General features: G+C 41.2%; 3 protein-coding genes across 3 annotated transcripts; all 3 read left to right on the top strand.

The window, feature by feature from the left end:
- Positions 1-28,269: 28,269 nt before the first annotated feature.
- Positions 28,270-89,555, top strand: ARMC3 (armadillo repeat containing 3). Its single transcript, XM_030971723.1, has 19 exons — positions 28,270-28,338; positions 35,052-35,095; positions 39,501-39,549; positions 46,932-47,049; positions 49,051-49,176; positions 50,244-50,312; positions 50,655-50,830; positions 52,165-52,359; positions 52,995-53,178; positions 58,330-58,482; positions 58,608-58,713; positions 70,899-71,148; positions 72,296-72,432; positions 75,896-76,064; positions 76,942-77,042; positions 79,834-79,896; positions 85,116-85,313; positions 87,737-87,899; positions 89,355-89,555. Exons 3-19 carry the CDS (start codon positions 39,502-39,504, stop codon positions 89,553-89,555), a joined length of 2,457 nt encoding a protein of 818 aa, XP_030827583.1. The 5' UTR covers positions 28,270-28,338; positions 35,052-35,095; position 39,501.
- A 12,751-nt stretch (positions 89,556-102,306) lies between these two features.
- MSRB2 (methionine sulfoxide reductase B2) lies at positions 102,307-111,206 on the top strand. Its single transcript, XM_030943707.1, has 5 exons — positions 102,307-102,373; positions 103,355-103,461; positions 104,443-104,519; positions 108,447-108,594; positions 111,099-111,206. Exons 1-5 carry the CDS (start codon positions 102,307-102,309, stop codon positions 111,204-111,206), a joined length of 507 nt encoding a protein of 168 aa, XP_030799567.1.
- Positions 111,207-134,500: 23,294 nt separating this feature from the next.
- Positions 134,501-135,433, top strand: PTF1A (pancreas associated transcription factor 1a). The gene is made up of 2 exons (XM_030943405.1): positions 134,501-135,125; positions 135,231-135,433. The coding sequence occupies exons 1-2, from the start codon at positions 134,501-134,503 to the stop codon at positions 135,431-135,433; spliced, it is 828 nt and encodes a 275-aa protein (XP_030799265.1).
- Positions 135,434-136,002: the final 569 nt, after the last annotated feature.

Below are 136,002 nucleotides of genomic sequence, written 5' to 3'. Positions count from 1 at the left end.
AACAGGCTGGAGTGGAGATTGTGAGCCCCTCTGTGCCGTGCAGGGAGAGCTGCACGGGTCAGCTCTTCACTGCCTTGCAGGAGTGCCACAGGCCCCTTTCCCTGACAGTACTCCCTGTCTAGCTTCAGTGTATCCCAGCTGGTACTACAGAAATTATATACTAAGCTCCTACCATTCTTCCAAATACCACAGCACTTGTTAGGTAATAATAGCAGTAATACCTAAGTAGTAATTATGAATATGGCAATAGTAAACATTGAAAAGATAAAAATATTCTCCCGTGAAACTTATAGAGAAAGTAATTTCTCTACACTGCAGCCCTGAGATTATTCCGAAGTGTTTCAATAACAATGCTTTAACAATTGTAGGCTGCAGTCTAACAAAGTGGATACATTAAATATAAAATGAATGTAGGATATATGTGGAAATTTACAGCCATGTAAATAACATGAGCATGAGGGATTAAAGTTGATGGCTGAACCAATTAAAAGCTTCAGTTTCTAAAGGTTTTACCACTGTCCTGGAGAGTTTCATAACTGAATAGAAAATTTCACATGAATAGAAAATTTTAAGATTTAAAATCTCATTCCTGAATACTGTCCATTAACATGCAGCCATATTTTCCATGATGTCCAGGTGAAATTTTTTAAGCTTAAAAATAATGATCAATCTCAAAAATCAGCCTCCCATTTGGAGATTCCTTTTCTCTTTTTCTCCACTTAATTCTGACTCAGAATTCAGCAGCATAAATGGTGCCCCCATTGACTTCACCTGGTGAACTCACTGGGCTGGACCTCAGTAGAGAGTTTTAGTCACACCCAAAGTCCTTTGAGAAAGATGAGCTCTTGGCTGTAGGAGGTAGTGAAGCACTGTAAGAATACTTCAGCCACTTCAGTAAAGAGTCATCTCACCAAATATATACAAAGGAGGGATCTGAGGAGTAGGAAAGTATCAGTGATTACACATTTCTCACCTGAGCAGAAGTGCACTTGAAAAAACATTCAGATAAAAAGAACTACCTGAAAAAGAGCTATCCTATGCTAAAACTACTTCAAGCTGATACCTGAAGTGAAGAAAATGTGACTAACAGCCTCTGAGGACTGGTTCTTTTGATTTTTACTCAGGAAAATCACTGTGATTGAGGAGAATTTTACCCAAAGCATGAGATCCGTTGGGTGCCTTGGGGTTTACTTACACCGATCTTGGTAAAACCATTTTTGCCTTGAAAATAAAAATTGATGGCTTAAAGAAAAGGCCCTGTTCCAAAAGGAGGTAAGGCCTTGGGCGACTATGAAGTCAGATACAGCAAGGTCTCAGTGCATAGCAAGTGACCACAGCATGGGAAGCTGCTGCAATGAAAAAAGAGGGGGCAGACAGCCTTAATGTCTGAAATTAAATGTAATTTTGCACCTCCCATCTCTAAGGCTAGAAACAACCAGTTTGGGCATTGTTAGCTTCCTAATAGGGAGAAATTTTCAACATTGTGGAAATTTCCAGAATGGACATCTTGCCTGCTGAGAGAAACCTGAAGTTTTAGCTGACAGGACATATAAGACCTGTTGCTATCTTAGGAAAAGTTTATAATGTATCCCAAAGGAAGTTACTAGCATTATTTAGTATTTATGTATTATATTAGCTTTTTAAAGCATGGAACTAACTACAGTTGATTTCTTAATTAACAGATTCTCAGCAGATGGGGAAAACAGACATTGAGAGGTCAGAATAAATTTGCCATGCAAGTAAATGGCAGTCAGGAACATGAATCAGTATCTTCTGGCAAGCAGGGCACAAGTCTTTGCCAGTCTGTGACAATATGGGCGAATCTGGTATCCTGTGCTTGCTTGCTCCTGTTTGCCTCCTGCCAAGAGGCAGTGTTTTATGATTGCCCAGAGACCCCTCATCCTGGCATGTGGGATGGTCTCACCACAGCCACTGCTCTACCCCAGTCCTCTTTACCCAGTGAAGGACTTTATTGTTCATGTACAAAAAAGCCTTCACTATTGACTTTTCAATACTTAAATTCAAGCTTCTTTCTTCACACCATTGTCAAAACCCTCAGAGACTTGATCCAAAGTAATTAGGTTTACTAATGCATTTTAATCCTCGACCCTTTTAGAAATATTCTAAAAAGTTGTATTGTTTATCAGATAATTTATGTGGCTCAAATTCTTAATTTCTTGAGATCTCTGAATTTCAGCCATTGCATTTCAGGTACAGTGAACAACTTTTAAATACAATCATCTTAAACAGTCTACAAATTATGGCTTGGTTTGCTCTGTCCAAATCTGTTAAGTTTTCCCCTTCCAGGCTGGAATCTGTTTTGTATGTCTCTCTGGATGACACACAACCTTTAAATACCATTTAAAAGCACCCCTCTGATGGCCTTCCTTTTTTCTGTAGAGAACTTCATTGCCATCTGGGGACACCAACACCAACACTTACCCTACTACAAGGAGAGATGTCATGTTGCAGGCTCAGCCCCATAGGCTTGATTTCTGCCAAACCAGCAGCAGATCTAATTGTACCTAGTGGGACAATTGCTGATGTTAGAGAAGGACTTGATTTGGGGTTCCAAAGCATTGTTGTCTGGATTAAAATCTAGATTTTTGGGAACAGTTTTCCCAAGCTAAAATTGGACTACTCAATTCTTAAAACACTTCCATGTGAGGAGAAGCCCAGCTTCTGTGAGTCCCAAGTCTGAAAATTTCTGCAGATATTCAAAGCATTTCTCATAAAGCCAATTGGCCATGTACTCATTCCTTTCAGGGGAACAGCATATCATCTATCTGTCAGCTTCACATGAATTCATTTTACTCCTAGAAAACTTATGAAATAAACAAACATTATTCTTGGCATAATTGGAGAAGGACTTCCCTCTTGTAAATATTCAGAAGCATTCTGGGTGTGTTCCTGGGCGACTGGCTTTTGGGTGTCCCTGCTTGAGCAGAAGGGTTAGACCAGATGACCTCCAGGGGTCCCTTCTAACCTTAACAAGTATAAACATGTCACTAACTAATCTTTTGTCTTGACTTTCACTTATGCTGCAGTTCCATCACAATTTAGCAACTCTTCACCCCTCACTCTCCCACCCTGTTCTCCCTTCCCTCCCTTGTGCTACCACTGCTGCATGGCTCAGCCTGGGGAGATCCAGTTCACAAAACCAGCATTTTCTGTGCTTGAGTAAGTCCCTGAACTGGTGCACTGTGGATCAGTGTGGATCAGTGTGGATCAGTGTGGATCAGATGAGTACCAACACTAGCACAAGAGAGAGGCGAGGAGGTAGGCAGGGTAATTTCTCAGGGAATCACAGCCTTAGGCATACTCTGAGGTGTGTTTTGGCCACAATAGCCAGGAGCCATCATCAGCACTACACTTCTAAAACACCAGCTTTAAGAATATGTTCTCTTTCAGTAAACATACTGTTTCTCAAACAGTAAACTTGGAGGTTTTCTGCTCGCCACTGGGTATGCAGAGAGAGTCAACAATTTTTTTAAGACCCTTCTGATTCTCTACAGACACTGTCTTTCTCTATCTCTGTATCTCTTTTATTATACTGTGATTAAAGGGGTGGATTAATTGCTCAGCATCTGTGAGAATGAAATGGAATAACCTGAAATTTGCTTGAGACCTCCTGTGATGTGCAAAGTTCTGTTTCTTCCACTCCTTTGTCTTAGGAAGTGAAATTTGACATATTTCACTGTAATTTCACTAATTTTGAGAATCACATGTAATTAAAATGTTGTTACTGTATGGAAGTTTCAGCCTTTTGAGATTAGTGGTGTTCTACAAATATCATGCACAGCATGATGATACTGCAGTTTTGGTTTCAGAGGCCAGTGTGGCACACTGCCTCCATGTCCCATTTGAACTCTCTGAAACATTGCTGCTCTTTTGCACTTTCAGAGGCTTGGATGCATCCTTCCCTTGCAAATGGCCAAATTTGGACGCCTTGTTCTCCAAATATTGCTATTAAAATCAAAGAATGCTAATGGCTAAATAAGGTGCAACTCAATATTGCTAAATTAATGAGAATATACTCTTCATCTTTTGTAATATAGGAACTTGCTAAAGTGCTGGCTACAAATTTGTCAAAAGAAAAGATACTCAAAAAATATGAGAACTGCATTGGTATATAACTAATCTGAATCTCCCTTAGCCATAACAAAGCAAAGTAGCTTTTTCATGTCTTATTTTAAAGAAATAGTAAAAAGAACCACAAAGACCACCTTCTTCCACCACACATACAGCAATACTGTTTCCTACCCTTACTAAAGATTTGGGGGAAAAAATGGGGAATGTTTCAGTATTGCCTGTCATACTTGTTATGTATAAATTGCTGTTGTAGGGGCAGCTTAGGGAGCAGATACTCAGGACAGGCAAAGGCACCAAGCAGTTACTCATATGATAACTGTGTTTTTCCCTTCATATTATCCTGCACACCAGTCTCTAGCATTCAAACTGTACTTCATCCTTTTCCTCTGTTCAGGTCTGATCCCAGATTTTAAATGGAAAAATGTATTAATAGAGCCATAATCATATTGCTCCCCCAGGTTCCAATAGCTTTGGAAGAACTGCATTTCATACATTATATGTAACCAAATTAAAAGGCTCAAATTTTTTGTGTGTGATTTCTGGCTCAGAGAGGCTGGGTATAATTATTTCTTCTAGAGCATTGCATTATACTGTAATTTGCACAATGGCCCAAAAGCCTTCCAGTGTGCCAGCAGAATCAAAAACTCCACCACTTTATAGTCAAGTGCAGTGCTGCTGCTCTGCTTGTTTCAGCATGGGTAGACAATTAGATAAATAGGGTGGAATTAACCCCCTCATCCCCAAATTAGGGGTTGTATTAATATATAAAAAGAAACACTAAGGTTGGAACATAAACCTATTGATTTCATTTCATCAAAAGTCACCAACATAATATTAAATAACATACAAATTAATTATTTTGAAGTGTGCAACTTGAAACGTTGAAGAGGTTCTACAATAGATTTTCATACTGAGATTCATGAAATTGTTTCCATCACAACCTTTGAAAGCAGAAATCGTCCTTTCTGTTCTTCTATATGTGTAAAATTAGGTGCCATTGAGTCACAGCTGTCTCAGTGGACAGAAAACATTTTTATTGTGACAAAAAGTACCCTCATATGAAGCACTTCAGTAATGTCACAATTTCAGCTGTCAGCTGACATTCAGCTTGACATTTACAAGGTGACTTCAATGACATTTCTGTAATTCGACTAACTAATGAACCTGAATAATCAAGAGATGATAGCCAAGATAAAATCCAAGCATCTGAAGCACATCTTCAACTTACATTTATGTCACAAATTGCTATGAAATTTTGATGATTCTAAATATTTTAGTGGTCTCTTTAAGTCTTGGTTGGATAATGAATATCGCAAAAGCAAAAAATATAAAGGAAAATTAATCTCAAATCATGGTTAAATTTGTACACCGGGGCTCACCATTCACTTCGTACAGAACAGAATAGCTTATTCTTCACATCGCAGACATTTTTTAATAGCTTATAATAATGCTCAATAGTTTTTCTGGTCCCAGGTTAAATTGTGCTTTCTTGAGATTAGATTATTGCAGTGAATTGACACTTTCAAAATATTGGTTGAAATGCAAACAGTAGCTGTACCAAAGAGAAATGCCAAAAAAGTAAGTTCAACTTTTTTCTTTACTTGTCAAAGCAATTATTTAAGATCTCATTTAATGAATTTTTGAAGCAATTTCAGAGTTTCCATTATATTCAGAAAATGATGCCAGTTTTCCTGCATTATTATGGGCTTTTTGGATATAGAAAATAAATGCTCAGGGAAGCATATAATACTTTATTTTTCATATACTGAAATGCATAATTTCATATATATTTTCTGTTAGTGTTCTGAGTTCACCTAGTACTTACTCTGCAAGTATTCTTTTAAGAATATCTGGATCTGGAAAATTAAGACATGTCACCATAATGAGCTGCTGTAACTCATCCTTTCTCTTGTTACAGCATGGCTAACATCAGCATTGCAAGACATTACATCTATTCTTTAAATATGTTTATTCAGACGTATCCATTTTCTTTTTTACTTTGGAAGTGTTGGAAGCAAAATGTATTCCTTATTATTATAATTTTCTAAAGAAATGCAGTTGCTTTTAAAAAGTCAGAGAAACCTGTTATCTTTTCATCACTTCCCTCAAGTTCTCCTCTCCTCTCCTCTCCTCTCCTCTCCTCTCCTCTCCTCTCCTCTCCTCTCCTCTCTCTCCTCTCCTCTCCTCTCCTCTCCTCTCCTCTCCTCTCCTCTCCTCTCCTCTCCTCTCCTCTCCTCTCCTCTCCTCTCCTCTCCTCTTTAAGAGGCTGCAGTTCTCTAAAAGCTTTGCTTTTATACTTAGAAGCAACTTATTGAATAGCAGAGGACAGGGAGATTTTAATTTCAATAGAGGGTGTTTTTTTCAACTCAGAAGACTTCTTCATCTGAATTAGTCATCTGGACTCCTTTCTAAGCACTGAAGATCTAATTATCATTATAGCAGGACAGTTGGACCATGCTTGGAAAGTTTCTGTTTCCTCTCAGTGGGATATGAGAGGAGGTTAGGATGACTTTGTCTGACAGAGACCTCTTGCTGTTGCCACCCAAAGTTAGAGATGAAGCTCTCCCAAAGCCCTACCTGTATATCAGCCATAAAAGAGCACTGGAAACTGTCAGTTCTGGCTATGAAGAAAGATGAGCCTGCTTAAAAAAAAACAAACCATAATAAACAACATGTGGAGAAAGATTTGTTTGAGGCAACCTAGAAGGAGTAACACTATTAGGCATCTGGCATTTGGCTCCTATTACAGGGAACAGTAAGGACAGGTCAATGATACAAACAAGAGAAATTAATTTCCTCACAGGAAGTGTACTGGCTGTCTTTTTAATTACTTCTGTTCCAAATGCTTCTGTTTTATGACTTTGAAAATGTACACTTAATTTTTATACTTCAGTGCATGATCATGCACCTTTTTAGATGGGTAACGAGAGTGTTTTTCCAAGGGTGAAAAATCCCCCAAATCTCACAGCATTTTGGAGAACTTAATGTTTAATTAGTATTTTGGGTCATATAGGCATTGCATGGAATAGTCTCTATTGGTACAGAACTTATAGGGCATCATCCCAACCCAATTTGCATGATTATACTGGAATGCAGCTGCTTTTATGTAGCCACCCTCCCTCTTCTTGTATCTAAGTCTATCTCAAAGGTGCAGCAGCTGCCTCAACTAACCAGATACAATCTGAGAGAAAGAAGCCCCTGAGTAGACAGAAGAGGCTCAGAAGTCATCCTGACTTGGGATGTTATTTATAGAACTGAGTGGAGATTTTCTGAACATACTGTTTTGTCATGAAATATTTATTTAATTAAAGAAAAAACATTTGCAGGCATATTTACACCACTTTTGTAATTCTTTAGACTGCCAGCCTCCCACTTGCCTCTTGGTTGTTCTGTTGGCTTTTTTTTGGTTCATACTTTCCTATTCCACTGTGCTTTTCTGGCTCATTATCTTTGTCCACTGATGGGATACACGCCTGGGAAATTGTACAAGCACAGGGCAAGCTTGCAGTCACTCTACAAGTTCCCTAGTAAAATACACTCAGTACTTCTTAAGCCAGAACCGCATGTGTTTTGTTATTTACTGTGTGTATCAATGGATTTCACAAAGGACAGGATCAGTTTCAAGTTCAGCTTCACCTCTTTCAAAGTATATCTCAACAAAAAGAAAGTTCAGCTTTGTCTCTGAGTCCTCAGGTTGAAAAGATGCTCCTGTGAAGTCTTGGCAATCCTGGGAGCTGTCAGACACGTGACTACCCTAAGGAAGGTGGAATTTGCACTTATTTTAGTTTCTAAATAAAAATTTCTCTTATGAACATGAGCAATCTGTTAGTTTATAAGAATTTACAAATCTTATAAGAAGGGAAAATTGACTGTCTGAATATTTTTTTTCTGTGCAAGATGGACCTTTCTAGCCACAAATGCTGAGGATGTGCAAAGCTACAAGTAACAGGAGAGAAAAAAAATCTATAACAGAAAAAAAGTATCTATAATAGAAAGTATCAGCTGACCATGACAACTGTGCTGATCTCTGCCCTGCCTCACAGTCATCTGCTGACCTATAGGGCACCACACTCAGCACAGTGAATTAGGTACTTGAAATGTTGTTTACCCATTGCTATAGACAAAACCAACATTGTACCACCATACTAGGAACACATATTACCCTACTTGCTTCTCTTAACACTGTAAGTGTTGGATATATGCAACAACCTGACTTTCCCTGCCATCCCCCGTGATCTCTGCTCCTTCTGCCCCAGTCGCTCAAAGCTCAGGAATGATGCAAGTCTCATTCACTGGGGACTTCAAACTCTTGCCCCAAGCTCATCCTTCAGCTTGAAATGTGGGAGCCACACTCAAGTATTAAATCTGGTCATAGCCGTTTTTGTATCTTGGCCACTTCAGTTGATGTTTCATGCATGAGAGGCTGCATCTCACTCTGCATTCCAACAAAGTATCATTTGCTGAGCCTGGGGCTAATATCAGCTGAAATCAGCCTTGAAAGCAAGGAGGAGCAGATCCAGTGATCCTCATTTCCATCAGGAGACACTCCATGTACTGCCAGTGTAGACCAGAGAGGTAGACAGGGACTGCTGGTGTTGATGCTGATGTCATGAAGCAGCACAATATTCAGGAAAAGTATCACAGATAATAACTGATACATTTTTGGTTGGGGGGGGGGGGGAAGAGTTTCAATAATGGTTTTTATCACAACTTTTGTTGTGATAAATCTGTTCTCCCAGCATTTTGAAGAGCTATTTTTGGGCACCACAATATAAAGCTGTTAGAGAGCGTCCAAAGGAGAGCCATGGTGAAGAGTCTGTAGTAGGGGAAGCCTTATAAGGAGTCGCTGAGGTTACTTGGTCTGTCCAGCCTGGAGGAGACTGAGGGGAGACCTCATTGTGGTCTTCAACATCCTCACAAGGAGAAGAGGAGGGGCAGACACTGATCTCTCCACTCATGTGAAGAGTGACAGGACCTGAGGGAGTGGTCTGAAGCTGGGTCAGGGGAGGTTTAGGTTGGACATCAGGAAAAGTTCCTCACCCAGAGGTTGGTTGAGCACTGGAACAGCTCCCCAGGGAAGTGGTCACAGCACCAGCCTGACAGAGTTCAAGAAGACTTTGGACAATGCTCTCAGGCACATGGTGTGATTCTTGGAGTGCCCTGTGCAGGGCCAGCAGTTGGACTCAATAATCCTAATGGGTCTCTTCCAACTCAGCATATTCATATAATCACTATGATTCTGTGAGTCTATGATTCTATGTTCTCATCCCTCACATCCCTGCAATATCTGAATCTTTTTGTAAAGCCTTGTAATTTCAACAAGGTCTACTTCCACTAGTATACCCCTTATTGCTCTTTATTGCAATATGCATATCAAAGCCAGGCAGCTAACAGAACACTGTACTTGCTTTGAGCCTTCCTCCTATGCACACAATTGCATGTAGCGAAAAAATTATCTAAGGACAAAATGGATTTTTGTTTACTTCTCTGGAAGCCTGTACAGCTAGCTAGTAAATAGAAAGCTTTCAGCTATATTACTGTCTCTGACAGTTTTCAAGAGGTATGGTTATTACAGTGGAAAATCAAAATATACTAAATTAGTATCAGTGTGAAATACTATTTGTAGTCCGTGGTCTGATTATATTTTATTTGGCTAAAAAAAAAAAAAACCACACCAAAGACCAAGCCAAATTCACCCAATAGTTCAGTGGGTCTCAACTATGAAATTACAATCACTGGTGATCTACTGAGGTAGTATATGGCCCATACCTTTAATCTTGATTGATATTAGCAGTTAGCTAATATAATACTCCATATGAAAAGATTTTGCTTACATTAATATAAATATGTTAAGTAAAGAGAAAGACAAATGATGATGCAAGTAAGTTAGCAGAATTTGGTAAAAATATGAAGCAGAACATTTGTTCCTCAAATTTGGACAGTGATAGCTTACCACATTTATGAATAATTCCTTACATTTTTTATCATTTTCTGCCCCAGCAGCTAAATTAGTTTTACAACTATTAATTGAATTGTCTAACTTCACTATGCACTGGGTGATAGAAAGGATTATTAACTCCACTTTACAGATAAGAAAACTGAGACAGGGAGAGGAAATGATTAACTGGAGATCACACAGGGAATCAGAGACAGATAAATCCCAGATCTCTCCATCCAATGCATTAAGCTCTGAACATTGCTACTTCTCCTCACAAACAGCCATCAGAAATGAGACACATTTCAAAGAGAAACAATTAAAGCAACATTTCATCAAAGATAAAAGCTCCTGAAATTCATCCTACGCTGGTGACCCCAAACATTGTTCTCTTTTGTCTCTGTCTCATTGTTTTAAGTGCAGATTATCCCTCCTTCCTTGCTTCTTGCACCATTAAATAGGCCAGGATGGGCAGCACATGCATTTCCATCTCTCCTGTAGCCTCTCTGAAAATACCTGTATGTATGTATCTACATACAGACACTGCTGTGTATGCACATGAACACCATTTCTATAGCACAAAAGCTGCTCATTCCTTAGCACTCCGGTACCTGAAGCATGTCTGCCCCTCCAAAAAGACAGTTCAATACAGATGTAGGACATTTTTTCTATTAAGAAGTTAATGAGCAAGTTTAAGAGCAAGTTGTGCCACGTTCAATTCTCTGAGAAGATGAGGAGTGAGGGGTAACAAACAAACAAATAACAGTATACCTTATATATCAGAGATTTGCTTGGCCTGACCTCACTCACACTCTGGGTAACCAGGAGAGCTCTGGCATATTCAGTTTATACAGCACTTGACAATTTCAGCTATCACTTCTCTAAATAAGGTTCTTGATTAAACTAATTAAAGTGGTGTTTGTTAGCTGACAGCCATTAATAAGCAAGCTGGTTAAACACTTGCCACAATGTATCAATCAACAGATTACAATTTTCTTTGTTTTACTGTAAGCCTACATGTGTTTGTTATAATTACCTTAGTACTTAGATCTAATCCTGAAATTCCATAAATCAACAGATATGTTGCCATTAATTTACACAGGAAAAACAACAGGATATCTATTAAAAACTATTTATAAAGCACAGTATGTAAGCAAATCAGGTGTCTACATGATTATGGTTTTGAAGAACTTTAGCTTCTGGCTTTAGCACTTCTATGCATACTCTTGTCCCAAATTAATACTTGTACAAAAATTCTTTGCTCTGTCTGCAGCAGAGTGAATGTAGTCTAATGACTTTCATTTAATGGATCTGGTCTATGCCACTAAAGAAGAGAACTAAATTATTACATAGCAAACATTAGGGCAGGTGTGTAAATTCATATCAAACAAATCAAAATACTTAAAGAGATAGAATTAACTATTAAAAAAATCTTGCTTGAGCTACAGCATTTTTGAAAACCATTCTGAAGTCTTGATGTGCAAGTTTGTAAAATAAAGACTTTCCAAATAGCAGCATGGATCAAAAATCATTGTATTTTTTAAACAGTTCTTAATGATTGCTACTTTAGTGTGGAAATAGCCTTCCAAAATGTTCAAAGTTAATAAAAGTATGTTTGTCTGGATTGGTTTCAGTGGAATCACTGGGAATATGATCTGATGAACAAGGTGCTTAGTACTTGAAGATTAAGCTTCAAAAAACTATCTGAAAATCAATAAAATGCAGTTAGATTACATTAGAGCAACTTACTAAATATTACTGTCGCTACAACAGTTGTGTTTGCCTATTGCTTTCCATAATTATAAATGGTCTTCTACTGGATTGTCCTGATGTCTCATACAGGGCCCAGAACATGAACACATTCTAATTTACTCATGACATTACTTAGCTAAAAAGTATAATGCATTAAATTTTAATATTTTCTCTAGATACATTAAAAGTCTTTCTTTTGCTTGTGAGGTGAATATTATGGTTATTGAGTTATAATTATTCTTGAGACCGGTTATATTTTGTTGGAACAAACTATAGTATGTAAAGAATGATAGAGGAACACTTTAAAAAAGCCAAAGTGAGTGTGGTTTGTAATAAGACTTTTTCAAGTTATCTAAGAAAAAGAATTTGTAATTAAAGACTTTCGTCTTCTTCATAACAGCTATAATAGTCCTTAAACACAAAGCCACCTGCTTAGACTTCAGCTGTAGGCCGTTACACACTTGTGACCTTCTCCCACCAGCAGCTGAAGAACCTTTATGTTGAATCTTTACCTAATGGCAACTGTGTTTTCAAAAAAAACCAACCCCAAAACAAACAACAACAACAACAACAAAACACCAAAACCAAAAACCAACAAAAACAACCAAGCAAACAAATGAAATAAAAACATCCCTGTACTCAGAATTCTGGAATGAAGCACTGCCCCACTTCAGGAGACACTGTCCCTATTCTTTCAGGATAGAAGGGGGTCAGAAATACAGGAAGTTCTTCCACCAGTGTTATTCTACAGAGAGAAAAATTCATGGCGTATGATCTCATTAAATGCCTAGGGCTATGTCAAGGCACTGGATTGTCACGTCTGCACACAGATTAATTTTCAAACCCATCTCCAGAAATCCTTCTCATCCTTGCCTCCCAAGTCCCAGTGCAGAGGCTTGGTCTGCTTCAGTTCCATTTTAGATGCCAAGAAGAATTGAATGTACTGCCACAAAATCCAGGCTACTACAACTCCATCTCTATTAGTGCTGTGTTTTGAGGCAGTGGAATTCCTGCATACTGGTTCAGTCCACAGAACAGTGTTTATGGTAACTGGGTTTCCTTTCAGGGACGTCTAACCAGGTGGTGGTGCTCCACATGGCCAGCAGTTTCACTTCAGTCCTGCTGGGGACACATGAGGCTGTAACAGTTCTTGCTGCTCCAGAGCACCACACATTGCAGTGAATCAGTTCCATCAAAAGTGTGTGTTTGAAGCAGATCTCCCGGCTGCCCCACTCTTTGATTTGCACCGCAGAGGAGTCTCAGAGAGCCTAAACTGGATTCCTTGTAGGTGAAACAAAACTAGAAAATGTACCTCAGTTTCACCTAGGGCACTGCAGCTATTAATGGACATTCAGTGTATAAGATCAGATGAGATCCAATTTGAAATACACCCTCTGAAACACATAGAGTGTGGTCCTCAGCACCAGCTACTCCCCTCTGCAGGGCTGCTCTTCTTGCAGCACACAATCTGCTAACTTAGACACAGCCTCAGAGAGTTTTGGACTGCATCTGTGGTCATGATGATTGTGGGGGTTTGGCAGTCCAACTTCGAACTGCTGCACAGTAAAACCCCTGGACTGCACATAATGTGGATGTACAGGCCTCAGAACTGTTCAGCTCAATAACTCTTCCTTTTATTGCACCAAATTACTCTCTAATGTGGGCATAGTAGAGAGCTCTCTGCCATTAGACAGTAGCTTTTGTCATGCAAACCAGAGGATGGGTATTTTAGACCTGTGGAAAAAAATATGCCATGTTATCACAATTTTTACACCTGAACACTTATGCTCATCTCTCTGTTGCTTTAACTGTGTGGCACTATAGACAGTAGGGTTGCAAGCAGGGAGACACCTGCCATCACAGAGACCCTGAAATGGGTTGAGGACATTGGTTTTCATATCTGTGCTTAGTTAAGACTAAAATTCCATCATGCAGCTTTTACTGATGGTTTGTTTAAATCCTGCAAATGCAGTTTTATTTTATTAATGTACTGTATTTCAGATTAAATTTTGCGTGGGGTTTTTTTTAGCTTGGTATATCACCTAGAATTAAAAGTGAAGTCACTGAAATATAAATAAATACATAAGTGAACTCAAATCCACCATAATTCTGCCGGTCTAATTCTGATTTTATGCTAGCATTAATCAGAACTAAAACAACTAAAAAAAAATTCAGAGTGACATACTTCCAGAGCTGGCACCTCACAGAATAAGAAAGTTGCCACCTAGCAGCACAGCAACTTCTGCTGTTGTAGATTGCAAATACTAAATGAAGAAAGAGATCATGATGGAGCCTAAAATTGATCTGATGCAAGCCCAAGAGAGATCCTTCATGATACTTGTCAAAAGAGAACATGAAAGATTCAACCAAGTATTACTGGTCAGGAATTAAAAAGTGGAAATGAAGATTTCCACATACCTCTGACTTCTGCCTTGTGATTTCAGTCTGCAATAGAATTGATGTACAAAAGAAAATAAATTATGACAGAACTACAGACAAAGACCAAGGCTGCTTTAGATTAAGTTACATCAGGGATCTGAACCATCTGTTTTGTATTGAAAAAGAGCAATATTTTAAGACATGTTTATTTCAATATACTAAGCATCTTATGAACTCACATGGTCCTTTAAAATATATATTGAAGTTAAAGTCAAAGTCCAGCAGTGGAAACTGAGGGTCCTCAGCATCTTTCAGGAGACATTCAACAATTTCCCAATAGCACTGTAAATGGAAAACAAGCCTTACATATATGATTCTTGCCTGAATCCTGTAAAAATAAACACCATTAGTTATACTATGCTACTCACATATTTTACATTCATATCTGGAGAATAATCTCCAGTCATAATATTTACAGATAAAGTTGTTATACCATTTTATGGAGAATTTTATAAAACAAAGTATTTGTTTATTTTTAGTCATGGGTGGACCAACTGATTTTTCATACACTAGACTTTAGATAAACTGGATTTAAAATACATATGGCTTTTTATTTTTTCACTGGATAGAAAATTCACTGCTTTTGTTGGTTTGTGTAACTTTTCTCTTATTATTCAGACTTCACAATGTCCTTGCATTGTATGCCTTGGTGAATTCCCTAACTTCAGGTTTTGTTAGCAAAAAAACAATTGATGAACCACCACATATTATCCTTAAGCACTGCAGTTACAGTTTCCTTTAGACAATTTAGGCAACTCATCCATGCTAGGACAACTCTCAGTTGTCTTTTTAAATGAGTTATCTAACACCATGATAGATATAAAAGGGCCCTAATGGGATCTGGGTTTTTTTAATGGTTCCCAGAAACTAGGGTTACAAAAATGGCTCCTCTGCAGCTTCCCTGTTTCCAGGCTCTGGCTGTCAGTGCAGCAGTGCTGATGCCATAGAGCCGCGTGAGCAGCAGCACGGCCTCCTGGCTCACAGAACAAAGCGGGCCCCTCTATTTGACACTCGTGTCCAATCTTGACAACCACAGTACAAGAACAACACAGGCATACTGGACCAAGTCCTGCAGACAGACACCAAGATGTTTAAGGGACCAGAAACACAACATACAAGAAGAAGCTGAGGTGTCTGGGTTTGCTCAGTCTGGAGGAGAGATGACTAAGTGGGAATCCAGTTTCTGCTTTCAACTGCCTAACTGGGTTTACAGGAAAGATGAAACCAGACTCTTCTGAGAGCTGCACAAGGAAAAGACAACAGTCAGGTTGAAATAAAGGGAATTCTGAGTGGATACAGAAAAAAATTCCTCTGTGAGAGTACTAAAGGACAGGAACAGTTTGCCCAGAAAGAGCAGGAATCCATCCTTGAAGATACTCAGACTTCAGCAGGACTACCCACAGCAACCTGAAAGCCGATTCTGCTTTGAGCAAGAGGCTGTATGTGGTGACCTCCAATAGTCCTTTCCAACTAAATTCTAAGCCTGTGTGCATGGCCTCCTACTCCTACCACAGTAATACTTCTCATATCTAGCTTCTATATCTGCATCTATACACTAAATCTGTCATCTAGATCCTCATAATCCTCCATCCTGATTAATTCAAAACTGCTGCTTTCAGGCCATCTGTTATACATATTCCTTCCTGCCCACCCCCCCTCCATTGAGTATAGACAAGATACAGTGGTTATGGTATTCCCTGACCACAATTCTGACATTACTGAGTTTTTGTGTTTAATCACAGCATTGCTTATCTCTCCCCCACAGCACAGCAGATTTGCTTGCCCATTTGTCAGATTCTGCCACAAGGTTCTGCCTGCGCTGGCAGATCTGCATGGCGAATCGTAGGCTGTGACCAGTCCACTGAACTGGTGCATGAATGCCTTCCAGCCTTCCACATTCTTCTGCACAGAGTTCAATTATTGAGATTTTTTGAAGAAGCTGCCAGATGAGGCATAACTGGAAGGGTTGTGGTGTTTGTCAGCAGCTTTCTTTAAAATGATGTGATACAGATTAGAAGATTAGAGAATATGTAGAATATGCCATGTCAGAAATAACATTCAATTAAATAATTATATGGGTCTAGATAACAATATAAAGAATCCCAGCAGTTTTTCAAAGTATATGAGTTCCCACAGATAAGAGACCTTTTTGGCAAGAGTCTAGGTAACAACAATAAAAATACAGCAAAGGCTCTTAATTAATCTAAGTTCGTTTTCGGTCCAGTATTCTTTAGGCATTTTGAGGGTTGTGTTTTTGGAGAAGACTGTAGGATGTTGCGCTCTATATAAATGCATAATTCTGCAAAATAATGTCCATCACAAAGGTCTGATTCACATACTTGTACACAGGCACCTGGTGATCTCTGAGATGTCCTAATTTCTTACAAACCCACCATGGCCTCTGTCTGGGCACTATAGAGAGTGAACTAATAACACACTACATTTGGCAGCTACCTGAGGATTCCTGAGATCCTCTGGGATGTCTGAAAAGATATGGAGTACCTTCAAATACAGGCAACTAAATTGGAGGCCCTAGCCCCCAGTTTGTATGTAACTTGTAAAATAAGAGAATAATAAAGGTAACAATTCAACAAAATACACTGAAATTATTAAATAAAATTGTAAGGATTTCAATGGGAAAAAAATCACCATCAGGTATTCAGTTTCAAATGCTGGGTGTATCAGTACTTGGCATGCTGGAATGGAAAGTGCTTTCAGTGCTGGTGAGTCTGGTCCCTGCCATCATTGTCATAACCTATAATCCTCTCCAGACCCACAGATTTTGTCCTTGAGCACATATCACACACTCTGCCAACTAACAGCCAAACCTGGTAATCAGTTATAACCCCTAGATATAGGTGATACAAATACGAGTTATATTTTCCTGGAAATATCTACATTTTGTTTGTTTCTCACACTCTTTCCATTCTTTTGGAGTGTGTTTAGACCATGATTTTAAAGAATTGTCAAGCTAGTTATCAAGCTACAAATTATGGAATACTTGTCTCCAACTATCTTAATGTTCTTAGAGAAAGTGAAAGTACTTTCTAGACAACAACCCTGTATTTTTCATGTATTTCAGATAAAAACTACAAATAATGATATCGCCTTTTGTACTGCCTCTGTCCATTTTGGACAGATAATCAGCTGATGTTTGGTTTGTATTATTCCATATAAAAAGAGAAGAAATAAATTTAGGACAGATGAACACATAACAAAACCAAAATCCTCATTTTCAAAGTGGTCTGTCAAGGTGGTCTGACAAACAACAGCTTCAGTAAGGGAAGATAAGTAATGCAACTAATAAATTAGGATTTTACTGAACTCTCTACCTAATGGGAAGTTAGAAACATTTGGGGCTGGACCTCAAACTACACAGTCAACAGAGGTCAAGCCCACTAACTGGAACTGAGATGTGGATTTGATTCTCTTCACAAAGGAAGGGAGCGCTGCTAACTTCCCATATTTTTGGTCATCTTTTTGCTTGAAACTCTTCACTGGAAAGTTCAAAATAATGTAGAGGAGGAGGACTAAAAACTTAGTGTTTCAAAAAAATGAAGGTAGTCTTCATGAAAACCACAGAGAGCCTTGTCCACCAGACCCCTAGGAGGTCCTAGACTGTAAATAACTGCATAACTCTGTGAATATAACTACGGGGAAAATAATTAATAATACTGTTTACACTGGTCAAAATATTTGCATATTAAACTCACCAAAATACCCCCAAATGCATCCACACAATTATTATTCAGCACAATATATTAATTACAGATTGAACTTGACAACTATGACCAGCTTCATAAAAGCATTTAAGTGTAACCTCTCATTTTACTTATAGTAAAGGATTATTTTCTGGATCTAGGTGACTTGTTATAACAGTCTCTATCTTTTTTGGGATACTATTGCCATATTCTCTTCTTCCTTAGCAGAGAAATTAAAAATACCTGATGGTGTTCATTTTCTTGCTGTATGTTGCTTCTGGCATAATAAACACAATGTGGTTACAGCTTTCTATCTCTTTTATCTAAAAGATGTGAGTGAATGTACAAGATGCTAGTCTGTGATAGTCACATCTATTACATTACTGAATTGAGACTTCCAAGTATTTCACACCCTGGGCTTGCAGGGCTCCCACAGTTGGCTCCTGCCTGGCCTTCTCTTGCAGCTGGGGATCCAACACACACATGTATTCAGCACTTACACAGATCCTTTGATTTGGGACATGAGATTATGGAGCAGGAATGAAGCTGTCGCAAGCCCATGCCATCTGAATGGAGCCTTCAGCTCGCAGAGGTCCTGCTAGGGGATGTGCTCTCTGGGTGCTGCCCAGCTTCCCAGCTGCATGCTAGCACATCACTCAGTGCTCCCTCTGTGCCCTGGCCTCACACGGCATTCTCACAGGTACTGAAATAGGACGGAAAGCACCGATATCTGATACCATGCAATACACAGAACTTGCAGTTTATTACTAAACAGACGGTGCAATAAATCCCTCTGTATTATATTTAGTAATGGTATCATTTGTGTCATTCGGGAAAGTGATCTGGATAGTTTTGTAAAACCCTACAGCTTTGAATAAATCACTTCCAGATTGAAGTATTTGACTGATAAGACACTAACTGTCCTACAGCGAGAAAATTATTCAGGCTGGGAAGATGACAGGTTCAGAGCCCGAAAAACAATACGCCATAGAGAGACTGGAAAGAACAACATGTACAGAAGACCAAAGGGCAATTGTCACTATCCCTGAGTAATGACCATAACAACAGGTGCTAAAACATACAATACAACTACATAGTACTAGCCAATTTCTAAACTGGCAGAAAGCTGAATAGCCAAGTGAAACCCTTTTATAAGCAAGAGAGCCTCATTAGCACAATGAAAGGGACAAATAAAAATGACTAGGTTTTGTTTGCAATACCCATTACAGTCGCCTGCAACGTGAAAGAACTTCCTGTTTTCTACTTGCATTTGATTGCCCTATGCCATAGCTAATATAATCATAGCTAATATTATGGTTGCCAAATGGAAAATAAGTAGAATCTGTTGTTAAAATTGTCTATGGCCTTGCAATGGTTATATTTTTTCCCCATCTTTCTTTCCAATGAGATCTCTGTCTTACCAAATACAATATATAACTATTCCAATTTTCCTTCTCAAAGATGTTTATCCTTTCTTATCTAGCCTGCTTGTCATATTTTATTATAATTTATGGAAATCTGAAATACACTGTTCTGATAAACCTGTCAGAATAATAACAGAAACACATATGGTTAATAATTGTGATAGGGTTTTCATATTATTCTGGGAAAGACAGAACTGAATATTATGAATAATACTAAATATAATTTATATGAATATATAAATCCTTACCAGTGGTTTCAATTTGCTAATAAACTTATCAGATACTAATTGCTAATAAGCATGATTCATTATGACTTACTATGCACAGATTTACTATTCGTGACAGTGATGTAGGCAGCAGACATGGGCACAGAGTATTCCTGAAAATTTTTTTTAAAGCTGTAGCAATCTATAAGTCTGCCTAATATAAACTACTTGTTCTAAAGAATGTCAGTATGTCTGTGTTGGTCTTCAGTAACTACATTACTCTCAGCCTATTTTTTTAATATAGCATGCAACGAGGCTGAGGTAGCGAGAGATAAGGATCGGCATCAAGCTGTCATTTGGGGACATATTGCATCTAGATTCTTCAGGTCCAGTCAGGGAGACCTGAAGGGAGATTTATCTTCTCCCATAAATTGCTAATGACTTCAACATTGAATTCACGAGTTTGGAGAACAGAAAATATAAACCCTAGAGAATGGCTTTTTTTTGTTTGAAAGGCACATTAGCTGTAATCCTAAGCATATGACCCTGCCCCCTGCACAAATATAGGAAAATCCAACAGAACAAGCAAAACCATTCTTTGATTTATTTCTCTGACTGTTCATGCTCCAGCTTTGTCATCAAGCAATCCATTTCAGCCTCCTCTGTGCACCTTACATGTCTTCTCATTTGCTGGTTTTCACTGCAGCTCTTCTTGCTGCTACTGCCTCCTAAGTCACACACAAATAGATTTAGTAATGAACATTTAATGGCAAAGGCCTTTGAAAATGATAGAACTAATTTTTTTTGTCTAGTTGATAGCTTGCAGCACCAAACAAAACAGAATCATTAAACGGTTCAATGGACTAAGATCAAAGGGAGACACCTGTAAGCAAAATCCTCTATTATCCTTTCACTGTCAAAAGTAATTGTTGCTAATTGAACAAGTTTGTTTAATTGTAATATAGCTCAAGAGACCATATCCTGAGCTGCTGGAAATAGATCTGCTTCTGCTGAAGTCAGCTCTGCTAATCTATAGCAACTGAGGAGGAACTGTCACAAGGAAACAGTTAACCCATTGCTTAACTGCATGGGCTGCATGACCAGCTTTTGCAACCAAAAATGCCTCAAAAGTTGGGCTGAACAAGAAAAAATGGTCACATTAATCTTTGCCTAATTTGATGTGGGAAGCTATTAAATACACACTTTGGTATCAGTAGACTAAAAAACTTTCAATAGAATTTTATGAAGGCTAAATTTTAAAATATGCCAGCAGTCTGCAAGCAGACACCAGCCATTCTTTTGTAAATGCTTTTAAAATCTGATTTCCCTTTGCAAGCAAGCAAGCTTCTCTCCTACCCACTCAGTTTAACACACCACCACAATAAACAAGCAAGTGATGAAAAGCAGTGGTAGTGTGCAGATTTAAAAGTTTAGAAAGCAAATAATCTTAAATCCAGCACATCTTCAAATCAGTCATCTTTATAAAAAGAGCTCAAAAAAAGAAAAAAAAAAGGAATGCTTCTGAGTTCCCTGGTTTGAGTGTGCTCAGCTTCATGTGTGTTGTGTCAGGAACTAAAACCCATGAATTCTCTGGCTTGCATCCTTCCCCTTCTCACTCCTGCTTTCATTCTGCAAGACAGTTCCTGAATGTGAATGGTGAAAAGAACAAGATCCTGTGGTACCACAAAGACAGACCTTATTCCATCTGGGTAGAGTCATTTGTGTATCTCACTGACCATAAGGTAGGCAATAAAACACAATTATATATCTAAAAGCTTTTTTCAATACCATTACTCTCTGCATTGGAAACCATATCCTCAAGCCTGAACTTCTCAAGTTCTTTGAAAAGTTTCTGCTCTGCTCTATAAATGAGACATGTAAAGCAAATGACTTTGAATTATTGCTGTGGACAACAGTGATTTTGCAAAACCACACAGCATTTAGTCCTAATCCAATTTAAGCATAGCAAAAGGTGCATTAATTAGTACGTATCTACTCAGAAATCAGGAATGGGCAAGTACAAAAACTGCAGTTCTTCTCGAGTCAAAGGGAGTGCCAGATCCAATGACACCTAACTGAACACAGGAAAAGCAAAAAACAAAGGAGGGCTGTGTAGCAAGAAATGTTAATATTAGTTAGCATCTTATTTAATATCCTAAATTAAATGCAGCTCTGAAACAATTCTGTGCAGAAATCCTACTAAAATTCCTACATGCACCCCAACAAACACCTCAAATGACTCGGCTGATACCAATTTTTTAACATCCAGAAATATGGAGCATTTTGGTAGACTGACAATATGCCAAGGTAATTTTCAACACAAATAATGCCAAACCAAGAACTGGATAGTAATCAACTCAGGAAATATGTGAAATTCAAAATAGTTTCAAGTAAAAACAAGAGTCTCATTTATTTCCATGCAGTTCAAGGTCACTGACTAAAACATGGCTTATCTTGCTTTTTGCGCTCCTCTTCCACTTTGTCTAGCACTTTTAGAAGCAAAACCATAAGAAGAGCTTGGCTGATAGATCTAAATCTATATCTAGATCTAATTGAAAATGTGAATGACACTATTCTAACAGTAAGGCCTGACACTGCAACCAGGCTTCAGAGGCAGCAGTGCTGGCTCCTTCCAAGTTACCCATTCATTGAGCAGTTGGCCAGCAAGATGCTGGGCTCTCATTCTGGTGGGAGTCTGGCAAAAGCACTCCAAAACAAGTGTTTGTAGGGTGTGGGAACAAATAGGTGCACTGAATCTTACAAAAGTTCCACTAACTGACTGTGATGGGAAAAGGGAAGAAAGCAGCTTGAAGATATTTCGATATCCCTAAATACAGGTATCTGACTTTTTGCAATAGTAACAGGCTATTGACATACTCTCACAATTCAACATCAGAAAGGACAACAGAGAGAGAGTAAAGAATGTAAGAATGAGTAATTAAAAGTAATATATAGACTGACAACTTAAAATATTTTAAATAATATTGGGTTCATTTCTGAACCCATTTTCTAGACATAAAGGGAATTTCCAGTTAAAAAAAACCCAAAACAACACAATGGGACTTTCATCCAAACTACTATCTTTCTAAGGAAAATTTATTTTTATGACTCATGTGCATAACCTCAAGCTTTAAAATGTTTATTTCTTTTCTGTTTTCAGAATTAAACAAAACAAACCCTATACAGGGGATTCTTTTCCTCTTAAATGCAGCAATATTTTGCCTTAAGATTTTAAAAGTTGCACTGTAAGAAAGAGAAAAATGCAACTGTATTTGTGTACTCTGCACTGGTTTTTTGAGTTGAGAGAGTTATGTAAATTACAGAGTAGATTTATGAAGAGGAACTGAAGAAAAGTGAAAAAATTGCTCAATTTCCCCTACGAATCTGAAAGAAACATAGGGAGAAAAAGAAAGGGACCAAACCCTCAAATGCTGAGAATTCTATATCTATAATAAAAAGAGCAAAGACTTTGATAAAGAATAATTTTCATTTTGAATGCTGCAGTATTGAATTAAAAATATTCATTAAACTATCTTCTGTATTTTGTGACTCTAGCCTTCAAATGCAAGATAAGAACAGAAAACAACACAGCCTTGCTGAACCACAGCCCCTTTGGCAAGGTTTCAGAGAATCGGTGCTGCTACAAGAATGAAAACAATGCAGCACAATTTGTCCTGAGGACACTACAGAATATTTCATCTTTGAAGAATGAAGCTGTACATTGAAATTTGGACAAGAAAAGTCTTGGGTTTTTTAAACACAGTCTGTGTATTTCTTCATTGGCACAGGAGATTGCGGTCTCTGAGAACACCCGATATCAAACAATCTGTTCAGGATGACACTTAACAGTATCCCTGAGAATTGATTCAGTTTAGCCTTTAAAAGGATCTGTGTCTTGGGAAAACAAAGTTTAAAATATATTTGCTAAGAGATGTGAAAATATTTAGGCAGAATTATCGGATCTGTGTTAGATATAAGGTCAAAAATGTCTTCAGTTTCTTTCATTCCTTCAGTCACACCTTGCAGTCAGCCTTCAACATCTCTGATAATATCTACAGTTTTCAAACACCACTTTAGATAAAAACCATACTTGTATATGTTCACTTATATTAACTTACAGTGGTCACCCCCAACCTACTTTTACAAAAAAAATGTGATGGTCATGGTGACTCTCATTTTCTTGGGATATATATGCCCTAAAAAGTAAGTGTGCCACATATTGATTTCCCAGGTACCACTCAAGAATCTCCTACCTGATTTTGTAATGTTTATGTGCTGCAGCAACAATTTTTGAGGACTGTGATGAATTTCATCTCAAAACACTGTGTATGATGAGAACTTCAGAAGTCTCCATTTTCATAGGCAGAAATTCACCTATAGAAATACTAAAGTATTTGGTAATTTCTGTTAAATAACTAAATCGGTTTAGTTTTATGCAGTTTATTCAAGATTACACAGAAAGTTCTGTGGTCACAACTCCTGGCTTAAAGCTTTCACTGCTGAACCACCTGTCCCTTTCTGAGAGTCTCAAGCTATGAAGTACACACATACACAGGCACTGATGTGACACATCATGACCAGCACTAGGTACAAGGTGTGGCTGCAGGTCATCAGTTTTTAAATGATAGTGCTGCACTATTTGCTAAAAGTTATAATTAATGAATTTAATTTCATTGTTTTATAGAAGAGAATACAACTACATTGGGGGAACATTTTTCAATACTCCCATACCATACACTTGTTCAGGCAGGGTGCCTATGAAAAATGAAGACTTACAAATCTCACTTGCAAATTGAAAGAAGGAAAGGCTTGTTCTCCGTTTTGATTTCTTTTTCTTTTTCCCTAGAGAAAGAGGTCCATTTACATTGATATTGAGTAATTTAATGTGTGAAGTAATACAGAAAACTGAAATGCCAAGATGATGTGTTGTAAATTCATCACTCCTTAAGCCAGCTGCTTCTTGTCAGAAAAGGAAAGTTCCTTTTAAGTGTCTTTTGAGACTGATATAAAACATGTTATATGACAAGACTGTTTGTACTGTATGTCATCAGGTATTTCTTAAAGCATAAATTATGATTTTTTTTAATGGAAAAAAAGAATTATTTCATACAAGCATTGCAGCAAATAGTAATTCTACTTCTGATGTTTCAGGAAATGAGAAATTACTCCCCCAGTGGCACTTCCAGTAAAAGTAGAAAGATAATTTCAAACACTTCAACATGCAAATTTCCAACACTTAAATTCAACAAGTATTTTGATTTGGCAGTAGCTTATTCATTTAAATACCTTTTGAAATTAAACATTTTAAATGCTTTAAAACGCTGTTCCCCAATATTCTTTCAAATATGTTTTTAATTCATACTTGAGGGGGTTTTTTTCAGAACTTTTAAATTAATCAAACTGATTAGCCCTGTCCCTTCATAGGACAGCACACAAATTCTATAGTGGTTTTATCAAAAGTTTAGTCACAAAATTTCATTAAAATGTGTAGTTAATGAAACTCTTGTAATTATAGTTTTTCACTCTATTAGGAAGTTCTTTTATTTCACAATCTCCTATCTTTAATGCAATATTATTATTTTGGTTTGTATATTTTTTAGCATTAGAATAAACTATATTTCAATAAAATATTGAGCTCAAGAAGTGTTTGGATAATGCTCTTAGGCCCATACTGTTATTATTGGGGCTGTCTTGAGCAGGGCCAAGAGCTGGACTCAATGATCCTCGTGAATCCCCTCCAACTCAGAATATTCTGTTATTCTGTGGATTCTATTATTTCTGACTCTCTGTCTGTTGTGAGTTTTCATGGCATTTTGTAGCTGTTCTCATTTGTTCTCTCCCTTTGCTTCCTTATTAGTAAGTTGTTACTTAATGACACATTCAGAAAATTTCCACAAAATTAAATTTAAAAATATTTTTCTTTATATATTTGTATAATTTTGCCAAAACACGGGTAAAAATTCTGCAATTATATGTCTGTCACACAGTGTTTGCTTGCCACTTCTCATGGCAAACACAGATGAAAATAAAAACACCAAGTCTTCATTCTGTCTCTGCAGGCTTGACTTTCTCCTGGTCATCTGCTGTTGTCCATCTTCCTTTCTCTTCACAAAACAGACTCACACTCTTCACAAAATTTGTGAAAAGTCCTGGCTACGAGTCTGTGCTTTTCCTACCTGTAGAAGACCCTCTAGTCCTCAAGGACAATGGAACCCATGGTTCCATGTGAGTGTATTGAAATGCAGGGTGAACGTACACCTGATTACCACATCCCTCCTCTTCCACATGGACTCTGCATCTGTGTATCTTCTGTGTGTCATTCATATGAAATAAGGAAAATATCTAACCAGCTAGCAGTTGGCCAGAATTATGTTTGAAATAGAAATAAGAACTACCATTATCGACGACAAGAAAAAGATGAGCTTTCCCAGTAATGGATATTGTGTTTGGGATAAGGAGATCCCAAGCAGCAACTATGTACCAGTGGGCTGCTTGATCACTGTATCTCCACACCCACAGCAGGATGCAGGACAGAATTAGAAAAAGAGAAGTGAGAAAACAACAAATGGCTCAAGATAAAGACTGTGTAATAAATGAAGAAAAAGTTTTTAAAACCCCCAATGATCTGCAAAGACTTAGCACCTCCCACCAGCAGGCAAGTGCCCAGCCAGTCCCCAAGCAACAGCTACTTTAGGAAGACCACCCTCCAGCTTTATTGAGTCTAATGTGATCGGGCATAAAATCACCCCTTGGTCAGTCAGGGTCAGCTCTCCCAGCTGTGTCCCCTTCCCAGGCTCCTGCCCACCCCCAGCCTAGCCCCTGGCAGGGCAGTGTGAGAAACAGAGGTGGCCTTGACATTGTGCAAGCACTGCTTAGCAAGAGTGTAATTAGCACAGTTTTGGTCACAAACCTACAACATGGCAACATACAAGCTGCTATGAAGACAAGTATCTGCAGCCCAGCCACGTCCAGCACAGAGTTAAACCCAAATTTTTGCCTTTACTATTTACATTAATTTCTTACATTTATAGCATCTACCTGTCACTGTGGTGCCTGACTGTTTAGAGAAAAGTCCATGAAGAAGTTAGGGAAGCTGGTGACTTGCCTCTACCAAAAGCTTTTGCTTCCTTTCCTGCCAGGATGAGACTCTACTAACCACTGTAAACCTAAGATTTCCATTGGTCAGGCTTTATGAAAAGTCAGCCAGTCAGTCAGTCACAAAGTTTGTGAAAAGAAAGCGTGATTTCCTCTATCTCCAGAGGTAACAGTCAGTATAAATTGTTCTTGACTTATCATGGCAGTTACTTTCCAAGGAAAATGACTATAAATCTCCATAAATTTTTTATAGGAGTTATGATGTTGAAAGTGGAAGGAGATGCCTTTACATGTGTCTTGCCTATGGCTGAAAATGACCCGCTGGCTCTTCTGTTATGATGGCACATATTTGTCATAGTATGAGGCCAGGATATGTTTCTGCCATGATCTCAACAGAATGATATGACTTATAAAAATAGAACTAAATTTATACTTATAACATTGTAAGAAATCTGGGGAGAAAGCAATTATATTTGTGATTAAAAGGAATCACAGGAGAGAGCCAGTAGCTGCTGTAATTTCTTCACCTATTGCTTACCTGACTTTGAGGCCCCCAAATGATTATATTTGCCCGATTTCTGTTACTCCTGCAGCTACTGATAGCAATTATTCTGCGTTTCAAGTAGAAAATGTTATTTGATTTCAGAATTCAGCTTAGGATTCCTTCCAGAACAGCCCTGGCTGGCAAAAGAGAACCCTGAAACGAATTATTATTGAGACTAGCACAATTCTCCACAGGGCACCGCTTCCTGCATCACCAGCCTGGAGCTGAGGAGAGGAGGCCGCTCGCTGTGCCTCTGGGCCGATGCTCTGCCCACGGGGCTCTGACAGAGCTTTGCCTACACCGGGCTCTGCCTGGGGAGAGGTTTTGCCCATTTCCCCTGAAAACAGCTGGCTTCCACTTTTCTATTTTTTTCCCCCATGAATGCTCTGAAAATAGACAGTGAAACAGGGTAGAGAAAAATCACAAAAGTAAGTCGTGAACACAGCAAGTTGCAAATTTTAGACAGATTGCGCACGTTGGTTAATTTTCAAAAATTGTGTCTTTGGGTGAGTAAGCAGCCTTTTCCTTTAGTCTGCAGAAATAACTGATTCCTTTTTCCATCATTACCCAGCGCCCATCAGCATTAACGACTTGAAGTTTCCCTCAAAGCAGCGTCACCGGCACCTCGGAGTCCGGATAAACTGTGAAGAAATGGATTAAACGCACGTGTCACGGCGAAACGCTTCCCCGAAGGCTGCTGGGAGCTCACACGAAACGCTCGAAGCCGTTGCCCAGGGACAACTGGCAGAGCGGAGGGAGGGAAGGAGGCGCGGGGGCGGCGGGCCCGGCTCCCTCAGGCCCGGCCTCCCTCAGGCGCGGCCGCCGCCGTCTCCCGGCAACGCCGAAGCGGCGGCGCGGGCGGCGCTGCGCGATCGCCCCCGGGCGGCGCGGGGGGCGCGGGCGCTGCGCTCCGCTGGCTGCGGGCAAGGCCCGGGAGCGTTGGCAGCGCTGAGGGCAGCGGGGCTCGGGGCAGTGAGCACAAATCACCGGTACAGCCCCCGGGTCGCGGCGGTGCCGGGGCAGCATCGGCGGTATCGGGCGGGCGGTGCGTTAGCGGCCGGAGCCCTCGGGCCGTGCCCCGGCTCCCGGGGGGTCTGGCTCCTCGGCGCTTGCCAGTGAACTGAGGGCCAAGTGTCTGTAGACCTTCAAAGTGAGTTAAAGTTTAAAAGTTGGGGTTTTTTTTTCTTTTGTTTTTTGGGGGGTTTTGGGGGTTTTTTGGTTTGTTTTTGGGTTTTTTTTTGTTTGTTTGTTTGGGTTTTTTGTTTGGTGTTTTTTTTTTTTTTTGCAATATCATCCTTCCAGGTACCAGAAGAGAACTTAAAGAAAAGATGGAGCAAGACTGGTTACGAGGGCACGTAGTGACAGGATAAGGGGGAATGGGTTTGAATTGAAAGAGAGTAGGTTTAGATTAGATCTTGGGGAAAAATTCTTAACTGAGAGAGTGGCGAGGTGCTGGAACAGGTTGCCCAGGGAAGTTGTGGATGCCCCATCCCTGGAGGTGCTCAAGGCCAGGTTGGATGGGGCTCTGACAAACCTGGTCTAGTGGAAAGTGTGCCCTGCCCACAGCAGAGGAGTTAGAACTAGATAAGTGTCAAGATCACGTTCCAAACATCATTCTAAGATTCTATGATTCTTAAAGGCATACATTGAAGTTTCCTCCAACTGCAACCAAAAAGCCCACCAAAATCTTACTGTCTGCACGATAAGGATATCTACCCCTTTAAGAACAGCAGTGGCAATTGCAAGATTTATATTAATATTGTGGTGTTTAATAACAACTGAAGTGCATCAGTATGAACATAAATAAAATTTAAACCCAGACAGAATATCCTGCACTGAAGGGCTCCTCACACTATTTCATATTAGAAACTGGGAATTTAGGAACTGATGTCAGCAATGAATGGACACATTCAGCAGATAACTGTACCAGTCTTTTTAGATGTGAATTGGGAAGCAAGAAACTGCAGTAAGGAAAGACCTGCCATAAGGAAACTTAGATGGTAGAGGGGAAAAATAATTTTATTTCAAAATCTAGATAGATAATATGGAAAAAGAAAAATAACAGTTCTCTTCAGTGAGACGTGGAATTTCTGTGTGACAGTAACATGAAAGGTATGAAATCTAAAATTCTGTGGATTGGAAATGACAGTTTAAAAAAACCCAATTGGATACAGAAGCTTCCTCTAAAAGAACAGTAACGGGTGATTAGGCTATTTGGGGGAAAACATCACCTCATTTATTATTATTTCAAATGTCTTGGGACTTTTGTAGATGGGAATTTCAAAGCAAAATATGGATCAGCTGGTAGACGAGCGCTGTCTATAGTACAGAACTCTTAAAATCTTTTTGGCTATCTGATGTTATCATCTATACAAGATAGTCTGAGATTATGCAAGGTAAAGACATCTGCTTTCTATTGTTCATTGACAGTGAGCAAGATCACTTTCCATTTATTGATGAAAGCAAGATTTCCTTTTTTAACTTCCTTTCATTTTTTTATTTTTATCGGGTTGCCATTTTCTGATTATCTAATATTCCTCTAACACAATAAACGCCAACATGGGCTTAACTGCTGTCCTTAGGTTTGCAAATCTGCTACCTGCATATTTGTCTTAAACTGCAACAAATGTATTTTTTTTTTTACTGCAAACATAATAGAGCCTGGTAAATGAGCAGTTCAAATGAGACAATAGGGCTACCCTTGCAGTCATAACCATCAAAATCATGAACGTGATAGTAACACATCTGAGACATTTCCCGTGTTGACAAAGAAGTATGAGTACAATTTTGTACAAGGCAGGAGAGGCTTCATCTGGGATGCTCAGCAGAGGTCATGCATGTTTTCAAAAGGGCTTAAAAAACACTTATGAGGATGATCTTTCTAAAGCAAAACTTCAGAAAAGGAAACAGCCAATACATTTCTTTGAAGATAAAATTATTAATGGAAGTAGTTTCCATATTCCTGTATTCTTACCGGGTCTTGGAAAAGTAAGGGCTAAACTTAGAGTTTATCTCATTTCCTGGGGTTCTACTTATGTTATGGTGTTCCTTACTCATAATTCATGTGTGTGTGTGTGTGTGTGTGTCTGTGTGTTTTGTGGTTGCTGCCTTTTTTTTTTTTGAGTCCCCTTTACAGCCTGCAGAAACTCTTTTGTTGCCTTTGCTATATTGAACGATAGCCATTTTTCAGAGCCTATTTATATTGTTTAAAATAACTTCGTTTTCTGAAAAATACTTCATGCTCTTCAACTGTACTTTAGTTAGCCAGATGGTGACATATGGCCATGTCTCTTCTTGCTCTTTTGCTTGTACATGCATAAACTACATATTTGCAGTGGTAAACTTTTTTACCAAGAAAGGAAAGAACATAGGATTCCAGTATGTGCAGTGTGAGAAGTCCTTTGATTAAGGTTGCAGTTTTGTATCCTTAAAATAGACAGAGCCTACTATATATATAATGTACATATATACATGAAAAATTATTATAGATAATATATATTATGTATTATATGTGTATTATGAATTGAAATAGAGAGGAGGATAAACATTCTGTTTGTGTTTCATTTAGGATTTTTATTTGTTAAAAACCTGAATAATTATAAAATTTCACTATGAGTTATAATTATTGTAATGTTTTACAATTTTTATTAAAACATTATTCGGTTAATAACATGCTGCTGGGACATGATTTTTCTTTCTAAAGCAATCTGAACACTTCACTCAACAGGATGTATCTTCAGAGAGCTTGTGAAGCCCCTTATTTGAGCATCTTTGTCTGTAGATAAGTCTTTAAACATTCTAAATTCAGGTTGAATTTAGATACATGTTTCTTCAGTTATTTACATTAAAAGAGGCCCTGGGGAAAGATCTGGACTAATTAGAGGATTGGGCAATTACCAGACATGTGAAATTTAACGAGGTCAAGTGTCAGGGATGGGACAACCCTGGATGTATGAACAGAAAGGGGACCTGGGGATCCTGATCCATGGCAGCTGAACCTGAGCCAGCAGTGCCTTGGCAGCCAGGAGGGCCAACCCTGTCCTGGGGGGCATCAGGCACAGCATGGCCAGCAGGGCAAGGGAGGGGATTGTCCCCTCTGTTCTGCTCTGGGGCGGCCTCACCTCCAGTGCTGGGGTCAGGTTTGGGTGCCACAATATAAAAAAGACATAAAACTGTTAGAGTGTCCAGAGGAGGGCCATGAGGATGGTGAAAGTCTGGAGAGGAAGCTGTGTGAGAAGCAGCTGAGATCACTCCTCCTGTTCAGCCTGAAGGAGACCAAGAGGAGCCCCCCCTCCCCCTGCCTTCACAGGGAGAAGTGGAAGGTCAGGCACTGATCTCTTCTCTGTGGTGACCAGTGACATGACCTGAGGGAATGGCCTCAAGGTGTGTGAAGGGAGATTTTTTTTTAGGAAAAATTTCTTCACCCAGAGGGTGGTTGGAAGAGGTCCCCAGGGACCTGTTCACTGAAGCAGGTCCCCAGGGAAGTGGTCACAGCACTGGAACAGGTCCCCAGGGAAGTGGTCACAGCAGCAAGCCTGACAGAGTTCGAGAAGCATTTGGACTCTCAGGCACATGATGTGACTTTTGGGGATGGTGCTGTGCAGGGCCAGGAGTTGGACTTGATGATCCTGATGGGTCCCTTCCAACCCAGCATATTCTATGTGGGAAATAAGGAATCTTTTTTTTGAGGAAAGTAGAATTCTTTAGGCTAACAAAATGTTTCTTACCTTCAGGTAGAGGAAGGGCATGATCAGAGGGCTGGAGTACCTGTCCTGTGCAGATAGGCTGAGAGAGTTGGTGGTTTTCTCCTGGAGAGGAGGAGGCTCTGAGGAGACCTTAGAGCACCTTCCTGTACCTAAAATTAGCCCACAGGAGAGCTGGAAAGGGACTTTTTACAAGGGCATGCAGGGATTGGGCATAGGGGAATGGCTTTAAAAATCTAAGAGAGTAGGTTTAGGTTACACAGTCACTCAGAGGGTGGGGACACATTGGAAGAAGTTATCCAGAGAAGTTGTGGGTCCATCACTGGAAGTGTTCAAGGCCTGGTTGGATGGGGGTTTGAGCAACCTTGTCTAGTGGAAGGTGTCCTTGCCCATGGCAGCAGGGTTGGAATGAGATGATCTTTACAGGCCCTTCCAATGGAGTGAGATGATCTTAAGGGCCCTTCCAACCAAACCATTCTAGGATTCTAAATGTATTCTGATTCTATATATGTAAATATATGTGGAATTTATATAATATGCTACATGGTATGCATAGAATACAGTAAATATATATTGTATAGTATAAATATCTACTATAAATAATATTTTCATACATGCCAGCAAAGAAAGTAATTGAAATAATTGAACAACCTTTTTTTAACTTCTTAATGAGAGAGGTGGGAAAAAATATTTAAGGTTTTTAAGATACAGTGTGATAGGTGGGATTAACATGACGCAGTGGCTGTGATGGGGAGAGGGACAAGTCTACTCATTCAGAATGTCCCTTTCCCCCAGTGTCCCTGTGAAACTGACAGGAGGAAGCATTCATTTTAATTCGTGTAGATTGTCACAGCTGGCTAAAATCTTAGGAGTGTCTTTAATTTTTTACTAGTACTTCTTCCTGAGTCAGACCATCTTTGCCTTCTGAATGGGAAGTGTCCGGCTATTATGGCTCAGATAATGGTTGTGCAACTACTGTCTCTCATTTGGTTTAGATTAAGTCAATTTTTCTTTAGTCTGTTTTTCATGGGATGAGGGATTTCACTGTGCATCTCAGACATTTAGAATGTACACACAAAAATCTCCTTGATTCATCTTGTCACAACATGGATTCTCCAAGGATAGATACTTGGTCTGATGTTATTTAATATGTTCATTATCATTTGGAAATTAGCAATAACGTGGAGAAATAAAAATATTCTGGTGAGATTAAAAGAATTTGTTACAACTAAAGAAGACTTGTAGAAACTTCTGAGAGCTCTTCTGCAGTTAGGTGAACTAGTAACACCATGACAAATAAAACTCATTGTTGATGAAAGCAGTGTAATTTATGTCAGGAATACTTGGAACAATATATTCTCTTCAGTAGTAAATCTAAATTAATTGTGATTGACTGAGAAAATGAGCTGTTTACCATATGTGGATAACTTAGTGAAAATCTTCACTCAGGAAACTGGGTTAAAATAAATACCCTGAAAGTTACAATGTCACTTGAATAAGTCAGTAGTGTTCTAGAATTGATTACAGTATTTCTCGTTAGGTACGTCATATCTGAGAAAGGTTTAACAGTCACAGAGGGACTCTGAGACAGGAAACATACATGTCTGGAAAAGCTATATGGAAAAAAATAATTAAGACAGCTTAGAAAGGAGGTAAATGAGAATGTACAGTGCCTTATAAAGGAAGGTAGGAAAGATCAAGTCAAGGCATCTGGAAACTAAAGTTGTAATGTAAGAAGGAAGGGTTATTGTGTTGGATTGAATAACACATTTAAACTATTTACATATTTTTAAATCTAAGGAGTAGTTCCTTATACAGGACACTTGACAATTGGATATATGCTGTAGCATGTCTAAGAATGAGGAGTAAAACGATTAGGCGTTTATGTGGACAGTAAAAATAGCTACTATTGTTAGGAAGAACATAAAAACTTAAGGAGATCTAAACCTTGGTACTTTAGGGAAATAGAAACCCTGTAACAGATGGAAGAAATCTGACTTTTGGGATTAGTTTCAGGCATTTATCAGAAACATTTGTCTGTTGTCATTCTGGAGGCTGGATGCTGATCAGCCATGTGGAAAACTGTTCATATTCACAGAATCATAGAATCACAGGGTGGGTCAGGTTGGAAAGGGCCAAAGTGGGTCATCTGGTCCAACCTTCCTGCTCAAGCAGGGCCATCCCAGAGCACATTGCACAGGATTGCATCCAGATGGTTCTTAAATCTCTCCAGTGAGGGAGACTCCACACCCTCTCTGGACAATCTGTTCCAGTGCTTGATCACCTGCAGAGTAAAGAAGCTTTTCCTCATATTCAGGTGGAACTTCCTCATCATTTTTTCAACAAATATACACATGCACACAGATAAAACAGTGGGCAAATTCAAAGGCCTTGACTTAATTGATCTCCCATATAATGTATTATTTTCATATGGCACAAATATCTATATCTGCAGGAACTGAATATTAAATTGGACCTGCTATCTCTTTTTAACTCTCTTATTATATGAAGCCAAGTTTTTTAATAGTGTGGTAATGCTTGCACTGTCATGACAACACAGGGGAAAGGAAGTCTATTGATCCATATTTAAGGAGTTGGGCAGACAAAAAGATGAAAGGATAATTTGGGAGAAGGAAGGGAGTTTCAAGACTCTTCCACATTATTCTCTTAATTAAGATGAAGCTATCTGAGAATGATGAGGGTATTTAAGCTGGTATACAGAGGACATATTGTTTTATGGGCTTAAGAATGGAGTGAGATTGTCTGCTGATGATATGATTATCTTTTGATTCCATTGGAGGGCAGCAGTACTAGAATGTCCATACAAAAATCAGTTGAAATAATCACTGATAATGGCTGATTTATAGGCAATTTTCACTGTTAGCACAGGAAAAAAATAGTTTCTGAGACAAAAATAAACAGCTATACTTCAATTAAATTTGCTCAACTAAATTGACATTATGAAATTATCACCTGTAAGGCAAAAAGAATCTCACTTGTGCATCATTTTCAGTAAGAACCTGAAATTGTGGCTAGGTTGTAGTAACACAGATTTAGACTATCTTAAAGAATTGGACTGTTAATTTGAAAGTGGATCATGTAATAAACAACTGGTTAGAAGCTATTTCTAAATCCTTCTCCTTGCATTGCTTTTCCACAGGAGTAATTTTTCTCAGCACAGAACTTTGATTCCTTGCCTAAGAGGTAAGTTCCACTGCTGGCAATGCCTCTGACTTATTCCTGTTCTTCAACTCAGCTCTCACAGTATGTGCAGGGTCCTAGGTTGTTGCAGCTGTTATTTAAGGTTTTAGAAAACAGAAGATGCAAATGGATCAGAAAGTGTTTTCTAAGTGCATTGTCTGATTTAAACCCAGGAAATACTATGTTATTTAAGTGTATGCAACAGGACTCTAACAGGGTAAAGAAAGTATTTGTAAGACTTTGATATTTCAAACAGAAAAACAATCAGAAATCTTTCTTCATATTTCAAAGTACAGTTTATAGATTCTTTTTGTTAAAGCTCACTTGCTAACCATCATCTCGTATTTATAAAAAATAAAAAGTATAGTGACTAGAAATAAGTGGGTATCTCAAATTTGCAATCTAAGAAGCTATTCACACTGAGAAAAGCAACTATTCACATTAAAGCATCATAGTAAAAATAAATAAGTACAGGGATCAGGGCCGCCATTATCTTATGATCTAGTACTTGGAGTCTGCTCCTCTGAGCAGGCATCTGCAGCAACTCTTCCAAAAACTAAATAAATTTTCTGTATTTTATTTGACATGGCAGAGATGCCTGTTCCTGATAAAATAGTTTAGAAGTTAGAGGCTTCCACTTTGAACCAAAAAATCTGTATTTGTGACCTTCTGCAAAATCATTTTCCACTCACAGGCAGAATTTTCTGGTCATAGAGATATTACTGGAGATGTGCCTGTTCCTGCAGCCATTGCAGAAAAGACAAGGTGGTTGTGTTTCTTTGTATGCCTGGTGTTCAGTCTGCTATGATAGTGTCTGCCAGACCTAGCCTGGCGTGTGGATTCGTGTGGAGAAATGGGGTAATAAACTTAGCTCACAAACTTAGATGTCAATGTAAATACATGAGCTAACAACTCCAGACTCTGGTGTTGGTCCAAGGAAAAAGTAGTTATTTTTAAGGTGCTACTCCATTTTAGATACCTCCTTTAAGATGAATCTGCCTTAAGAGCTATTGAATATGTTGACTAGATCTCCATCAATTATCAAGCAGTGTGATTAACTTTAGTGCTGATACTTAGTTTTTTTTAATGGACACTACTCATGGATTCTGGATAGGGGTTTAACTTAGGATGCTCACACTGGAGTGGTTCTGGTCCTGTGGGAAAGCTAATGAAGTTCAGAGTGAAACAGGGAAGTGCCTACTGAGCTAAGGCACTAAGAATAGCCAGAGCTGAGGGAGAGCTTTGGGGATTGTGGTTTTCGAATGAGGATTTAGTTAGACATAATGACTGTCCTGCTGCTTGAGAGACACCACCTGATTGCACCACTGCACTAAAACTGGGTTGGAGAAAGAAAAGCAGGCTAGGCTGTCTACCACTGAGGCAATAAATTCCAGGTGAAGGACAGGAAGTAGCATGGAATGATAACTTCATGGATTGCTTGGCTATGTATTGGCTACATCTGTTAGGTCAAAGTACTTTATTACCTCTAGCTCTACATCATTTAAAACAATCAACCCTTTAATCTCAAAAAACATATGTAGAAAAGGCATGCTCCTATGATTCTAGAAATGTGCAGGACATGAAGTAGAGGATATTACTCAAATGAGAATATTATTTTGTCTTTAAAATTTAGAAACATAGAATCGTTTCATTTGGAAAAGATCTTTTAGAACAAGTCCAGCTGTTAACCTAGCACTGTCCAGCCCACTACTAAGCCATGTCCCTAAGCACCAAATGTCTTAATACCTCCAGGACTGGTGGCTCAAGCACTGCCCTGGGCAGCCTGTTCCACTGCTTACAACCCTTTTTGTGAAGAAATATTTCCTAATATCCAATCTAAACCAACCCTGGCACAACTTGAGGTCATTTCCTCTTGCTGTATTGCTTGTTATATGGAAGAAGAGACCAGCCCCCACCTTGATGCACCCTCCTTTCAGGCGCTTGCAGAGAGCAGTAAAGGTCCCCCTGAGTCTCCTCCAGGCAAAGTGTTAACCCATCCAAGCCATGAGCGGCAAGTTTGTCCAGGAATTTATGAATTTAATTACATGCACATGTAATTACTAGTGAATAATTTTCATTTTTAGAGTAAGTTTTACAGGGAACATTGAGGCAGCATTTGATAGATTTAAAAATTTAAGCCCTACTACAATTGTTTTCCAAATTCTAAATATTTAGATGGTAAACTGAGAACCTACTGAGAAAAAGACCATGCAGTTATCTTGGAGAGAAAGGGATTTGAATAAAGAAGCTCTTTTATGGGTCAGTAGCCTTTCGATACCTGTACACATTGATTGTCTGTGATAATTACAGTTCAATGCAGAAGACACATTTTTAATTATCAGTAAGCCAAAGAATTCCATGTCCATCATTCCCTCAAGTCAGAGAATGACCACTGAATACAGAGAGGTTTTTGGAAACAAAGCTCACACCAACATTTGATAGCAGAATGTATTGAAACTTAGATTAATAACTGCACCAAAGAAATAGACTGAGTGGCATAACTGACAGTAATCGACCTGTTCTCTCTGCTTGTTGCTACAAATCACGCTGCTTGTTTTTAAACGAAATTTTTTAAGGAACCAAATATTTCTGAACACTGAGAAATATGTAAAAGTTTCTTCAAAATATGCTCAGAAATTGGATGTATTTATACAGAGTGAAGAAATATTTGCCATTAAAAGCCTCAGTTATTCTTGGTCTTGAAATATATATAATTTGAATCTGAGAACATTAATTATATAACATTATAAATAATTTTGCATTAATTAACTTTTAAAATTAGTTGGTTTAAACTTAATTAAACTCACTCAGAATTAAAATTGCCTTTTATGACTGCCACTTTATTTATATCTGAAATGAGTTGAGCTGAATGATTCTGAGTATGTGTCCATATCTCCATACTGGGATTTAGCACAATTTAAACAACCCAGATTTCCTAAATGTCCATCTAAATCTGGTTCTTGCATGTGTGCATGATTCTTACTTTCTACAGGGACTACATAAATCAGAAGGTAGTATGTCCATCACACCTGTTGAGTATACGGTACTCAACTGTCAGTAAATTGTTCTTATGCTTTTTTCTTATATAAATTAATTTGTCTCTGGCCAAAGCTGTGCTTTCTGAAACACTGAATTTGTGTGTATGTGTTTCATGCATGTGTGTGTACAGATGCAAAAGGGTAAAGCAGATTCGAGCTGAAAAGTCTTTGGCTGTGTGGATCTTCCTCTCAAAACTGTAATTAGTGACCTGCCTATGAAGTTTGAAATTTCAGATCTGTTTTTAGGATGTGCTTTATCAACTGCTTTCATTAGTGCTGTGTACAATTTATTTGTAGAGATTGGTAGAGGAGCAGTACCTGGAAAATTCAAGAAGAGCTCCAAATTTTTGTTGAAAACAACAAATAAGCAGCCAGGTTACAGCTCATGTTGCACTAGAAAATAATCTCTTATAGCAGAGGTAGGCTCTCAGTAGACTCTGGCTGAGGGTGAATGTGTGGTCTCCCTTTGAGAACTAACCGAGGAATTAACAAGGGGTACTAACGGTGCACATTTCACTTTTACACAGTGTTAAAACAAACTTAAGTTTGGCATAACTGGGGTTATGTTCTATGCATAGCTAGTGCTAGTGGCTCATGTTGCCCTTTACTTTTGCCTGCACCTTAACTGGAAGGCTCTGCTGAAGTTTTGCAAGTTACATGAAATTAGGTCCACATGAGGTATTACGTCCATATGCTTCAGAAGCTGCTATTAGATGCAGCTGAGAAGGTCTTCTTGGTTATGTGCATGTGTGCTAATACAGAAAGAAAAAGAAAAATTAATAAGACAAGCTGGACTTTGTGCAAATAAATGTAACTTTTTAAAATCAATGACATTTATACTGTGCAGAACTGTTTCTTAATACCTGCAGACCTGATTTTTGTCTCCTGTGAACTATGAACAGAGAATTCAAATTGTATTTGTACCATGTTTTCAAGGTAGAACTTATTTGTACATTCTGCAGTTGTATGGAATGTTTGCCAACATAGAATGTATAGACAAACATGGGGAAATGACCTAAAAGGACTTTTAAGTTCATATATGATTTATAGATGCAGATAAAACTAATTTACAAAAAGGGATATTCTGTGTATTTGTACCACATTACAACCTAAGCCTGTGCTGAGACCTTTTTAGCTATGTATGTTGTTGACAGATGTATTTTACCAAATGTGTACAAATGTTAGAAAGAGGGACTACTTTCTGTATGGAAATTTCTATGTCAAAGAAATTTTCAGAATGATTTGGTGGGTCAAATGAATAAGAAAGTCTGTCTTAAATGGTTCCCTGAATCACTGGTAAACGGGTTCCTAATACACAGAAGGGAGTTTGTTTGCCTGCTTTTATTTTTGTTTGTTTGTTTGTTTTTTAGAATGGGTAAAAAAGTAAAGAAGGAAACAGAGTCTCCACCCAAGGATGTGGTAAGTTTATAAACTGCTATGTGCTATAAAATAAACATTACACAATTACAGGCCCAGCTCTATCGTCCTTACATAGTTCCTTATTCTCCTAGTTTACCCACATTATTCTAAAAATGGCTTTTAAAGATGTCTCTGTTTCTGCTTTTCTTGGACAGCATACAAACCAGAGTGACTGGGCATGTGTAGTTCTTTGTAGAGATTGTTGTCTTTGGCAGGCATTGCAAACAGTTATGTATGAAACAATCCAGGCTTCTTTTTATTTGAAGAACAGTGTTAGCTTTCTTTTCGTAAAAATCAAAGGAGAATGGAGAAGAGCGACCTGAAATCTGCGTGTCTTTTCAACTGTGAATACATTCTTTTTCTTTAAAGATGAAAGAGTTAAAAGCCTAGATGGATCTGTGTTTTTTTACTGAATACAAAATTTGACAAATATTTTGAATGATACTACATACTCTGTCTCTTTTGCAAATATGTACAGTCTTAAGAGGCAGTTTAGGTTTTTCTGTTGTCATTGAAAGTACAGTGAAAAGAGCTGAGGCCAAATATAGAATAATGGTGATAGGGAGACTTTTCTTTTCAAAAGGTGGAGGTTAAGGGTCTGACACTATCAGACTTTTCAGGAGTTTCTATAAATTCATAAGGTATGAAGAGGCCCCCAAAAAGATAATTGTTCAAAACATAGCTATTTTTTAAAGTTTAGTTATTTTCTTCAGAAAGAAGTAGAGGAAATACAGAAACATTGAAAAGAGTACAGTATAAACTCTGTGTCAATTAACAACCAAACTATGAAAATAGGGACCTCAATGAGTCCCACAGAGGGAGTCCCACTCCTCCAGTGAGTCCCACTAAATGCCAAGTTCTTTACACTGTTTAAAAAACCCAATGGATTTATGTGTAAAGAGTTGTAGTACTGCGAGAGCTTTTTCAAAGGTCACAGAAAAGTCAGCAAAAACTACATTGCAGTTTCAATATTAAATAAGCATATATAGTTTTGACTAAGACAGTAACATCCAATAGTCATGATGTCACTGAGACATAGCAGTTAACATCAGGTTTACCCAGCTGTTCTGTGGAAAGGTGAATATTACAAATGTAATTCATAACCTTCAATCAATAATAAATCCTTATGAAAGGAAATTGCATAAAACCTCAACATAACTTCTATCTGTATGAAGAATATGCTCACAAAGAAGGTGTGTGTGGATGAGTCTAATTCAAACAGGCCTGAGAAATTAAGGCTAAGTATCTTTGCAGCCTAAGAAAAGGTTTGAAAAGCATGGCAACACATTTAAGTCATACAGATGAGCTGAAGTAAATAGCTAGAAAATCAGTAGATGCAGCACCACAATTTCTGTATCCAAAATATACAATTACATTTTCTAGAGAAAACGGTGGTACAGCATGCTAGGTACTACAATAACCTGTGAATACACAGAAAATGTCAGTAAAACTATCAAAAGGAACAAATTGTAAAGAGTGAATTCCAGATGGCATCTACAGCTTTTGGCTTAGTTTTTACCCTTATTGTACTTCAGCCTAGCATGTCTACTCTGACGGTTGTAGCAGGAGAAATGTGGCATATCAGGACAGTATTAAACATGAAAATAGATCATTTTAACTATTAATGAAGAAAATCTTACCATAATAACAATTTTGTTCATAATGATTGAGTAAAATAAAATCTGAAAACTTTAAATTTCACCTGGGTGTTTCAGATGGCAGGAAATGAGATGCAGACAAAATAAAAGATGTATTAGCTATTATCTTGTGATTGATAATCTGTTTATGAAAATGTCAAGTCCAAGAAAAGAAGCCTTGAGATAATGTAGACGGGCTCATAAAAGAAGGCCTTTGTGCATGGGGAATGCTCTGAGAATATATGGTACTGCAGATGACCACTAATTTTTTATAGATTTCTAGGAACAGGTGGGAAACACATCTCAGCCTAGCCACTGCTTATATGTTTCAGAAAGTATTCCTGAGGACTCTGTTTTCACTGCCTTTCCTAATTTGTCTTTTAGTATTCTCTGTTCTGAGAATTGGTGTCCAAGAGGAAAAACATTGCTTTGAGCCTCTGTCTCTATATGAATGACCTAAGACAGTAATTCAGGCCGATAAAATATGCCAGCTTTGACACAGATTGATAGGAACTTTTCACATGATATCTACATTGTTTGGTCTAGACAATACTATTATTTGATCATCAGCTAGGTCATGGATATTGAAAGGGGAGCCTGAGATTGTCCCTAGAGAAAATACTGAAGTGTTATCACTTAAAGAAAGCTATAGATACCTGAGTATTTTTGAAAAAGGCTTCATTCGCCAGACTGATGTTAAAAAAGTGGAATGTATGAATTGGCACAGTCAGCTCCTGAAACTGTATCTACATAAACACCTTCTTTTGATTAATGTCTAAATATTCATTTGACTTGACTTTAGTGAGGCTTTCAAAACTGCCTCTTGTAACATCCTCATAGATAAACTGGTGAGGAACAGAAGAGATAAACAGACTGTGTGAATGAACCGAAAGGTAGCTGAACTGACAGGCTCAGAAGGTTGTGATCAGCAGCATGAGATCCTGTTAGGGGTCAGGCACTCGTGTTGTGCTCCAGGGGGTGATCCTGGAGCAGATACTGTTCAACCTCTTCCTTAGTGACCTGAATGATGGGACAGAGTGCACACCCAGCAAGTTTGCAGAAGATACAAAATTAAGAGGAGTGATTGACAGACCAGATGGTTGTGCAGCCATTCAGGGGGACCTCAACAATTTCCTAGAGAAATAGGAAATTGGGAATTTAATTAAGTTCAATAAAGGGAAATGGCTAAGGCCTGCACCTGGGGGAAGAATATCCGGTACAGACTGGGTGAAGACCAGCTGGAAAGCAGCTTTACAGGAAAGAACCTGGTGATTCTGTGGACGTGCACCAGAAATGAGAAACTGGGACAAAGAAAGCTAACAAAATCCTGGGCATTGGCCAGAGTGTTGCCAGCAACCTGGGAGAGGGGGACTCTTGTGTTTAGTCAGTATTGGTGAGTGAGGCCACCCCTGGAGCACTGTGTTCTGTTCTGCATTCTCTGGTACAAGAGAGAAGAGGCCTTACTAGAACAAAGTCTTGGAGCATTTGTCTTAGGAGGAGATACTGACAGCTGGGACTGCTTGGTCTTTAGAGAAGGTTTGGAGGAGTCTTGTCAGTGTAAAACTTGCTGATGGGAAGAAGTAAAGAAATCAGGCTGGGGTCTTCTCAGTGGTGTCCTATGAAAAGATGAGAGGCAGTAGGCACAAAGGGAAATGCAGGAGGTTTCCATTTAAGCATAAGAAAAAAAAATTCCTCTTTTGCCTTAACAATGATGGAGTGTGGCATAGGTTGTCCAGGGGGCTTGTGGAGTCTCCATCCTTGGGATTACTCAAAATCAGACTGTGCACTAGCCCTGAGCTCTAGCTCACCCTGCTCTGAACAGAGCAGTTGGATCAGACGTCTTTGGAGGTGCCTTCTAATATCAACTATTTGTGATTCAGTGGAATATCTTGGGATTTATTGTTAGCGCAGGAGATCAGACACTCACAGATCTGAAATAATGAGCATGTTCAGGTATCTACTAAATCTGTTTTTCTAGGTAAAGGGACTAAGAGTAGTGAAGATATCTGTAGTGCTTCTGAAGATTCTATGAGAGGTGAAAGGTTAAAACTGACCTTAAATCAAATTTAAGGGATTAAAAAAAGAAGAAAAACCAGCATGATTAAGCAATAGAATAACGAGCAGATAAATACATCCTTCAAAAGGTGGGATTTTCATCCAAATGGGAAAACAAAAACATGCTTCCACTCCCAAATGAGAAGTAAAAGCATTGTCACCCTGAATCAAAATATTTTGGGAGAGAACTAACAAAGATACAAAAAGTAGCAGTAAAGCTTTTTCAAATTGACTAGATGCAAAAAGCTTCTTAGGGGGAAACACTATTAGGTGATTGCAGTCATGAAAGAAAAGTGAAATTACTTATTTTTGTGTCAAAAGACAAAGCAATGTGGTAATCACTAAAATAAATGTGATAAAATTGCCCAAGTAGGAATAAATAGTGTTTGCCCAGGTCTTGTGCTAAATGAAAAATAGCTAACATCAGAAAATGTGGTACTAGAAGAATGGATGGTAGAAAATTTTGTTTTTGAAAGGAAATACAGCAATAATTATATGAAGTTTATCTTCTGTGCTGTGTTAATTGGTAGAAATAGTTCTTGAAAAAAACAAAATCAAACCCATGGACAAATATGATAGTAATGGGGGAAAAATCAATAGTGCTTGTGTAGAGGAGAGTTTGAGCTATGAAATCTACTTGAGTTCTTTGGAGGGGTATTCTTTGGATAATGGTGTTCTAATTGATACAGTTGCTTAGCTTTTCCAAAAGTTTTCAGACCAGACTTTTCACTCTCATAAAGATGAACAGGTAAAAAGAAATTACTCTGTAGTGATAATGTCTGGTTATAAAATAGGAAGCAAAGGTGAGAAAACAAATTATTGTTCAGATTTCATAATTGGGAGAAGTTGCCAGTCATGGGATTTTTATTCTGCAGCTGTGTCAGAAGTAATGTGGATGTTTTCATGAAAATGGCATCCAGTTCCTAAGTAGGAGAAAGTGAATAAGTACAAAATGTCAAGTTCCAGAAATAAAAGACAAAACATTGTGTTACTAGCATGCACATGAATGCCATCAACAGTCCTGGTGTTCCCATCCCAAAAAGGTAGAGCTGAACTATAAAGAACTAGAAAGACATCAGGATGAACAAAGAATGAGCTAAGAAAGACAACAAGGACAGTCAGGGTGGCCTCTGTTTTAGGAAAGATCAAAGGGAGTCAGTTTCTTCATTCTCAGGAGTAATCGCTGTGAAGAGGAATATAATAGAAACTTACGAAATTATGAATATACAGTGAAGGCAAATGAGTGTAATTTATTTCACCTTTTCTTAAACTGAATGAACCATGGAGGATAAATAAAATTATCAGGTGGTATTTTTAAAATAAAGAAGAGGCACAGTTATTTTATGAATATTTAACTGTGATACTTGTGTCTCAGAATATTAAGGGTGTTAAAATACAGATGGCTTCAAAAATTATGTAGCAAGTTTTTCCTGGACTTTTTGAACACAGAGATAAAATCACTAGGTTCTCCAGTTCTCTAGGTTGCAGAGCTGGTATCTGAGAGGGAACATAAGTAAAATTTAATAGTCTGCTTGGCCACACCTCTTACTTGGCCCTTGTCAGAGACAGGAGGAGGGACTAGGTGGGTCTTTGGTCTGACTGGAAACATATTTTGTATTACATTCAATTTCAAGTAAATTAAGTTGATGGAAGTAAAAAACAACCCAAAGCACAAAAACCAAAACACCCCTCCCCCCCAAAAAATCCCTAACAGAAGCAAAACAAACAAGCAAAACCAAAAACAAACAAACAAAAAAACCCAACCCAAAAATCCCAAACCAAAACCAAACATACACAAAAGTCAAGATCAAAGACATGTTATAGCTTTCTTTTTCATTTAACTTGCTATTTTCTTAATACAAACTGAATGATGGAAATGTTGTTGCTTATAAATTAGTTAAATTTCTGTGTTTAATTCAAAGTTGTTTGTAACTTCAAGTATGTTATTCTAGCACATATAATGTCCTGTATGTGCCATTACAGGAAGAGTCTGCAATAATGTATGAAGATTTGGATGCAAGCCTTGGATAAAAAAAAAAGGTGGAACACTAGTTATGCTGACATAACGATACGTCATAAGCAGTTCTATGATAGTTTGGATGAACAACATTACCTCCCAGAAAATCACAGTGTGGGTCAGATTGGAAGGGACCGCAGTGGTCATCTGGTCCAACCTCCCTGCTCATGCAGGGTCATCCCAGAGCACATTGCACAGGATTGCGTCCAGATGGTTCTTGGGTATTTCCAGTGAGGGAGACTGCACACCCTCTCTGGGCAACCTGTTCCAGTGCACAGTCACCACACAGTAAAGAATTTCTTCCTCAATCACTCACATGCTCAGGCCTCTGATTCTTAAAGATACATTGATTTCAGTGACTATTTTTACTGCATTTTAAGCACAAAAGTGCTTTTAATAGGAGAATGCCTATTGAATATTGCATACAGTAATAGCAAATCTAATGTCTAAGGAAATGGTTAGAGATTAGACTAATTTCACTGAGCTCATGTGCCGACTGTTCATTAAATCCCAGGAATTTTCATTGAGTTGGGGTTTATACAATTACTTGTAAACATGAGAAATGCTGAAAATGGAGCAATGCAATTCTGACTTTGGTATTAGATCAATGTATAAATATTATACATGTGCCTCTGATGTAGCTATTAGAAGGTTTTTTAATGAAGTAAATAAAATTATTGACATTTGTAAATATATATGTATATATATTGTAATATTTAAAATTAATTTGTATTGCTATCTTATGATCTGCTAAATTTTAAAGATAGTGCATTGTTTTCGAAAAACCGCATGACCCCAGTATCTAGTAGTTTCTGTATGTAACACAGATACTGTATAGGCCTGAAGTGTGAGGATAGAAACCATGCTAACCATTTACTTTAAATTCAAGGAAGCTTAAAACTTTTTAATGAGTAGAATTTTCAGAATTCCTTGAGTCTTCTTAGGAAACAAAAGGCTTTTTTAGAGGATTCCCTTGCTCAAGTGATGTTAGTCCTAAGGAGTCTATTAAGAGGGTGAAAACTGTCTTATTTGTTGGACAATTTCTTTCTGCATGAGAGAGCTCAGAAATGGAAATGAAACCTTTGTATCATTTCTAGCTGGGTGAGCAGGAATTATATTTTAGAAGTACTTCATCTAGTAAAGGATCATGGTGAGCTGGTGAACTGAGCTGACAAAGGCACAGAAAGTGTTCTTTTATTTTTTAAGCAGCAGCAAAGTGATATTGCCACAGAGTAACGAAATCCTCTTCCTTGTACACCTGCTGAGTCCATGGGCTCTGTGTACATCTGCTCAAAAAAACTTCTCATGTCTGGTTCTGAAGTCTCAGAATGCTCTTACATTTATAACAACTACATAGCTTGTTACCTTCAAAAATTTCTAGATTTTCAGGGAAGCATGAAGGTTTTCCCAAAATCCTCATATGTGGTGAAATCATGGTTGTATTTATTTGGAAGTCAATTATTCTTTCTAATTTTTCAGCACTTACTCTAATTGTTATTAAAAGAATTGGACTTTTCCAAGGAAACAGCAACTCATTAATATTTCTAATTCAGTGTAGATATCAAACAAGATTTATTTATATTTAATGAAATATGGGACTCTACTGCAGCACACAGGAAGACTCAGTATAAATCAAATTTTTCTTTCCTTTTTTTTTTTTGTTTTGTTTTTAGTTTGATCCTTTATTGATTGAAAGCAAAACACCAGCAACAGTTGTGCTAATGCTTAGTTCTCCTGAAAATGAAGTTTTGGCCAAAGCATGCGATGCTCTATATAAATTTGCATCAAAAGGTTAGTATTTTTGCAATAAGCTTTGTTCTGCACTGCTTAGATTTTGATAGTCGTTCACAATTGTTTCATTTCCTAGCATTGAAATCTTACTTTCTCCTCAAAGGCATCTGTTGAAGTTTGGGGGGGGGTTTGAAATATCTATCCAACCTGTAGTTGCAGTAATAAAGAAGTCTTGTAGTTTGCATGAAGGAGACTTTTATAATTTTGTTGGAGAATTTTATATTTACTGTTTAATAGAGCTCATTTTAAATATAAGATAGATACAGGGTTTTTATAAGCAACAGATCTGCAGTTTAGAAGGAATTCTTTTTTTTATGTTGGAGTTTGAAATGCCTGTACCAGTGTAGTAATTTTAATCTTCAGTTTTCAATGACAAGAACCTCTTGGCCTTTTTCTGTTATTTTGACACAAAGTTGTCGTGTCGCTGTTTCTGTGCAGGTGATTCATTGGAGGCTGCTCAGCCTCCTTTATCAAGCATATTTCTGTAGGAGTTGGGAATCTAACAAGTCTCCAAGATTTCAAATCTTCCAAAGGTCCCTGTATAATCTATAGCTAAGCATCATGTTCAAGGTGCTCAGGAGACAAACAGCTATATAACAAAGGCTAAAATTTATGTAGCACGTAATTTTCTATGTTGTCTCCTACTTATTCCATGTTATTCGATGTTAGCCATTCACATTGGTATACACTGGTGGTATTCTTGCTCTGATAAATCTGGTTTAATTTTAATTTCCATTTCATTTGTGTTTTCTTTAAAAATTATGCATTTATATGCTGATTATTATACTGATGTAAATTACCAACACTGATGAAGTTGTGAGAAGTCTTTGACAGCTGGCTAGGGGTCACTGAGTTCTGAAAGATATTTAGGTTCTGCTTTATATGGCAAGCTTGGTTGAGGGCATGGGATCAAATTCTGAATATGTGAAGAGAGAATGTGGACTGTTGGGAGACAACTATGAACCATAAACTCTTACTGGCTCCTTCCCTCCTGTCCACAGCAAAATATGTCACACTGCAGAAGGACAGATGTGTTATGTCTTTTATGTTTAAAAGAATCATCCTTTAAATTATTAATGTAGATATTCCCATAATCTTCCAGAAGACTAGACTGTAACTTTGTGGTGTGGCACAAGAGAAGGGGTTGTTTTCAGTTAATTAATCGCAGTTAATCTATTTTTTTGGAGTGTTGCTAATGAATAAAGTTCCATAATAAGGAATACCTTCTCAATTTTAAGCATGTCTTGGCCTGAGAATGAGCACAGATCTCCAGTTTCCTCTCACATTTCTTGCTTGCAGCCAGGAAGGACAGACATGGTTCATTAGAAAATGAATGATAAAACTGTTGTGGGAACTGAGAACAGGAGTAGGATTGGGATTTTGTTTCTTGGGGTTTGTGTGTGTTTTGTGTGAGTAGGAACAGAAGGCTGTAATCACACTAGACTCCTCTGTTATTGCATGTCCAGCACCTATTCAGCTATAAAGCACTTCATTCTCAGGTGGTAGAAATCTCAGGTAGGAATTAATGATAAAAATCCTGGTAGTTGCTTCCCTTGAGGGATAGCAAAGAGTCACAGAATCAGTGAACTGTTATGTTGTGGAAAATGCAATTGGGAGGCAAGAGAGGAGGAAAATAAAATGCATATTCGCCTGAATTTTATCAGGTGTACAGTATTCACCTGATACTGTTCACCTGTACTGTGCTAAGTAGGAAGTTTTCCTTTTTATTTCCACTTCCATTTGTCTCCAACAAATGAGTGGAGTGTCCAATAGACAGAAGCATCCTTTGCTTGAAAAATGTGAATTAATCTGAGATACTATTAATCCTTGAAACTATTTGAGACATATTTATTAGGGGTGTAAATCAGATGATCTTCAAAGGAGCTGTCAGGCCTTTGGTTCTGCTGTTCAATAAAAGATTGGTAGTGGTTTTACCTTGATTCATTAGAGCTGTGAAGTTGCTGGCCTTTTTCTTGGGCTTTTAACCCAGTTCCTTTTCAGGTGATGAAAACAAAGTGACACTTCTTGGTCTTGGAGCATTGGAACATCTCTATAAGCTCCTCTCACATGAAGATCCACTTGTACGCAGAAATGCCGTCATGGTATTTGGCATCATGGCTTCTAATAGTAAGAGTCTCAAGGTTTTACTATTTTTCAGTGTGTGGTCATCAAACAAGAGGTTGATCTTGTGAAAAAAATCCTGTATTAATGGCTCAGAGTAAAGTGATGTAAGGTTGAGTTTAAGTGGCTGTTATTTTATAGTGCTTTATAGACCTGTATCTGATTAATGTAATTAAACAGGTCTTAGTTTGGTAAATGTCTTACCCAGTTGTCTTCCATGAGGATATCCCAACCACACTAAGTCTTTTCATCATCTGCTACCTGCTTGTCATGCTACACTGGACCTTGCCCTCTTAGATTACTTTTAATTCAGCATTAGCATATTGTCAGTGGTGCTGCACAAACATGGATTTGAATGAACAAATATTTCCCATTTATATTCACATCTTAATTGGTTTTTATTTAAAAGTAAATTAAACTCATACCTTTTTTTTTCTCACATTTCAACATGTTGAATATGTTGATAATAACAACACAGCCCTGTAGGACCACATGAAGTCTGTCCCAAAAAATATTACTTGATTTTTCTATCCAAGGGTTGAGGTTTTGCTACTTTGCCATTGACAACATTAGAAATGCAATCTGAAGGACTTTACTGTGATTTTAGTAAGACCTGTGTAGTTCATGTTTTCCATTTGCTGTGTGGGCTGGCATCAGCATAAAATTGTAAAGTGATGGCTTGAAAACTAAAATAACAGAAGGATTGCTTTTAATTTGATAATTTTAACCACAAATAATTTTAACTATCAGGGTATGACTTCTTTGGCAGCTAAAATCATGCAATATTTAATCAGTACTTGCTAAATCAGAGTATTTTGAATAAAGTTTATATGAAATATAGAGGAACTTCATGTGTATCAAATGTCATAGAATGTCATCTGCAACTTGAAAGTCTCTGCTTTTTTTTCTAGGCCCATTATGATCTTGGTCTAACTTGTGTGTCTTTCCCAGTCAGGTCTTTTTGTCACTCAGGGAATAACCATAAGTACATTTTGCTTGGAGCAGATTCTCTTTCTTTACTCAGCCAACCCTGCCAAACAAACGACTTGATATTTGTATTTTCTTCATTGTAGATGATGTGAGGAAGTTACTGAGGGAACTGGATGTCACAAATCCACTTATATCACAGCTGGCTCCAGAAGGTACGTTATAGTATTCATTCCTTGTGCAAAAGTACAGTCAGAAATAATTTATGATTGCCATTTTATCAGACAATTTAATAAAATCTACCTTGTAACATGATATTTCTTAGTACATGTTTAATAGGTAAGTGCTTTTATAGGAGTAGCTCTGTAGCTCACTGAGTAGTGTTTTGTGTTGTACAGATGGAGCAGCATGTTTATGGACATATTTGGTATGGTTAACAGCTATTGTTTATTGACTTCAAATAATGCTTTAAATTAAAATTAATTCACTACTGAATTAGTGAAAATATTCTGTGCTGAATAAAACTTAATCAAAATGTTTATTTTTTTTCCCTACAGAAGATGTAGTTATCCATGAGTTTGCTACTCTTTGTCTAGCATATATGGCTGTTGAATATACTACTAAAGTAAAAATATTTGAGCAAGGTGGGTTAGAACCACTGATCAGACTGCTAGGTAGCCCTGATCCTGATGTTACGAAGAATTCACTTGAGTGTATCTACCTTTTGGTACAGGTAAAGTTTGCTCTTATTTGTTGTGTTAAACTTCAGAGGCAGGTAAGCATTTGCATCCCTACCCCTGACATTCTCTGTGGGGTTAGTAATTTTAAAATATTTGCTTCCTTTACTCCACAGTGTTCATGAATGTTTTTGAAACCTTGAGTCCTTGCACCTGAGTCCCTAAATGTTAAATTAGTTATGAATATAGCTGTTTTTAATTCTGTTAAACTTAATGCAGTTATTTGTGCTGTACTGCAGTAAAAGTAAAACCAGTAGGAGGTTCAGATTTTTAAAACTAAATAATAATTTGCCTTCTGTCTTAGTTGAAAAATGTTAATCTTAGAAATGAGAGTTGTAATCTGTCTATCCAAAAGGCTGGAATTACCCTGTAAATTAAAGTACTACCAATTGCATTGTTTCTTGTTTTGACCAGCAAGTCCATAGCACAATTTGGAACCTCTTTTTAATGATAGGTGAATGCTGTCAACAGCTACTTTCCATACTGGGAGGAATAGATTTGTTATTGGCTACTTCCACTAATGTCATCCATATGCTGCTTAGCAAAAGAATGGTGCATTTGTGTGGCAGTTCTTTCCCATGGCTTAAGCGAATCAATTCAGTAATGAATTCAGTTTATAACTCTATCTCTTTTGGGGCATCAGAGCATGTCTATTCAGAATCACATTTTACTCTTTCTCCTTTTTTACTATCTCGCTGTCTTTGTTGCAGGGTATATCTGGATAACTGCACCTGGTGCTTGCTTATATTGATAAGGATAATTGCATGCTGCACATGTGCAATAAGCTATTTAAAAGCAAATTGTAATTTATTTATTTATTTTCCTTTTTAATATAATCAACTACTGTCTTTTTATTAAGCTGCACATTCACTGTTTAAAGTTGAAATTTTAAATTGTCATTTTATAATTACTAAAACAAAAGAAGATATAACCAGGCAACCACAGCAGAGTGCAAAAAACTGTTTTCCTCCCACTGAGGTAAATAAAAATGGTGAAACTAAATTTAAAAACTTTCTCAAAGAAACATTTATGTTGAGGCAAACATGGTAAAATCAAGAGTGAATAGGCTTTTTTATACAGGACTAGATTTTGTGGTGAGTACATCAGTCATGCAGAAAACCCCTAGAATTTCAGGTTTTTGGGGCTTGATTATATTCAGTTTGATTCTTAGCTTAAAAGAAAGAAGTCTGCAGAACTGGAAGCTCTGCAGTATTGACTCATTATTTAATGTCTGAATTCAGATTTTTGGTGTTCTTTCTGCAAAGTGAGAAATTGATGTACTGTTATATTCTCTATCACTAACATTCTTTGTTGGTATATTTTACTGCAGGATTTTCAAAACCGTGCTGCAGTTCGGGAACTGAATGTAATTCCACCCTTGCTGGGACTACTGGAATCTGAATATCCAGTCATTCAGTCATTGGCCCTTCAAACCTTAGAAGTAATTAGCAAAGACAGAGAAACCAGGATCTTACTGGAAGAATATAAGGCATTAGATTGCCTTCTGAATATACTGGAAAACAATGTACGGTTTACTTGCCTTAAGATTTTTTTTGTTCTTGGTGCTGATGTTTGTATGCTGATGTTGACTAATGAGAAATAATACTTATTTTATGGAAGAGAGATATAAGAACAAAGAGTTACTTACTTGGAGGGAACTTTGATAGAAATAAGATAAGCTAGGATATCTAGCTTACTAAGAAAAGAAGCAAAGACATTTCCCAAAGTCTTTATTATTCAATTTTTGAATTGAGTTTACTTTATATAATGGCTTTAGACACAATTTCCTATCGTGTATGTTTTTATGAGATTCAGTTTAGTGCTTCTGGAGTTCAGGTGCCACAATGGGAAATACAATGCATAGAGATATTAGTGAGGTTTTTAAAGTTTTAAGATCACAGGCACATTCTGAGTACCTGTCTAGCCCGCTTTAATGTAAATTAAAAACTTCTGGGAGTTTTACTATTTTTAATAAATTGTGTTGAATCCTAGAGTCATCATCAAAGAAATTATATTAAAATATATGTGTACTTTGCAGTATGAATAAACTGTCCAAAAGAAAGTTGCAACAATTATCTTGCAAACTTAAAAGCCTAAGATTTTTTCATCCTGATTTCAAGGTTGTTTGGTTTGTTTTGCTTTTTAAAAATTTTTTATTAGGAACTCAGCGATCTACATGTCGAAACTCTTGCTGTGTTGGGAAATTGCCTCGAGGATGTGCATGCTCTGCAACAGATTCAGCTGACAGGAGGCATTAAAAAACTACTTTCATTTTTAGAAGTCTCTACTGTTCCTGATATTCAGAAGAATGCAGCAAAGGCAATTACCAATGCAGCTTATGACTGTACGTGACTTTTCAACAATCCATGGACGTGAAATTGTTTATGAAGTAAATTTTTATCCAGAATGAGGCCATCTTCTCTGGTTGAGGGTAGTACTTGTGTTGAGGAAAGCACTGGCAAGAATTAATTACAGTGATGAGTCTTGCCAACCAGAGCAGCAATCAAATGCTAGGAGATTATATATATATATATATTTGAAAATGTTATTATTTTGCCTCAATTTATTTTCATATTTTCAATTTATTTTTATTATTTTATTTTAATATGTTCTTGTAAAATGCTATCCTCAAAGGAAAATGGAGCTCTGAAAATATGATCCTTGTCTTTTGTTTAGTGATGCCAGCTGACTACCATCTTAAGCCACCTTTGCTGGCACTGTTTCTGCCTCTATCTGTTAAGACTTCATTGCAAGCTGACTTCCTTTTGCATTCAACTGCTCTTCTAAATGTCAGGCAATTTCAAATACAAATTCCTTTAACAGACGCATGAAAGGAAACCTTTCAAATGGCTTGCAGATTAATATTCCCAGGGGAGTTAAATAGTTTCATTGTAATCTTTTTATAATTATTCATCCTATAGTTCTTTTTTATATACTTTTCTTTAATTCACTGAGGAATTCTGAATTAGGCAGAACATGCTCATCATTTATGCCCACAAGGATGCTCTTTTAATCAAACTACATTTGAAATTCCTTCCATACATTGGCTACTGAGTTGCAACATGTGCCAAGTAGTGTTGTATAACAAATTGCAATGTAACTAATAACATACTTCTGACTATAGATTTTACTTCTGTCAAGGGATTTTTGTGACAATAGAATTTAAATATTTCATTCATAAATCTGGCACCTTGTGGTTGAATCATGGTTTTATGTGTATTTTAAAAATAGGTTATTTAATTTAACACATGGATAAAATAATCTCTGCTTTCTGCCATATTTCAGACCTCCTTTCATCTCTCCCCATGCTATCTTTCTGATTCTCTTCTCACCTTGCTTAGTTTGATATCCTGAATATTTGTAATTACTTGGATTGAAAATGATACACAGAAAGAATGTCCGAGTATTCTGTGGGTTTTTCTTTGCTTTTGTCATTATCTGTTAGAAGCTTGGCAAGTCACTGAAAATTGTTTTCATTAATGTTCAGGTATCAAAGAGAGGAAGGGACCTTCTTATGTCAGTATTTTCTTTGTGTATTTTCCTGTGTTGTTATTTTATTACGCTACTTAGGACTGTCAGTATCATTTTTATAGTCCTGTGACAGGCTTGTAAGTTGTATGCTAAGCAGATTTATATTTGCTTCCACTGCTTTCTACTGCATCTTCCTCCTTTATCATATTTATTTTCAAATAAGCATAGCCTTCTTTTCCTCTTTCACACTTTTTTTTCAGTTTTTGTGGCCTAATATTTTAGCAGCTGTTAGTAGAAGCATGTCTGAGCACATTTTTAAAGCACGGTTGCAAGAACCACAGATAATATATTACAGTACTGCCTGTGATCTTATATCATGGGATGTTACCGTCAGTGAAGATGCATCTTCTTGTCATGCTTCTTTACAAATGGAGTCAATGAGGTTTCATTATAAAGGTTTGCTCTCTTCTTCAGCCTGTGACAGTTAGTATGGATGCAGCAAGCTGGGAAAATACATCAAAAGGAGATTTAAAATATTTGCTTTCAAGCTGTGGAATTTTGGTGACACCCAGTTAGACAACAGGAAACTTCTTGTCCTTGTGCAGTGGAAAACACAGTCCAGTAAACTTGCTGCTCAATGTAGTCCCCAAAAGCACTGAAAATTTTTCACTACCTGGAGATACTGGTCTAAAGTCAGCCTTGCAGTGAAAAGAAAAGGCCATTATAAGAAACAGCCCAAGTGCAAAAAGAAAACAGAAATATTTTCAGTTCTTGTTTTTTGGTTGGATTGTGGTTGTAAGCATACTAAACAGCCTATCCAAAGTGCAACACTAACATACTATACTAGTACTTGCCTTGATATGAATCCAGTATAAGACAATGCAGCTCTTAGTTCTGTAGTGACTTTTTCATTAAATTTGCAATAGCTATACCCACATTCTTCAGGTTTGATAATCATGGTTCCAATTTACCAACATTTCCTGTATACTTGGGTAAAAAAATACTGCTTTTCATTGGAATGAAAAACCTACTTCTGCCATGACAGAACATGTATCTAGCTGTTTTTTTTTTAATCCTGGCAGCTGAGTATACAGCAGTATCTGGTTTTGAAATTATTATTGTTGACAGATGGAATTTGGTTTAGGATTGGGTTTTTTTTTCCTGATAGATGTGATCATAGCAAGCAGTTTTGTTTTATGTCCCTTTCAACCCTTTGGAAAGGGACTCTTGTAACTTGGTGTTGTTGTTATAAGATATATATATCCCTTAAGAGTTATTCTCAGTATCAGAATAAATTACATGGTATAAACATGATATTTAGCTTTAAATAGCATCTTTAGGATGCTTGTCTGTTTAAGTACATTAAAATGGATCATATTTCTATACATAATCATTATGCCTTTGTCTCTGAATTTTTTTTTTGTTCTCTAACATAATTTTGAATTTATTATATTAATTTATTGATTATTTTGTTTTGTTTGCTCAGAATTACACTGGTGAATTGTACTGTAATTCTTGCCTTGCCCACCAAATAATGCAGTCATTTCAGAATGCTAAATTGTAATCTCATGCTATAAATTATTGAATATCTGTGAGTGGATTATCTGGACTGTTGATTAAAGAGAGCCTGATTTTCTCCTGACAATGCCAGACACCAGCAACAACAAAATGCTGTGGAGTGTATATGGAGAAAGTGATGATCACTCTATGCTCTGCCAAAATTCTAGTTTGAAGCTCTCCACATTCTTTTTGTGTATCTCAGTGCATCTCATGCTCAAAGGGAAGCACACTAAACATGCTCTGTGGCCTGAATAACAAAGGCAATTCATAATACAGATCTTTGTTTATCTGAGTTAACTCAAGATCAGTGGGAGGTCATGAAATTATTTAGCATTAACTTTTTTCATTTGAAATTGGTATAAATAATTACATAAGGTGATGACAGTGACCTGAAAAGTAATCAGTAGAACTCAGATCATGATTTTGGGGTAAGAGGGAGAAATAGGAAAATATATTGAATAATAAAGGTTGTCTCACCACAAGGTCAATGCATTAAAATCTAGAAAGAGTGGTAGATACTCCAAACTCTTTTAGTCATGCATGCTTTATTTTCCTTCATGTTAAATCAATGTATTCAAATCACTTGGGGTCAAGAAATTAATCACTGTAAAATTGGTGTTGGCACTGACATACGAGTACTTCAGTTGTGCAGTCTTTCTAGTCTGTAGTAAAGGACACAAAGGAAACAACTCATACACAGAGAGAGGATCAGCAAAAAATGTTCATCCCATAGGTAGAATTGGCACTTGGATATTGAAATATTAATAATTTTCATTGATCTAACTACCTAAATATATATCCATACTCTATATCATATGTTCAATTTCATGATAACTTTATTATGATAAAATTATTTTTCTGTTTAAAGTATTTTAAACAGAATAAATATATGCTTACCCATAATCATGGCTACTTTTAAAAGCAAGAATAATTTTAAAGAAAATCTGTAAACAAACAAGTAACTTGCTGTACAATAAACAAATTACTGAGGCATGAAGAACCTCTAGAGGTCATTATTAGGGATTATGGACTGCCATGGCAAGCAACAGGCCAATGACACACCTGACAACTTGTTAAAACAATCTCTCATCCCAGCTGAGGCCTTCTCTTGAGAGCTGGCTGATATGCATCAAGGTTGTGGCCAAAGTTCTGCCGACACTTAAAATCCTCTGTGCTTTATTTTTTACATCTTTGTTTTGAGATTTCATTTGTGTATCTGAGGGTTCTAAAAGAGTTTAAAACTGAGCTGAAGAGGAGAAATCATCTGCACCTGTCTCATCTCCATGCTTTGAGTCATTTCTGCTCTAATTACATTTTTGATCAAACTTGCTTTTCATTGACTTTGCAGACTTGTGTTTGTTTACTTTTATTCACTACGGATTCAGATTTATCTAAAATAATACTTTAAATATTTTTTTCTCTTTAATTTTTTTTTATTTGGGGGACAGCAATCCAAACGGAGTGATCCCTCATAATGGTAGCATGCAGTGGTAAAATTTCTAAATATTTTGAAGTCCCACTGACTTCTCAGTTCCTGAAATTCTTTGATACATTCCAAATTCTACTGTGTAGATATAACTTCCAGGATGTAATTAGTCTGGTTTAAGGTATGCATATGGTTAAATGTTTATTGTCTCTCCTTGTAGAGTTTCTGTGCTCTCCAGTGCCTTTCTCCATGAGAAAGTTTCTTTTAGGGATCTTTCTAAGAAACACCTGCATTTCTGATCTCATCAGTTTTGAGATGAGGGAGTTTATCAGTTTATTGGTATCTACATACAGATGTCTGTAGATACTTCATGGGTGCTGCATGTTGTTACTTGTGCAGAGGAAGGAGCATCTCTGTCCTTCCACAGCTGCTGGTCAGAGAAGTGTAGGTCGGCAGTGAACACTGTGCTAAACTACAAAATTCAAATTCTCTGCAAAGTGGGCAGAAAATTTTCTTTGTAATGCTCCTTGCCTATTTTTGGCTATTTTAATACATTGAGTGGTATTTCACCAAGTTCAATTGTACATTAAGGAGAGCCTGATTCAGTTTTATGCATTTGGACTTTGTTAGCATAAACTGAAATTCTGCACAATTCTGATAAGTATGATCTGTTGCACTGGAAAAGCTGTTTCCATCAAGCCTGTATGCACTCTGTGGTTTTAAAGTCTTGCAGAGAACAAACTTTGCATTCTGTTGGGCTATGTATGTTTATATTGTGTTTAATAGTCATTATTTGGGCTTGGTTCCGAGTTCAATGAAGCCTAGTCCAGGAGCTGGATTTTGGATGATCCTTGTGTGTCCCTTCCAACTCAGGATGTTCTGTGATGGGATTTGGCTCAGGTCCTTTGTGAATATTTTTAGTGGCTGGTGCCTCTGTAGCCAAAATGTTTCCAGCAACTAAATGAAATCAAATTAATGTCTTTTCACTGATTTGGAAAACAAATGCAGATTAATGCTATTGTTCTTTCTCATTTAAAGCTGAAATACGAAAAATCTTACATTGGGAAGAGGTTGAGAAATTTCTCCTAAGCCTTTTGGAAACTAACAATGATGAAGTTAAAGTTGCTGCTTCCCAAGCCATTTCTGCCATGTGTGAGAATATAGACAGTAAATGTGTCCTTGGACTCCAGGGTAAGTATGGTGGGAAAGGATGAAATATGAATTTGTGGTTTTTCTGTTTATAAGGAGAATATTACAATTTTGTAGATTGCCACGGCTTATTTAAATGTTCATATATATAATTATTTCTTTCAAAGGGATTCCTCAGCTAGTAAAGTTGCTAAGCAGTGATAATGAAGAGCTAAAAGAAGCTGTAGTGACAGCATTAACTAATTTGACAACAGCCAATCTTAGAAATGCAAGGTGAGTCTGCAATAATTTAATTATTATTTTAAATACTTATCTGAAGTGTTAATATTTTGATTTTTAAAGAATGCCTCATCTTGTTCTTATGCTACAAGGCAGGTCTGTTTGAATTTGACTGTAAGGCACTTTTTGGTGCTTATGAGTCACCTGGAATAGCTAGGTTCTCATCAGTGTTATGAGAGTTGTGCTGTCTCTACTAACGTTAGCATGATCAAGGAAAGGTATGAAGCCGATGTATTGAAAGCAGAGCTGTAAATCATGTTTTGAAGAGAACATATGAGCAAAATATGCCTTGTAGTCTAAAGCATTTGATGTGGAGTTTTTTCCTAAATCCAAAATCATTGATATATTTTAAAACTTCATGGTTCATACAACATTTTTGACTGATCTAAATCCATTCTTTGAGGGAGAAAGATCTCCTAAATATTGGCATTGTTTTACGCTTCCTTTTTTAATTATTTCCAAAGTAATAGAGAATGCTTGTAGTGCATTCTCTGAAAGAAAAGTGTACATTCAGAATCCAAAATTACTAACAAAGGTAACAATGGTTAGCTCACTATATGTTCCAAAACAATTATATAATCTAAATTCTGCTGCCAGCTCTGCAGCCTTCTTTTATCCCAACTCTATTTATTAGAAGTCCTGTTCAGAGAAGAGTAACAGAGCCGTGTGTTGTATATGAGCAATTGCATGTAATTTAAAAACCAAAAAAAAAAAAAAAAATCCTTCAAAGTTTCTTGGAATATACTTAAAGAAGTTATAATAGAGTCACAGGCATTCTTTGAAGTGAAAAAGTAAAGTAACTCACAAAACAAATTGTTTCAATTTATTGATTCAGCTCTAATAGTCACTCATACTCACTTAATGTTACCAGATGGAGCAATAATTTGACACAAGAGAATAATACTCTGTTCTCAGATTCACATAGTACATTTTTTTTGTCTGATACTCTGCTCTCCTCATGTGCTGGACTCTTCAGTTGGTGTCAGTGGGAGTCACACACACATAAAACGAGCACAGTGTTGGAGTCCAGAGGTCAAACTTTCAGCTCTGCTGCAGCTGGTTTTCGTAGTGCAGCCCTTTGAGATTTCACATTGTGAAAAGGGGATCTCTGGAGAGTTTTGAGTTGGTATAGCAGCTTATGCCAACTCATTCCATTTCTTTTGCTAAGGAGATAGTCAGGACATTGTTTAGCTCAACTGCTTGAACAATTCTCTGAGACCTCAGGCAGGGAAATAGCTGTCTCTGTTCCTCTGCATTATAATGAAGTCCGTAATTTTTTCTTGCTGGGCAAAGTCAGGAAATTGTAAAGGTGGCTTACATATACTTCTCTCTCCTTGCAATCCAGCTTCAAGTACAATATGGAAGCACCAGATAATCTAATCAGAGGTCTTCTGTGAAAATCAGGAAGCAATAATTTACATTAAATATGTATATTGGATGAATTCCATGTGACTATATAATTACTTCAAGGCTTCATTTCTAAATCAAAACCATTAATAAGTCACAGAAGGGTCTGAGTGTGACTAGGACCTATAAATGAATATATAGTGTTGAACCCTTAGCTGATACAAATTGGTATAGTTCCAGCTCACTGACTGACTATCAGGCCCATATTTATTTTACATTCACATAATAGGAAAAAAAACAGTTTGGAGAAAATTCATTCCATATTGAGTTACCATAATCATATTTCATATTAGAATGTTTCATTTATATGTCCTGTAGACCACTGAAAATAAGTGTATAAATAATGAAGATGCTGATGCACTTTTATAATAATGTGACTTCACTGTGTGATTATGTTGACAATATTCTGATCTCAAATGAAACTGATGAGACTAGTGCCCTTTTATCAGTTATGTATTAGATTCTTGTTATAAACCCTTCAAGAATATAAAATCAGGAAGGTAGTAGCAGCAGGTGGACCTTATGTAGCAAGAACAAAATGCGTCCAGTGATGGGGAAGACTGTTTGCTGTAAATGCTTTCACTTTTCACGGGCCAGTCAAATATTCAACCTTGTTGAACTCATATGCATGCATTCTGCTGTATTTCAATTCATAAGCATTTTTCTATATTATGTTGATTGAAGGATGTGTACCTTGCCCTTTTATTTGGTACAGTATATGTTTGAGGATATAAAATGAATACAAGACGTTTCTATTTTTGCTGGAGATTTGTTGTTCTTATTAGATGTATCAAAAGGTGCTGCCAGCTTTTCATATAATACAGAAAAAAGTGCAATTTAAAGCAATCGTGTAATTAAAACTCCCACCACAGGTAGCTCATAATGATAAAGTCTTTCATTGATTAATAGCACAAGAACAGCATAGGCAATGGGCAATACTACCCCCCACTAATGTATATTAACCTTGACCTTTAGGTGCTTCCCTACAGCAATGAAAGGCTGGTTCTATACCCCTACCCAATCAATCCTTTGTTCCTCCACTGAGACAGCTAATAACAGTGTCAAATACGGTGGAGGTTTGGTAATTAGAGCACCTGTTCACAATGAACGGGACAGAGACCAGCTTGTCATTTGACACAAGTCCTCAAGCACCCATGATTTGGCAAAAATAAATAAATTAATGAATTACTCTCCTTCCTGGTGTATTTTAACAAAAAGTCTAGAGTAGAAGAGGACATGAGTCCCATACAAGTGGTTTGGGTTTTCAGGTTTATTGGAGAACATGGATTTTCAATAGGATCTCTGTCAGAAAACATAGCAGCTAACATAAATAACTTCCAAAATATTTCAGCATTTAAGTTTTTGCTGCAGAGCTGATGTTGTGTCCCACTTCAATAGCACATAGGAGAAAATATGGTGGTCAAATGCCTCCTTAGTTTACAGACTGACATCCTCAGAATATGCTTTTTATCAGAATTTTACCATAAGGACAGAGTTTTAATGCTGATCAATATTGATGATAAATTCTTGTTAATAATTAGGCTCAGTAAAAATAAAATTGCAAAGTACATTGCAGTTTAAAATCTCACAGGCTTATTCTAATGTCTTATGTTACTATGTGTGCATAGCTCTGAGGTCATCCTTGATATATATGTCAGAATTTGTTTCTGTGGTCTGCTTCTGGAAAAAAGGAGAATTATGTTCAGCTGGGTATTTGCATCCATCTTTTCTATCACTTTTTTGATCCAGAGCAATAACTTGCTTTACTGAAAACAGTTATTTGGGCAGCAAAATGCCATTTAAAGAATCCTGAAGCTCTCTGGGTTTGCTGTGTCCAGGCACCGGGCAGTGTGGGTGCAGTCACTCCAGTAACGGATGTGATGCACAAATGGAACAATTGCACACGAACAAAGAAACAGCAGCGTCATCTGTTGGGCAGGAAAATAAGTGATTCTGTGCCACACATCTAATCCTGGAACAAATGGCTTACCTCTGCCTCTGCCTATTTTTTCTCATTTAAAGTATAATCAATTATTTTTGCTTTTCATGTATTGAGGATTAGATAATCATGTTAAATATAAATACGATATGAGAAGTAGCACGTAGAAATAAGCTCTCACATATACCAGTTAGTCAGACATGAATTTGACCAGCTCTTTCCTTCAGTATTGTCGTAGCACAAATGCCATTTCTAATAGCTGCCTTCATAAATCTGGCAATGTCTGAATTCTGGGCACCTAATGGATTTGCCACTAAAGGAAAACATATGCTCTGAAATTTAGAACTTCGTGCTGGACATGAAAGCTAATTTTAAGCCTCAATAATATTTGTCCTCAATTGTTTATTTTAACATCAAAATTTATAGCATTCAATTAGAATTTGGTGTGGGGGAGGATGGAAAAGGATGATTTTTCTTCATCTGCACCAAGGACTGCAGAAAGTTGTGGTACGTGACAGACTTATGACAGAATATTTCTCCTGGGATTTATAATAAGTGTCAAGTGACAAAATTCTGTTTTGTACCTGGATTCAAGATAGTAAAGTATCATCCCAAAATTTACAAAGTCAGAAAGGTTGACGTTATTAAATCTTCTAATTCTTAAATTCACAGGAATCAGAGAACCCATTTGAATTCTCAAAGGTTATATCCATATACGCAGTTCCAGGCATTAATGCAGCATCTGAATGTATGCTTTCTGAAATGTACCAAGATTGTCAAGATTTGAGAGCAGTTTGGGATAGGAGCAGAGGTTGGGAACTCATTGGTTATGGACAGTGCCCAGTGAGGAGGAAGTGAGTTGTTCCCTTGACTTTAGTGGGTGTTCTATCTATTATTCCCAACTGAAATTCATACCCTGATCTAATGACTCAAAAGACATCCTCGATCTGTTTCACCTGTAGTGAGAGTGTCTTACCGTTTTCAACTGAGATTTTCAGTACACAATAGATTTTTTTATTGTTTATAAGACGAGTATGGCTGTCAAGGAATAAATTAGAAGAACATCCAGGTTTTTTTTTACATTTCAAATATTGCTATTATTAGGGAGTAGGGATTAATACCATTAGGTAGTAATATCACTAGGTAGTAATCTTCTCTATTAGAAAATGGGAAACTTTGTAATAGCTTTTCTCTTTCAAGACTGTAAATAGAACCTAATTCACATAAATATTAAAGTGTCGATATTATGTAAGATAATACATTTGCATGAATATATGTGTTAATTTATGAGAACAGGAACACAAATATAATAGAATAAAAAGGTGGTGGTCCACTGTAGGTTTTATCTTTTTTTGTGGTTTTAGTTCTTTATGACATAAGTTCGTTTTTCTGAAGGAGGAAATCAACAATAGAATGCTGACTGTATTGTGTAGCAGTAATATGTTTTAATACTGACCCCTAGTGACAGAATTATATTTTTGAGCTAATGTGCTGCTAGGTAAAGGGATGTTTTTGGGTTGTGCTGTTACCTTTTTACGTTAGCATCCATACCTACACTCTGTAAAATACAGTTATTTCAGGCCACCTACAGGTTCTTCTTTTTCCTTTCTCTTACTCTATATACATATTGTGGGAGGAACTGTATTAAAAACAAACAAACAAACAAACAAACAAACAAAAAACCCCACCAAAACCACAAAAGACAACAAAGTCATTACCCACTACCTAAGAGCTCACAAGCTTTTCCCTGCAAGTTATATCTTGACTTCCATTGAAAACTGCAAATGTTTTATGACAAATTTCTCCCTTGGCAGAAAAGCTGAGTTAAGTGCTGTGCCTGGGATGTCACTCAGAAATGGGTTCCCATTAAGACTTGAACATCACATCAGACAACTGATACACAACCCATGGACATGGGGCTGTGCCCTGCTGGCAGTCAAAAACCTTTCATACAACCAGCTGTTGTATTTTTCTCTTAGATTGGGAAGGTGTGGCTGCATGGGAAAGTCTTTCTCTAGGCTCAGACATTGTAACTGTTTTCTTCCCAGTTGACTTTCACAAAAATAATATAAATTGTTATTCATTCTCCTGGATTTTTTTTTTTGTTGCTGTTTTTTAACTTTGGGGTTATATTCAAGACCAATATAGAACATTCATCTCTATCTAACACAGATCTCATGTCACCACATCCTAAAGTGCATGGAAACCTAAGTAGGTCCAAAATAGTTTCAGGGAGAATGCAGAACACTTCTGATCTGGGATGATGATAACTACTTAGAAATTTTACTCCTTGTAGATGGTGCAGAATGTTTTAGCCTGTTTGTACAACCCTACTTTCAAAGCCTTGCAGCATGATCACTGTTTATCTTAGCTGTGGACAGCTGGAATTTCACTTAGAGGATGTTTGTTGTCACCTGTAACTTCCCATGATGGATTTCTGTGGGATCACCTTTTCTTCCTGGATGGAGACTCCTAAGCATGGGAGAGAAAACTTTCTTTTGTGTAGTGGCACAAGTACCATGATTACTCTTGAGTGTGTATCCTTGCAATGTCATTCAGTGATATGCACTGAGATAATTTATGCTTTTTATGAATTAAAAGTGGCAAGGGTTATTCTACATAAAAGTAAATATTTCAGGCAAATGTATTGGTGCTTTTGCATACACATTTTCTTTGTAGTAGATTTCTAAATTAAATTATTTAAGTGTATATTTTCACTTACTTAAGTATAGTGTGAAGTTGTTTATTTGAAGTAAGGAAATTTTTCTGTAAGGAAATTTCAGGGTTATGACTGACCATGCAAACATAATTCTGCTCTGCTGTGAATTTAACCTGTGCACTGACTATGGCATGTTGGCCACTTGGACTGTCATCTGGTAAAAATAGGGTTTCACAAGTAACTTTAACATTTTGACGTACAACCTTAGGAATTTTATCATAACATAGTCATATTATATGTATTTTCTTAGAGATGTAATTTAAAGAGAGAAAGCTAAAAGCATAAATTTCTGCGCCCTAAATCGTCATAAGAGCTTGTGCTTGTAGCAAGGCAAAACAGACAGCTGCCATTTGAGATATGTTCACAGTTGTCCAGGAAAGAGTTATCCAGAAGTGAAAGCTGAAGTTCACAATCCAAAGTACTCTGTGTAGAGACTGACTTGGCACAGCTCTTTTGTCCTTCCTCAGCTGGTGCTTCCAAAGAAGAACCACGGGATCTTTCAGGAGCAAAAAGGGTTTCTATTGTTGAATTTTAAGCCTTTCACATAATAGTGGAAATATCAGAAATTCTTTACAAAGGTTGCAAATATTATTATAGCTGAAAGTCTCAGACATCATGAACGGATAGTTCATTACCAATGCTCCCGTAATATTTTAAATTAGGTATGCTACAGTTTTAGAACTGAGATCTGTGTAACTTTGTCAGATGAGTTCAATGATAGACATTAGAAGATCTCTGTGAATTGCTAAATGAGAGTCAGATATTACAGTTTTGGTTTTGTTACAGTTTTAACAAGATACTTGTCACAGAAAATAGGAATAGAGGCTTCAGTTCCTGAAATGAAAAATTAATATGGTTTGATGATATCATCAATATTTTTATTGGAGCAAAAAGGGCCCCCAGATTGTAGATCAGAGTCTCTTGTGCTAGATTCCCTTACTCAGAATAAACATTCTGACATTAATCTCCCTTGTCTAGTGAAGAAAACGGAAGCAATATTAGTCTTTAAATAAAATACGAGTGACTATTTACAACAGCCAATTGCTTTTGAAAATAATTAAATCACAAAGTGAAATTTTTGATAAGTGTAGAAGACATTTATTGGATGTGATTATTCTGATGGCATAACAAGGCTAATGAAGAATATGAATACATTTAAGAAATAAAAAAGGAAGCTATTTCGTGATGCTTTTTCAAACTTCTGGTTATGATATTTTCTCAGACAGAAATTGCATAAGAGAGCTGGATCAAAAATGTCTTGTGTGAAAAAGAAGTCATACGATTTAACACAGATAGAGTTGATTTTAAAAAATGTGTGTAATTAGATGCATAATTCTTATGCATAATTTACATGCAATTATGTATGAAAATGAGCTATGCACAGGCATAAATGGCTAGCTAAGCACCTCACACACAATCACAGTAATTTTGCACAGAAATTAAACATGCAGTTGCAAACACATTTGAAAAAATGAAGTCCAGTGAGGAGGAAAAATTTGAATTTTTTCTAAGCAGAAATTGTGTTAAATCCTCAGTCAGGATGTGGGGAGTAAACAGAGTAGAAGTGAATAAAAATATAATTTATTATAAACCAGTTTATGTTCAGTCTTGGTAGAAGAAACAAAACCAAACATACTTTACCATTTTTATGAAGTGTCAGTCTCACTAGTGTAAATTTAGTACAATCCTGAGTAAACAGTGGTGTCAAGCTGTACAGCTCTTCTCCTCTCTGTCCCCTCCCCCAGAGGTTGTTTAGCTTGGGGGTTTGAGGGGCAATCTCAGTGTTTTCTGGCAGCTCTTTGAATACTCTTAGTCGCTTTCTCCCTTAGGCTAGACTTTCTCTTCAAGAAAAAAAGCTAGCTGGACCATTCCTGGTGCTCTAAGTAAATAATCTGCTATTTTTCTTGCCATGGCTAGAAGGTTTGGTCACAGACCAGAGCTTTTATGCTTCTGTGATGCCAACAAAGAGGTGGTTCTTGCTGCAGAGTGCTTATAGTACTAAAAGTAAAATGAAGTATAAAAAACCCACAGGATTTTCATCAAATTTTTACTGCTGATTGTTTTCACACTCCCAATATCTGAGCTTTCCTCTTGCACTGCAGGCAACTAAAGCAACAAAATACTCACTTCAGGGACATTCATACACATCTCCAAAATGTCTGTTAAAAAAAGTTTGAATTGTGAAATTTTTGGTAATGATTTTGTTGTCAACTTTTCCTTTTTTTTTGCAGTAAAATCAGTAAAGAAAATGTTTGTTTATCCTCAGTGTCTCAGCATTTATTCTTTGAGTCTTGTGTTATCTTTCAGAGAATTTTCAAGAAAATGTCTTAACATTACATTGTATATTTAAAATGAATAAGTTAAATATTTATTATATAACCTTTAAATATTTGTGTTCCCAATGACAGCTGAAAAAATATTTTAGCTATTCTTGAATACAGTAATTTGAATCCAGTTGTAATCAGAATTTTACTGTTTCACTAAAGAGCATGCTTAGGCTCCTTAGGGTACCTGAACTGTGTATACTTTGATTAAGGTAAATGCCTAACCCTGTTAGGTTAGGCATTCTAAGGATCATAATATGTGCTTATAATTAATAACATTTCATTTATTTTAACTTTAATTAAACTCAGAAATTCCTGCACCTGTCCTGTATTTTTTTCCTTCCTGTTTGTAGTTCAAATAGGCAGCTTTCACTTTTGAGGAAAAAAAAGATGATGTGGCAGATGCACCATCCTTTTTTTTTCTTCTCTTGTTGTTATCTTCTTTCCTTTTTCCTAACCTCTTTTCTTCTTCTTTGGGAAAGTATGTACTTTGAATGTATACAAAACATGGAGGAAAAAACTTGTGAATTTATTTAATTTACTCCTTTTCCACATCAAAAAGTATAATCTTCTTTTCAGCTAAACCAAGACTCATTTCTTCCTTGAAGTAGTGTAGTGGAAGAACTGGTGATAAATTGCACAGTCTCAGTAGGATGTGTCTGAAGGAGAGTGCTCTGGAGGCAGGGAGAGTCTAGTGCTGATCTGCATTAAGCAAAGACAGAGCTGGTAAAACATTCTCTGGCTTTTGTTGGCTCATAATAAAAAAATTACACAGTGCATGTCTCTGCCCAACATAAAAGGGGAACAAGGACCTCCATGCTTAGTGTTGTGGTATTTCAGCACCTTAAACTCAGCCATGATCATTCTCTCAGCTCCCTTCTGAGGTCAGGTTCCGTGGGCCAGGGTGACAGTGCTCTTTCTGTGTTCTCCAGAGGCCTGTGGAGTAGGAGTGAGTTGAACTGTGGAGTCCCCATTTCTCCTTCTGTGTGCATCTCTGTTAGCAGGACACAGCACTGGCCTCAGATGTTCATGCCCGCTTAAAAACTTATTCTCAAAGGTATTGGTTACCTTCAACTCTTGTTACCAGTCATTGTCACTTCAAAAAAATTCTTTTTGCCTTGTGCTCTGATGTGCTACTTGATTAAGCTGTGTGCAGGAAACTGGGGTTCAAAATGAGTCTGCGCAGAAGTAGAATGAGGATAGAAATAAATATGTATGATCTTCTAAATCAGTGGTTCTCAACCTTTTTGAAGTTGAGTGGCACTTGAGAAAATTGGCTGTGCTCTGTACCTTGCTGAGGTCAGCTCTGAGCTCATGAGGAGCCGTCACCTTGCTCTTTTGTTAAGTGCCTGTGTACTTGCTGGTTTTATGGAAATTATAGTAAATCTGCTTACGATGTGAGCTACGTCATTCAGTGCTGTGTATCATTCTGTAGCCAGTCTGTTGGGGACTGTATGTTTACTAGGAGATCCTGTGGGAGAATATGTGTATTCTTGGGTGTACTGTAGGAATAGTAAGTCCTGTACTTACTGCAGAAATATTGGATATACTACACCTGTGAGATGCTGTGCTGCATTTTATGAGTAGAGAATCTGTCCCATAAATCCTGGAATTTCTGTGTATCCATTGTAAAGAAGAAACAGCTTGATTTTGGTTTTGGTTTTTTTCCTTCCTGGGTAAAGTGTGTGTGTATGCCCTGCATGATGCAGTAAATCTGATAGCTCATGGACACTGAGCTCACTGTGTGCAGCTGTGTGTGTAAGGTGGGTCTCACCCAGGCTGTGCCAGCAGGTACCTAATGCCATTGTTACACGTGCTGTTAGTGTGATGTTTTCCAGCAAGCCTGTGATACATGTGGTGTACAGCTCATTCTTACATGTGCAATCAGCATGTCCAGAATTTCTTCACATACAGCAGCCTGGATAGAGCCACAACAGTCCTGAAGCTGAAAATTTGGATAAAATTTTCATGGGCAAGATAAGACAGTATTAACTAAATAAATATAGTGACCTTACCTAAGTAAAAAACCCAAAACAACCACAGGAAAAAAAAAAAGCCACCCAACAAATAAAACATTTTCAGCTCTTCTTGATCTGGTCAAGTAGGAAAGGGGAAGGAGGACACAAAGGGAAATCCAGCTTCTTGAAGGAAGACAGAGGGGTGCAGTGTGGGACATCTGAAAACATGGGATTTACTTCTGAATAGAGACCAAAGTGCTTACATTAAAGCTACTGGTGCTCCAGGAGGGTTAATTAGGCAACACCAAACTGACCCCATATCTTAATGCTGCACCTTCAGTCCCTGGATTGCTGCTTTTCCCTTGGTTTTCTAAACAAGTAACTGTTGTCTGCCTGCCAGACATTGTTAGATCCATGCTCCAGCACTGCTTGTGAGCTGCCACTGCCTTGCACCTGAGGCAGAGATGAAAGTAACAAACCCCATTAGGCTCTGTCGTTCATCCCAGGTATGCTCAGGAGCATCTGTATCCCCCTCTCTGACACTCGCATTGAGTTCACAGTTAGACCTACATCATGTTGCCCATGTATTGGGATTATTTTAGTTATTATCATTGGTGGCACAGGTAGGCATGTATTCTACTTTCTGTCCTGTTTGCATAAAAGTGTGACTGTCAGCTTTCCTCATGGGTTTTTTTGTTTGTAATCAATGCCAACAGTCTTTGGTAGTATAGTGGTTTCTTTTATATGTGATACTTCTAATCTTGGTTTATTTTGCAACCATGAGAGTCATCCAAATATTAATCAAATTTTGGTAAGGTACTGTTACAGTACAGGATTTTCAGAAAGAGATGTCTTTTATTACTGTGTTGACAGAAATTCTGCAGAACTTATAAAAAGTGTAAACTCTTTTTTTTGAAGATTTTTTATGGTTTTGATGTAGACAACATGGACTAGTAGAGGGTATAAAAAGCAGTTGCAGTGAAAATTCAACTTGCCATCTGTGCATTCCCATTGCTAACAATATTGCCAACTTTTGTTTAACAAACAGATTAGCCTTAAGTAAAATTATATATCCTCTAATACCACAGTTCCTTACACCTTCTGCTGTCTCGTGCTCAAAGTTGCTATTTCATTAATAATGCTTCTTCAGCTATTTTTTCCCTTGACTGTTCCCTAAGCTTGATCTATGAGGTTCTCCTTAGAAAAAAATCCCAACCATCTTCTCCAATGTTATTTGAAATAACATTAACATATATTGAAATAACAATAAAATAATAGATTATTTTGCACGTCTATCTTAGGACTTGTCCACAGGAGCATTTGTTCCAGCACTGCTGAGGGGCAGCACCCTCAGCAATTGGATGCAATATCCTCTGGTAACAGAGGGAATATGTAAACTGGATCTGCTGTTGATTGACTAGATGATCTGGATACTGTGTTCACTATAATCCTCATTAGTGGTGCTAGAATGATTATGGGAAGAGGTGGTAAGAGGCTTTGATAAGAAGCATTTGCCTGGAACTAAAGATACAGAAATTCTGCACCTTTGAAAAGATGCAGGATTTAATTGACTTGTTCAATACCTCAGAAAGAATCCATGTCCTTGTAAGTTAAAGAATCCAGAAGTTTGTGACTTGGTCTGTCTGTGGTTCTGCCTCTTGAACTTCTCACCGTGAGTCATATAGAAACACACATTTTTATGTACAGATGCCTACATATGTATATATGTAAACCTTGAATTGTATCACTAGTTTAGTTGATAAAAACAGCATACTGACAAGAAAAAATGGTCCTAAAATAACAAATATTTTTCCCCTTTTTAATTTTGCTAGTGTTGTAGCTAAGGCTGAAGGAATTGTGCCATTAATTAAAACCTTGAACGCCCAGAGGGATGGAGCCATTTCCAATGCCATTGCAGTGCTCACCAATCTGTCCCTGCAAGAGCCCTCCCGTGCCAGTATCCAGAGCCAGGGCATCATGAGTGCCCTTGTGGGGCCACTGCGCTCAACCAACAGCCAAGTGCAGAGCAAAGCAGCCTTTGCCGTGGCTGCCTTTGCTTGTGATGCTGATGCACGAGCTGAGGTAAAACTGAGGTTGTGTTTATTGATGATGTTTCTAGATCTGAGGTGGGAGTTATATTGACCAAGAACCTGTTGTGTCTGACCTAGAAGTCCTGAGTTTTCTATGTAGTTACTTATTTTTGTGATACTTGTTCTGCTCAATATAGCTCCGTTTTTTAGGAGATTTTAGAAAGGGTTTTCTTTAACTTGAATTTTCACGACTGTGTTTGCTTGCACCAAATTAATGCTTTGCAGCTTTTCAGTGACTTCAATGAGCTTTAACTAGGGCCATATCTTGATCTGTATATTTAGGAGCATTAAGCATCAAGGTTTCTTTCAGCTGCAACTGTCAGCTCAACTTTGAAGATGGGAAGTTCAGTCCTCTTTACTCTCCCTCAGTGTTCTGTTGCCCATTTTCAAGGCCTGAACGGCAATGTCTGACCTTGATTAATGAGATACTGGATGTGCACGGAGTAAACGTATTTCAGACAAAACTCAAAATATAATTAATCCTTTGATCAGTGACATCCAGCAAGTTGAACTCTTTTCTGTTTATGAATTGGTCATAGTATTTTCTTCTCATAAATAAGAATGATGCTATGTGCATTCATAAATCATATGCTAGGGTTTTCTCATGGGTCAAGGCTATTAATTAGGACATGAATAAGGGGCACAGATAATTAATCTACCTCTTTCAGTGTCCTTAAAATGTCTTTCTCTTTGAAAATCCAAATGAGCAATATTTCCTCCAGCATGTATAGGAAAGATACTGTAGCACACAAGAGAATAGGATGTTAATAAGATTGTCATACATACAATACAAATTCAAATGTATTGTGATGGAAATTAGTTGCTAGGAGGCACCAGAACACAGAAAAAGCTGTGTAAGTCTCTGTGGCAGTCTTGGGTTGCATAGTCTCTTTGGGTTCCACACTGCAGCCTAATAACTGAAAAGCAGGGCAGAGCCAGAAGGGATGACTGCCTTGTACCACTTAAAAGCTCCAGCCTATGCAGACTTCACAGAAGCACAGAATCCCCATAAATTACCTTTTTTCAGCCCAGTGTAGCTTTTCTACAAAGCTTGAATATTTTGGGAGGTGAATTTCACAAGCTGTTCTTGCTGGAATAGATGAAATATGTAAGTGGCAATGTTTTCACTTTTTTAATAGTTAAGAAATGTCGGTGGGCTGGAACCACTCGTTGAATTGCTGCATTCTAGGAATGAAGAAGTCAGAAGAAATGCCTGTTGGGCTGTTATGGTCTGTGGAAGTGATGAAGTAACTGCTTTTGAACTGTGCAGGCTAGGGTGAGTAGAAATAATATCAAAAGTCAAAAGAACACTTTTGATGAGAGAACTCAATTTAAGTCAATCTTTGCATATTTATAGCTGAATAACAAAGCTTTCTGATAAGCTGAAACTACTTTTGCACCACAGATGTTATAGATGAAATGGTATTGATTTTAAGGAACAGGATCTTCTGGCAAAATATAAGCCTGTTGCTAGAAATGTCTAGAATTATAAAACATTTATTGTTTCTGTGACTGAATTAGGCTTTATATTGAAGACAACTTATATCAGTCAATATGAGGGACTACAGTGCCCCATACATTTGAAAGTGAAATAAAGGTTTCAGACTAAGTTTAATATACAGTAAATTGTACTTACTACACACAGGCTAGATTTGATTTAAAAGCTCTGGTTAACTGCAGGCGTGCTGAAGTGTCATGGAAAAGTGGCTCTGTTTTATTCTTTCTTAGGAAGTCCCAGGTCCATATATTAATATCTGAATTACAAAAGCTGCTTTAGGTTACAAGAATTATGACATGGGACTCCTCAGACAAGGCGACTCTTTTAGTTACTGTTAAATTAAAATATTTGTAATTGCCCTGCTCCCTCTGCTGGGCACTTCTCTGGTGACTGCACAGATACTTTAAATCCATCTATGAGGGAATTTCAGAGACTCTCAGAAATTCAGATCAGGAGGGGCCCTCAAAGGTGACATTATCCATCTATCCTAGTGTAAGACTGCATAAGGTACACTGACATATTTTGGCTTGGGTAAATTTGGATAAATACTGATCCTGCTGGAGTTTGACAACTTTCTGAGGTGACCTGTTCCAGTGCTGGAATATCCTTACACTTAGAAGGGGTTTCTCAGTTTTAAATACCCCTTAAAACAAATCATGTTGTCCTGCTTTCAGTGAGATTGAATAACCACTTTTTACAACAATTTGAGTTTAACTCACTGAATTTTCTCATTTTTCATGTCCCCCTTGTTTCTTTTTCATGACAAAGTAAAAGTGTTAAAAAAGTTTTGTTTGTATCATTTCATCACACATCTCTGAATTTCTCTAATTTTTTATGCCATTTTGAAGTACCATCTCCCAGCCTGGATGGCGTACTTCAGGTGAGGTCGTACCACCATCAAATAAAGCTCAGTAATTATTTTCTCTGTCCTGCATATGGCACTGTTCTTATTTAATATCTTTTTTTGACAGTATCCAAGCAGGACTCCAATTTAAGTGTCCTTCAAGCTTGACAGCACATTATTGATAATAATACATTAAGCATAGTTTTTCAACTAGTCAAGCACTACTTCACGTTATTTTCATGTCGATCATATTCCCTGACCTGCTCATGAGTATCCAAGTAGGAATAAGTGAAAATACTTATAAAAGTCAAAATGTATCTCAAATTCAGCTCATATCTCACATCTACTTCTTCTGCCTATATGTTGAGCCATTTACCCTATTGCAGCAAGGATTAGCTTGACTTTTCATGGTTAATTCTTGAAAAATACGTAATGGCTATTTCTCATCTCTTGTTGCTTGTCTACTGATGGTTTAATAATTTGTTATGGTGTTCTTCAGATGCTGAAATTTGGCTGAATTATCTCTATTATAATTTCATTGTTCATAGTTTTTTCAAAACTAGATAGTATCTTTGCCCTTCTCCACTCTCCAGCCATCTAGCCTAGAATTTTCCAGTACAATTATAAATAGTTCCAATGTGTTGCTTTTGCAAATTAATAAAGTGTATGAGGTAAGTGTCCTCAGGGACTGCTAACCGTGTCTCCTCAAACTTATCCTCGACCTTTTAAGGCTATTGTTTCTACCTCCTTGTTAATATTACTGCCAGGCATCTGCTTGAAACCTTTCTATGAAAACTGAAGCAAAAAACGTATCAGACTCTTCAGTCTTTCTGTGCCATCTGTTATGAGTTTTCTTCCCACATTGAGTAATAGATGTACATTTTCCTCTCTTACTTGTAGCATGTGAAACATTCATTTTTGCTTCAGTCCCTGAATAGTTGTGTCTCGCTTTGCCTGTTCATCTTTCAGGTTTGTCCCTTACTTTTCCTATTTTGTTGAAAGTGTCTGTGTTTCCATTTCTGTTTGATTCCTGGCTTTTTTTTTTTTTCCAACTCTTCATAGAATTTTTGGTGTAGCCATTTTATTTGTCTTTTGTTTTGGCTTATCTTTGTTCCATATAAGGGTAATTGTGCCTGTAATGTCATTTGATTTAGACCCTGCTGTACACATTTTACCTGCCTGCCTTTATTCATTTTCCCCTTTAAAATTGTTCCCTGTGTTACTTGCTGATTATCTACAAGATGCTGTAGATACACAGCTTGAACTGCTCTTCCATCATCTTCTCCCACTTCTCTCTTCTGTAAGAAAAAGATGTCATTTGCCTTGCCTGAAAAACTTGTTCTCTGGAATTCATCTGAATTCATCCCTTCAGAAGTCTACATTGTAGGTGTCCACAGCTGAGGACATCTAGTTCACAGAAATATATATATATATATATATATATATATATATATATATATATATATATATATATATATATATAGTGTATATATAAAATTGATTCCTTGGGACATGAAGAATATCTGCATGTGTGCAGTCACACACAGATATTTGAATATGTGCTCTTACACACACATGAGAATATATAATTCTTTTTTCCTGTTTTACTTTTTTTCATTCCTGAACAGTCTTAGAACAGCAGAATGCAATATTTTCCTGATTCGGTTTCCTTTATTTTCTTAGCGATGTTTTCATAAGTTTTTCAGGTCAAAAAGTTGTCAGTTTGTGGACCTCAGCACCAGAAAAAGCTCAGGAAATTAATTCCTGTCCTCCCATGTCCCCATGTTACTATTTGTTTCTATGTCTATACTGCAAAAATCCTGCCCTTCTGGTGGTGTTGATACAACTCCTTGTGTCCTTGTGTTTCCATGCTTGTTCATGTTTAGCAAATATCTGCCAGCTGTGCTCCCCCAAACACTGTAACAGTGCTAGACCAGAAGGATTCACACATTGCATAATGCACAACTCAATCTGCAAATTGCCTTGCTGCTGACAAGAGAGAGAGAGGGAGAGAGATTGCCTGGACTGTATCATATGGTCAGCTCTGATCATTATTCCTTTTACATGTTTTTTCTCCCAAGTTCTCTTGGGAGTAGTGCTCTATAACATCCTTCTAGATAAAAGGTTGTGGCATCCCGTCTGCATTTCTTTAGGTAGCATTTAACTACCTAAAGGAATTGCTTTTGAGCACTGCTTTTGCTTTTGAGCACTGTTTTCCTTCTCTAGAGAAGGAATTCTGTGCAGCACAGCCACTCCTTGCTGGCCCAGAGGGCACAGGACCAGCACTTGGAAGTGAATCTATTTTGGCCTTGGTAATGCTGAAAACTAACTCTGAGCTGTATAATAACATTTAATTAGTATTTCATGATTAATTAGTCTTTGTATTTAATTTACCAGTGCTTTAGACATCCTAGAAGAAATTAATCTGTCTACAAAGCGTAAAAATAAGTTCAGTGAAGCTGCTCTGGAAAAGCTACTTGATAATAATCTTTCCCAAAAGTACAGCCGGATGGGATATTTATCACCAAGTAATATCATTACTAATGGATTCTATGATTGTGGTCAGGTAAGCTATTCTAAACAAATTAGTCTACTTAGAAAGAGTAACATTTTCCTTTTAATTTAGAAAGAGTGCTGTAGCAACAGCCAAATTCTGGCTACAGAAAATACTTTGTTTTCTTGTCCTGAAATTTCACAGCTGTTATACAGATCTCTTTTGATGATCTTTCTTAATGGATAAAATCATCTTTATGGTATTCCCTAGTTGTGATCTTCCCAATCCTATCTCAGCTGTTCAGACTCTTCCAGATCCTTTCTCAAACTCTAGTTTTTCTGGTCTCTTTCCCTGCATTATACTTAATGCTAACTTGACATTGTATGACCTATGGACGTTTTGTTTGTTAATTTTTACATAAGGAAGCAAAGAGCTCATATTTTCACCTTGGTCATGACCCTTTCTCTCACAAAAGAAGTGTTTGTGTATAAAGTCTGACTCCAGTATCACTTATTAGTGCTGTGCTCAATCTAAATCTGAGAAGGACTTTTCAAAATACCCAGAAAAATTAGAAATACCAGTCTTACTGACAATCAGTGAAATACCTGCTCCTAAAGCACTTGGTTGCTTTTGAAAATTCTGTCCTATCTCATAAAGCCTTCAGAGGCAGGAACATTTCCTTATTCTGGAACAGTTTGAAATGCTTCAAACCAATAACTACAAGCTAAAATATTTATAAACAATCTTTTCTAAGAAAAAATTTTTAAGAAAATGCAAATTGAGAGGAAAATAATTTCAGATATTTTGAATAGCTTTATAAGTTCTAACACAGTCTTTGGGTTTAGGATTAGGAATTTTAAATTACTGTTTAGGTATCTTTTAAATGGATTTTTTTCTCTGCATCTTTAACTTAGCAGAAACCTTGTATTTTATGCTAATTTTCTTGTAGGTAAAACATGGAGGGAAATTTTTGTCTTTGGAAGAACTAAGCAAGCAAGAGCTTACTGACCGTCGGGCAATAATCTTCGTTAATGCTAAACCCCAAGAAAGGTGAGTCATGTTAGATCTATTAGTATTTGTTGTAATACCTCATTTTTTTAATGGTTTTCACTTTTTCCAGTACAAACTTCATTCTATCTATCTATCTATCTATCTATCTATCTATCTATCTATCTATCTATCTATCTATCTACACATACACATATATAAATAGCAACATGTATTCTATTCCCAGCACAGTGCTTTTGCTTTTATGTCCTAGGAGACAAAACATTCGTATTTTATAAAATAAGAATTCAGAAAATAGCTCATTCAGTTGAGTTGCTTTATTTATCTTAGCCTTGAAGACTCATTCATTTAACTCTCTTTGATTCCTGATGATGGGACACCCAGTGTTTTATTAGTTATAACAAAGCTTGTCATCTGCTGTAATAATTATGTCATCTGAGCTGAATGTCACATTCGACAGTGAAAGCTATGATTTGATGTTCCTCTTGTGCAGACAAATGCATGGAATTTTAAGCACATCATTCCAAGGGGTGGGACAAAGCCAAGCATTAAGCTCTCAGGCTTGATAAAGAACCTGTGTCCATTTCTTCTCTGTTTAAGTTGAAGCCAGCCTAACAAATCTTTTTAGATTTGAATGCAGGAAATTGGTATTGGGCTTGTTTAACTGGGAGCCATTTCCTGTAAACAGTCTCACAGATCAAAGATCACTCTACCAACATTTTGCAAGTCCAAAAACTTCTTCTCTGTCAACACATCACATATTTGGGTTACAGTATCATTAGCTTCCCTTTCAAGCTTGTATTTGACACCATAAAGATGTCTGGGAATATCTGTGACAAATTAGATATCCATGCTCTTTGTTGATCCTTCGAGCTGTCTCTAACTATCAGGTCTTCATTCTTTGACTTTGATACAATTTCTTGCTTTTGCACATTGGCAGCAGCCTTACTCCCCAGTTACTTTTGTGTTCATTGTTGGGCATTCTCAGAAGAAAAAAAGAATTCTAGCGCAGGAACTGGTAGGGCTCATTGGCAGAGCTTTAAACCAGCCTGGAAGGGGGAAAGAGGTAAAGCCAGGTTGGACAGTGATGAGTGATGGGATGGGGTGTCAGTACCTGAGGAGAGGAGCACCAACAGGATCCCTCAGTCTGCCTCAGGAGGTGTTGGCTACAATGCACCACACCTGAAATGTGTCCACACTAATGTGCCCAGCAAGAGAGACAAACAAGGGGAATCCAGGCTTTGGCCCAGTCCCAGAGATTTGACATCTCTGGCAGGAGTGAAACCTGGTGGGATGGGTCCTGTACCTGGAGTGCCCTGCTGGATGGTTCCGGGCTCTTCAGGAGGAACAGGCAGGGCAGGAGAGGTGCAGGGGTGGCACTGTATGGAATAGAAGGGGCAGAATGTGTGGAGCTCACAGCTGCCAATGGCACACCTGAGAGCCTCTGGGTGAGAATCAAGGGACAAACAAATAATGCAGATGCCATCATGGGAGTCCACTACAGACATCCTGGACAGGACAATGATGAATTATTCTTTGAGGAACTAAGGGACTCTTCCAAGTCAACTGCCCTTGTCCTTATGAGAGACTTCAACTTGCCAGAGATTAACTGGGAATATCACACAGCTGGTACAACCCAGGCCAGAAGATTCCTAAAAATCTTTATGGAACAGGCTTGGAAAGATGCCCTCCTTGATCTACTCCTTGTCAACAGGGTGGTGGATCATGTGAGCAAGTGGAGATTGGAAGCCATTTTGGCCACAGTGGCCACGAAGAGATCAAGTTTAAAATCTCTGTTAAAAGAAGGGAAAATGCAAAAACCTTGACTCTGGACCTGAGGAGAGCAGAACTCAGACTGCTCAGGGAGTTAGTGAGTAAGATCCCCTGGGAAAGTTTTTGCAGATGCTAGCATCCATCAGTGTTGGTCTTATTAAACATCACCTCCTAAGGGCACAGGAGCAGACAATTCCCAAATGTCAGAAGTCAGTCATACAAGGCAGAAGGTCATCTTGGTTGAACAGGATTCTTCTCTTAAAAATAAGACAAAAAAGAAAGGTGTATGCCCCGTGGAAGCAAGGTCAGGTGACGTGGGAAAAACACAGAGCCACTGCTGGCCACTGTAGGGACAAAATTCATGTGGCCAAAGTTTGTTTGGAGTTGAAGCCAGCCAGAACTGTGGGGGACAAGAAAAAGAGTTTTTTTCAAATATATTAAATGGCAACAGGCAGTGCCTTGAGGGGAAGCCATGAGAGAAGTGGCTGAGGTCACTTGGTCTGTTCAGCCTGGAGGAGACTGAGGGGAGACCTCATGGCAATCTACAGCTTCCTCAGGAGGGGCAGAGGAGGGTCAGGCACTGATCTCTTCTCTGTGGGGACTAGTGACAGGACCTGAGGGAATGGCCTGAGGTTGTGTCAGGGAAGGTTTAGGTTGGATATTAGGAAAAGGTTCTTCCCCCAGAGGGTGGTTGAGCACTGGAACAGCTGCCCAGGGAAGTGATCACAGCACCAAGCCTTACAGAGTTCAAGAAGGATTTGGACAATGCTCAGGCACATGGCATGACTCCTGGGGATGGTTCTGTGCAGAGCCAGGAGTTGGATATGATGATCTTGATGGGTCCCTTCCAACTCAGCATATTCTGTCATTCTGTGATTCCATACTTCGTTTTTGATCCCTGAATTAATGTCTGGTTTATTAGTAGTTATGTTATTTCTTTCACTTATATACCACCTATGAATATATTTATTGTCCTTTAAAATCCAAACTCCATTTTCATAGCTTCACATGCAAATATTAACTCTGCAAACAAATGCAAAAATATCTTCTTCTGTTTCAGTGTTGTAGAAGTACAAGAAGTATCACCGTCTGTTTCAGGAAGAGCCAGCAAAGAAAAACCAAGGTATGGTTCTCAGATTTCCTGGTTGTCAATGTTGTGTTTTTGCTGTAACACTAAGAATAGAAGTCTGAGAAAATAGTGACAGATCGTTTCTGAATGGAGTACAAATACCTAAACACAATGTTAAATATATTTTTGGAGTCTTTCTTTCATCTCCTTTTTGCAGTAATATTCCTTTGTCTATCTTAGTGATTACTCTTCCTCTCTTTCCATGCTGTATTTGAACAGCTCACACTTATTTGCTCTTTTTTTTTTTTTTCTTCATTATCCCTTGGAAGCAGTGAAATACTGTTATTTTACAGCTTAACAACCAAGACACGGGGAAATTACAGTAGAAGTTCCTTCTCAGTTTAGAACCTAAACCCATTAATTGTTCCTACACTGCCTACATGCCTCCTTATTTCTAGATTAAATCTCTTCCAGTGCAGTTGACAGATGACTAAAAGCTGAGAAGGGTGTGCTCAGAGCTGTCCTGGTTTTTAGGCAACTGGCCTAGAAATGCTTCACTCTTGCAGCGCTTGTCCTGATCCATACAATACACCAGGTACAGTGCTGCAGTCTGTCTCTTCATACCAAGTAGATCAGAACCTCTACTCTTGTAGTGGAAATTTTATTTCCTTCTTTTACAGAAAGAGGATTTGAGTCTGTCCCTAACACCTGCAGAGAGTTGACCACAAGATATTTGGGGTTTAGCAGTCTCTTTGTGGTTTGTTGTAGCTGATCACTAACGATGAGATGCAATGAACAGGGAGTTTTACTTGAGCTGTTCAGGTACTTAACTCTCCTCACTCTCACCAAGACCAGGCTTTTAGTCCTTGTCTAATATAAAATACTTGACCTGTAGTTTGTTCCTGTGGAAGGATACTGAGCCATGGTCTCCCAGCTGTCCTTCCTGTAAAACAGCAGCACAATTGTGACCACAACAGAGAAGGCAGGTGTGCATGCCTGATTCCAGGGGAATCCAAAAGCAGTCCAAATGGAGCCTTCTTACCATCAGTGGAATGGTCTCTAATCCTTGATAGGAATGTGATACAACCTACAACTGCCCTTGGCTTTTCTGTTAGCTGACTTAGCGAGGTGACTGTTTATCATACTGGTTTCAGTGGGTCCCAGGCTTGACTTCCTAATTTTCCTTTCTTTATGGTAAAGGGAGCCTTGGCAATGGCTAAGGGCTATGAGTTCTAGTCGGTGATGGAAATGCTGAGTGCTGCAGGGTTGGAGAAAAAGGAGAAATGGTGTGTCTGTTGTAGGAGCTGATGTGTTTCCAATTTTTATTGTGGAGCTCGTTCATGAACTGATACCCTACTGTCTCTACAGGTGTTTTACTGACAGAGATAATGGCTGATTTCTGACACTGCTTGTATATTTCTGTGTATGATTGCATCTGGGCTTGAGAAATGAAATGTGCAGTAAGAAAATCAAGACAAAACTGAAACCTGCTTTTGATTTCAATAATTCAGTGGTATCTCCAATAGAGGAAAATCACAAGTTACCTAGACAATGGTGTTCACTCAGCAAAAGCAGCACTAGAGAAAAAGGCTTAAAGTATTATACTTTGAGTTATATTTGAATATGTTTGAATTATATCAATTTGTTTAGAACAGACACGCAATGACGGAGATGCAAATTACTGACAGATAATAGCTACTGACTGTGAATGTTTGAGGTTTTGACTTAAATCAGGACCCAGGTTGTCAGACTAGTCCATCTGAAAGTTATTGACTTACAAGGCAGACATTCCCATTTGACTAGTTATTTGGACTGCAAGCACTTCTGAAATTCAGTTTAAATCATTTTATAGTAGATACCTGAAATGGATTGTATGAATTGCATTGTAGAAGGTTCCTGTTTCAGGATGCACCAGAGTAGATACAGCAGCTTGAGTGCCTTAGGAGGCCTGTCCCAGCTTCTGCCCCCTCCCAGGTCCTCCTGCTGCCCCATGTGCCCTGCTCATGACCCACTGTGCCTCTGCCAGTTTAGTCAAAGGAAGCAGAGGCAAGGGGAGATACTGAGCCCCAGTTATTTTTTCTCTGCTCAAGTGGGGAGTTCCTTCACCTTGGAAGATGCTCTAGTCATAGGCCATTTTGTATGGTCTCAGGAGCTGGAAGACCTGTTCTGACAAGATAATATATTTGTTTATTACAGTGTGTGATGAGGATTCACTTGGATAGTTGCTTTCTAATGTCATTTATATCACTTACAGTGTAAATGACTGCTCTGTTTGCAACCATAACTCCTTTAAAAAGCAAAACATTTTCTTTAGGAAAAAAATAAAGACTTGACTCAATTTCCCATAGTAAACCTTGCAGGGGTACAAGGACTCCTTTCTTCAAGTATGAAATAATTGCTTTTGAATGTCATGATCAAGTTCTATGATTTATAACCCTATTGTCATTCATTTTGAATCCATAATTCATACATCATTATTATTATTAATTTCTGAGATATATGGGAGTTACTTGAAGGTCAGTAGAGCTGACTCCAAGTCTCAAACATGCTTAGACTTTTTCCTATGTATTTTTTCCTTTGATCATATGTTTCTGTTCATCATTACTTTGCAAAGTACTACTGAACACTGTTTAAAACCATTGTTTTGAAAAAGTGATATTACTTTATATAAACCATAGTTGAAAGCCAAGAGAAAGGGCAGTTGTAATTGTCTGCTGGAAATGTTTGAATTAGATGTGAGGAAGTGCCTAGTTGATAGTTTGACATATATTTTCATTGACAGCAACATTTTTAATCAGGCAGTTTCATATCTGATATACACATTGACTGGGCTAAAAGATTGTATTTAATGTAGACTAATAAATGTGTATTTATTCCCTCCTATGTTTCAGTACTGCATTTAAGGAAACACTCCCCAATGCTCATTTGCTCATTTTCAGAAGAGAACCAGGGCATTTAAGTAATGCAAAATGGGAAAGAACATAGGTGTCATGGCTGCTTTTTGATGGTAGAATATTGTATTGGCTACCTTCGTCCTCCAGCTGATGCTCTGGTGACCTGTTGGACTCTTGTGCTAAAGTTGCAAAGAATCAGAAACAGCTTGGAGACTATTAAGTGCCATGAGCTCTCCTTTGCAATATTCCTCTGCTTTCACAGCAAGTAGTCTCACGACTAGGAAGACAGCTCTGAGAAATGAGAGTGATTTTTTTTCTGATGTCACAATTCCCACTGGCAAGAAAATGGGGATTAAAAAAGAGGGCAAGAAAAAAGGGCAGTAGAAGTCTAGTGTAGAGGTTACTGGTTATTTTATAGCACTGAGCTGTAAGACAGCAGCTCCACAGTTCCTTGTGAAATAAGGATTAGACAGATATGATGAACTGAAGAGTTGAGGAGTAAGAGACAAGTGTGGAAGACAACTTTAAATCACCTATTCCACCAAGGAACACAACATAGTCGTACCTGAGAGAAATAAGCAGCAGCAAAAAGCCCAAACAAATCATTGTTCAAACCCATCTCTCTCAGGTGTTTTGTTCCTGAAAATTGGAAAGGAGAAGAATAAGTGTGATTCTAGAATCATTTGAATAGATAGGAATAGGAAACAAATTCTCCTATAGCACTGTAATTTAATGGTGCACTTCTCATAGAGAAAAGAAAGTACTGGAAGGATAGAAGGGAAGAAGGGGGGAAAAGGGAAAATGGCAGAGAAACAAGAATTACAGCATTTGTAAGTGTTGTTCTCTTGAAAACCTCCTAAACTGGACATCAGAGAGTTGGGAATAATTCAAGATTTTTTAAACACAGTGTTTTTAACCATAATGTATAAATGGATAAATTGATAAGTAGATAGCTGTTTAATCTAGCATTATAAGGTTCCCTGGCTATAGTTAGATAGAGTCAAATTAGATAAAGAAAACTGTTTATCTGCTTTTTTCCAAGTGTAAGTGTAATTAATAACCAGAACAGTTTATTTAAGAGGGTGGTGAATTTTCTATACTTTTAAGATTAAATCTTAATTGGTTACCCTTCTAAAATAATGTGCTTTGTGACACCTATTTAAAGGGCTCTTTGTGAATATGGTAAATCTCCATAGGTTAAAGAAAAGTTTGCAAAGTATTCTGAAGACAAATTGCTTGAATTCAACTACTGATAATGATGTATGCCCTTTTGCTTTGTTCAATGCCTTCCATCTTGAGAGTGCTATTCATAGTATAAATTTTAAGAATAATTTGAAGAGCATACAATAATGATAGTGTGTCTTGGAGCCATGTACTCTAGTGGTCCTTTATTTCTTTTTTTTCTTTTTCCATCCAAGATCACCAGAAATATTACATATTTTAAAAAATGAACCAGAACTGTAAAATGAAATAAAGAAGTTTTGTTGTACTTCGCAGTAAAAATTTTCAGGATCTGCATTGAAAAGATACACAATGCTTACAAAACACTAGTTTCATGTGTTCCCACAAATGAAAGATCCTAAACTGTCTGATTGTATAGACCTTAATAATACCTCTGGTAAGATAATGATTTTATAGTTGCTGCATAACTTGTGAAATGCACAGTATTTAATTTAAGCACAACAGTAATTTCATTTATACTTCTGGGTGCTTAAGATGCCTGTTTAGGATCATGGTCATTTTTCAGATCCCAAGCATTAGGAAAATATGAAGCACGTGCCTTGAAAAAGAGTCAGCAAAACCACAGAATCTTTCTCTGACAAGCCATGCTGTAGTTTGCCTAATGCTTGAAGTACCTGAACTTGCAAGGTCAGAGGCTGTCTTTTGGAAAGTCCTGTCAAGATTTCAGCTGTGCTTTTGATACCATTTTTTCCTTTATTTGATGACCAGATTTTTATCAAGTAAAAAATCATTGGAGTTTGTGGTTTTTAGTTCATATCCATACAAAACTACACCATAACTAAAAATATGCCCTATATGTATATAGTAGGTAAGTAAGTGTCTCCTCCTCTATATAATCCATACATGGGAAAGGCATATCAGAGCCATTAACTAAAAATAAAATGAGAACTGACAACAATGTTAATATGGAGCTAGTGGCATTTGTTTCTAACCACCTCCTGTGGTCATGTTCCACAAGTGTTCTCTACAGCTTGGTAGATTTTGGATATTTGTTATCGAGAGAAGAGATATCTCCTACCTTCCACCTCTCCCTAGTCAAATTGTCTAAATGTCCTATTGGAGAATTAATGTGTTTGAATTTGAACTTTAGAGAATACAGTATTTGAGATAAGTGTATCATTTTTTTTTCTCTGTAAGAAAAGGGAAAGGGAAAAAAGAGGAGGAAAAACCAAAAGAAGTTATTCGAGTTGCACCTACAATCCTGGAGGAAATAAAGCTAGAAAATTCCCATTGGGTACCACCACCTGACTTCGTTTTAATGGATTACATTAATGATGCTTCCAAAACAATTCTACCAATAACTTCGACCCGAGAACAAGTTGTGGCTCTTGCACAGTGAGTACTAAATCGTATTTCCATAAGCTGAATTGGTAAAATAACTGTTTTCTTATCCAAAGTCAACTTTTTCAAAATAGTTATTTTCCCATGCTTAAGTGGAATTCAAATCAGCTTTGGCCCAGAATGCTGCCATATTTAGATTTTAAGCTTCTTGTTTCTAATTTTGTCACAATTAATTTAATATATTTTAAAATAAAGTATTACTTGCAACAAAAGACTATCAATTTCTCATTTAAAAAAAATATTCTCATAGACAATTTAAGGGTATTTTTCACATTTATACATCTGTACTGATTCTTTCCAGTGAACACATCAGCTGCATATAGCATCTACATAATCAAGGAGCCCCAGAGCTCCAGGTTTTGCAAAGCCTAAAAACATGGTTAGAACCCAAACCTAATAGTCAAGATGGTTGCAAGTGACATGTATCATGTCTGTTCTCCTGCCATCTTTCCTGCCTACTTGGTTTTGGAACCCCTTGGAACCACAACTCTGTTGTATTTTGTTTTCTATTGAGCCAAAAGCATAATACAAGTTTTCTAACACAGCTTTTAAGTGCTCTTGTAATTAACATCCTGACGATTTAATAGTGCCAGAATATTGCAATAGTGCATATACAGACTGTTGGTATCAATGTGTGATTCATTGGTTACACTGACTGCTCAGCCTGGGCACCAATCACTGTCACCTCCAAGCAGTGTGTCTGTTTTCATCTTCTCCACAGTTTAATCTTTACATCTTGGCAGTTTCCAGGCTGCCTCCTGAATCTGGAGAGTTTGGCATCAGGTCCCACTTTCACAAAATTTGTTACTTTTACTAACTCTCATTTTTAATGAAGTCGTCTAATGTGATATGAGGAATGAATTTTCCATTGATTGCAGAATTTGACAGGACAGAAATTAATCCTTAACTATCCATCTGTGTATAAATCACGCTGCCTTCCTCAAGGTGGAATCCATAAAATTCTCTTATAAATCTGCTCTTCTAACACAGCAGTGAAATACTTGCAGACACACAACCCAGTGAAACAATCACGGGAAATTTAACTAGAATGTTTTCTATGGGGATTTTTCTGTCTGTGTTGCATTTCAGGCACCTGCCTGAATAGCATGTGTTGAATAGGGAGTGGGGGAGAAGGCAGCTGCAGCATCCCTCAGCAGCCTGGCAGCCTGGGTGGAGTTCCTCCTGTGCTCACTGGGGATGAGGTCAGGCTAGATGAGGGGACATGAGAAATGCTGGATATGTCCTTTGGAACAAACACAGCACACCTTTGTGTGGTGGTGAGCATGCTGGCTGGGGCAGCATTGCTCTCTTTAATGAGGGCTGCCCATGGGCACACACAGCACAAGGGGCTGCTGTGCTGCCCCACACTTTCTCACCTTCACCCAGTAATTCCCAGCTTCAAGATACCCGGTCTGACACGCTTGGTGATAGCTCCCTGTGCCCATGCTATTGCAACCAATGCTTCCTCAACTCTAAATTTTGAAAAGTGAGGCCTTGGAGGTTGCCTTGCTTGTACTGGGCAGAGGAACACATTTACTGCTTCTGCAGAGGAGGGGATGCAGGTTTTAACTCCCTGTTGGAAGCAATGGCTTGTGATTTTCATGTCAGCTTTGCAACATCTTGTCCAGAGTGAGAGACCTCAATAACCCTTGTGCCTGTGGCTGAGGCACTGAGGGGAACAAAGGTCTTTACATACAGTTACCTGCACCGGGGAGATGAAGAGGTGTGTGTCTATGGGGAGACTTACAAACCAGGGCTTGGTCCTGTGTGCACACCGTCCCCCAAAAGATGTGGTTTTGGCAGAGCTTACACTGACAGTGAGTTCTGATCTGTTTCTGTTTCTGTAAATGGATAAATACCGCTCACCCCCAAAATATTGGCTTCAATATAAGAAGGCACACGTAGAAGATAAGTACCTTCAATGAATACAGCTGCTTTTCTATGTTGGGATCATTACCTATGGCTTTATTTTTGTCATACGTATTCTCATGCCTTTATTACTATTTCAAACAAATGATAGGTCTGGAGACTGTAATATGTAACTCACCTAATCTGTTACCTGTAAACATGACCATCAGCTTCTGTAATTACTTCTTCAGTAATTACACTGTTATTGATGACTTTTTCTGATGATTTTGTGCCTATACTACAGCTCTCCAGAATCTCTGCTTTTGCACCTTGGTTTAGGTGACAAAATATGAATGACCTGAGTTATGGTTATCTGTATTAATCAGTAAGCATATTTAAAATATCAATTACTGAATTTTAAAAAAAATTAATTAAGCAAAAGTAGAAAAAGTATTACAGTCTTAAAGGTCATTCACTTCTTGTTTGTATACATTTTATTGTGCTACATTTTTGCAATAAATACAAGAGGAATTGTAGATGTAATTGATCCCAGTATGCATTTGAAACAGGTTTGTTGCAGACAGGATGGGTGGCCCTATTGAAAAAGAGGAACTACATAATTTCTGCTGGGAACTTGACATGAGTGAAATAGAATTTGACCTGAAAAGCAACATTGTGCCTATCGGGAAAATCAAAAGAGGGACGTTCTATCACAGAGCTTTACTTTTCAAGGTACATTATCATTTATTTTGCAGCATAACATATTGCTGTTCAATGGATAATCTAAACTAAATATATTTGCATCAGTTTGATACATTATTTATATTTATGTAAAATCTTTTGTATACAGTTTCATAATTTTTCGACAGCAAAGTTGATTTCCCAGTGAATGAAAGCCAGCTTCTTTCTGTAAACATTCTTGTTGTCATTAAATTGTCTTAAGTGATATCAGCAGAATACTTGATAAATGGCAAAAAGCCAAAGTATTTGATTTGGAGTCAAAACATTTTACATTTTCTGTAAACTGCAAAATATTGAATTATGCAGCTTCCTTCTTTTTCCATGCTGCAAATGTAAACTTGTTGAGACAATTTTTAATTTGGTATCTATCCAGTATTCTGTGATAGTATATAACAGCTTCTATGTTCTAGTTTCTTTGAAGAAACTTGGAAGTTTTATTTTTGCTTTCTTTGTATGAAGATGTACTGGTGCAGCCTGGTTATCTGTCCCATCCTATTTCCTTGGCTGGATTTTTCTCTTTCTTGAATGGAAAGAAACAGAGAATCAAACACATTAAGAAGGAAGAACCTAGGAAAGAGTACACAGGAGAAAATGTACAACCCTAAATTTATGGTATCCATAGGGAGATAAAGTTTCCAACTTATTTTATGACATTCTGAGGCTGTGAATTAATTATGCTCCACTGTCCTAAGAAACTTTTGTAGGGACAGGTCATCTCTCTTAAAGCCACAGCACTCTAAGCAATGGGTATCTGTCCATTTGTAACAAGTTAAAAATCTTCCAGGATTTCATTCCTTCACAGCAGATGTGTGTTGAAAAAGCAGTTTGGTAGCTGGAAACCATTATAGGTCTGTCTGTGATAGTGCAGCCCAGAGGAAGGGCAGGTGTTTCATCTAGCAGACACTTGCCTCGCATTTCATTGCTTCCCACATTTCCCGGGCTGAAAAGCAAGGAGTGTGCTTCGGAGTGTAGCAACAGTCCTAAACTTACACTGATAAAAATGTTGCCTTTTTACACTTAATATTTCATACTAGCTATATGTGTGCAGTGTGCCTACACCTCATTGCTTGAATATACTTCAAAATGTTATTCAGAAGTAAGTCTTCCAAGTAGACAGAAAACATTGCTGGGTACTGTGGATGTTGCACTTCATTTGAGATCTGAAGGACTGGCTGATAACCATATCAGTGTTTGAAAAAAGTTAAAATGAATGTTTTTCATGCTGTGCATTGGAAATGTGAGAAATGGCGTTTCAAAGCCTACACTTTCTATGCAAACCAACAATAAAGGTTTGAAGTTTGGAACACTTGAGAAATTTATAAAGTATGTTTCAAGAAAGCTCTAGCTAGGCCTTGGTTTTGTTTTTTAAGCATGACTGGGCCTTGCTGTATATCACAGAAGCTACATGAATTAACTGCATTAACTACTTTTTCTTTCTTTTTTTAGGTGATAGCAGACAGAATCGGCATTGGCTGTAGTTTAGTTCGTGGCCAGTATAACAGATGTTGGAATGAAGTTAAATTGGTTGAATACACTCCCAATGGGCTTCTGCTTCCTCCTCAGGAGTATGTTGTAGATGTAATGTTTGAACCAGGCTGTTTGCTAAAACAAGGAAGCGCAAAGGCTGATCAATACAAACGTGTTTAATAATTTTGATGAATATCACCAAAATAAATATTTTAAATATGTTTTCAGTGCTGTATTTATGAAACATGAGGGGGTTCATATCCAACCATTAAAAAGAAGCATATCTGGTATGTTGTCTGAAATGTTTAATTGAATGTGGTTTTGATACCTAGCTTCAGTGCTTAGAAATTTTATTAATTTTTTGTAGTATTCGAAGACTCAATTGCAAAACTACAGATTAAAATTTTGTAATAATAATATTTGGTGTATGCTAACATTACAATGCTTATTAAATAGGTTAAATTCTAATACAGCATATTCTTTTTTTTTTAAATTTTCCTTCAAATCCCATGCACACTTATAGGAATTTCATGTCCATAAAGCAAAAAAATGTGACATCAGATGAAATGACAAGACACCTAAAAACAACTGGACAATTTTTGTGTGAAATAACCCAATAACTGAAAACTAGAACTACAATAACATTATACTTTCACCTCCATAGAAAAAAAATCCCATTTATATTTCTTAGAACTTGGCAGAGTTAATATTTACAGATAATAGGATACTCTGCATGAAAGTATATACTGTTTGTCCTGGCACAGGAAAGACAGATGATTGATAAGTTAGTGCTTGTGATCTGTTTAAGTTCTTTATTTTTGACTTGAAGATAAAATGGACTCCGAGAGGGCAGCAGTTTTAGACAGGGAATTTGTATTTCTTGCAGCCTTGGGTAAAGTGGTGCTGCTAGGAGTGGCGGCACTTTTAAGAGAGGTAAAACACTGGCTAGAACACTGGGAAACACTTCCTGGTGAAACTGTCAGGGATGTACTGGAGTATTTCAGAGAGCACCACTATCAATTGAGTTTACTGTGGAAAGCTGAGAGAATGTACTGTACAGCAGTTAGGCCAGTGCAGGCCTAACAGAACTGAATTTCAGAAGACCAGAACACCTTCAACAAGGAATTTACTTCCTGCCTACCAAAAATGTGATTTAAAAAATTGGGGTCTGTATTCTTTTAGCTTTTTAATGTTTGTATAAGCACAGTCACTTGCCTTGACTGCTTTGGTTGAGGAGGAGGAGGTTTGTATCTGTTGTATTCATTACTGCTCATGAGCATGATCCCCTCACTCCCTCTCCTTCCTCCTCTGACATGCAGCATGATTTCCTGGTAGCCCTTAGGGGAACATTTTATCTAAATTTATGTTGTAAATTTGCTTATATGGCCCCATGTTCTTTTTTTTTTTTTACCTTATGTTCAGCAGTCCTCTAGATATCAGAATGAAAAAGAAATCTGGAAACAAAATGCAGGATGTGCTGGCAGGACTGAGAGAAAGGTGAGGATGTGTTTCTTATCATTGCTATGTAGCAGGTAGGAGACTGATGGAAGGTCATATGCTCTCACTGACAGGTATGATTTGGTATAGAAACCCACAACTTTGAAAGTCCAGTAAATTGAAGTAAAATAAGAATTAATTTCCTGCTAGCTATCATTTTGTATAGTTTTCTTACATTGGAATTTCATTATTTTGTATTGGAACCATAATGTTAAAGTATGACTTACTGTGTTTGAGGAGGTCTTGAAAAGAAAGCAATTTCTGTTCTTTCTAATAAAAATCAATATGAAAAAACCCAGACAAAATGCAGTTTTTCAAAATAAAAATTGGGAAATTTTTAGACCTATAAGCTCATTTTACATAAATTTATTATCTAAATAAATAAAACAAAATACTATACCCTGCATTGCATAATGCAGAATTTGATGATCCAGAGATGTAGGATCCAAAAATGTTTTATGTCTTTCACAGTTTTGAACTTTGTACTGTCTGAATTCTGTCACTTCAAAATTGTAATGCATCTGGCTGTCAGAATTAAGATCTAGATAGAATATAAACACTTCAATCTAAAATGGTTGCTTTGAAAACTGCACTTTATTTGTCAAGTACATCAAGAAATGCCACACTTTTTTATTTGATGTTAATCAGGGACCTGTAATTGTGTCCATGGCCTGGTGAAGAATCCCCCCACCCTTGATAAGAGCAGCTCAGCTCACACTCATTCCAGAACTGAATCAGAAAACAAAAATGTTTAAACATTTCTACAGGGCTCAGCTGGGTGAGTATTCCCAGGACATGCCCAGCACACACCATTTGGCTTGGGCTGTGCCCGAGGGAATTGATTTCCTTACCTTCATTTAAGGAGCAGATGGGGAAGGGCTGGTATTTCCTTTTACATAATAGTTCACTGGGCAGATCAGTCACACAGAAGGAGTCAGGCTTGATGCCTTCCTAAGCACAAACAAAACAGTCTGCAGCTACCTCATTGCAGGATCTGTTCTGGCCACTAAGCATTCTGCATCCCTTTTTAAAGATCTGCCGTCAGGCAGAAAAGAGTGCAGGATTAATAGACTGCAGAAACAGAAAAGTTGAGCAAGGTCTTCAGCTTAATGTTTGGGAGTTGCAATTAGGCTTTTCCTTTGGGAAAAAATAGTCTGGGTCTGCAGTACCCACTTTCAGAAATGTTCTTATATTTTACTGCCTAGATATGTAAATATCTACTATAATGTTCTTATCTTTTACTGCCAAGACATGTAAATATCTACTATAAAATGTAGAAACTGTACCCTACCTAGAACAAGATCCTCAATTAGGTGCTCTCCTGCAAGGTGAAAAGCTGTCTTAAGCAAAGGTAAGAACTGAGACAAGGTTCATTCCTCCAGAGCTGCAACCACCAGGCAACGACACAGAAATGGCCTCACGGCCAGCAGCTGTGCAGAATGAAAACCAAATGAGATGTGCTCAGCTTCTTTAAAGAGACGGCATGTAGATGGTTATCCCAGGACAGTGATGGGGACTGAAGATCCTGATTTGAATGAGGCACCCCCAAGTCATCCTCACTGTCATGTCTGTGCTTCTGAGAGAAGCTGGCATAAAGACTTTCCTCCTATTCATGGGAGCTGTCCACCTTGGTATTGACTGTGCAGGAATGATGAAGTGCCCTGCTGAGCTTCCTGCATGGTTTCTTCCAAGGTGTCTGCAAGTGACACACCACACATGCACACACATACACACCCCACTGCCCCCACTACTCATTAAAAATAATTTTAGTTTTGATTTGGCATTGAAAAGCACAATGCTTAATATATAACACATCTGCATATCAAGAAATACAAATCTGGACTGTGTTACTAAAAGGGCAGGTATGATTCCTACCTGTCTGATGAATGTGAGTCAGTAAAGCAGCAGACCAAAGTGATGGTGGTGTCAATGGGATTGCAACTTCCAGTAGAGATTTTGGTATGAGAGAGTCTAATGCTTTGGGCCTGGAAGCCTCTGCTTTTGCTTGTTCTGTGTGTCTGGGACCATTGTGGCTAAGGGAGTAATTCCAGTCTCTGCAGATGAGTTTTTGGCTGAGACCTGTTTCTGAGGGGTGCTTCTGGTAATCACCTCACTGCAGAAGTGGACTCTGCTTCCCCCAGCAGGTGCTGAGGCAGTACGGACGGCTGGCAGCAGCAGCACCAGCTCTTCCATGCTTCTCTTCTATTGCCCTCAATCCTGAGCAGTAGGAACACTGAGGTTAACTTACACTTGTTTTATCTTTATGCTAGCAGGGAACAACTGCAGTGTAATTTATAGATTTGGGACATTTCAAATGGTTTCTTATTACCCACTACTAAACTAGAGCATTGACTTGAGATCCCTCCCTCAAACTGTGCAGTCCCGTGCATGTAGAAATTGAAATGAACTCTTCCTCCAGGAAATCTCTGTTGCTGATTAACTCTGGGTCCTGAGAAGAATCCAGAGCTCTCAGAACAAAATGCGTATTGATTTTCAGATGCAAGAGGAACTTTTTTCTGTTACTTTTCTCACTAAACTTGTCTTCAGGGCAAAACAAGTCTTTTATTAGTAAATGTGGGCTTTGAATGGTGACATATTATTTCATCTACAGGTTCTTTGCATGGATCTGCACCTCTTCTACTACATGATTCATTTCTCTGTAAATCCAGCTCATTATTAACACAGAGTGTCAAAATGGAAACTGCAGAGGCAGTAGACATTTACTGGCCAGTATGTCAACTTGGTTAAGACAGAAAAGTGCACTAAAACGTTTATTATATTCACAGCTCCCTTGCTGGTTTATACAAGGGTCTTCCTCCCAATAACTCTTTGACACTACCTATTTTCCTTCAGAAGACTGAAAAATAAAGAAGAAAAAAATCCCTATATAATTAAAAGCCCAAACACATCGCAACAAAGTAGAAGAAAGCATAAGAATGGACAGACAGACTCAAGCCAGGAGTCTGTCCTTAAAAGTAACCTATCTCCAACAATAGTCAGTATGGAGAAGGTAAAAAGCATGGCTCAAATACATTTTTGCATTTCCAGAGTACTCTGCTAGGTTCAGCACTTCACAGCTGAGGGGATTTCTGTGTGTCTAGGGATTTAATAACACATTTACACAGAGATGAAAACACATAACACAGATACACCTGTACAACCACCCACTGGCACATCCAATACACAAACCCTCTAACTCTACAGCTGTGTCACTGTCCCTTGTCTCCTCCCAGGCAGCTGTACCTCTTCCCGAACAGCACGGAGGGAAACAACCGAAGGACTCTGCTCTGGCACTAGCAGTGGCCTTTGCAACACAACTGTGTATATGGGACATGGGACATAGTACAGCAAATCTTTGCAGATAAATTAACAGCTCTTTAACCCTCTTAATGAGCTTATTATTTTTCTATTATAGAAACACTGTCTCTGACACTGAAAGATATCAGAAATAGTGGAATAACTTTATCTGGCCTTCCTTGTCCTCTGTCACCAAGGCAGAATTTAGAATTCACATAGAGTATGCACAGGAATGAGTGAAACACTGGAGAGACATACACATATATACACACATATGTGTCTTTGACCTATACAAATGTTATTTGTAGGACATGGAAGAAATTGGAGTATTGGAGGTACAATAAGCTAGTAAAAGCTTTTCTTTCATGAAGAGTGAGCTTATTTGAATGGTAATGAACCAGCTGGTTCTTCCAGGTCATTGATGTTTCACTGATATGCTGAAAACACCACCTACAGAAACCTTGTACAAAGCATAATTGAAGCACATTCTTACTTGAAGTTGGATAGATGTTGGGGGAAATACAGCAAGATGAGAAGAACAGTTGTATCAGAGTAGGCAGCAGATCCTGTTACTCATGCAGCCCTTTGCCCAGGCTAGGCTCACCTACTCAAATGCTGTCCACAGCCAGCTCCTCTCGTGCTGGTCCTACCTGGCAAGTGAGCACAGCAGACCCTGCCTTCCATCAGACCAAATGCTCAGGCTCCACAGGATCTCTTTGCTTATTTTAGAATAAGAGACAAAAAAAGTTCTTCAGCGAGAGCTGTTCGCTGCTGGTTTTCACTTCCTCATCCATGCTGCATAAAAGTAACAAAACTCTCCCTAGGCTCCATAGTGGGTAACATCTTTCCTTTTTGTGGTGCCAGTGTTGTGCAAGCTTGCTGTAAAAACATGGTACCAAGTTCTTGTGAAGCAGAAACTGCTCCAAAGTCACTTCATTCTTTTGTTACAAGAAAGATTGAGCTAACCACCCAACTAGAGACCTCAGTGCCTGCTGCTCCCACATCTTGCAGTCTTGCTGTTCTCCATTTCTTTGTTGTCCATCTCTTACTGTTTCCAGGAGACATCCCTAGATTGTCTTACTGTGTCTGATACTCATCTCTTGTGTTTTCTCAACCTGTTGTGGTTTAACATCAGCCATCAGCCCCACACAGCCTCTCATGCACTCCTCCTCCTGTAAGTGGGGGTAGAGAATCAGAAAATTCAGTTTAATAGGTAAAACAAAAGCTGCACATGCAAGCAAAGCAACCCTAGGAATTAATTTACCACTTCCCGTGGCCAGGCAGATATTCAGCCATCCCCAGGAGAGCAGGGCTCCATCACGTGTTAACAGTGACTTGGTAAGACAAAGAGAATCACAGAACCAATTGGGTTGGGACAGACCTCTGAGATCCCTGAGTCCAACCTTTGACCAGACACCACCAAGTCAGTTAGACCATGGTTCTTAGTGCCATGTCCAGTCTTTTCTGAACACCTACAGGGAGTGGATCTACACCAACACCATAAAGGATATCACCCTGAATGTCCTCCCCCTTCCTTCTTCTCCCCCCTGTTGTATACATGGAGCATGATGCTATATGCTATGGAATGTGCCTCTGGTCACTTGGGGTCAGTGTCCTGGCTCTGTCCCCTCACAGGTTCCTGTGCAACCCCAGCCCACTCACAGGTGGAGTAAGGAGCAGAAAAGGCCTTAGTTCTGTGTGAGAGCTGCTGAGCAGAAACAAACACCTCCCCATGTTATCAACAATGTCTCCAGAACAAAACCAAAACACAGCCCCATACCAGCTACTGTGAAATAAATTAACTTTATCCCATTCAAAATCAGCACACCTTTTTCTACAGATCAGCTGTTCTTCCTAGTTATAAGAAGGATTTGAACAAAAACCCCCACACCATAGCATGTTTTTAATTCCTTTTTAGTATGAGCTTCTCTGAACAAGGTGCTTTTAGTGACACAGTCTGAAAAAAGATTCCTTAAAGGCCAGGTGTCAAAAAGATTTTAAAGAGTCAAAAGGCTTTTCAAAATGTCAAGTCATTAGTTTTAATTGGCATTAGAGAACATATTATGAAAGACTGGAGGTCTGCTCAGTGTCCCAAGATATAACAGATGTTGGTAATGATACCTAATTTCCAAAGTTGGAGAATTCTCTGACAAATGGGCACTCTTAAGACACAGTTTATCCATGGTAGATCATACAGAAGAATCACATGCTGTGAGTGCCAGTTTCTTTTCATTACACTGTTTCTTCTGCAGACTTCTAATGTAAGTGGGTTTAATCCGAGATTCACCTGCTATTAATGGGAGCTGCATTACCAAAGAGAGACCTAGTGACTAAAGGCTGGCTCCTAGGTATAAGTATGTGCAAAAAAAGCCAGGGACTATAAGCCCAAATATTGGGCTATTCAGGTACTAAATTTCTTCAGGAACTCCCAATGACAAGACAGCATCAGGAACTGACAGGGACTTGGACTTTGCAGCACTGGGCCAAATTTAATGTTGGGCCTAAGTAAGCTCCCTACAGGTTCCACAAGGCAAGAGTTGTGTGGCATGTGGTACAGGTCTAAAACACAAATAATGTGAAATGCAGGGTGAGCTCAGGATGCAGGGTTCCATGTGCCAGAGATCACACTGGTCCAATGCTCAGGGTGCCTTCTTCTGAGCAAAACCGCTGGTTGGAATTCTGGAGTTATTTACACAGGGATTACTCTGTAGCATTTGTTACCATGGGATAGAGGAGGGATGGGAGCCACAGAATCCTAGAATGGTTTGAGCTGTGAGGGCTCCTAAAGATCATCTCATTCCAACCACCACAGTGGGCAGGGACACCTCCCAATGGACCAAGTTGTCCTAAGCACCATCCAACCCGACCTTGAACACTTCTAGTCATGGGACATCCACAGCTTTTCAGGGGAGCCTGTTCCAGTGCCTCATCCAGGGGCTGCCACTGATTCAGTGTGTTGTTGCCTCTTGCTGTGTATTTGCTGACCACAGAAATTCAGTAGTAGAGAGTAGCATAGGTTTCAGTCAGGTCAGTGCTCAGTTTTGATACTGAAACACTGCTGGACATTAGGTGTAGTGGGGAAGTATCTTTGCTTGGCCCTCAGAAATTAAAGCAGTTCACTAACAAATGGGCTAGCAACACCTGGCCTATCAGATTTTTTTCTTGTTAGATGAATGGCAGTATGGTGTAGAAACAAGAGGTCCATGTGAAACCTAGAGCCTGCTCTGATCCTTTCTACCCTCTTCCTACATAGCAGATATGGACAAAAACATCTACCACAGCAGCACTGACTGAGTACACTCTGCCTTTTCAAAAGCTCCTCACCTAAGTTTCCCACATAAGCAGGTTGTCCCCACAGATCTAGCCAAATTTTATATCACATGAAGCTGGAGAAGTTTTTGCTCGTTTCAGAGTTGCTCAGATAGGTCCTGGAAAGGAAATCCCAACCCCTGTTCCAGTGGAAGCAGGGTGTGCTGGGCCAGACTGCCACCGGGCGCTTCATTTTCATGAAGTGGAGAACCAGCTCATGCCTTGAGAACAGAATGCCAGTTTCTCCAACAAAAACAAATCTTTGGGGGCTCATCTAAGAGAGAAGGAAAGGAAGATTCATAGCTTCATTTACATGAATCCCAAATTTAAACATACATCTAAGATGAATGAGTGGGAATAAAACTTGTTCTAGTGAGCCTCATTCCTCAGTAATTCCCATTTGCTGGGAAAAAGGCAAACTCTCTTATCAGGGAAGTCACTCTAGGAAGAGAGGCATTTTCCTAATCAGAGTGTGAAGCATGCCCTACTCTTAAATCATTTATATTTTACTTTTTTATGATGCAATCATGAATTGGCTTTTTCTGTGTTTGTAATGAGAGAACAGAACAGATGTTCAGGGCTTAGTTCAGGGTGATAAATCCATTAAGATAACCTACAGAAAGTTGCTGCTGTGACAGTTGCTGCCAAATAAGTGTTCATTCAATTTTCTGTTCAGGCTTTGGGTACTGTGTGGAAGACCCATCTCAGTTCTTCACTCCCTTGGGATAAAAGGGATAAGAAATCACACACAAATTTGTGGAATTTATTATTACTGTCTACATGGCTCAAGGAACGGGATGGTGTGATACAGGGGATGCACAGGGTAATGCAGGGAAATATCCTGGATTTGTTGCTTCCCAATAGTTGCCCCTGAAGATACACATCCTCCATACCAGACTGCATGTCTGCTTTTAGCTGAACCAATGGCTCAGTTGCAGGGTTGAGTTTTATATCAAGGAGTGATTGCAAATTCCCATTTAACTTTGAATTCATGCCTTCACTTGTTATGCAAGAAATTTCTCAAAGCATTTAGAATCCTAGCATAATTTATACTGTGAAGGAATTTATACTGTGGAGGGCATTTGGTCTAATCCAACTCAAAGCATTTGTCACAGTGGACCAAAGCCCTAGGTCTCTTCCAACTGGAACTATTCTATTCTATTCCGTCCTCTTCAAATTCTACCCTTAGACTCCAAGAGAAGGCTCCCGCTTAAGATGGCCCACAAATATGACCTATTACTTTCCAAATCCAAAGGTTAGAATAATCAGGTATCCTATAGCTTATGATTAGCAAAAAGAGATATTAAACCATAAAGCAAAGTGAGAAGTTGTGTGTTCATTATTTCTGATGATGTGTTTGACCTGAATTACATCAGGCTGCTCCATAAATGAATCTAAGCAGAATCCATGGATCAGCTTCAGGGAGGTTCAGATCTGCGTTCAGCCTTTGTGTGGCTCTGGAAACCAGCAGTACCCTTTTCCAAAGTACTTTGAAACTTCTGCTTCTAATAATTGTTGCCAAAATCCCTTTCCATCACTGGAATTCAGCATCAGAGCACTACACGTATCTTTAGATAGTGCTTCCATGTGGAAGAAGTATCTCCATACACCAGGAGCTCATAGTTTCATCACACCTGAGTAGCTAGAGGTTGGCTGTGGAGCTGTATCCAGCCTATCAGAGGAGGGAGAAGACTCTGCTGAGGAAGGCTGTGGAGTTCCTGCAGTATCTCCTACAAAGCATTGAAGGGTTTCCATGGAGGAAACAGAACCCCCCACTGATACAAGCCACCACTGAAGGGCTCCTGCCAGACCCCTGCTCTTCACTCCCCGGGCACCTGGGCACACAGCACCCCACATATGACAGGTCCAAGATAAATTGTTGCATGGTGAGCTCCCACGAGTTTCAGTGGAACCACCCCATAGGAGGGGACACACATAGGTCTGACAAAGTGAGCAGAGGAAAACCAATTGCATACAAATGCATACAAAATAAAACCCCCACAATTTCTTTCAAATGTTTTCTTCCATACATGGTAATGTCAGGGGGCTTTATTAACAAAAGCTGTGTAAGCAGAGGTTTGAATTTGAACAGGTTTTTTTTTTCACTTCTGCACCTCGTTGCTGCCTGGTTGAGCGCTCAGTATCTGCCAGCACAGACATTGCATGATGCTCTGCTTGTCCCCACAGCCATCAGTCCAGGCAGAGACTGAGCTGGGAAATGGCTGGAGCCTGAATAAATATTAGCAGGATAGTCTGGGCTGTGACTGCTTCCGTCTTCCCTTCTGCTCTCACCTGCACATGTGGTGCTGCTGCTGCCTCGGCACAGAGCCACGCCACAGGAGGAGCTGAGGAGCTGCTCCCCATCCACATGTGTCTAATGGGACACTGTGCTTTGGATGAGTGACCCTTCCCTGGATGCAGCTTGTGTACATGCTGGAGACAGGTGACATTTTAACAATAAAGCTGCTGAATTACAACTCAGGGAGAATTTACTTGGAAATTTACATAATGTAGCTAGGGGAGATTTTTAAATGCTTCCTCTTGTGCATGAGGGAGAAAAAAAATAGGAGAAAAATTAAGTAACAGTTTAATTGGCTTTCAGAACAGTCTATGGGGAGAAAGGCAGGCTGGATGTCTGCCTAGCTACATGGCTTGGTGTGTGCTGTAACCATGGGAGGCAACATTACAGGCATGACAGGACAATGATTTGGTTTTTTCAGCACCGAAGATCTGAAAAATGAATTACCTCCAGCTGGGGGGTTGTTTTCAACTTGAGGAAGACCTGTCATGCTGGTTTGGATGACTGCAGGTCAGGCTTCTGTTTGAGGGGAAAATGGAGGATTTTCTCCTGGTCTGCCATGCATCACCTCAAATATGGATCACAGCTGTTGGGATGAATGGGGTCTGCCTCTTCCACCACCCCCCTCGTTTTAATCAAGGAGTGGCTTGTAATGAACTGGGTAACTGAGAGGATGATGAGGCTTGGGCTGATGAGCCTGATGCCTTGTGCTCCTTCTGCTCCCACTGCCCCACAGACCCCTACTTCCCTCCTCCAGAATCTGAGGAAAATGGTACAGCAGCAGACCTGTGTTGGTTCAATTCCCACTGCATCAAAACTGCTGCATTTTGGGATGGTACCAGTAACAGAGACCTGCAAGAAAGATACTGACAGTTCACTTTATTTAATTTTGTCTTTTAAAAAAGCACCAGTTAAATCGATGTCAATTACATGAAAACATGCAAGTTTCAGGACTAACCACTTTCTCTCAGCCTCCTTCATTTCTCAGATAATTCAGTGAGATCTCTATTGATTACCTGTCCTCCTCAGGAGCAAACACCATCTGAGTGAGATTAAGACCAGGAATGTGAGGGAAATGCCTCTTTTCTACAGAACTGGGGACAGAGGCCGGGAGTGACACCATCATCTGCTACCACTTTCTAGCCCCAAGCCGCTTGCCAGAACAGAGGAAGTGTCAGAATGGGTTTCTCCTCACCAAAGGCTCCCTAACCTGTTCCAACTCCCTCCTAAACCATGGCTAAATGACTGATATAAGATGCCATAGGGGCAAGCTAGAAAGTCTATGGAAAGATCACAGGATCATCACTTGCCAAAATGGCTGAACATGGAAAAATGCTGTCCCTCTGCCCATAGCATGGATGCTGCCTTCTGCCAGCACCAAAGTGGGGTGGCAAAGCCCTCTCCTCCCTGCCAGCAGCACTGCTCTCCTAACACCCTGAATCACAGTCCTGGAGACTCTCAGGCATCACACCTCCAGGGCTTTTATCCAGGTACTCTGGCTTCACTCCACCGTGTGTTATTACACAGGACAAAGCCATAAATCAGCCGTGTGCCCTGCTCCCCCCTGCCGCTGCCGACAGTGAATGCAGCACGGAGGAGCCTCCTTTGCTGCAGTGGATCCGAGCAGAGGCAGCGGTTGCAGCCGTGGTACTGATCCGATGCTGTCTTGGATGTCCTCAGCTGCCATGGAACTCACTGTCTTAGGCATAAGGGTGCTTCAATACAAACGTGTGTATACAGGACTGATCACACAAGACTACTTTTTAGCTTTGATTTTAGAATTAGGCTAGAAGAACTAGATTAAAAAATAAATTTATTATTAGCTTTGCTTATTTTAGCCTCATTATTAGCTTTGTTGTCCAATGTAACCAAAACACTTCCTTCCCCATCCTTCTGAAGTGATGAACTAACTCCAAATCAGAAATGAAATTATTGGAAGATAAGCAGACAGTAGCATTAAGGCTTAATCTAGAAAATTAACTTGTGTTTAGGTCACTTTTTAAGGATGTGCTGCCAAACTAACACACGTGTCCTATTACAGGTATATTTATAGGCCAAGCCAAGGCAGCTGTGACTGCAAATCACTGCAGGAGAGCAGGAAAGCCTCAGCACAGCTCCTTCGCCATTCCTCGATCAACAGCGCTGAGAGCAGTGCCTGTAACACGCATCCAGGACAGCAAGAGCGCTTTTGCATGCAAGTACCAGACCTGTTCTCCTTGAAAACAACCTAGAATAGCTGCAAGCAAATGTCTCAACAGGATTTTGTTACGTTTATGGCCGCAGCGAGTGTTCATTTTTAAGCTGGTCTCGGTAAGAAGTGATTGAAACCTTTACCTGCAAATGCTCCATCGGCATTTAAGCGGGTGCTTTACTCATTGCTTTTATGAGGTCTGATTCTTTAGGTGGAACGCAGGGATTACACACGGCCAGAATCTCCCCCGCTGCCGCCCCGCCGCTATGGCGGCTCGTCCGCTCGGGAGGATGCTCGGGAGGATGCTCGGGAGGATGCTCGGGAGGATGTCCGGAGGGATGCTCGGGAGCGGCCGCCCGCTCCTCCCGCTGCCGAGCGCCGCCCGCGCTGCGCACAGAGACACAGGTACCGCGTGCGGAGGGGGAAAGGAGCCCCTGCTCGCCGGCTTCTGGCCGCTTAGGGAGGGCTTCGTTAGCATGCTGTAGGTTTTTGTCTTGAACTGGCAGGCTAAGCTCTAGGTTTTTTGGTTAAACTATCATTTTCAAATTAATTTCCCCCTGCCCTCTCCCCCACCCCCAGTCTCACCTCTACCTTGCAAGAGATAAATTCAGGCAAGTGTTCATTCTTCAGGAGCTGATTGTTTATCAAGGATCCTGTGCTGATGGGAGATAGGCTGTGAGGTAGTTCCCCACCTCAGACTTTTTGATTAGGAGAGTATTAAACTATTTTACTCCCTGTGTTTCAGCCAGTCTATTAATTCTTTGCCAATCCTGTACCACCACAAGTGTTCTTGGTGTGTACAGACTCACAGGACATGTTGCTGGAGGTTTGCACCATGATGGGCAGCTTCTGCTCTGCTGTTGTGTGTCCCTCACTTAACTGTGGCCCCATTTCTCTTGGGCTGTAGGTGTTGCTTTCTTCCAGTCCTCCTTCTTAGCATCACTTTTCACTGGGGCCTGTGGGAGTTGCCAGTGTTCCACAGCCCACAGATGAACATTACTTCTGGTTTCTGAGGGTCTCCAAGAGGTTTGCCAAACCCTTTGGTGCTATCCAGGGATGAAGGAGGAGCACTGGCAGACCGGGGGTTATCCTGAGCCAGGGCAGAGGGCTGTGCTGGGAGAGTGGGTGGTACCTGGGGTCAGAGGTTCCTTTCCAAGCCTTCCCAAGTGGTTTGCTGGAGCTGCTCTCTGCATGTGCACTCAGCACTCCAGCACTCCAAATGGAAAGCAGATGCCAAGTCCTGCATGTGCCCCTGCTCATGCCCCTGAACCACCCTCTGTGCTTTGTCTGCACCCACAGAAACTTTTGGAGAACTGAGATGATGATGGAAAGCATCAGTGGAATCTAAGCTATCTTACTAAATTATCTTTCTATATCTAATTGAAGACACAGACCCCCTCACTAAACAAGCTCAAGCAGCTGCTGCTACTGACTGGAAAAAAAAATTGACTCCGGAGCAATTCTATGTCACACGAGAAAAAGGAACAGAACCGGTGAGCAAAATGCTTATGCAGCTGATGCTGCCCAAGGGTGAGCCATCTCCTCTGCCTGCTGGGTACAGAAAAACCTGCCCTGGGGAGCTCTCACCACTCCCTTTCTTCACAGGACTTCCCCTGCCTTCCTGTGGATGAAAGTTAGACTCAACATACGGAACAGGGTGGATTTTGTTCTGACACAGACTGTTTTGCAGATGAAAAACATTCTGCATTCTTTTCATATTTTATTGGGGTTTTTTTCTAGGATAATTTCCCTCCAGATTAACTGTTTGTGTGGTGGGATTAGAGGCCTGTCCGGAGGATAGGGAAATCCTCAGATATTTTTATCCTGTAGCCTCCTTTTTATGGCCATATGTAGATTAGCCATGGAAATCTTAAACATAGTGCTCCCTTCAGGAGATGGGTTCTCCCTCAGGTGCCAGATCACCCACCCACATGTCCCCACGTTTCCTCCTTCTGGGAAGGAAGCCATGTAGCATTGTGGGTGGAGCGCTGGCTGTCCCTAGCCCAGAGACAGGACTTCTGCACACATGGAGCATGTACCATGTGATCTGTGCCCAAATCCATATCTGTAAAATAAGGATCCCAGTACCAGACCATGGAGGAAGGAGGAGAGTCTCTCTGTAAAGCCACGTTAAAGTTGTGGCAGTCCATAGCAGAGCCCTGGCCTTTGGGATCCTGCACATTTCACCAGTTTCTTGGAGGTCACGACTCCATCCTTGGTACCTGGAAGATTTATGCATCTGACTGGTCTCAAAGTTTGTGGGGGTAGGGGGTAGTCTTCACTACTAGCCCAAAGGCATCCCCCCCCTTCATTTTTTCAGGCTGCTAATGTTTGTTCTTCAAAGCCCCCCTGCAAAGCCTTCTTTTTATGGTTTTTCTCCTGTTTCGAATCTGATTCCTACATGCTTCTTCCAGATGGTGAGCTTTTAAAGACCTACATTATTAACTTCTCTTTTTTCCTTCCTATTTGAAAAGCCATTCAGTGGGATCTATCTGAATAACACAGAATCAGGAATATACTGCTGTGTGTGCTGCAATGCCCCCCTCTTCAGGTAACAGCCTCTGGATTTCACAGCATCTTTAACATGTACTGATTGTGGCAGGAAGGGCAATGTCTTTTCATGAATGGCATGCAAAGTGTTGGTCAGAGGAACAATCCCTGGTGCCCAAGTGCTGTGTGTAAGTGTTCCAGGATGCCTGTGGTGGCACAGATCCATGGTATGCCTTTTCCTTGAGCTGTTGAGGCTTGCCCATGGCCAGCACACAGATGTCAGGCTGCAGTCTGCCTCTTTCTCCAGACACGCTTCTTTCTAGTTGATAATAATTCTCTGGTTAAGAGGTCCTTAAGCCACAAGCTGCTGCAAAATCCATGTATTTATGTATGAGTATCACCGTGTGTTTGTTCTGCTCTTGTGCTCTTCCATACTCATCTTCCGCCACTCGTGCTGCTGGGCTGGAGAGACCTTGGTCTGCCTTTGTCTGCTGCTGTGATGTTCTCATTGATGGGCCCCTCACACTGCAGCTGAGACCTTCTCTCCACCCCCACCCCCTCCTTGTTCCCTAAATTAAATCCCACTATTCTTGCCTTTTTGGTTACATCTACTTTTTAAAGCCTGGCTGTAAATGATTGCACAGTTAACCTCTGTGCTCTTTACAATACTTTATACTTTGCAACTTCATTAATGTCTAAGTAAAAGGAAATAGAGTGCCTTGGAGTAGGATGTGCAGAGAGTGTTCTGTTCTCTGTAACTGAACCAGGAAAGATAGTTTCTCAAATTTTTGGTCTAGAAAACAGTCCTTATTTATTCCCAACTGAGAATTGAATGAAATGTGGCTGATTTAAAGGATGAATCACAGATCAGGACTTCAAATGGGATGCTAAGGATCAAGAGATCTGGATAGTAAGAAAGGAGGGGAAAATGTAATGGATGCATTGAAAATAAACCTAAACTAAGTAATTAAATTATAATTGTGTACAATTAGTTTTCATTTGGCCAAGTGCAGTAAACTATTGTTGTGCAAACATGCATTTGTTTACACATATAATTTTCCATAGAGGTTTGCTAATGAATAGTTCTAAATAAATTTATTTCTGGTGTTAGCTCAGCCTTACAAAATACTCTGAAGAGAAATATAAAATCTAAAAACACCTCTGGAAAATTCAGATAAATTAGAGGAATTGTAAAGTACTAAGCTGTGGAAGATTTCCTTCCATTCCTTCAGATTTTCCTTCAATTTTGGCCCCTTTTATATGAGACAATTGATATTGACAGGCCAACATGAAGAGAGACAAACACTGGAGGGAATTGCTTCTGTTGTTAAACTAGTAACAAAACAGCAATATAACCAAACAGCCAGGCTGCCCTTTGCACAATCCAGCTCTCAGAGAATATAAGCACTTTCCTTTGCAGCACAAGATAATGCTAAGCCTCACAGACAAAAAAGGCCAAACTTTCAGGGAAAAAAAATCTTGTAGGAAAAAAGGAAGCTATTAAATGTGAAAAATCACCTGAAAATATATTTTCCGTGGAGATGTTGTGATGTGCAGAACACAAGCAATCAGGAGGAGGAGTGCTATTGGATAAGAGATTCATTCACCATATTTATTTCCTAGTCCATTAAAAATGTTCTTGTGAATTTTTGTTTTTTTCAAATGCATTAGATCATTAGCTGCAGGTAAACATGAAGTATTTCTTCCTTTCTTTGAAACGTGTGTATACATTTAAATCAGAATTTAGTACCTTCTGCTACCAAATATACATTTGAAAGAGTTGGAAATACGTGGAACAAACCCCTAACCTTTATAGATAGCAAATTGTGGTGCTTTAATGAAATCTCAAACCTTCATCAAACCATAAACCTACAGCTGAGATTCATACAGCAAAAAGCACTTTTTAGAATTATCTGGATTCCATCCAGGAGGACTGAAACAGGGATCAAAGTAAATGACATGTGCTGCAGGAATGGTGTGTCGAGGTCTAATCTAATGCATATGTTTAGAGAAAGTCCATTTATCCATAAATTAAGTGGTGAAATACTTCAAAGGACAAATATGGTCTTGAACAGCAATATTTTTGGGTACTAAAATGTTTCTATTAGGGAATCTAAGTGACATTACTCTTAATAAAACCACACAGAGACCATTTCTGTTGAGAGCTGGTTTAACAGCTCAAAAGATTGTTCCTTTAGCAGTGGAAAACATCTACAATAAACTCAAGTATTGTGAGTGGCATGCAAGGGACAGAGTCACTCAGGGTCAGATGCAAAACCCACACAGTGTTAAAGACCTTCCTTGACTCTGTGGGTTTTCAGAGAGGATCTCTGTATCTACGTATGAATAAACATAAGGATTCCTGTGTCAAAAAATAAAAGAGTTTTGATAAAAAGAAACCGAACAGATGTATGTCGGGGAAGCTCAGAAGTCATGTATGGATATGTGTCCCCCAGGCCATTCTTGGGGACTCTGTGGCTGGTAGGGACAGTGTTCATGTGGGTTTGTGGCAGGGAAAGCAGGGAGCCTTCTTGAGCTGGAAAGAAACAGGCCTGGAGCCCTGAGGACCTTGATGTACAAACACGGAGTCTGCAAAGTGCATTTCCTTCAGAGCAGGCTGCTCCTGTGCTGTGCCCTATTTCTCTCCAGTTTTATGGAGAGGAGGGGAAGGAGAACATTTCTAATGGCTGTGTGTTGATGTAAATGACTAAGCAACAGCCCACACAAAACCTAGCCTTTGCTCATTCTGTGCTAGCAAATCCTCTTTTATTTCCACAGCTGCATTACTCAACGACAGCCCTGTACAGATGATTATAAAAATGCTGACTCATGCACTGCTCTTTGGGTTGGATTTTTAAAGGTTTTTGTCCAGTTCCTTTGCCTTATCTTTCTAAACGGCACTGCAATGCAGATTTTCAGATTTTCCTTTGCCGTGTGAACAACCCACCAAAATATACATGATGTATATTACATACTTTGTTTTCAATTCTGTCATAAATAACCTTTCAATCCCCTCGATCAAGAGCTGCTAGTGGTGCTGATGTCTCCTTCCACCACTAGATGCCAGTAAGAGCATTGGGTTTGCAAAACTGGGGAAAAAACCATGAGAAATCGTGAGGAAATGGTTGTGGTGAGTCTCCAGACCACTGATCTGAGAAGTATGTGAACCTATCTTAATTGCTTGTTCTAACTCATGCTAGGTCCCTCTCTGATGAGAGAAGGTTTATATTGCTGTCAAAGCTTGCACAATTTTAAACAAAAGGGATTATCTCATTCCTGTACAAAATCCCTAAAATGTCTTTTGATCGTATTTGCCAGCACACTCTGGGTTTTAATATGCAGCTAAACAGTGCTGGTCACCCTGGATGTTAACAGGGGCACCCACAAGCTGACAATCTGTTGTACTGTTACTGGCTGCCATTATCTCTTGGGAAAAGTAGATCTTTGTACTGTGAGGATTTGTCATTGGTTGATTGATGGTTTGAGCAAGGTTCTGTTTGATTTTCCAAACCAGCTTGATGGCTGACTGCAAGACAAAGCCTCCATCATCATCAGGCACGAGCCTGGTCTGGTGGGCCAGCCCAGCCTTTGTCTACTCTTAATTTCTTCTAGTAAACTCTCTTCTCTGAGATTGCTGGATTGAGCCAGGCTTCAAACTGCAGCTCTGTAGGTGCAGTTCAGCTAAACACCATACCATAATGTTAGTACAGCAGCTGTCAGAAAAAAACCCTTTTCTAAGCTTTAAAAAATACCAACCTGACATTGAAATAGAAACAGTGAGACAAAATCTCCTGTTGTGAGCTGACTGAGAATTCCCTTTGGAAAGGAGTTTCCAGTACAGTTTGATGCCAATGAGAAAATTTCTACCGTTCCAAATATTGATATTGGTACAACACAGGCATGAGGGAAGAAACCAATGTTCTTAATAGAAGCAGACTCTTTTGTAACATCTCTGTTATTAACTAACAAGATCTGGTTTCCACTACAGCTCAGAGAAGAAGTACAATTCTGGGACTGGATGGCCATCTTTTTCTGAGGCTTATGGTACCTGTGGCAGAGATGAAAGTAACACCAATATTGTGAGACGACCAGATAACTCACTGGGGTCAAGAAGAACTGAAGTTGTCTGCAAACAGGTTTGTTTATTTTGGAGATGATGCACAAAGACACAAAACTTAGCAGATAAGCTTCCTTTGTGCCCGTCAATCTACCTAAATGAATCTATCTAAATACAACAGTGAGAATTACAGTATCACTGGAGCCATTCTTTCCAAGTCTGAGCTGAAGAAAAGTATGTGACTGGGGAAAGCAATTGTGTATGTATAGCCAAAGGCTGGAGCTTACAGAGAAAATGTACTCAAGGTGTGCTGTAAAGTGTGACAAGAGATGGTAGAAGAAACTCTGAGATAGGGTCCATGCATTTGGCCCATCACAGGGACAGTTCTTCCTCATTCAGCCTTGCTAAATATTTGCTGTAGATTTTCTTAAAATATTCAGAGATGGAGACACCAGCCCTTGAAGTCATTTGCAGCCATTACCATTTGCCCTGCAGGGTGGTAGCTGCGCCCTGCATCTCCATAGCTATTTCTGTGGATTCTCTTGTTTCACAGAAGGTACCCTTCTATTTTTTCTAGCTATTTTGACTCCCTCAGTCATCTCTTTTATAGACTAGAAAGTTCCAGTTCCTTCAGCTGTTCCTTTTTATGCAGCACTTTTTAGCGTGCTCACCATTCTGTTGCTGTGTTTTGCATCCTTCCCAATTCACCATTTTCCTTCTTGTAGTAGAGTGCAAGGTTGGACACAGCTGGGCCCAGCCTGCAGCAGGGTTAGAGGCTGTTCAGGTGTGCTAGAAATGGTGTTCCTGTCCTTACACCTTTACCTTTCCACAGACTATATTACACAGACACATATTTATTTTGGAACCTGCTGTAATACCCAGGTTCTCTTTCTAAGCAACTGCCACCTTTAACCATTTCTTCCCAAGCCTGAATCCATTTTTTACTTATGTTAAAGTATAAAAGTATGCAGTTGAATTTAATGAATTGCATCTTGGATTTGGAGTTTTTTTATGTCTCTGTGCGTCAGTTTTTGTAAACTGTTAAGATTGTTCATGCTGTCCTTCAGTGTGCTTGCAGCAGGCTTAGGTACATCTGCAAATGTAACCAGAATTTGCTGCAGTGAAACTCAGAAGAGTTCACATTTGCAGCCATATGCAGCAAACACTTTCAAGAACCCCAGCTGATGACCTTCTAATTTTATAATGTCACTGATAGCTATACTGTATCTAATATTTTCACATCAGTAATTTGAGAGGGCAATCCTCAGCTGACCTATGAGAATGGCCTACAGTGACTTATTAACTTGAAATTCTCATGACATATTGAGATGTTTAGATGCTGTCATTTATTTCCTATACTTTCTGGCAATAATACCTTTTGAATTTCTCTTCTGGGATCTGCTTGTTTGGGGGCAGATACTTGCCCACTGACAAGATGTGATCCCTTGTCACTCCCCAGGACTCTCCCACTCACAGAACTCAACAGTGATTTAATCATGAAAGTCCCTTAATTCAGGATAGCACAGTAATAATAATGTTGGTCCATAATTCCAATGATAATAATGCAATGTCAATGGTTTCTGGTCACCAGCAGCGCTGCCCAGGGCTCAGTGCTGGCACAGCTCTGTTTCATGTCTTTGTCAATGACCCACATGAGGGGATCCAGGGCACCCTCAGGCCCTGCAGACACAGCGAGCTGGGTGGGAGTGTTGAGCTGCTGGAGGGCAGGAAGGCTCTGCAGGGGGATCTGCACAGGCTGCACTGATGGGGAGAGCCCAGAGCTCTGAGGTCCAACAAGGCCAAGTGCCTGGGGCTGCTCCTGCCCTTGGCTCACAACAACCCCTGCAGCTCCAGCCTGGGGCAGGGTGGCTGCAAAGATGCCTGGAGGGAAAGGGGCTGGGGGTGCTGCTCAACAGCAGCTGAACATGAGCCACAGAGTGCCCAGGTGGCCAAGAGGCCAATGGCATCCTGGCCTGGATCAGCAATGGAGTGGCCAGCAGGGACCAGGACAGTGACCATAACCCTGTACATGGCACTGGTGAGGCCTTGAGTTCTGTGTCCAGCTTTGGGTCCCTCAATTCAGGAAGGACATTGAGGTGCTGGAGCGTGTCCAGAGAAGAGCAGTGGAGCTGGGGAAGGGTCTGGAGCACAATCAGATGAGGAGAAGCTGAGGGAGCTGGGGATGCTTAGCCTGGAGAAGAGGAGGCTCAGGGGTGACCTTGTCACTCTCTACAGCTGCCTGAAAGGAGGGTGCAGCCAGGTGGGGGTTGTCTTCTCCCAGGCAGCTGGAGACAGGATGAGTGGACATGGCCTCAGGCTGTACCAGGGAGCTTCAGGCTGGACATCAGAGGGAATTTCTTCATGAAAATGATTGTTAAGCATTGGAATGGACTGCCAAGGGAGGTGGTGGAGCCACCATGCCTGGTGACTTTCTTTGTTCAAGAAAGCGCTGGTCATGGCAATTAGAGCCATGGTGGTGATCAGTCAAAGATGAGCTCTGTGAATAAGAGGTCTTTCCCAGCCTAAATGATTCTGTCATTTTGCAGCAATACAATAATAAAATGGCAATAATTTCTGTTGCAGTGTGATGCCCATCTAGGCCATGTGTTTGATGATGGACCTACACCTTCTGGGCAGAGGTTCTGTATCAACAGCACTTCATTAAACTTCAAACCAGGCTCTGGTCAGTGACAAGTGGCTCTCTCTGGCTGGCAGAACATTCTTTCTCTGCTCCTACAGCATGCTTGTGGAAAACTCTCATGCTTTTAATATATAACTCAAATTTTAGTATTTATGCTGTAGTAGCCTTGTTTCCCAGCTGTTATCATTGTTGATAAAATACATATTTATGTTTTAATTCTTCGTCAGTCTGTCTTTTCATGGTTAGTGTGGTGTGTTGATCTGCTTATTGTATTTTTAATAAAAAAATAACCTGTGCAATAGTTTACATTTGCAGCTATCATCATTAGTTGTATTGAGGCTGTGAAATGTGGTGCTCTCCTGGACCTGACTGCCCGTTCTGAGCAGTAGCTGTGCCACTCAGGAACACAGATGTGCATGGCTGATCATAGTAAACTTCTATAAAATCATCATATCCTTCTAAAGGGAAGCAAAAATAACATTAATCTTCAAATAAGGTCTGAGGGGTTTTTTTTTCCCCTGATGTGACAGACCCTTAGCTGAGCCAAGTGACTTTTCAGTGAACCCATAAAAGCAAAGTCTTGAAGGAGGACCTAATTAAAACTATTTCAGGCAATGGAACCAGTGGAGACATGAAGTCTTTCTTCTTTTAAATCAATTATTTTCATTCTGTGTCCAATAGCAGGGTTTAAATAGGGCTTGCTCCAGAAACTTCTCTTACAGCAATTAAATGATAATAATGTAACGATATGTGTAATATTTGCAGACTTCTGTTATCACTTATGTATTTCAGAATCCAAAAATAAAAGTCAATATGGAATTTACTGTATTTGGGGGAAATAAATCAGCATTAAAAAAACAGGCTTGGTAAAGTGTTGCTTTTGATGCCTTGTCTGTTCTTCCTTGTACAAGTTTGTAAATACTTCTGCATTCTCCCAAGCACTGTCATTGTGGTTTGCCCTAAAAGCAAAATAAATCCTATGTCTGTTAAATTGAGCTTTCCTTCTTCAGAATTTTTTCCAGGGAAAATAATCTCTGACTCAGAACATCAGCTTCTCTAAACTGGCTGGGTTTAAATGCTTCCCTGCTGAGAGTTACTAGGCAACATCTCATTTGGCTTTACCTATAACAGCCTGTTTCCACTCTCCCCACTTTGGTTGCCTCAGTGATAAAAAGGGTGTGTTCATTTACTAGTGTAATCTTAAAGCTGTGTAATGTCTTCAGAAAATGGACCTCTACTGCACTAAATTTATTTCTGCTCCTTCCATCTTGGAGCTCTGTGGTTTTTCATTCTCCTCTGCTTTCTACAGAGGAGCTCTACAATTCCCTGATGTCATAACTCTACAAATCCAAAAACATCACAGAAGCAATGATTACTACAGCCAACCTAAAGCAGAATGGCACAAAGCCCACCAGAGGTGTGAGGCAGCATGAGTGAAGCCAACACTTGGTGCTACTGATTTTGTGTAGTGTCTGAGCTGGTGCCAGTCCCACTGCCATCAGAGGCGTCTGTTAACAGCCCTAACACCGTGCTTGCTGTGCCTGTGCTGCACCATGCTCTGCCTCTCAGGGTTGCCCTTGCATCACCCACTGTATTTTCTGTCTGCTCTGGCCAGGCTGTGCATGCCCAGCCTGCTCAGGTCTCTGCTCTGTACGACTCTTCACAGGTTGTACAGAAATCACAGTCTTTGCACTATCTGAATTCACGTGCCCCCTTATCCTGATATACTTTCATCCACTGTTTGTATATTTCTTTGTCTTAAAATCTATTGCACAGCAACTGAAAAGGTTATTTGACCTTTAAAGGCATTCTTTAGTCAGGCAGCCTTCTCTCCTCTCCCTGTGTTTCCTAGCAGGAGAGGGTTCTCTCAGAAAGGGGGAAGGTTTTCCCATGAGGACTGCTGTGTTCAGCCAAGTGCTGGTGGAAGAAGCCAGCACCTGCCTTAGAGGAGTGACATTTGGCTGGGATACCAATGGAAATGCTCCTCACTTCTGCAAGTGGCCTAAAGCAGAACAGAACTGGCAAAATACCTGTCTTTTTCCTGTCCCTAGAGATTCCAGGTCTCACTGACACCTTTTATGAATGAAAGTGCCATACAAACAAAAGTGACCATGAAGCTGACAAAACAAGTATTCACACAGACCTACATGCAAACCACTCTCAGTTTAGTACCTTGGATGGATGGACATGGTTGGTGGAGATCAGCTCTTAGTAAACTGGCAAGTTAGTGCCTACAACTCACAGAGGGAACTTGCCAGAGCAGAGAGCACATCTATTTCACACCTACAAAGATCATTGTATGCAACTGCATGTTTGGGGTTAGCAGCAGCTGCTGCCTCCTCACTCATGGAGCAGGATGACCTGAGGAAAGAGTCCTGGAAGGCCTCGGTTCCACTTGTGCAGTGTTTCTGATACATAATCCCATGAGCAGATCCACAGCTCCAAGAGCAGCTCCTGACCAGCCCTACACTGGTATGTCACCAAAGCGCCACTGAGGGGGGAGTCGGAGATAAACAGCCTTGTTCTGCTACATGTGAAACAAGGGAAAAGGGGGAATTTGAGCACGTGTGTAAAATCAGAGTAAAGGTACACGGCCTTCCAGTGAGATGTAAACTGTTGGACACTTGGGATCTCTGACCAAAAGCTCTTTGGAGCAGGGCACTTCTTTATCTTCTGCGTCTGTGGTAGCAACCACACCAGGACAGACCCCAACTAAAGGCCCAAAGCGTTATAAGATCATGAAAAATAAAGACCAATAATAATGGAAGGCATTATCAAGGAGTATCGTGGGCTACAAGAATTTCCTCATGTACTGGCAATTACTTTGTTCCACCATAGTGAACAAAGAGCAGTTGCTTTTCCAAGTGGAATATACTCTGCCAGGCAACTGCAGATTTATGTTCCATTCTTCATATCTGAAGAGTTTTTACCATGGTTATTTCATTAATTAGTTTCAATGGTGGTACTTATTATCCCATTGTGGTTTTAAATAGCCTGTTTATAAACCCTTTTTGAGGTTTCTATGTAATTCTTAAGAGATTTTTTACATATTAAATAAACGATTTAATGACTTTCTCAGTCTTTACAACATCTCTACAAGGCAAGTAACTATTCCCTCTTTTACTGAGGGAAGACTTGATGAGAAAAATTTATTGGTTTGCTCAAGACTTCAAATTAAATTTACAGCCAAGCCAGAATTAGACTCTGCATGGCTCATGACAGCATCCATATCTTCAGACCCCACTTTTTCTTTGTAATTGATTTTTTGGGGGGAGAGCATGTCTATTGCCAAAAAAAGAGGAAGTAAACTTAGCATAAGTTTTCCAGCTATGGTATTAAAACCAAGTCTAAGCCAACCCAGGCAACCTGGATCATAAAGAGAAATGTGACCTCTTTCTCAGAGCAAATGTGATAAGGGCTTGGTTAGAAATTATAGAATAAAAAAGAGAGAAAATAGGACTGAAGGAGCAGGTTTCTCTTACTAGTAACTTCACTCAGAAGAAAATCAGAATGGGCAGAAATGGGCACAAGTCATAATGCCCCTTATTTTAGCCATATATCCACAGAATTGTAGTGATGCTCTTTTCTACTGCAGCATGCTGCAAATCATTTGGACTCTTTTTTGTGCTTGTGGACAGCCTAGTCTGATTTTGGTCAGAACAGGAAAAGAAGGGAGACTATTGTCAGCGCAAATGTAGGATTTTTGCCATCCCTAAACACCTCCAGCATAAGGTGGATCAAGAGATAGCCTGCATGAGAGGGAACTGGAAAAGTTTCAGCTTGAGTTTTTCTTTATTTCTGAGTATTTAGCTGGTACTCCTAAGCATGTTCATATTTTCTGGTCTTAAACTTTGGCCCTACTATGCAGAAGAAATAAGTCCTGCGACATGGCTCCACTGCCTCCTCTTTCATTCACTTTATGGAGTTTTGCACTGGGCAGTAAAGTGTTTTAAACCTTACTCCAGGGCCTGCCCCACCTCCTGCCATACCCGAGTGATGAGCTGATGGTAACACAACGCTCGCAGCGCGTCATGCGCCACTCAGCACCCTCATGGATTTATTCCACAGCTTTTCACGCACAAACGATGCCTCACCCCAGCCCTTTGAGGTGGTGCTGAGCCACATGTCACAGAATTGGAAGCTGAGGGACAGCTGTGGGAAGTGACTCACCCACAGTCCCCTGGGGCAGGGCAGGGAAGTCTGATTACAGACAGGGTTCTCAAAAGCTCTCCAAGGGTGAGCTGCTGCCAAAATTCACAAAGGCAAAGCAGTTTAAAAGCAGAGCGACTTATTGAAGAAGTGCCCAGATTTTTTCAAGACTAAAAGAATTTGTCTCAAGGCAGGTGTGTCCATGGGGACTGGTTTTAGTAGCACTGAGGAATTTGTGTGGAAGAGATTGGCGGCTTGCCACGGGGCAGAAGAAAGAGAAATGCATGCCCATTATTGCACTCCCTTTTACTGTCTTCTCTTTTGTTGTGATGTTATTTTTTTCTTGCTCTGTGTTATCCTTCCTTGCTCCTCCTCCCTGGGCTCTGGATTTCTTGGCTGCACTCACCCTCACCTTGTGCCTGATCCCTCCCAGCTCCACGCTCACTTTGCTCCCCTTGGTGCCTGAGGGATGAGCGAGCCCACGGGAGCACACGGGAGCCCACGGGAGCACACGGGAGAGCACGGTCCTGCAGCCACGTCCGAGCCAGCAGCTCCCTGCCCGTGCCGGGGGTGACTGCGGGATCCGGCCGGCAGCTCCGGGGATCCCATCCCTGCAGCCCCCGGAGATCCCATCCCTGCAGCCCCCGGGGATCCCATCCCTGCAGGCTCCGGGGCTCGGATCCCCTGCAGGCTCCGGGGGTCCCATCCCTGCAGGCTCCGGGGTTTGGATCCCCTGCAGGCTCCAGGGCTCGGATCCTGTGCCAGAGCAAACCTCGACTGTGCTCATTCTGCTCTCCTGCTTTGCACTCACAGTTTGACAACATTTACAAGGCGACTTCCAGAACAACTCATCAAGGGCAGAGGAGTTGCCACAGAAATCAGCAGAAGGATGGTAAAATGTCATGAGGGATTCTTGCACAGCCTGCTTCATTCAGGAAACAAGGGCTGCTGTACTACTGATGCATGGAGATGTAGAAATGCGGACCACAACCAGGTCACCTTTGCTCAGGTGTCATTTGTGGAAGATCAAAAGATGGATCCGGACATCTTGTAATAGCAGGAAAAGGAACATCACAGAAGAGCAACTGTTGCCCAACTTCTATGAAAGAGGTACAGGCGATACAGAGGAAGGTGCTGGAGTCAGGGGCAGCAAGAATTTGTGTTTTCCTTTTCAGAGGAGTCAGCACTGAAAGATGATGACACAGCTGGTGGATGTCAGCTGAAGAACTGTCTGTGAGCCCTCAGAAATGGGAGAGCTGAGATCAATCCTCCCTGGTGCGAAAGTCTCTTGGGGATAGTTCTGACAGAGACATGGGATGCCTGTGCATTTCCTGGGATTACTGAAGGAGAAAGCCTGGTGAAGAGCTGGGATATGAGCAGTGCTAGAAGCAGGTGTTCATGCCTGGGAAGTTCAGGAGATTGACCTCACTGTTAATCAGAATACCAGATGCAAAATGAACCCGCATACATTCACTGCCCCAGGAATGACCCTATCCCAATCCAGAAAATGTTCCCTCCCTATTTCAGCCTTTACATTTTACCTCTTGGTCCTGGGCCTCTCCTGAATGCACTTGGGTTCACGCTTGGATCCATTATGAACAAAGATTGTTAAACCTTGTCATGTACAATATGTCTAGCTGGAGTTTCCTTAGGCCCCCAGAGAAGGAAAAAAGGGGCCTCCATGACACTTCTCCTTGGCAATAGCTAAAATAGCCTCTGCCTCTGGGCTTAGTCTGTAAGAAGGGCATTTTCCAAAACTGGATCACGTGTAACTTTCTATGACCTTGTAGCCTTCACTTAAGTTTTATGAATGAATCTCTATTAAAAGCGGGGGGTAAATGTTTTTCCTTTGTCCCTCTTTCAGTTTACAAATTTGTCTTCTCCTATAGCCAGCTGTTAAAAGATTGGTTCTGCCCCTGCTTTCACCTTTCCTGTTTTATCAGCTGAGACGTCAAACTGAGGGCCTGACCACTTGGTGTTAAAGATCCATGGCTTTTTTTGTAAGGCAGTGGCCTGGCCAACTCTCTAAATGCTGCCTTGTCCTACAGTTTGAGTCAGCTTCTCATACCCTAAATCACCAGGCATCCTTGCCTTGAGCAATGAACAGCTTCTCTCTCCTAATTCAGGGATGACAGCAGTGAAGCAATAGGTGAAAGAAACTGCACATTTCTGGTGTATGAGCACTGCTGAGAGTCTGGATTCTTTTAGCTCTTGAAAATGGTCTGACTTGCACAGATGAAAAGGGCTGTAGAAATACTTATGATGGCTTATTATTTTGATCCTGTTGCTATTTTTATTTCCATTACCTCTGTGCCAATTTATCTCTTCTGCAAAATTTCACCTTTTTGCTCTACACCTGCCTCATGAATAGCCAGAAATTGCCAATTGATAAGTGTTGGAGGAAGCAGATGAACTTCTCCAAAGAGGCAATAAAATTCCTCTGCTCCACCCATACCACAGTGTTTAACAAAGTGCCCAAAGCACCTCTCCACAGATAAATGCAGCTGATCAGAGGTGTACAGCTGTGCTTGGGGTGATTTCCCAGCCTGTGGCAACCTCTGCAAGGACCTATCCCTCTGTGCCATCAGAACCACTCCTCTGGATGGGGGAAGGCAAACAAAGCTATTTGGTGGAACCATGGTGGGGCGAGGGGGCACCTGTGCATGCTGGGGAGATGTGACACAGACAGGGTGATGAGGCTGGGCTGCTCCACAGCAGGAACGCCTCACCCCGTGGCAGAGGGAGTAGGTGGGAATATGAGGTGGAGGGTGTGGCATGAAGGAGGTGACATTCTGCCTGAGAAAGGTAACAGGGTAGAGTTTTGGGATCCTGCTCTATGGAGGTATGGCACGTGGCTGGGTTGTTTTGGAGAGAGATGGACAATGACTACTGAGAATCACCTCAAATAAATCTAATATTCCAAAGTGTTTTAACAATTTTCCCTCGAAACACACTGTGACTCAAACAACTGCTCTGCAGTGACCTCTAGGGTACGTTTGCTTTCAGACCTGCTGCAACATTCAATCACCTCCGAAAAACAGCTTCCCCCGAACACATTATATGGATCTACTTTCTCTTCTAAGAGTGGCTTGTGCCACTGCCAGGCTGAAAGTCCTTCTTCACATAATGGCCTACACAGGGCATGTAGAGAAGAGAGGCTTGTTATCTCCAGTTTGCTGGTGCATCAAAGGAAGTTGCAGATGGTCTGCATGAATCTGATCCAACACTCTTTGAAGTCAATGAACCCCTTCCCTCGACCCCTCATTCAGTTTTCTCTCAGCTCCTTATGCAAATCATAGTCTATTTTGTGTGTCTCTCCAACAAAACCAACGTGTTCCTCCCAAGCATATCCCTTTGTGGAACCTGATAGCAAACCTTTCAAAATTCTTGGTGTTCTCTTTTTCTGATGAAGCGTGACTTGAAAGTAGATTGATGCTATCCAAAGCAGGGGAGGAGAAGTAAGCCCCAATCTACGAATCTGTTTAAGTACTAATTACAGACAGCTATTATCACTAACTGCAGCAGGACTGCTCACCTGGGTAACAGCCAGGAGGAAGAGGCTTCAGAGAGGAACCTGATGAAAATCAGACACAATGCCAATGAATGTAGGCCACTTGATGCAGGAGGTTGTCAGGAAGCCAAACTGGAAAGTGCTGTCCAAGCCTAAAATGAAATTGACTGCATTTGCTACAAACAAACAAACAAACTGATGGATGGATGGAAGGACAGAGCGCAGACGTCCTAGAAAACTCAGGAGGAAAATATTGAAAAATTAGACCAAAATTCACAGTGGAGACTAAACCAAAAAACGGGCAGCCCTAATTGTGGTGCCTGGGATACAATCCTAATGCTTTGCGCCTTGCAAGACAGTCCTTATGTATTCATGTGCCAACTGCACCCCCACCCCCAATAACAATTAAAAATCCGGGATACGGATTAAAGCGATAGCAGGTGGCAATCTAATTACTATCAATCTTACATCTGAATCTCTCATTTGTCATATAAGCCCAGCAACAGCTGGCTCTCAGCCCCGGTTATCCTGGTGGCTGTTACAGCAGGTTCAAAGAAGGTGCGGAGGGATGGGAGGGATGGTCCCTCATCTGCACGCTGCCAGGGAGCGAGGGGAGCAGGGGGTGTCCGGGTGCTCTGACGAGACGGAGGCAGCACCAGTTAAACCTTTTCTCTTCCCCTTCACTGGGGTCGTTCGCGGCGGGGCTCGGCCCCATCCACCCCGAACCAGGGCGGGCTGAAGGGCATCGCCTCCAGAGCCCGGGCTGCGGCCGGGCAGCAGCACAGCAAAGGAAAGGCCATTCCAGTGAGAGCTGGGGAGAAAGCAAATGTCTGGTTTTCGGGGCTGTTTCGGTCGTATCGCGGTGCTCCAGGCGGCGGAGCCGTCCCGGCGCCGCTCCCGGCCCGCTCCGAGCGGCGACACGAGGTGGCGGCAGAGCCCCGAGGCTCCCGCTCCCGGCCGGCTGCTCCCGGGGCAATCCGGAGAGCTGGCCTGGGAAAAGGGGGAGTAAACTATTGTGTGGTGAGTCTGGGGGATGTCTGTGCTCACACTTAACGGAAACTTGGTCGATGTTTGCAGCCAGGTACATCATACGCACATCACACACATTTCCTTCTGAACAGATCGCACTTCCACCCCGGAGTGCAGTCCAGGCACAAACTCTTTTATAGTCTTGAGAGCTCTGTGTGGCATTTGCCTCTGGAATTAAAACGTGGAGGCTGGCAGCACCATCAGCATCTTTTCTGCCAGCATTTGGTGAGAGACAGTCACCTTTGAAATGAGGAGGGACAGATCTTGGGTAGGGAAGGAGAAGAGGGAGAAAAAGTGACTCCTGGCACAGGGCAGGAGAGAAAGGGAATGAGGCACCCACTGAAGTCAGGCAGCATGGACAGGGGTTTCAGCAGGTAACTGGAATGAAGGAAGGAAGAGACTGAGGTTCCCACTGTAGAATCATAGAATGGTTTGGGTTGGAAGGGACCTAAAGGATCCAATCCTCTGTCATGGGCAGGAACACCTCGCTCTACACCAGGTTGCTCTGAGCCCCATTCAACGTTGTACACATCAAGAGATGGGGCATCCACAACTTCTCTGGGCAACCTGTTCCAGTGCCTTACTACCTTTACAGTAAATATTTCATAAAGTCTAGTTTAAACCTGCTCTCAAAGCCATTCTCTCTTGTCCTAGCACTACACACTGTTTTAAATAGTCTCTCTCCATCTTTCTTGTAGGCTCCCTTTAGGTACTGGAAGGTCACAATAAGTCAGTCGTCTCTTTTCCAGTCTGAACAATCCAAATTTTCTTAGCCTTTTCTCACAGGAGCTCAATCCCTCCAATAAACTTCATGGCCTCCTCTGGACTTGCTTCAAAAGGGGGACTTCCTCTGCTGGGGACCCCAGAGCTGGAAGCAGCACTGCAGGTGGGGTCTCACCAGAGCAGAGCAGAGGGGCAGAATCCCCTCCCTTTACCAGCTGCCCAGGCTGCTTTTGATGCAGCCCAGTGCAGGTTTGGCTCTCTGGGCTGTGAGTGCCCATGGCTGGGTCATGTCCAGCCTCTCTCCCACCAGCACCCCCAAGCCCCTCTGGGCAGGGCTGCTCTCACTCTGCCCATTCCCCAGCCTGTGCTGACGCCATGGATAACAGCACCTCTGAGGACTCCTTAGTCTGTGTAACTTGCATGTGTTTTGTGGCTCAAGCTATGGTTGCTAACGTGACCCTTCAAATACATGGGGATATGTTTACCAGGTAAACTCCATTTTCATCTGATAACAGTAAAAACTGGCAATGTTATAACCAAAAATGTTAATGTTAACTTAAAATGTGTTGTTGTGCCTTGGCTGCTATTCCTAAACAACTGCAGTCCCCAGGGATCCAAACTAAAGGGAGGCAGCATCTCTGCCCTCTAAAGAGAGGACAATCTGGTGTGTGAGACACCAGGCAGAAGCCCTGGCAATGCAGCTGAGCTGTGAAGCCCTATGGAGGATTTGCAATGAATGCTGGCATGGCAGAAAGAGGGCACTGAATTCACACGACTGCCCCGAGCCTTTGTGTGCCAGGGTGCAGGGCCAGCTCTGCTGCCCAGTCCCACAGCCATAATTAAGGGATTCCCACTCGCCATGAACAGGTGCAGCCCCACCCAAACAACGAGGCTGCAGACAAAAGATTACAAATAAGGCCTAAATCCCTCTACTGTACATTGCAGTGGTGAGGGGGGACAGGTGGCCTAGGGCAATTCAGGTTCAGTCCCCATGCTGCGGTGGGAAATTGCAGCAGCTCATTTGGATTTGATAACTCCTTGCTGGCTCTGTTGATTGGGAAGCCGATGGAGGCATGGATTAAATCAAACAGCCTGTAAGATACTGACAATGGAACTTTTCCTACAGGTTTCTGACAGCTTGCAAATAAAGGCACAGATGATGCAGAAGCTGTTTTCTCAAGCTATCCTTTTCTCACACATATTCTATGTGATTTAATAATTAATTAATTCATTCATTAAGCTATAATTGATTATAAAAACCTCGTACATCAGAGGAGCCTGACTGTATGCATGCAGGGCATTTGCAATGCTCACACACCTTTGGGACCTGCTATGTCCAGAAGAGGTCTTGAGAGTTTTGGTAACAAAAAAAATTGTTCAAAATATTAAATTGTCATCTGATGTGATATTTATTGTTTTCCAAATTTATTGCATATGTCTGTTGCATGTTGTTGGGTTAGGCATGTCTTGCCACCAGTGTCCTGCCTGTAGATGTGGAGGGAGGTGTTACCTAGCTCATGCAAATTTCCAGTTTCACAGTCTACTACTTCATGCATCTGCCTTGGGTGCCTGTGGCTCTGTTACCACAGATCAGAGTGCCCTGCAAGCTTTCCTCTGGTTATCCTCACCTGAGAGGGAGTGAAAGGCTGTTTTCTGCATTTAGTAGGTAGGGCTGAGTTATGAAACCCTGGATTATCCTGAATCAAGAAAAACACACCAGCGAAAGTTTAAACAGTGCAAGTTCTCTTCATAGTGACCTACAAGCATGTAAAGATGGTCTAGAAATAATTTGAAGTAATTAGCATCCTCATGGCATATCTTCAGTAGTGCTGAAAAATCAGCCAGACTAAGTATGGGCCAGACTGAGTGCTTGAGTACTTCAAAACTCTTGTTAGGCTTTTGAATCATTAATGGCAGAATGCCTTGAGAAACATGTAGCTGCTTAAATATTAGTCCTTTAACTTGCAGGTAAATTGTTTCTGTTCCTTCTGCTGCCAGTGAACCAAGAGTGGCATCTTCAATGGCCACCAGACTCCACCTTAAAAAAGTTCCCTTCTGAGGGTGGCTTGTTGTACCCACCTTTTCCCCTTGACTATTAATGAACACCTTACACAGGGCAGTTACACTAACATAGATGTAGATGCCCAATCCTGTTGTAAATGTTCTCAGGTATCCCACAAGGATAGCCTGCATGGAAGTTCCAGCTGAGCCCCCAGAAAGGTGCAGGTCTCCTGTTGATCCTGTGTCACATCTGCAAGCCCCAAGTTTTGGATACTCTGTAGTACTTAACATAGTACTAGACCATGTATGTCATTGCTCTGTGTGAGGGACTGAATCCCTCTCCTAATTAGCGTCCAGCTCTTGACTGGATAAAGTTAATGAGGACTCACAGCCTAAGTAACTTGCTTGAGGACATTGATGCCAGAGGCATGTGTTTACAAGCCTAAAAAAGAGCAAAGAAGAGAGTCCTGGGAAGTATAAATCCATCAGCGCAACCATGATAATGAGAGTCAATTATTAATCAATTTGTAAGCACATAAGTGATAAGAAGGCAGTAAAACATATCAGCATGGATTAATCAAGAACATATCACTTCCAATTAATTCAGTGTTCTTATTTGAAGGACTAACTAGCCAAGTGTGTAAAGTCATATATGTAATATATGTCAACTCTGTTAGTGTCCAAAGCCTTTACTCTTCTCATAAACAAAGCCATTTAATGAGATCTAAATAAAATAGGGACTGAAATGAGCCTATAATGCTTGAATAATGTGAAAGTGCTCATCCACAGTTCACTGTCAAAGCTGGACGTGCCAAGTGGAGTCCTGCAGGTGTCTGTTGCAGCTCCAATGTTTTCAACAATAAATAGGCTCCGGGGAAAGAGAGTGCTTAATTCCACTCCTGAGAGCACTGGCTGGGAGTGGTTGATTTGGAGGACAGGATTGGGACTCACATTGATCTTCACAGATTGGAGAGCTTGCCTGAAATCAATAAGCTGCACTGTAATAAGACAAGTACAAAATGCAATCTTGGGAGAAAATAGAGATCAAATGCATGATTTGTGAAATGAGTAGCTGATAAGGCAGCAGTAGCGCAGGAATGGATCAGCTGGCTGTTGTGAACTATGCACTATGCAAAATGGGAGATGCAGAAAAACAAATGTCATTTGAGGGTACACTAACAGCAGTGTTTTGGGTAAAACACTGAGATAATTATTCTGCTCTACTTGGCACTGGTGAGGATTAGCCTAAGTACAGCTTTGGACACTACACTTGAAGAAATGGTACAGGGAAATTAGCAGAAAACACCATAGAAATGTTAATATGTTTTACAAGTGCACACTTGAAGGGATATGGATTTGCTTAGTCTCAGGAAAAGGTCATTCAGAAGAGACATGAAAACAATCTTTGTTGTGAGAAAGTTTTTCATAGGGTGGGATGAACAAGGTTCTCCCATGCTCCCGGAAGGCGAGCACTGGAGAAGAGCTACCAGGCTGAGTAAAACAGTACTTTCAGTGTGTGGACAACTTCCAAAGGAAATGCAGCATCTCCTTGTGTAGATGTTTTTCGTGTCCCTGGCTTGGTTAATAATTTGCCACATAGATAAAAGCCTCAGGGCTAAATGGATGCAGAGATGTGGTTTTGCAATGCCTAAATTGTAGGTGCTGGGCACGCAGCCCCAAGGCTCCTGGGATAGTGAGAGGCAAGTGATCAACAAAGAATGTTGGAGAGACCCACTGGGCTCAGTAGGGAGCCAAAAAATATCTAACTCTGGGCTGGACAAAAACATAACTGCATTGAGAAGTGGGGCTTGAGAGATCTGCAGCAGAAATCCTTTCCAGGAACTGAACAACCATGACAGGTCAGCCGTACTTGTCAAAAGTCATCACGATAGTTTTAACATGATATTGTACCCAAGACTACTCAAAAAAACATCAGCAATCTAGAGTACTTCCTTGTGAGGCTATGTGGTAGCTGATAGGAGATTCCTGAGGAATGTGGACTCTTAAGGTGATTTTAAGCCTTTGGTTTCTCCTGCATCTCTAAGCCTTATCTCTTTGCAAGACAGGAATCATAATTACAAAACTCAGCTCTACTAAATAGTACCACATACTTTTAATAAAATTATTTTAGTTTTAAAAGCCATTAGACAAGTTCATGGAAGTGAGAGAGAGGGAAACGTATCAAGAACTCTTTGACACATGGATCTATGCCATGGCCCAGGATAGTAATCTCCTTGCTCTTATGGACAAAACATAAAATTTTTCAGGAAGAATTGTAGAACAAAAGAAGGATTATAAACAATATTTGTCAGTCATGGAGCAGGAAAGGCATCCCATGTGGAAGGGGCTTGAACAATCATCAGAAGAAGCCTAGGACTGTGAGAATCAAAGTGGCAAAGAAGGAAAGAAACCCAGTGTTAAGAGGTGGCACTTCAGGCACGTGTGTTAAGAACATGTGCTGTGGCTGTGTCTTGATAGTCCTTGCCAGGAAGAGGAGGGAAAAGACCTTGGGTCAGTAGCTAATGACCAAGTGGTCATGAGCCACTGAAGGAACATGGACATGAAAAAGGTAAATGTAACCTTTGCAGTACAAAGTGAGGGATTTTGGCAGAAAGGCAAATGTTGACATCATTCTCCAAGGAGCTGTGAGAACTCTCCTGGACAGCTGTGTGGCATTATGGTTCTGGTTATCCCAGAAGATTAACTTATATGGGGGAAAGGGCAGGGAAAGATGATAAAGGGGGAGACCAATCCTGAGCTTGCTTTGCTTGTCCTGGCAAAGTGAGAGCTGGGAAGGAACGTGTGTATATAGATCTAAGGGAAAATCCCATGGAGATGGAGATCTTTCATGGGAACCAACACCCACACCAGAACAGATGGGCATAAGCCAGGGAGGAAGAATTCAAGGGAGCAGGATAGAAAATTAATGGAGTCTCTAACCAGCAAAAAGGGTCAATGACTGGAAAGCTTCATTTCTATTTAATCTAGAGCTGGTTTTATTTATGGAAGAGATGATGTAACACAGGTCCTTAACAGAATGAAGAAGTGCCCTGTTACCCATTGGGATAAGACTCTTAGTTGTTGGAAATTGTCAGGAATAAAACATTGAAGCCAAATCACAGCGCCTCCTGCCAGCTGGTGTTGGGGAGACTTACTGCCCTTGTTACACGGTAAGGGAAGTCTCTAGCGCTCCACCAGCTGAGCCCTGCTCTGCTGTGTTTCAGCGAACCCTTTTGCACTTGTGGGGACAGTCTCGGGTAGTCTTTCAAACGAGCGATCCTGCCTCAGAGCAGCGCTGTCAGGACCCCATCTCAAGGAACCATTTCCCCTTCTGTTGAGTGGTTTTGTGTCTTGGAAGATAAGAGACTCCTTACTAAATGTGCTTTTTACATAATGCTTCCCTCCAGTAGCCCTGTTTATGCATTCCCCGCGGGGGAGCGGGAGGGACACCGCACACCAGTAGGCATGGCATGGGCCGGGGGCACCGGGGAGAGTCCTACCGGGGGCTCTGGGCAGCCCAGGCAGCCAGCCCCTGCTCCCAGCCTGCCCGCGCCTTCTGGGGCGGTCACGGCCCCTTGGAGGAGCCCGTTCCCTGCCGGGACCAGTGGGGTTTGTTGCGGTCTCATTCCGCTGCGCTGCACTAAAGGAGAGACTGTGCTGTCCCCGTCCTGCAAAACCGGCACCCGGCCGACGTCCCCCACCTACAGCACCGCGGCTGCATTTCCCTCCGGCTTGCCCGTGCCCCGGGCCGGGCAGGGCAGCCACGGTGGCCCCGCAGGCCGGGCACGGCCGCCCCGCTCGCACCTGAGCAGCTCCCGCAGGAAGCGCCGGGCACGGCCGCGAGCCCGGCCACCTCCGCTGATGTGAATGGCATTAACTTTAAGCCCTTCTACTGACGGGTCAGTTTCGAAGCTGATGAAACAGCAAATTGTTGGTGGAAACGTAGGCAGTTTTGTGCTTTGCCAAGCAGGTGCCTGGCGGTTTTCGTCAAGGATTGGTAAATTTACAAGAGCGCAGTGAACGTGCCCTTCCCGGGCTATTGTGAAATTCAGGGGCGAACAAAGGAGAACGTGAATATTCACACAGCCGCCTTTCAGCGTGTGGCATTGCTTCGCAATTTTAAAGCGCTGCGCTTTTTTTGTTGTTTTTGTTTTGTCTAGGAAAAAAACTACCAACACTCCTCCCCCCCGAATTAGAAAGTACCTGTTTGCGTTTTAAAGAACATGGAAATCATCCGTGAGCAACCATATAATTTGATTTGCTAAGCAATCTGCGAGGCGATTGCACATCATTTATAATGTTCATTGAGCATTTTGCTTAATTGTGTCTCTTTTTGTAAAGGAAGCACAGCCCCCTCCCGGCTGCGGCCGGCACAAGTGGCCAGATTCCCATGGAGCCGCAGACAACCGCCGGCCCCGCGCGGGGTTTTCCCAAGAGGAGCCGTCCCCGCACGCACGTCTGCGGGGCGAGAAAAGGGCTCAGGTACGAGCTCACTGTCTGAAACCCCGCGGCTTCGGCAGGTGCTGCCGTCCAGGCTGGCGGGTGCCCGGCTCGCCTGTCGCCGGGGCGGTGCGTCCCGCGGGCGGCGAGCCCCGGGATCCGCAGGTGCGGGACGGGCCCGGCGGCAGCGATGCCGAGAGGGGCTGATTGCCTTTGCCAGCCCCAGGCCCGGGAGAGGAGCTCGGAGAGACCTGAAACGGGCACCAGAAGAGAAGGAAAGACCTTTCACGCCCGACCTCGCTGCGGTCCGCCCCATCCCGTTCCCCCGCGCGTGTTTTGCCGTATTCGGTCGCGCCTCTGCCCGCCGGGGAGCCTTTGCGCGGGCCGGCGGCGCGGCCGGGAGCTCGTCGGGGCCCTCGGGGCGGGGAGGGACCGGCCGGGGGACGGCGTTTAGCGGGAATGGGGCGAACCCCCGCCTTTCAGGCCCCAGTAGGGAGCGGCAGGAGAAGCCAAGCAGAGCTCGGTGGGAGCGCGGCTGGGGCTGGCAGCCGCTCCGCTCTCCGGCGGAGGGAAGCCGGCAGCCCGCCCGCACATTTGCCTGCCGCGACCGCCCAGCCGCACCATATAATTTGATTTTCCCCCGTGCCCGCAGATCGATTGCAGCTCATTTGATACATTCAGCGGTTCCTCGGGACGGGGAGGGGGGAGAAGGGCGGGCCGAGGGAGCCGGCGGCACAAGTGTTGGGATTCCCATGGGCTGTGCCTGCTCTCCAGCTTGCCGCACTGGCACCCCGGCCCGAGCGGCCGAAGGAGGGGGGTTTGCAGACACGGTGACCTCCGCGATCTCGGTTTGAAAGAGCCTGAAAGGCGGCCCGCCATGGTGCATTACCAGCCCAGCGCCCAGGTACCGGCTCGGAGGGGAGGGCGCGCAGCCGGGCCGACCCCGGCTGCAGGTGCCGCCTCCTCCGCCGGGCGGGCGAGGCCCGGGGCCGCCCCGCCGCCTTTGTGGGGCCGCGTCCCGCCGCGCCGCGCTCGCCCCGGGAGCGGCTCCGAGGGGGGAGAGCCTTTCCCCGCCTTATTTATGGGCCTCACATGGTGGAGGGGGAAGGGGTGGGCTCGCCGCGGTCTGCTCTGTTCCCTCCGCACCCCCCGGGCCAGTCCCTGCTCCGGGAAAGCCGCCCGGGTCCCGGGCACCTGCCTCCGGGGCTGCTGTGGGCTGGTGAGGTTCTGCTGGCCCGCGGGAAGCAAACGAGCTCCCGCAGACGTATCTGCAAAGTGGTTTTGGGTCTCCGGTATCTGGCAGCTCAGGTCTGCCTGGTGCCTGGCGTGCAGGACTCCTCGCCGCGTCTTCAGACCAGGAAAGTTGTGTAAAAGTCTATTTCCATGAAAAACACACTGCCCCAAGGTTGCACTGAACAAAGTTTGATTTCAGTTATGCTATCAGTGGTAAAAAAAAATCCTAGAAGTGGATCAACAAAGTGCAGGGGTTTTTTTCTCACTAAACCTTTCCTGGTAATTATCATTTGCACGAATACTGGACAAACTCTGGTCTTTTAAAATACTCTTGCTTCCTTTCTCAATCAAATATTGCAACTCTGAATAAGTGTGGCACGCCAAGGAATCCCAACAGGTGAGCTGTTGAGCTTTATAATTTGAGGAAAAAATTATCATACTCAGAATTTACTCCACTGAGACTTTATGGACTTCAGACTTTTGTTTAACCAAACACTGACAGTGTGGGTATGAAGATTTGAGAATATTGGGTAGAGCCTGCATGGATGAAGGTGGAGCTCTCCTGACTCGTCTTTCCATGTCTGTGGAATGACTCCCATGAAGAGTATCGGATCAACAATAGAAGTCAGGAAAATTATGCAGGTAATATTGGAATAAGAGTTGGATGGGAAACCAAGCGCACCTGAGCACTTTCTGGGGATCTGGGGTTTTGTCTCGGCCTCAGCTAACAGGATTCGTTGTTCTGGAATATCACAGGAATTTGGAGCTGCTTCACAAGGCTCTGGGCTGAAAGGCAGCGTGCGAGGTGCGGATCTCGCTCCTCACCTGTGTTTCCCCTTCACCTCGGACTGCTGCCCCTGTGACGCCACCCGTTATCCATTTTCCGTGTCCCAGCTGTTGGGTGAGACGTGGCAGACAGTAGAAGCCGAGGCCCCCGCGGGCTGGGGCGGCTCGGAGGCAGCGGGGGCCGGGCAGCTCCCGCCCGCCCTGGGCCGCGCCCCTCACGCAGCACCCGCGGGGCTCCGGGGGCGCGGACAGGAACAAGGACGGGCTCTGCCGCTTCTCCCCCTGCGGCTCATTCCCGCGGAGGGGCTGAGGAGCAGCGCCCGGGGCCGTGCTCCTGCCTGGGTGCCCGAGGGGAGACGCTCCCTGCCGCGCCCGCGGCTAAGGCCCGGACATGGGCGTGCGAAGGAGCTCGTGGGGATCGGGACAGACCCTTGGGGAGTGCAAAGCCCGCCAGGACCCGACCCTCGGGCCCGGCCCGACGTGCCCAGCGCGGCAGGCAGTCATTGAGCCGGGACTGGCGGCCTGTCCCGCTGAGGGCAGAGCATGGCAGGAGGCCGTGAAATTTGCAGCCCCTCCCGGGCGAGGGACTGCCCCCGCTTCCCGTCCCGGTTCCAAGAGACCTCGAGAGGAAAGCTCTCTATCGGCGGGAAGCGATGGGTGGCGGTGGGCCAGGCGCGCCTCTTGCCCTAGACAAGACAAGCCTCTGAAACACCCCAGCTGTCCCAGGCCTCTGGGTAAGGATCCGCCGCCAGCGACACTGAATAAACCAACACTACCAACATCCCCCCTAAAAAAACCATAACAAGTACCAGAGACACAAAGGAAACCCCCAAGCTTACCAACCAACCACACCCTGCAGCCGCCGCTACAACCAGCCCAGCACCCCATAATAAGGGGAGCGGTTAGATGCAGCTGCCAACCCCCCATAAAACAAAGCACAACCCTAAAAATAAAACAAATTCTATCATAAATTCCTACTCGGCCTCTCTCCTGGGCTGGGCTCGATTTACTGCGCGGGGGAGTGCACAGGGCCGAGCACCCCCGCAGAGTCGGGGCCGAGAGTGCTCTGGGTCGCTTCAGTGCAAAGCTCGTGCCCTCTCCTTATTCCCCCGGCGAGGGGCTTTGCGTGGTCCCGTGGAGTGTCGGGAGTGGGTGCTGGTGGGCCAGACTCCTCAGGCAGCCCTGCATGGCCCCATGTCCCGCCCTGTCTCTGGACCTTTGGTTCCCGTGAAGGTGGCTGCCAGCTAGACTTGTCGTGTGGGTATTGAGGGAAAGGCGATGCGCCTTTTGGCGTGCACTCAAAGGTGTCCAAAGGTGTTTTCGTTGTCCACCCCCCTTCCCCCTCCCCCTTAACACTTGTTACTGCCCTCGGTGAATAGAAATAACGAAGTGTCAAGCGCTGTTCATCCATTTTCGTTGCTGGAGAGCGGTGCAGGGAGGTGTCCTTCCCGAGAACAAAACGGGGCCAGGTGAGACATCCGTGCTGGACAAATATTGAAAGACGGGAGTTTGCGGCACAGGCGGTGGTGCCCAAGTGCGGTGCGGCGGCCCGGGTTCCGCTTGTACATGTTTCTGGTTTTTGCAGATTTCCTTTCGTAATATCTTGGGCAACCCGAGAGGAACCTTCCCGCACCTCAGGCGGTTCCTTCGGAGACGGTACTCATCTCCCAAAGGCAAATGTACAAACTGGAATCGTTTATCTTTAAAGCCATCACTGCAGCAGGGATGACGGCTGAGTCCGGGACAGAGAGGGAATCGCTTCTGCCGGATGTCGCATCGAGCGCTGAGGAGCCGGGGAGCGATGTTCCATCGCCTGCGCACCCCAGCGCACGGGCAGAGCGCTAGCCGTGCCTGCCGTGGGGCTCTCCCTGCATCGCTTTCCTCCCTGGGACACTGCTCCCAAATTTTCCAATGATATGCTAGGTCTGGCCGGTTTCAAGACAAGCTCAGAGCCCCCAGCAGCTTGGAAACAGCGGCTTCTCAAAATATCCCTCCGCTTCCCTTTGCAAATTGCTCCCTTCGTCGTCGGTCCTGACGGAGATGCCTCTCAGGGACAGACAGACCGCACAGACTGACTTCCCAGGCTACCTGCCTGAGTTCTGTGGCCCGGTGGCGTCGTGTCACCTCTCCAGAGTGGCATTCGCATCCCCCTGGCTGCGCGGCACCACCGTGCGCCAGAGCTGAGCAGGCACCGGCAGCCCCGGGGGAGGGGGAAAGACTGGCATGGTAAATGAACTGGGCTTCCCAATCTATCTGGGCATATGTTGCTTTTGGATCAACAGGAGAGATCCTCTTCTCCTCTTTTTTATCCCTTAAAACCTCCAGTAAGGCTGTCGGGAAGATGCTCCAACACGGCGTTAAGGAGAGGTACCCTGGCGCCTTGCCATGCTCTCGAGGAGAGGGACATACCGCGGTCAAAACGCTGCGCTGGCAGAAAGCTGGTGGCAGAGGTTTTGGGGGAAAGAGCCTGTTTGGTGCTACTCCCCTTCAGGATCTGGCGGCACTTAGCCTGTCTGACCTGGGGGAAGCTTTCCAAGATGGGTGTACGTGGCTCTGCGTGTCTCGAGCAGGAGCAGCGGGGTCAGGAGCCACTCGACATGGTTTGCTCATCGGCTTTCAAGCGTCCGGCTCCAGCCAGAATGTGGCAGGAGCAAGGACTCGCCACCCCATGGGTGATGACTCCTTGGGAGGGAGGGAACAGAGCCAGCTCTGTGGCCAGGAAATTCCCCCGAATTCACCTCGGGGTTGCTAGGGGTTTGCTTTCTTCATTTTCCGTGTGTTTTGTGATAGGTGTGGCATGGATTTGAGAGGGATGCAATGTATATGTTAGATTTATACTTGTGCTTCTGGCTATGGTGCTCCACTCGTAGAGATCATTCCCTGGCTTCACTCAAGTTCATTTACTTTTGAAAAAGGAGATTCCTCTGCGTTGCGCGGGGCCAAGGTGGGGAAGGAGCCGGTTCCCGTTCAGGTGTGTCCCAGCGGGACAAGAGGGACCGGGAGCCGAGCCCCTGTTCCCCGGCTCTGCACAGGCCTGGAGCCAGGGCTGCTGGAGGGGAGCGGGCACCGCACCTCGGCAGAGCAGCGCAGCTGTGGCACCGGCCCCTGGGGGCCGTGGGGCGGCTGGGGGGGCCGTGGACTCCCCCGGACCACCCGGCTTCTCCATCCCCCCCAGCAGCCTCAAGGCCTGGCCACGACAGATCCCTGGCCTCCCACCAACGCCTCACACCCAGCTACCGTGGGGTGGCGAAGCATTTAAGCCAGCCAGCGCTGAGGAGGGCAAAGAAGGGACAGGGATGCTCGCAGTGTAAAGGGGCAGCGCGACCCCTCGGGGAGCCCCGGGGCGGGGGAGGGAAAACATCTCTGTCCTTGCGGTGCCGAAGCTGTGTTTGCTCTCCCAGGTGGGTCTTTCGGCTCAGCGGGACAGGGCTGCTCGGGAAGAGTGATCCGACGGCGAGCGATGCCTCTGCCAAGCTACAGCTGGGAGCGCCGAGGGGCCTCCTGGCCGCCGTGCTCGGTGCCACTCGGAGCGGTGCCCCCCAGGCCACCGGGCAGCGAGCCTGGGGGAAGCCAGCCGTGTGCCCCGGCCGCACGGAATGCCAGCAGCAGCTCTGAGCGGTGTGAGCACCATCACAGCCCAGGGGACCGAGGGAAGGGATAATTGCCCGCACCCGACGCTCGTGAGACCACATGGAAGATTTATGGGCGTTTTTGGGGCAGCCGGTGTAGAAAACAGTCGTGAGGGGCGAAGGGCTGACGAGGCAGAGGAAGCCGGGGCAGCTGCCTGGGGCGGGAAGGCTCCCGTGGAGCGGGGCTGGCTCAGCCTGGGGCAGAGGCAGTGTCGGGGGCAGCATCCAGCTGCCCGGGGATGGGCATCCAGCAGCCTGGCTCTTGACAGAGTGCGTGGTGAGAGACTGAGGGACAGCGGGCGTGAATGGGAACAGGAGTCCGGACGCACTCATCCCAGGCCCCTCCGAGGTCCCTGGGCCCGCCCCGCGGCTGGACGTGAATGGGGAATTGCGCTGCCGTTGCATCGCCCCTGTAACGGGGCACTACCTCAGCTTCCCCTTTCCGGGGCAGCGGGAGCAGTCCCACGGCCGCGCGTGGGCGGTTCCTGACTTCGCGCAGGGGTCTCCGCCTTCCCTTCTCGTTCTTTTCGCGTGGGCCGTCTGCAGGCGGGACTTTCCAAAAAGCGGTTCTTGCAAAGCTCTTTGTTCCCTCCGTGACTCACGCGTTTCCCTGCCCTTATCACGGCGATGTCAGCGGCTTTGAAGTCCGGTCATTTATTACCTTCCCGGAGCTGGCCCTGTCCTGCTCTGCTGATAGCCCCGGGTGCGTTTCCACGCGGAGTTTGATCTCTGCCCGCGCTGGTGGCGCGCTGGAAAGTCACTTTCGATAAACCTCGACAGACTCTGCCGGACAAACTATTGCAGCGCTAATGACAGAGATAATCCTCTCCTAATCTGGCGGGTAATCCATTTCACTCTAGTGAGAATTTTTAAGGCTTTAATCAGTGAGAGTCTGTTAGGGAATTATTAACAGAGCCTCCGCCGAGCGAGCTCGTCCGGAGAGGAGCAATGGGAGTGGGAAAAGGGAGAACGCAACGGGGCCCGATGAGGTCAAAATCGATGCACGGCCGGGCGCGAGAGCTGACGTGATGTATTTTGATGTTGCGATAGAATTGCCTTCAGTTCGAAAGCCACAAAAAAACCGCGCCATCGATTCCCCCTACGCCCGCTGTGACAGCGGCTCTGCTGGCGGCGGGGACTGGCACTCTCGGGGGAGCGGGAGAAGCGCTGGGGGTAGGACGCGCAGGGTGACGCTTCCCGGCGCCCAGAGGGAGGCCGTGTCAAAGCCGAGAGGCGCGTTTCGGCAGCGGCTTGTGAGGAGCGGTGCCGAGGCGCTCCGGGGCCCCTCGCCCGACGTGCGGGCCCGCCGCTGGGAGCGGCCGGGGTGGAGCGGAGCGGTGCGGGGCTGTGCGGGGCCGTGCCGGAGGTGTCGGGCGGTGCGGGGCGGTGCGGGGCGGTGCGGGGCCGTGCCGGAGGTGTCGGGCGGTGCGGGGCGGTGCCGGACAGTGCCGGGCGGTGTCGGGCGGGGGCTCCGTCGGGTGCCGCCCGCCCCCCGCCCGGTGCTGGGCACCGCCCCCCGGCCGCGCGCGGGGTCCCCCCCCCCCCCCCCCGGCGCGCCCTGATTGGCTGGCGGCGGCGCCCGGCGGCACGCGCCCGGGGATGTCGTTATAAGACCCCTCGCGTGCCGGCCCGCGGCGCCAGCGGCTCCGGCCCCTCCCCGGAGAGCGGCGGCGAGGCCCGGCCCCGCCACAGCTCGGCGGGCAGGGCAGGGCAGGGCGGGGGCGGCCCCGCCACCGCCACCGCCGGGGCGGCTCGGGCAGCGGGCCGGAGAGCGCGGCTGAGGGCGCGTCCCGGCGGGGCTGCCCCCCTGCCCCGTCCCGTCCGCGCCGGGCCCGGGAGCAGCATGGAGACCGTGCTGCTGGAGCACTTCCCCGGGGGGCTGGACTCCTTCTCCTCGCCCCCCTACTTCGACGAGGAGGATTTTTTCTCCGAGCCGCCTCCGCGGGACGTGCTGGCCGCGGACGGGCTGCTGGAGCCGGACGTGGATTTCCTCAGCCGGCAGCTGCAGGAGTACTACCGCGACGGCGGCGACTCCGAGGGCGGCTACCGCTGCCCGGCGCCGGCGGCCGCCTTCCCGCCGTCTCCCGCCTCGCCCGGCTTCGCCTACGAATGCTGCGGGGCGGCGGGCGCGGCCCTGCTGTCCCCCGGGGGGCGGCTCCAGGCGCTGGGCTCGGCCAAGCGGCGGCGGCGGGTGCGCTCCGAGGCGGAGCTGCAGCAGCTCCGTCAGGCCGCCAACGTGCGGGAGCGGCGGCGGATGCAGTCCATCAACGACGCCTTCGAGGGGCTGCGCTCGCACATCCCCACCCTGCCCTACGAGAAGCGCCTCTCCAAGGTGGACACGCTGCGCCTGGCCATCGGCTACATCAACTTCCTCAGCGAGCTGGTGCAGTCCGACCTGCCGCTGCGCAGCTCCAGCAGCGAGAGCCCCAGTCAGCCCAAGAAAATCATCATCTGCCACCGCGGCACAAGTAAGTGGCGGGCCGGCACGGCCCGGTACGGCCCGGCACCGCGCTCCGCAGGAATGCCGGCCCCGGCAATAACCCCCTGCCTCCCTTTTCCCTCCTGCCCTCCAGGATCTCCCTCTCCGAGCGACCCCGACTACGGACTCCCCCCTCTGGCCGGTCACTCGCTGTCGTGGACTGATGAAAAGCAGCTCAAGGAACAAAACATCATCCGGACAGCCAAAGTGTGGACCCCCGAGGACCCGCGGAAGGTGAACAACAAACCCTCCGTCAACGACATAGAGAACGAGCCCCCCTTCGACTACGTGGCGTGAGGCGCCGCGCGGGTGGTCCCCGCCCCCGCCCGCTCTGTACATGCTGTATGTAGAGACCTATATTGTAAATGTAATTTAAGATTCAGACTCTAAGGGCAATCAAATTTATTTATCTATTTATTACGGAGTAGTGATAATGAGGTAGAATCGTTTGTTTTGAATATATAATTTATATAATTTATCTTGATTTTTTTGAAGATATGCAATAGGTTTATTCCACCAGCACCTTTTTTTCCCTTTTTTTTTTATTTTAATGGGGGAAATACGTCAGAACCTGTGAAAATAATTTATTGCCGCACGTGGACTCTCCTTGTGTTTGTTAATAATAAACCCGAATTGTATGTTGTGGAGCAGTATATTTATGGGAAGCGGCTTCCGAGAGCCCCGCCACATCCCCAGGAAGCCTTGCAATGAACGCCTGGACCGGTCTCCCGGCGGGGTGAGCCCCAAGGCTCAGTGACACCCTCAGCCCAGATGCTGGCCCCACTCTGCCCCACCGCCGGCTCGGGCTGTGCTTATAGCGCCGGGGGGACGGGGACGGGCGGGGACACACTTTCGCCTTCTCTCCA

The sequence above is a fragment of the Camarhynchus parvulus genome, chromosome 2 (genome assembly GCF_901933205.1).
Source record: "Camarhynchus parvulus chromosome 2, STF_HiC, whole genome shotgun sequence".
Classification (NCBI taxonomy): Eukaryota; Metazoa; Chordata; class Aves; order Passeriformes; family Thraupidae; genus Camarhynchus; species Camarhynchus parvulus.
This window is presented reverse-complemented; position numbering and strand designations above follow the sequence as displayed.

Coding starts and splice junctions, on each gene's coding strand:
- ARMC3 (XM_030971723.1), top strand. CDS start 39,502: ATGGGTAAAAAAGTAAAGAAGGAAACAGAGTCTCCACCCAAGGATGTG. Junction 50,313..50,654: donor ATCACAGCTGGCTCCAGAAG/GTACGTTATAGT, acceptor TTTTCCCTACAG/AAGATGTAGTTATCCATGAG. Junction 53,179..58,329: donor TACCAATGCAGCTTATGACT/GTACGTGACTTT, acceptor TCTCATTTAAAG/CTGAAATACGAAAAATCTTA.
- MSRB2 (XM_030943707.1), top strand. CDS start 102,307: ATGCTCGGGAGCGGCCGCCCGCTCCTCCCGCTGCCGAGCGCCGCCCGC. Junction 102,374..103,354: donor CGCTGCGCACAGAGACACAG/GTACCGCGTGCG, acceptor ATCTAATTGAAG/ACACAGACCCCCTCACTAAA. Junction 108,595..111,098: donor CTGAAGTTGTCTGCAAACAG/GTTTGTTTATTT, acceptor TTTCTGTTGCAG/TGTGATGCCCATCTAGGCCA.
- PTF1A (XM_030943405.1), top strand. CDS start 134,501: ATGGAGACCGTGCTGCTGGAGCACTTCCCCGGGGGGCTGGACTCCTTC. Junction 135,126..135,230: donor CATCTGCCACCGCGGCACAA/GTAAGTGGCGGG, acceptor CCTGCCCTCCAG/GATCTCCCTCTCCGAGCGAC.